This window comes from Amia ocellicauda, chromosome 9 (assembly GCF_036373705.1).
Source record: "Amia ocellicauda isolate fAmiCal2 chromosome 9, fAmiCal2.hap1, whole genome shotgun sequence".
Taxonomy (NCBI): Eukaryota; Metazoa; Chordata; class Actinopteri; order Amiiformes; family Amiidae; genus Amia; species Amia ocellicauda.
The window spans coordinates 20764513-20886408 of record NC_089858.1 but is presented as its reverse complement, the minus strand read 5'-3'; the positions used below and the strand labels follow the sequence as shown (position 1 = coordinate 20886408).

Sequence of the window (121896 nt, the reverse complement as noted above, 5' to 3'; positions counted from 1 at the left end):
AAAACACCAGCTATAGACAAACAACCTCCTCGCCGTGTGATTTATTTAAGGAATACGATTAACACAAAACACTATTTTATAATGGAATCATATAAAGTATATAAAGACATATCGATTGTTAGCGTTCCGCACTTTTTCCTTAGCCACAACCATGTGGGCTCCGCATGGTGAAGGTGACGCAATGACGCAACACAGGAAGGTTAAAGTTGACGCACTGCGTGTGACGTTTCCGGCCGGCTCCTCTTTCTCTCCTCCGCTTCCCTGGCAGAAGGTCCTTCTCCGAGCTCCATCATGGCGAACGTCGCTGATACTAAACTGTACGACATCCTCGGGGTGCCCCCCAACGCGTCTGAAAACGAGCTGAAAAAGGTACCGTGTGTGCGGGAGCGGGCCGGGGCCGGGGCCGGGGCCGGGCCGGTTCCCTTAGCGACGGCGACTGCCCAGGGATGGTGTAGTAGCAGGAAGCGGTTAATAATGTGGCCTAGTAGTCTGATCCGTTTTAATAGCGCCCAGGCCCGGCTGAACAAGAAACACAGTCGCCCCTGTGCCGGTGTCTGCCCCTCGCCCCGCCGTCCTTACGCAACCGCTTTGTCGGTGAAGCCGGGCTATCTTTCCCGGAACCGCCGAGTTAACCGGCCTAGCCAGGTCCATGTACGCCGGTGAACTGCTTTATTGAGCAGTAAGATATGTAACAATGAAATGACGTTGGTGCCTGTTTTTCATTTTTCACCTGAAATGGACCTCCAAAATAAGTAGAAAATATGTCTGGAAAGGGAAACCGGAAAATGGCGATAAAGGGTTGTAAACATGGACAGTATTCGCCTGTGAAAAATGAACATAAGTCGCAGATTGTAGATCAGCTTTGACCACACTTTTTGTTATTTTTAATTGCAGCTTAAAGTCTTTAATGGTGCCTTTCGTAATTTCCATTGCTCTTTGTCTTAAAATGAAAATACGCGATGGTTGTGAGACTCTTATTATTTTTCTCTTTCCTTTCCTTGATGCACATTTTTAGGCCTTCGTATTTAGACCTCTTCCCATGCTTGTGACAAAATGGAAGTGTGTGCACATTATCATTACCTCACAAAATAAACTGAGGAAAACACACTAGTTTGTCATTCAGTCTAACAACACCTTTAAAGCGTTGCCTGCTTTTGATCCATTTTCATGGTATTGGGCTCTGAAATACCTGGCTTGGTAAGGTAACGTATTTTTGGTTTCACTTCCTGTGAACATAAGCACTTCCCTGAAATCAACACAAGATAATGTGGAAAAATGTGCATCGAGTTTGCCGCCTTAAATGCCAGACTTAAAAATGTACTTCATTGATCTGGAACCTTTTTTTTCCACTATAATCGAGTTGGTGCACTTGACATTGACCACCAGTTTTATACCAGAGATTAAAGTATTTGTATGTTAACTTTCAGATAACTGCAATTATATTTGTAGTGGTGATCCTAACGTAAGGTCTGCACCTTAACATGAATATGTATTTTGTAATTTATTGATGGTTGCATGAGGTGTAATATGAGAATTCCCTGATTTATAAGTTTATAGAATAGCCATTTGAAACTTTACAATTGTCATCTGTTAGCTGGACATAGACTGATGTTTTATAATTGCAGGAAGTGTTTTTTTTTTCTCTCATTATCTGATCCCCTGGTCCTAGCTTGAATGGGTTGACTGCAGAGAAATGAAAAATGGCATACCTTTGCACTCTAGCTAGAAGAGCATGCTGAGTTTGATAGATGTAATAATTCACTAATTTAATTTATTGCTGACTTCTATTACTTGTAGGCCTACCGCAAGTTGGCAAAGGAATACCATCCTGACAAGAATCCAAATGCTGGCGATAAGGTAAGGAGGATTTACTTTGAACAGGTGTATGAATGTCTTCTAATAATTTCTGAACTTATCCTTTTCACAAGAAAATATTATTTTTACATGCAAGTGCCACTTAGTGTTAACTTTTCCAGGTGATTTTTTGACCTTGTAATGTGAATATCTGTGGTTTAGTTTCCCCTCTGATGCACATAATCCCTCTTGACTAACTTGTTACAGTGATCAATTCTCCTTCCATCCTTCTGCTCTTAAATGGTAACTGTAGTGGCTATTTTTTTATTTTTTTTAATGGACAGATCTATGCAGAGTGTAAAGTTTTTAAGTTCACCTTGGTCACTGGTCAATAAATGGACCATTGTGAAATTGTGTTGGTACTAACAGAAAAATCGTTGCCCGAGTTCATTAGCCTGCAATTACTTTTTGTTGAACTAATACACTAGGGAAATAATTGTGGCCTTTGGAAAGCCCCTTTTGAAGTCTGTGGTACAGCAAAGTGGATCTACTTGTATTAGTCCATTTAAATATTCTTATATTCAGATTCTTATCTGTAGTTTGTGGAACAGAAGTAGTCCTGGAATAAATTCAGGCATAAAATGCTAAAATTTAAGATCTGGAGACATCCAAGTGTAGCCGATGTGGGTCGGAGCTCCCTGCCCGGGATTCGAACCACGCACCACCGGCGCCCCTCCGAGCGCTCCGCACCGCAGCGGCTCCAGTGCAGTACAGTACAGTGTTAAGCCCTCTACGCTAAAAGGCCAGGCCTCCTACCACGGGAGGCTTAACACTGCACTACTTTTTACTGAGGGGTTACATTTCTATGTAACAGGCTCATTAAGGCACAAATGAGCCCCATTACACAAGCACAAGAATGTTGTTGAAGAATGATAAAAATGAATTGAAATTTGCTTACCTGATATTCTGACTTTTTTTCTTTCTGTAGTTCAAGGAAATAAGCTTTGCTTATGAAGTCCTGTCCAACCCAGAGAAGAGAGAGCTGTACGATCGATATGGGGAGCAGGGTCTGCGGGAAGGTGGTGGAGGAGGTGGGGGAATGGACGATATATTCTCCCACATTTTTGGAGGGGGGCTGTTTGGGTTCATGGGTGGACAAAGCAGGAACCGAAATGGAAGACGAAGAGGTGAAGATATGGTTCATCCTCTTAAGTAAGTATACTTTTGACACTGGGAGGGAATTTTGTCTTCCATTGAAGCAATTGTAAACCATCTTTGTCTAATGATTATACTTCAGCTGTAAATGGAAGATGTATTCCTGCATTGGTGCTGCAAAGATTGATATTGGGAAGGTCATGTGACTAATTTTCATGTGGCCCAGTTTCAAGATAGTATAAAAGTTTGTTTCCAGTGGAAATATTTAAATTCACTCTACCAGTCGAATAACCTTGATGAGTGCAGTATTTTTCAATGCAGAAATGTGTGCTTACACAGAGCTAGATATGAAATAAATTAAGGCTGATGAAGATAGGAGGGTTCCAGCATATTATAAAAATCCACAGGACTATGTTTTGTTCATTGTGTTTTAAACCAACTGCCATCTATCTCTCTCTCCACAATAGAGTTTCATTGGAAGACCTTTACAATGGAAAGACAACAAAACTACAATTAAGCAAGAATGTGCTCTGTAGTGCCTGTAATGGGTAAGTGCACTTGGTTAATTTCCCATTTGACAATTGTTTGTTTTGGGTAAGATTTTCTAATGTAAAATGCTGACCTGAAAAGGTAAAATTCAAAGTTTTGGTATCAAATGGAAGAGAAATACTGCAGCAGTCCAAAGTATTGGCAGATAAAATAAGGCTGATGTTCAAAGCTAGTGGATTGTAACTGGGTCTTGTTCTTTATTACTGCAGCCAGGGTGGAAAAACAGGAGCCGTTCAGAAGTGTGTGGCTTGCCGAGGCCGTGGTATGCGTATTATGATTAGACAGTTAGCTCCTGGAATGGTCCAACAGATGCAGTCAGTTTGTTCTGATTGTAATGGTGAAGGTAAAATTTCATTTTTATTTGATTTCATAATGCATGCAATAGTTTGGTTTTGGTTGCTCCTATTTCTGCCATATAAATCTAATACAAATGTCATTGTTTCATGGTAGGTGAGGTCATCAATGAAAAGGATCGCTGTAAAAAGTGTGAGGGTAAAAAAGTGGTCAAGGAAGTAAAGATTCTGGAAGTTCATGTAGACAAAGGCATGAAACATGGGCAGAAGATTACCTTTGGTGGAGAAGCTGACCAGGCACCTGGTGTGGAACCTGGAGACATTGTCCTTATTCTGCAAGAAAAGGAGCATGAAGTAAGGCTTGTGAACTAGGTCCATCAGTATTGTTTGAGATTACACAACAGCTTTTTGATGGCAGTTTTCCCTATTTTTTGTTTTAATGTGAATATTTTAGCAAAATATCAACATTCCACTTAAACCTCTTCAATTTCCCAATGTGAAAATACTTACAAATTTGATTTATTTTTATATGACAGCAGTGACTGTTTGGGTTTATTGTAAATCTTTGCAGAATTACTAGAATTAGAATACTTTTGCTGTATGAATGTTAATGTTCAAAAATGAGCAGTAAATGCTGTTGAAGTACTATTGTGAATGGCTTTCCATCTTAAAATGTAAAGTAAATGTATGGAAACCTATAGCTGTGAAACCTTGATTTATTTCACTAAAGGGCAAACCACTTCACACAGTGAATACAGCGATGGGCCAGCCCTCCCCTTTAGATAAGAGATCCTGTGGCCAGCTGGCTATGTAGACCTCTTTCCGATCTGTCCTGCAATCCTTTTGGGAGACCAACTGTATTGTTTGAGCAAGCAACATGCTGTTCATAGGCATTAATTAATCCAGTGACCATCTCTAAAATCTCACCCCTGTTTGTGTTCTAAATATTCTGCATTACCGAAGGCTATGAAATGTGTGGCATGTCCTCTAATCCTTGAGTTATGTTTTGAATTTTGTTACTGCAAAACCTTGTCACCTCCACACCTTGTCTGTTGCTTTGAAGACTGCTTTAAATAACTATAAAAACACATGTTTCTGGCATTCTGTATTCAATTGGAGAGGCAGCAATACTGTCAAGTATCTACAAAATGACACCATTTTATTACAGTAATCTTGATGTTTTAGCAGTTTGTATTCAGTTGCTTTCTGATTCTTGCAGTTTCTTCACTAAAAGCCTTTTAGCAGTCATGAAAACATGTATTTAAAAATACTTTTTAAGTTTATATTCAGTGAATGCCCTAGTCTTTCTAATGATTTGTAAATTACCCGTTTTCTTCAGACGTATAGACGAGAGGCAAACGACTTGCACATGACCCATAAGATCGGCCTTGTTGAAGCACTTTGTGGATTCCAGTTCACATTGAAACACTTAGATGGAAGACAGATTGTTGTCAAGTACCCTCCAGGAAAAGTTATTGAGCCAGGTATGCATCTGATAGTTGATCTTTTCAGGAGATTGAATGGATGTAAAATTTTTTAAGCCACTTCATATTAAATGAAATGCATGGGTTTTAATTTTTATTTTGGTTTATTACAACGATTAACTTTCTTCCCTCCCCACCCCAACATCTGATTTATTTTAGGTTCAGTCCGGGTAGTGCGAGGTGAAGGAATGCCACAATATCGTAACCCATTTGAGAAAGGAGATCTGTATATTAAATTTGATGTACAGTTCCCAGACAATAATTGGATCAGCCCAGAAAAACTGACGGTAAATAAAAAATAAAAAAATAAATCTTTGTATTTGCAAAAGCAAATTTGGCAAATATTTGATCATTTTAATCTTAATATACCATACTGGTTTAAAAAAAATATATATATATATTTCTCTACCCCCCCCCTTACAGGAACTTGAGGACTTGCTTCCAGCAAGAGCAGAAGCCCCAAATGTCTGTGGAGAAGCAGAAGAGGTTGATCTTCAGGATTATGACACCAGTCATGGTTCAGCAGGAGGACACAGGCGTGAAGCCTACAATGATAGCTCTGATGACGAGAGTGGGCATCATGGTCCAGGGGTGCAGTGTGCTCACCAGTAAACACTTGAGAAAAATAAGTTGCACGAAAAAGAGGGTGGTTCAGATTTTGATTGGGTTGGAATTGAAATGAGTTCATGAACAATCCAGATTGGATCAACAAGTAATTTCTTTTTGCTCTAAGTGTAACTTTTTTTTTGTCATAGTATTTACAGAGTTAATATAAACTTAACATACAAGCAGAAGTTTTGCTCAAACTCAGAACTTTGTCACAGAGGTCTGAGTAGGGGAGAGAAATCCTAAGATAAGACATTCACCACCACATTTTTAGGTTTGTCTGTATTTGTATCTGTGCTTTTTCTTTTTTTACATTGTTTTCTTTGTAGATTTCTTTCTATATATTTTAAATTTGGGGAGGGGGGGAACAACTTGTGTATGAACAGAAACTATTAAGCTTTATATTGGCTGCAGTCACATAAGCTGCTAGTAAATCGAATAAACAATTTCATAGCTTGTATCTGTCCTTATCCCAGGTGCATGTTAGAAAGAATTGGTTTTCTGCACTGATAAGTATCATTAAATGAGTGAAGCCATTAAGAGATATAGGGGGAATCCAGATGTAGGAATTTTACTTCTGTGAAAGGTTTCTGAAGTTGTTAAATAAAATCTTTAAAATCTTTGAGCAATACAGCATGTTATTTGAGTAGTCTGTTTGCCCATGGTGCAAGGTACAAAAACATCCATGTTCTGTAGACTATCTAAGCCTTGCCAATAATGGCTTTTCAAATCTAAAGTGTATCTATTCCAAAATTAGCATGGCTCTCAAGCTGGCACTTCTAGCAGATATTAGTCATTACATCTAATTTGGTAATAACAAAAGGAAAATAAAATTGTTGGAATGTGTTCCCTTTTTTTTCTTGTAGAAATTGGAGGTAGTGCCAAAATACATTTCATTGGAAGGTCTATAGCAACTTTTTCTGATCTGCTAAGTGAGCTGTTGATAGAAATTTGTTTTTCTTCATATTTGAAGTCTGGAAAACTTCTGAACAGCTGAATGTGTGTGAATTAACTAGATGGGATTATGCTGGGTATTATGACCATGAGGAAAGGTTAACACACTGGCTGTGAGAGGTGACCTTTCACGTGAACAAGAACTTTCCAGCATGAAGGTCAGTTTAAGACTCCTGTTAAGAGTCATGTGCAACCCAGTGACTCTAGATAATTTACTAATGTAATTATTCCTATTGTATTTAAGTTAAATTGAGCAGTTTTTGAAATAGTTTTCTGTTATGTATACAACTTCAAAATGCATACACCAATTTATAAAATATACCTTGTCCTGAAGGTATCCATTAATGTGTACTGCACTTGTCCTATATTATTTAATGCAAAAGCTTTAAATATGAATTGCCTAGATGCTTTCAATGTCACCTTCCTAGAGATTAGGAATGGTTTTAAACCTTATAAATGTAATGTGGCGTTTCCTTTCCCCACAAGAACAGATCACTTTGTGGCAGAGTTACTGAATTTATCAGCACTTGGACAGACCCTAGTGTAAAGGATTACATTAACCTGAAAATGATTGCAGACTATATTCTGCATTTATCCAAACTTTAGAAGCCTGTTCTGTAGAACATGATCTTGTAATTGATCTAAATTTTCAGTGTTGATGCACATGTTTGTTCATGTTTACTTGTACAATAAAATAAATCTGTGACATGTTGACTTAAGTATTTAATATTCTCTATCATTGCATGTTCTATTTTATAAAAGCATTTAAAGTAATACAACACTTGGTACCCCTTAGAGTCTTATCAGGTTTGAAAACCACAAGCAGGCCATTAATGACTGTTGGAAGTGTGTTCTACTAATATAGTTTGTAGAAGCAATATCTAATTGTATTCATTTGAACTGTAAACTTACATTTGAGTTAGTCTTTGATGTTTCTACATTATATGCCATGGAAAAAAACTTGTGTGTACTTGTGATAGCTTTAACTAGTTTTAACTAAAAGTAAAGAATTCCATGATCCCAATACAATATTCTTTCTACAGAAACAGTTTAAAAGATTTTTCATCACACGGGTTATCTTAAGTCAATGGTTCTCACTCCTGGTCTTGGAGGAACACCTACAGTGCCCATTTTGTGTAGCTCTCAGCTCTCATTTAATTGAACCTTACATTGTAGGAATTTGCTTACATTTGACTAAATTGTGTAACTGATAATAAGTCAGTTCCTTAATAATAATCCTTGATAATTTCCTTATACAATTTTATACTAAAAATAAAAGTTAAAGGCTCCGAGTTAGGAAATGATTAGTTCAATTAAGGGTTCAATTAAGTAAGCCAGCAGGGTAGGAGATCTAGGACAAGGGTTAAGAACCACAGTTAAGATTTTTTTTCTGCAATGCTGAATATATTTTACAATGGACAGATCATCTTTTAAAACTTTGTTGTATGTTTGTGTGTGCTGTACTGGTGTTGGGCACGACCACTAGATGTCAAGCATAGTTTCTAGATACCGTGACAACCAACTACTACAAGCCATCTTGTGTTTAAAATCTAAGCTCCAGCATGGTAGAAATAGTTACATTGTGTAGGAGTGGTCGCATTGTATATGCAGGATTTCTAGTCATTTACTGAATTATCTCCCAATTAAGATCATACTGCCATTAGCACAAGACAAGGAAAGGGCATAGCAGGCCAGCTTTGTGGAGCAGCAGAGCAGAGCAATCCACACTTCTATTTCAGAAGAACTGTATGCCTCAACCCACACTAGGAGGTTTAGATTTCAGCCATGCATGGCAGATCATAAGCATTCACTGGAAATTGTAAGTTCCCAGGATATATATTAAACATAAAACAACAAACATACTTTATTAAATATAGCATGAATTTGATACTTAAAATAACAATGAAAAATTATATAAAACTTGGGTTTACACTAAAACCATAGATAGGACATGGATAATTACATACAGATATTCATTAACAAAAGTAACTGCTTTACCAGGTCATAATGCAGAAAGCTGACATTTTTACCAATAGGGAAAAAAATGTATATAAAAAAAAAAAAAAAGATTGTTGGGATGTCATGGATTCTGATTGACTTTGGCTTTGCTGCACAAGTAATCCATCAGACTCTGGAGGAAAGGGAAATAAAATGCATTACCATACATGTTCAAACTAAATCAACATAGAATTAAAACAGACAAAAACATTCATTTAATAATTTAACCTGAAAGATGAGAAAATCTAGGCTGAACAAAAATATAAAGTGTTGGCCCCATGTTTCATGAGCAAAAATGAAAGACCAGAAATTTTCCATATGCTCAAAAAGCTTATTTAATCTTGAATTCTGTGCCAAGATAATCCATCCACCTGACAGGGGTGGCATATCAAGAAACTGATTAAACCGCATGATCATTACACAGGTGCACAATAAAAGGCCACTTGAAATTGTGCAGTTTTGTCACAACACCCTGTCACGGATGTCTCAAGTGTTGACTGCAGGACTGTCCACAGAGCTGTTGCCAGAGAATTGAAATGTTAACTTCTCTACAATGAGCTGCCTCAAACTTAAAGTTTAGAGAATTTGGCAGTACATCCAACCAGCATCACAACATGTAACCACACCAGCCCAGGATCCCACGTCTGATTTCTCAGATTATCCTGCAGGTGAAGATCAGCCTCCCAGACAGCTAATGAAACTGAATTTGCATAACCAATTTCTGCACAAACTGTCAGAAACCATCTCAGGGAGGCTCATCTGCATGCTCATCATCCTCACCAGGGTCTCAACCTGACTGCAGCTGTGGTGGACATTCCTGCAGTCAGCATGCCATTTTAATCCCTCAAAACTTGAGACTATTTCAACTGACTGATTTCATTCTATGAACTGTAACTCAGTAAAGTCTTGGAAAAATTGTTGCATGTTGCATTTATATTTTTGTTCAGTGTAATTGGAACACCATTCAATATATGCCTTAAAGTATATGGATAGCATTTACCATTAATTTCTGCATCTGAGTGACAGCTGTGTCATCAAGCATCTGCACATCAATTTCATCTCTCACATCATCTGACAAGCACAATGTCTTACAGGAGAACAATTGGTTGAAAAAGGAAGGAAAAAAAAAATTAAATGAGCACCGAAAACAGTCATTGTTGGATCATATAGTTGAAATTAGAAATGTATATAAATCTTTAAAAAAAAAAAAAAAAAAAAGTTGTACAAACGTTTTACAAGTGTTTATAGACATGAGTGCAAGGAAATATTTCCAATTTATAATAAAAGCTTCAAGATTCCTGAAAGGAAAAAAAAAATCTAGCCAAGTCCCTGCTATTAATGTGTTGTCAATTGACCTGAACATTTTGAATACCATCTTACCTGGCCACAAGAAGTAGGTATAGTAGCAACGGCCATTCCAAACTGGGAGGTACCAGGCAACTCTCCATCACCTGCACCCATCGATCTATTTAAAAAGAAAAAACATGTATTATGGTTATGACTCAACCAGAGACTGATGCAAACCACTTTTGACTAGGATTACTTGAAGACATGCATACAACCTCAGATGTGTTCCACTGGCCATTACAGTCAAGTCCGTGACTTTAGCAACACGACTCTTTCTCGTACGTGACGCTAAAGGTGGAGTAGCCTGCGTCATCCTCAAGAGACGGGGACAAAACGGAAGCTCAGATCACTTACCACTACCGCAAAGCATGCATGATTAAGCATGAGGAGCACTGAAAATACAGAGTGCATTTTCTACCTCTGGATATTTCCTCCAAGAGTCTCTTGGGGATCTACAAAGTACTCCAGTTTCATTTTTTAACTTTCAAGAAACCCTGCTAACTTCGCACCATGACATATTTAACATAAAAATGACTCCGACCTTAGGAAGTTTAGTACAATAAGATCTGCTCTGACCATAGTTGTGAGCCTCAAGACTCATTTAAAAAAAGATGCATCTACTAAATGCCATCTTACCTGGGCGTTGTCTCTTTCCGTTTTGTAGCTCTAGATAAATCAGCCAAAGACCTAGATTTTGTTGTTGTCTGTATATAAAAATAAGTATATTAACTTTTTACAATAATAGGCTATATGTAGATATAGACACTCATTGAATTGATAATCCCACAGCTGGGCTTTCTGCAAGATTAAGGAGTTTGCCACTTCTGAAATGTTCTGAAATTACAGTGGCCAATACAGGAGAATTATTCCCTGTATATTAAAATACATACATGAATAAAAACAATTGCACAATGTTTACCTTTGCTGAATTCTGTATAATCGTCTTGCTTTGGACAGAGAGCATTCTCTTCAGTCTTGGGGTAGGGGCACTGGAATCATTACCGATCTGAACTGAAGGAACACACGATTCATGTCATGGGTCGTTTGACTCATTATGAAAACGTTTTATACTAAAAGGGCATGGCACAATGGTGATTACCAAATGCTAAAGAATATTTTGAACAAACCTATGAAGTATCCACTGATGCATGGATAAATGGACATTTCTCAACAATTGTAATGTGGATCCCACCGATGCTTATACAATATTCCTGCACTTTACCTTTTTTACTGGGCTTCCTCCTTACTGGTTTAATCTCTGGACACTCCGCCTTAAAAGGGAAGCATATGGCTAGATTTAAAAATTAAAAAAAAATGATGGAAGCACAGAACCCCACCGACTTTCTATTGAGGAATCAAGGTCAAAGACTAAAGCAAACAGGACCTGTTGGTTAAACTCACTTTTAAAATGCAGTTATAGTCTCTTAACTGTGGGTGGCAGCATTTACAATATGAAGTCTTACTCTCAACATTCAACATACAGCACACACTTATTCAACTAAAATGATCGGAGTGCTGGTCACTGGAAATAACTGCACATTTCAAAGCCCAGTACAACAAACCCACAGGGTGCTTAAATGCAGCCCAACTGACACGAACCATTTGGCCATGATAGACAATGGAAGTGGGAGGTCATTGTATCAAACGCTTACCTCTATTGCAATTGTAACCTCTCCAACTTTGGATTCTTGTTCTACGGCAGAGAAAGAAATGCATACAATCCGTTTTCAGTTACAACACAATTAAATGCAAACTTATAGGGAGAAAAACACTTACCGTTCACCAGGTCTTTCATGATTGTCTGCTGCAGGGACGTGGGCATTTTCAACATTTCCACTTTAAACGCCCTTTCCAACGTGGCCAACGTCTGGTCCAACTTCTTTTCCATCTCCCTGATTTTTTCCTGAGCTGATAAAGAGCACGCAAGCTTTTAAAGACCAGCTCTACTCACTTGCAGAGCCATACTGTCTAAAACGCATTTTGTTTTTGGACTGTGTAAGCAACCACAGGAGACTTGAGCCTTGCCTTGGTTGAAAGCATGTGAAAGGCGCAAGCTAAAGGCGCTATATTCCCATACCTTCTTTCTCGAACTGCTGCATGAACAGTTTGATTTTCTGATCTCTTTGTTCTTTAGTCAATTGGCGATCACCCTCTTCTTCTTCTTCAGACTTCTGGGAGTTTTTCCTCCATTTTCTGGGTGCCATATTTGTCCCAAACAGATGATGTCCCCCCCCGACACCTATTTAAACCTTCCTCTCGCACTGCTTGCTAAACCTGCCCACGTGGCTCAATTCCCTTCAATTGCGGGGGCTAATTACGCAGAGGTGGGCGTGGTTTGGCGCAGCTCCGATTAAATATACCGCACTCGTCTGTTTTTTTTACGAACAGATATTATAGTGTTAAATTAACGTTGATTGTGTTGTTGTTCGTTTGTTTCAATGATCTGCAAGTACCACTCGTCTTAAAAGAACAACTCTTCATTATAGCGCGTAGCAATGACGTTGCCATGTGTATTTGAGTGTTTCCATCCACGTGTTCTCCACCGTGCCGTCTACAGAGCAAAATGAGAAATAGCCATTTTCCTACATTTTTAAAATCATCCACTTAGAATAGATACTACCATACACCAGCATTTGGGCGCAATGATCTTTCCTTTTGTTTTGCCATGTTAGAGGCATTTCAATTAACCAATTAATTGGTCAATTAACCAGTTCCATAAATGTAGCTATGCATCCAATTACTGCCACAAACAACATTGTTTCTAGTTGTTCAGGATTAACAAGAAATCCAAACTATTTTTAAATTCTTACATTGTTTTAAAAAGTAAAGGTTAAGATATTTAAAAAAACAAATTTCATAATCACAGATGAAACAACTGAGTTTGCAAAAACTTTATTGTACAAAACAATAAAAGATGCAAGCAAAGCAAAAATCAGTTAGTTACAATTTTTGTTTGGTTTTAATAAATATCATTTTTCTATAAGAACGTTATTGAAAACATCTAGAGGTAATATGTAAACATAAGGTTAAACATCTCATAGACAGTCTAACAGTCAATATGTTATGCTTTTAATGAACATGATGATTCAGGATTAGTATATTCTCATATAAAGACATCCATTATACTTACTGCGCAGTATAAACTGACATTTGCCTTTACAATTCAATGCCAAGTAAAAGTTTTCCTTGCATTTGCATCTTTTTTTTTACATTTAAGTTTCTAATCTTTAATTTTCTAAAAATAATTTTAGAAAATCGGTAAAAGGAATCTCATTAAATGCCATTTTGATGAAAAAGATGTAAAGGACAAAACATTACAAAATATGTTTAGATAAAAAATATTACATTTTCCCAGTAACTACCATTAAGTGTTAGCATAACAGCTTAAGTAAGAGGGATTATAAATGTAATCGAAAGCAATCACTCAGTAGCTCACCCAATATAAAATAATATCTGCCACAAACGACATAAAGGCACCTTATTTTATTAAAAGTACATTCTATCATTTAAAAGAAGAAACATCTGATTTCATTATATCAGGTGGAACTGGGCGAATGCTGAGGTTAGTTGGATATATTAGCATTAATTTATTTGAGACATTCCAACAGTCCAGTTATGAGAAAACAAAAGAAAAGGCATTGATCACATTACATGCAACAGTTATATGACATTTGGTATATGAAGACAAAACAAAAGAAACAACAAAGGTAGTTCTTTATAACTTTTTGGAACAAGTAATGTAAACAGCATGTCAATTTCATGTAAAATTGCTTGCTTAGCACCATCTAAGAAAGCCGTAAATCTGCGCTTATGAAACAATTCCAAGCCTTTTGACATTTACTATTATATAAAAATAAAAAATAAAAGTTGCCATGCTAGTTTTTGTAAACATGAGCCTATGAACTGAATAGAAACAGATCAGATTTAAGAGCTTAGTGTTAATCATTAATGTTTTTAACATTAAACAAAACAGAGAAATGATCTGTCATCATGCAAGAAAAGGCTGAACAGTATCGTACCATCATTGCATTTGTATACATTCTAGATGCAACTCTTACATCGTGCTAGTCTGTCAGGGATCATGTATGGGCAAAATAAATGGATTTATAAAATATTTCATAGCTCAGAAACATGTGCACCCTTTAAAACAAAACTGTGCCTGCAGTGTAAGTAGTAACTAGGCAGTAGGGGGTGTTGTTGCTGGTGAGACTGTCTGCCACCTTTATAGTTTTAACTAATGACATATTGCACAGGATCAGATAGGGTTAGATGTAACATGCATTAACATGTGACTTGAAAATATATTTTACCAAAATATACAAAAAAATAATTCCCAGAAGAGTGGATTTGTTCCCTCTGTAGGATGTTTGTACTGCAAAACATTTAAATTCTGCATAGCTCTTTAGTACAGTGAGGGGAAAAAGTATTTGATCCCCTGCTGATTTTGTACGTTTGCCCACTGACAAAGAAATGATCAGTCTATAATTTTAATGGTAGGTGTATTTTAACAGTGAGAGACAGAATAACACCAACAAAATCCAGAAAAACGCATTTCAAATAAGTTATACATTGATTTGCATGTTAATCAGGGAAATAAGTATTTGACCCCTTCGACTTAGAACTTGGTGGCAAAACCCTTGTTGGCAATCACAGAGGTCAGACGTTTCTTGTAGTTGGCCACCAGGTTTGCACACATCTCAGGAGGGATTTTGTCCCACTCCTCTTTGCAGATCCTCTCCAAGTCATTAAGGTTTTGAGGCTGACGTTTGGCAACTCGAACCTTCAGCTCCCTCCACAGATTTTCTATGGGATTAAGGTCTGGAGACTGGCTAGGCCACTCCAGGACCTTAATGTGCTTCTTCTTGAGCCACTCCTTTGTTGCCTTGGCTGTGTGTTTTGGGTCATTGTCATGCTGGAATACCCATCCACGACCCATTTTCAATGCCCTGGCTGAGGGAAGGAGGTTGACGGTACATGGCCCCGTCCATCGTCCCTTTGATGCGGTGCAGTTGTCCTGTCCCCTTAGCAGAAAAACACCCCCAAAGCATAATGTTTCCACCTCCATGTTTGACGGTGGGGATGGTGTTCTTGGGGTCATTCCTCCTCCTCCAAACACGGTGAGTTGAGTTGATGCCAAAGAGCTCGATTTTGGTCTCATCTGACTACAACACTTTCACCCAGTTCTCCTCTGAATCATTCAGATGTTGGCAAACTTCAGACAGGCCTGTACATGTGCTTTCTTGAGCAGGGGGACCTTGCGCGCGCTGCAGGATTTCAGTCCTTCACGGCGTAGTGTGTTACCAATTGTTTTCTTGGTGACTATGGACCCAGCTGCCTTGAGATCATTAACAAGATCCTCCCGTGTAGTTCTGGGCTGATTCCTCACTGTTCTTATGATCATTGAAACTCCACGAGGTGAGATCTTGCATGGAGCCCCAGACCGAGAGAGACTGACAGTTATTTTGTGTTTCTTCCATTTGCAAATAATCGCACCAACTGTTGTCACCTTCTCACCAAGCTGCTTGGCGATGGTCTTGTAGCCCATTCCAGCCTTGTGTAGGTCTACAGTCTTGTCCCTGACATCCTTGGACAGCTCTTTGGTCTTGGCCATGGTGGAGAGTTTGGAATCTGATTGATTGATTGCTTCTGTGGACAGGTGTCTTTTATACAGGTAACGAGCTGAGATTAGGAGCACTCCCTTTAAGAGAGGATTTTTTTTTTTGTTATTCTGTCTCTCACTGTTAAAATATACCTACCATTAAAATTATAGACTGATCATTTCTTTGTCAGTGGGCAAACGTACAAAATCAGCAGGGGTTCAAATACTTTTTTCCCTCACTGTATGTCATTTAGATCAGAAAATACCACATGGATGCATTTTTTCCAGCACATAAATATGCTTATATACTTGTGGAACCACAAGCATCCTGTCCCCTGTTTATTAATGTATTTCACATCTTCTGCAGTAGGATATTATCAAAGAAAAAATAATAGAATTTGGAGGTTAACTTTGTGTGCAGTATTGTTTTTGTGTATTCATCATGAAAGTCTGAGACATCATGAGACCGGTTCTTGAACCAATGTGTGCTAAATAAATCGGAAAAAGAACTACATTATATACTATTAATTAAAAATGCCCAATATCCTTCTTATTAACCAGTTCATTTTGTTACTCAAATCAATAAATACAATGATTTATTTGTATAACAGATTTAGCACCAGACGGTTGTCTTCTGTAAGGACATTGTTGTAAGGTTTTGAACACTGTTTGGCACTACCATCTTTCACATTTTATCTGAGGTCCCGTTTAAAATCATGATCATTAAAGTACAAATTCATATGAAGTAGAAAAAAAAAGATTGTAATTTGTGTTGGCAACTAAAATGGACATCTTATTGTTGGTGAAGTTTTGGCAGACGTAACTGAAGACCATCTTCAGAGAAAAAAAAAAGAATGGTTTCTCAGTTTCAAATGCTGCATGTTTGTTTTTCCCTTGAGGTTTTTGCTTCCCCTTCCCACCTTGTCACAAGGCACAAGTGTCTTTCAAACACAAGTCCTATTATAAGTAGCTATTGTGTCAGCTTTTCTATGGAACTCATATTTACATTCGAGGGAAAATACACATAACTTGCATTCTCTTAAAACTATTTTAGCTGGTTTCATAAACTTCGATTAGCACTCATCCTGGACTAACCTACATAAATTGACATCCGTTAGTCCAAGACTGATCCGAGGAGCCCTTTGTTTCTAGAACTTGGAGTAAACCCTAATACTTGATACTAAACCAATTCTCTTCATCTTGAGGTGGCATCCAGGGAGGAATAGTGCTGCAGAAAGTTTATATGGAACTCTTTGACTTTCTCTAGGAGCAATTTCAGCTTTTCAGTAGGCGGCAATATTGTCATTCTGTTTGGGGGGAAAGAGAGAAAAGTTAAAACAAGCTCTTCATATTATTTAATATAATTGCAATGATCCTGACCAGATCAAAATCATAAACACTATTACATGCAGTTAGTATTGTCTAATCAGGAAAAGGACTACAAACCAAATCAAGTCTTTATCCAGAGGCATTCGATACAGGATGAGTTTGAGTTTATTTTCTGGTTTAAAAAGTGATGTACAAAGAATATTGAAGACTTTTATTAACTAATAAACTGACCTGATTACATCAACTCCTGAAATACACCTTAAGCAAAGTTCTGGATTCTCATTTTGTACAAATTACTGGATATTTATTTGATTTTGTTTATTGGGTAATATTTGACCACTTGTAAGAATCAACAGCTTCAGACTTTGCAAAAGGGTTCAATTAGTCAAAGCAAGCAAATATTTGGTTCAAATATGTGATTGAGAAATCAAGGTGGAATGAAAGCCAGAAGCCACAAAGTCCCTTATAGGAATTGTGCACCCCTGATGAAAGGAAATCACCTGAAATGGTAAGTTCCCTCCTTTTGCCCAAATCCACTGCCGGGCACAATACATATTCCAGTCTCCTCGAGCAACCGTAGACAATACAGCATGTCAGGGGGCATTCCTAATGTCTGAAAGACACAGCATGAATATCAGCTAAACCCTTCAGGTACAAATCAATGTTCCTACAAATCCACTTGCCACAGAAAGAAAAGTTTGTTTGGAAAATTGCAGAACTTCAGATTTTCTTTATCAGAGCAATTCTTAGATAAAAAATAAAATAAACCTATTTTGAATGTTTAGCTTACCACAGGCCTGTCTAATTTTTGCCATGTATGCAACATTATCCTCTTAAATTAAAGGACAGAGTGTAGGGCAATCAGAGGCACACCCTGAATAGAGATGTTTGTCTTCTTCAGAGAGAGAGTGAACAGAACAAAAGGCCACACCCTGGAACCATAGGCAACAAAATATGTTCTTGATAAAGAGACTGCAAAACTAAGATTTACTGAATCCTGAGGCTGCATCCTCCACCCTGCTCTGCTGCCGCTATGCCCCAATAAAGAACCATTGGTTGACAAGATTGGAGCCGACCCCTTTTTCCTTACAATATACTTTACAAACTTGTGTTTTTCTCTGAGCTCAATTCCAATGTCTACATGCTGTCTACACTATGTCTACACTTTTCTTTCAAAGGACAATACTGAATACTGAAATATCAAAATGTTATGCTCTAATTTAGACTGCTGGTTCTCTATGGGCTCAGACCTTTTGAATAATGCAATATATTGCATTTGGTTAAGAACTTAAATTTTAACTGCAGGGAAAAAATATATACATTTTTTTAATCACGGAAAACTAGGAAACTTGGTTATGATTATCATTGTTAATATTAGATCCCCTATATAGGTGATATTTCAGGATTAAAATACTCAACACAAAGAGGCATCTGTTATATGCATTAGAGAATAAATTAGTGATGTCAGCTACATATGCTGTAGTAACAGAAGCCATAAGATACCGAGCCCTTATAGCAATTTCCAGTCCTACTGCAATTACTCTTCAGATTTTCAGATGGCTTCACAAACCTTGGCCTCTTCAACTGCATTAGGAGGGATGAAAATCCTGGGAAAGGCATACATAGCACCCTGCACTGGGTTACACTTGATCCCAGGGACCGTGTTCAAGATCTTCTCTGTGAGTTTGGCCTTCTCAGCCAGTGTATTCAGCACACTATTCTTTTCCTGGGGAAATTACATACAAATAAATGGTCAATTTCATTACATTCTAGCACACTTTCCATCCCACTAATAATGCTTTAGATGCAAAAATTATAAATAAATAAACCCTTTAAGAACAAGAGCATTTAAAGAAAGGATGTAGAATAATGTTCTGTGCATTTTTCTCAGAGTCTAAATTCAGGGTAATTTATTATCCTCAACATTCAGTGCAGGGGTTCTCCTTACCAGTTACAGCAATGCAACGGTGAAGAGTTTTAATCAGACAGATTTTGGTTATGAAGAACCTTGAAACTAATCACAATTTCCTGTGCTATGTGATGCTACCAGGACTGACCTTGGCGAACAGCTCAAAAGAAGGCTCTCCAGGCCGTGGGGGGTTGACCACGACATCCATGGCTGCCTGTCCAGACACTGGAGGACAGAGACGGACTGAGAGGAGCTTGACCATCTGAGCTTTCACCTCTGCATCAAGGTTAATCACCTCCATGTAGCCCCCCCTGAAGCCACATCTTCGACACAGGGATAAAAATAGTAATTCAATTAAAACATTATCCTAGTAGATTTGTTATAATGCCCTGTGGAGATTACACTCGGGATGAAAACCGCAACTAATTGCTACATCTCTGAAACCATATCCTGGCATATGCACTTATTTTTCTGCAACATCCTGCTTACGAAATCGGATAGTTTTGCAAACACACGGATTACATGCATTGAAATGGAATCAATCTCTTGCTGGAAATGCTAGCACAAGGAGATGCCAAGAATGTGAAAACTCACTCTCCCATGTATCCTTTTGAGGTGGAGTGGAAGGAGGCCAATTCAACAGTGTTGTAATACTCTGGTCCCATCTCATAGAGGACCTTCTTAAACGAGTGGAACTGACAGTCTGGAGAATAGACGTTATCCTGGTAAACCTGCCAATACAAGCAAAAAAGCAAGAGTCTTAAATTTGTCCCTGAAGACTTCATCAGCTAATAGTAACTGAAACCGTTCCAATGTTACTAGAAGAGTTGAATTGATAAAACAATCTGCCATCCTGCTATTCTGGGTTATATACCATACCTTTTTTTAATACAGGAAGTAACATACTTTGTTCTCCTAATGTTTTCTACCACCTTCAATCTTCAACTGAATGCCAAAATATAGAATGGAATAGATTTTTTGCATTAACGAGTACATATTTTAATGTTATTGTTAATTACCTCATCAGACAGAAGGAAAAGTTTCTCCTCATAAGCAAAGTTAATGACTTCCTCAATGCACTTCTTGCTTTGAACCTGACCTGGAGAATGCACAAAATATTAATTTTAGTATTAACATATTTAAGAAAGTAACCAATAAGTATTTATAAGGGCATGTTTTAAGAAAAGCAGCAGATAACAAAATGCATGTTAATAATGACAAAAGTCTTCTACCATATACTGACATTACATCAGAGATAAAATACAACAGAACAGCTTCTGTCTTAAGCCAAGCAGAATACCACACCTGTTGGGTTGCCTGGATTGATGATGCATAACACCTTGGGATTGCAGTACTTTTTGGCTGCACTCAATGCCTTGTGCAGCTCATTCACATCCAGGGCCCAGCAGTGATCCTCATCCAAGTAATAGTTCACCTGCACTGCCCCAAGCTCAGAAATGGCCGCCGAGTAAAGTGGGTATTGAGGGATGGGAATCATCACCCCAGTGCGCGAGGTCCCTTCTCCTGTCACTAACAGTTTCAGAATGCTCTGAAGAAAAACAAAATGCAAACCATACAAAACCGGGTCACCTAATAAAGATATAATTACCACATTTATTTATTTTAACTACCGTACATTTCATTTTTACTTAATACTTAATATAAGTACTTAATATAATCATGCTTACCCCCCCAGAAAATCAAATACTAGAAAGAATACATTAGACTTTCAGTACATTTTTGCTTTTCAGTCCAGTATTAGACTGAAGTTATCTAACAAATACAGGGGGACAAGAGAACCCTATTAAGCCTAGAAGTAAAGATCGGATCTATTTTGGGATAGTTTATTGTGGAGCAACAAATTGACCTACCACAATGCCATCACTGGCCCCAGTGGAGAGATAAATATTGTCTGGGTTTGTTGGTACACCTTGGTCTCGTTGTTCCATGTACATTGCAATGTCCTCTCGGATACAGCTCAGACCCTGACTTGCACTGTAAGATCCTGGAACAAGTCACACAAAAACATTATTCAAATTCTGAACAGACAACAATTATAAAAGAACAATCTTTCAAAAATAGGTAATGGGCACAGAAAAGCTCAAAGTTCTGAAGTGAAGTGTTTATTAGAAACTTTCTCCACCACTTTCGAGAAAACTAATTTCCACATTACTTGGGAGTACCCAACATGATCTTACATTTAAAATCTGAATAGAGTCTAGAATTCTGAAATATATTTTGTTGCCTTATTTACAAAATATATATATCCCCCACCACCACTATTGCATGTTCATGAGTTCATGAGAACCTCCAAACTTATAATCCAAGTAGTTTCTCTCAGACTTGTGTATGTTAGTAATGGGTACGACACGAATACAAACCTATACTCTTTCCCGCACAGCCCTGCAGGATGCGACGAGCTCTCATCTTTGCATCTTCTGGGAACACAGGGCTGTCAAGTAGTTCTGGGCACGTGCACAGAGCAACCACCTGAACACAGAAGAAAATGGGTCTGTTCCACATCTCTGATGTTTCCACAGCCTTTCAAGATACTCATTTAACTGCTTGCATGTTTCCATTAGCCTATAAATACATACACTTAAGTGGAGAGCTAAGGTCCCCAAGACATTTCTGGAGCAACTCAACCAAAAAACAATAGCTGGTAAGGTTAGTTGTAATCTGAACGACAGTTAAGGAATACAATTAATGGGAAATGTATCTCAAGGTTGAATTTAAAAAAAAAAACACATCTAATTTAGAAATGACAATGACAAAAGACATTGAATAAGTCTCTTCATAATTGATACATCAGTGGAAGATTATTGGATCTTGATTCTGGTTCACTTGCTGAAAATTACCTCAGAACATTCTTCCATATGGTCTCTATTTACATAAGTGCAGGGAGTGGAGAGTAAGGGGAGGGTGCCTGGATTGAAACCGAGGATCTGTCTGAAAGCAGCAGCAGTTACTACTGTATCTTTCGACAGCCAATTTAATGGTTAGTGCTCCTCTGATCATAATGCACCATTTGTCATAGTATCAAGAATATCCCCTGCTAAGTGCTTAAGAAAAGGCACTGCAAGTGTAGCGAGACTCAATTAGCAAATCAACATCTGTGGAGGTCAAAACAAAACATGGAGTGCTCACACCTACTGTAATATCAGTTCAGATTACACTATCAATATAACTGCAGAGCAGGGCAAACACCTTCTTGCGTAACAGCATTATGCCGACAGCAATACCGAGAGACTCATTGTGGTAGGAGCTGGAAACCATATACAGAAAGCCTCATTCTGAGCCTGGAGTGAATAAAGTAAATTACACGAGGCTTTTGTTCTGTTGATAAAGCACAAGCCACTACTGTGCTCACAACACCATGGTAACTTGGCAATCCCCAAAGTGAATGGCATTGATCACCCCCTCACAATGAATGAAACCATCCCAGGGATCTCTCGTTTCACTCTACGAACTTCATCCAAATAAAACCGTTCCATAGTTATAAGTCTGCAAGCAGAACTGATTAACGAGCTTTAAAAAGGAGACGGGTTCAAGATTAGTGTACTGGGTTGAAAATCCTGTTTGATTAGTACATGTTCAGTGGATGGAAGAGACTTTAAAGGCTTAAATTTCACAAAATAAACTTCATAAAATGTACTTAAACATTCTGCTATAGTAAAATACATTAAGCTACATAAACAAGAAACCGTTCGCCTGTGGTCAATGTTTTCGAAGTCTGAATATTTTTCAGTTTTCTTGTTCTCAGATCCCTAGCAACATCTGTGTATAATTAGTGCGGTTTTCCTTGTTACTACCCATTAACCAGTACCGATTCTATATTTGTATCCATTAAAATGAGTCAGTCATACTATCCAAACAAGATGAACAGCACATGATTCTATGCACTGTAGCAAGTTACTTAAGAAATCCAGCATGCTAAGGCAACTAATCTTCCCAGCACTTAATGATCTACAGGGCAGGTTTGTCCTCTCCCAGGCAACATCTGACAGGCTGCTTGAGTGACATGACAATGCTGCTGAATTCCATACTCTCACTGGCGGGTCACTCAGCTGATCAGACACCACCAGCAGAGTGCCTTTAGGTTTCTCTTCAAGATTGTTTTCTGCTTATTCCGACGGCCTTTCAGCTTCATTTGTTGGCAGTTTGCCTTTGCCTGTGTTTCTCTTCTAATGTCTAATGTACCCATTTAAATAAATATTTTCAAGCCAACAATGTCAGTGCTCCCGCTGACCACCAGGTACTTGAGCCAGTCACATTCTTACACAAACTGGCATGGTGCTAGTAATAGCCAAAACGAAAAATAATCCAAGCCAGTTATATACACGGAGCTAGAATATCTCCCAAAAATAGCCAGCTAAGCAACCGGTCAGGAACAACAAGTTCAAGTTCCATGAAGCAAGACTTACTGCATGATAGATTGAATCATGACTGATTTTGACATAATTCTCTTGAATTTGTGGCTGAAAAATCCATGACACATCCTTTTACAAAGGGTTGTCAACACCCTTAATTTTGAAACAGTATTAAATATGGATTCATTCTGTTAATAAATATTATTCATGGATACGCATTTAATTCTCAGTGAAAGATGTAACCTGCCAACAGAAAACTAAAGATTCCATTTGGCTAAACACAGTCAAAACCAGGCATTGGTCGACTTCTGATGGTCACTCCATCGATAGCTTTAATAAATGTAATAGACTAAATGAATCACTGAATAATGGTTTCAGATGAAAGGTGTAAATACTTTTACACAATTAGAAGTGGTCTTTGCAGATAACGTACTGTGGTATTTCAGAAATTGTTCCATTTCCTACCTGGCGAAGAAAAGTTATAGGCTGTTGTCCCATGGCATGAGCATCGCCAATGTTGGCTTTAATGACCTCTGTAAACGGCTTCTTCACACCCTGGAAGACAAACGGTTATAGATGAATGACTATTTTGGCATAAGCCCTCGTGGAAAGTCATTTCAAAGCAAAGTCATGTTTCTTTTAACACAAGGAGTTATATTTAAACTTTTCCTGTGAAACTTCACATCCTATAGGTTTTATCAGCATCTTAAATCCACAGATACACAACATATACATCTTCAGTGATTAAGCCTATAATTGTTCAGGTACATAATTGATAGTTCAATTTAAATTAAAAGCAGGAGATTGATTACATAGCTGTTCAGCACTATGTTTGAAATATAGCAAAAGAATAAATAAAGTATTGGAGCTCATCCTTCACAAAAGGTAAATATAGACCAAATCTTGTCAGTTAAATATCACTGGAGTCTCATGTTGCATAATTACATTCCACAGACTGATTCATAAGAATGTAATTTGGCGTCTCACTGATGGCATTGTCCTTCATGCAAATCATTTCACTGTTGCACTTCTCAGGTGGATCCCCCAACACACAAAACTTGTAAACATATCCTCAAAATATAAAAGATACAATTATGAAACGGGAAGTCTTAACCAAGGTAATTATTCATAGACAGTGAATGTGTACTCAATAATTACTGCTTAATTACCAATGACCACTTGAAAAGAATCTTGATTATACAGAAATATGTAATAAAAAAAAGTCTAATCTTCTAGTCTGTTACAATATAACTACATTACGGTCTAGATTACGGTTCAACATTTAATATTATTATTATTATTATTATTAAATTAAAATAGCTTGTGAAACATTCAATTTCTCTCAGCTATTAAATCTCTGCTTTCCAGATATAAGTTTGAATGCAGATCTTGACCAGCTTATGTAAACCAGGGAAGCACCCATTTATATTTTTAGATTCACCCTTGAAAACACTGCTGCCCAGACTGCCCTGTAGGGAGTAAGCAGGAGATAAGTGACATACTTGATAGATTTATGAAATAATTGTATCATATATAAAGGGTCCACTCCTCTAAATAAAGTGAATTAATCTTCCCGTGGTAAACATTTAGTAAGTTTAAAAGATATTGAATCATTTGTAGTCTTGCAGATTCCTTGTACTACAAAGGAATTTAAAATTGAAACAATAACTGTATTCATTGTGCCGAGATCTCCAGCTAGGATGAAAACCAGAGGTAACAGTGGCACTCCATGAACTGAATGCTAGATCACTGCACTATAATTAATGGCCCATATACATTCATATCACCTGATTAACTAGGATTGGTTCTCTAGTATATGCAGACTTTAGTCAATGTTTGTATAATATGGTGTATGAGTATTTTGAGACCACCTGTATTTTTGGCCAGATTTGGTCCCATCTAAACCTTGCAACTCAGTAGATCATGTCAGCATCACATACTCCTCAATCCAAAATAAACTACCAATGTCATGCTTTTCAATTAGAGGACTAACTGAAGCAATGAGCTGTTGTTCATTAGAGTGCCTACATCAATTAATCCCATATTACTCCTGTGAAAAGGACTGGATGCAAGATGTTCCTCCTCCCACAGTGCATGCTGTGATTAATGTTTTCCAATATTAACGGGACCTACATAGCCTGGATGTAGAGATTGTGGAGGTCACAATACTACCTCATATGATGGCCGCTAATGTAACACCAGTTGTGCCACGTCGAAAATAACAATTTAATGTCACGCAAGGGTCACTGCGATTAAGAGACCACACGATCCAAAAGCTGAAGCAGCCAAAATCGCCAACAACAAATTCCGTAGTGGAAAAGGGGGCAAAGGGCCAACACAGACAACACCTTCGGCGGCACCAATCAGAATAGAGTGTGTGTGCATCCCCACGCTGCCAGAAACGAACGCAGATTTCCGCAGTCCTGCGCTGCTGCGCCAATGGGTCGGTGGGATTCTGCACATCTGCGCTGCAAGAACACGCCCAGAAGCTGATGAAATGCTGCACCGCGCGTTAGATGATGCAACCAAGAACTTGTGCATGCTTCAAGAAATAGCTTCAAGGAATTCATTAGAAGTTTGGCGTTTATATTAGAATAGAAAATCAGTACAGCAGTTTAGTTCGTATGTACATGCAACAATAAACGGTAGGCTGTGATGTAAGAATTGTGAAAAGCATTATATTAGCTTACCTGGTGTAGCTCTGTTTCAATCTCCCCGGCTTTCATGACAATCGGGCCCCTCACTGCGTACTCCACCGCCACTATGTGAGGATTCAGCGTCTCCATCGTCAATACTTTTTCTCTGATCTTTCCATTTTCGCTGCTCACTACGGAGACTTCAGCTGTACTCAGCCTGCGCACTGCACATACTTCAGTGCCTTGTCTAAGTCTCAAGGCAGGTAAGCAGCGATAGGTTTTCCAAGGTGTATAACGGTCCAAGACACCTCCGACCAGTGACCTGGCAATTGCTGGAGAACGATGCATTTGCACGATTTAATTTGTTGCGAGAGGACAATAAAATAAAATACAAAATATGTATTCTAACATCAATGTACACAGAAGCAGCAGACTATTCCCAAATAAGTGATATGCTTTTCTTATAATTAATTATTACCGGTGAATAAGAGTTAACTTCAAGACTATACAGATTTAACCAAATAAATATATGTGTATATATTCTTATACTGTATAAGCTCCAGCCTAGCACTATTCACTGTGCTATAAATGGTGCATCCACGTCAATGCCCATATCCTATTGAAACTCACTAGACTGTGTGAAGCGGCAGCAGGACGCATTTATGGTAGTCGCGCCTGCTAGCAGGTGATACTGGGTGTTGTAGTTTGTATCGGTGTGTGTTACTCAATGACGTAAAAGTGTTTACAGTCGACGAACTACAACACCCAGACTGCACTGCAAACGACGGCAAGGGGGAAAAGGCACCGTCTCAGTAGTTCGACATGCTGCACCCAGGCTGACAGCTGCAAAACAGATGTTTTAAGAGTTTGTTGTGAGAAAAGCGATGCAGCCTCCCTCTGTAGCACGGTATACTTTCCTAGTTCATTAACTGTTATTAACGATAGTAACATTTTTCTGTGTGTGACAGAGATTTCGGCCTGTTGCAACACGTAAGGGTTTTGCAAATAGAGGTTTGGGGTGTTTTTCGTGATGTGTAGACTTTTGGGCTGGAATTATAATTATTTTTTTCGTCAGATAAAGGTTTACAAGTGACTACAGTGAATGCACAATGCACAGATTCATGACTAAGATCGCTCGTTGTGCTAAACTATGACGTATAATTCACAGACTTAGAATCGAATGATTTCTTCTACGATTAAAGTTTGTAGCCTGTCAGATCCCTTTCACTGGATATATGCACCGTCAAAACATTGTTAGAGTAACAAGATCTGAATTGCATCGTTCTTTATTTCTTGCTGTTAACTCTGTTAAGGGGCAGATATCATTATTTGTATATTTTTTTGACAGCTGGGGTACAGATGAATATCAAGTCTGCATGGAGTAACACATTTATGCAGAGCCCAGGTACTTCACTTTTTTTCGTTTAAAATGTGTTAAACTCAGTCTTCTGCCTTTTATAAGTTGTAAGGCATCCTTCCTGACTAAAGTATACTTCCTACATAATTGTGTCTAACACTTTCGTTGCTTGTCCTATTTCTGATGTATTTTTCAATAATACTATGTAAAGAACACTAGAAACTTTGATCAAGTCACACTAAAACATAATATTTACATCATCAGAGTGTATTTTCTCATAAACAAAATTACAACATTGTTTGAAGTACTGTTCAGTACCATTGAGTAGTCCTTTATATTAAGTGAGGAAAGAATACCACTTAAATAGACAAGTATAAAAAGTAACCATTAATTTAATTGATACCATTAAATGTCTATTAAGTTTGGTAGCATGCAATGCAAATGTAATACATGTGGAAGGTATTACCAAAACATTTTATAATTTATAATTTGCTTCTGTTGATGATTATATACATTTCTGGTAATAATAATAATAATAATAATACTAATAATAATACTACTACTACTACTACTACTACTAATAATAATAATAATTGTATATTGCAGCAATAGTATTAGTTGTACTATCTCTAATATATTTCACTGCCGAATCTATTGAAATTCTATGTGGATGGTTTGCATAGATAGCCACCTAGTGGACACTGGATCATATTAAACCACTTTCACAATAATCTATCTACCTGAAAGTACACTTTCTATTACAGTGTAGTTCAATTGTATTTTTATTTTGCTTGGGGGAGACATTTGTATTTATAATGATTCTATACACCCACGAGTGATGAATGATTACAATGATCTGTTGATAGTTGGTGCATATATATATATATATATATATATGTGTGTGTGTGTGTGCTTTTTTGTTGCTTTATATATATATATATATATATATATATATATATATATATATGTATAATGTAAATTAGATATCTTACCTAAAAGCTATATGCAATGGCCCTTATTTTGCATATGAATGAGACTGCTCCCTTGCCTGTTGTAGATCTTTACACATTGGCACCTACTCAGCACAGCAGTATGCATTGGTTTTAACAGGCATTGTAGACTAAGCAGTGATTGAAGAGATACTTCTGGGGTGGGATGTAATTTGCATAGAAATTGTATCTCACCTTACACATGCTATACAGCTGGGTCTATGAAAAGTACTGGTAAATGTTACCAGTGTAATTAGATCAACCTTAATAAAGTCAAAATAATCCTATCTATATTTCTGTTTAATTCAATCATTTGTGGAAAGCTTTTTCAAAATAGAGCATGCATAATAGAAGCACATGCTTTTTCTGTTGTTGTTTTGTTTAATTCAATTTTTGAGTTTTTGAAAAGTATTTAATAACAATTGTAATGGTAGCAACATTAGAAGATGTATCATAATCCTGTGAATATGCAAAGTGAAGTTAATTTAATTTGTGTATGAAGATACAAACCAACAAATGTAGTGGGGTTTTTTTGTTTGTTTTTTTAAACTGCGTTAGCTCCATTTATGGCTTAGAGAAGACACTGATGGTGTGAAAAGAGCATATTGGTACAGTAGATGGTGCTATAAATTTGGTTTTACAACCACAAACTTGGCAAATATAGGAGTACTGAGACAACTGACCTAATTGTCAAGTATACTCTCAAGACAGAAGCTCAGAATACTAAATTGATAGTAGTCTCTCAAGGCACATCAATAAATTTGTATTACTTATATCTTATTTTCGTTTTTTTTTAGCAAACTTTGGAGTGATTATCCAAATATGGCAAATATACTTTGTTTATGCATTGAAATATTAAATTATCCTCGTGTTGTTTATATGTATATTTAGTCTGTACATTTTAAGGAATTAATCTATTATACATTCATATTTTTTATATACTGTCATAAAGTATTATTATGCAACATGTTAGTCTTTTTTTTACAGCACAGAGCTAGATCATTACAACACAAACGCTCAAAGATGCAGGAGATAACTGGAATGTGAGACATATAGATTGAGATAATTGAGATATAGAATTATCAGAATCTGCAGACAGTAGTAGCATGTATCATGTCAAAGTCAAAAACAAAAATTCTAAAACAAATTTGAATAATCTGGGGATATGTATATTATTTTTGATTATTTAAATATAAAATACTGTAACTTAAAATTAAACCCTTCAAAACTCATGATTATATCTGGCATTTCTGAATTGTATTAATTATTTTGTAAACCTTGTTTACAATGTACATATGTGATCAAAGTATTTAAAATAAACACATTTCTAAGGCATATGCAATTCAAGCCTACTTAAGAAAATAATAGTTTAAATAGATCTGAAACAGCAGCTGATCATTGTTTTCAAACAGTTTTATCTCAAAACATAAAATGCAGGCTTGCTTTCTTGATTTTAGACTTTATACCACAGAAACTGTCCTGATTATGGGATTCAGATTCAGTGCCTGAAGGCTTTCTTTTCACTGTATGAGTTGGGAGGCAGGCGTGCATGGATGACTACTTTTGTACTGAGAGAAGAAATGATGAGAAAGGATTAGGAATGTGAAGTGTTCAAAACAATTGAAATGTTAGCGTCTCTTGCCTGTCTGTGAACTCAGAATACAGACTCCACCTTAATGAACAATTATGAGCAATAGCCAGATCAGCCAAATGAACCATACAGTCTATGTACACTATTATTTTATCTCCCCTTAATAACCATCCCTAACCATCAACTTAAAAATCTTAAAATCTTGCATATATTTTGTATTTATTTCCATGCATTTCACACACATAATTGCACAGAAAAAATATATATAATTACATTAGAAAATATATTTTGTACATAATAATAATCTGTAAATTCCTCTGTTTGTAGTAAATGGAGCAAAATAGCCTTTGGCTACGACATAGTCCCAGCACGTAGGATGGGGGATGGGCTACCATTGCAAATTTAGTTATGTGTCTGTCTATTCAAGAGAAACATTTTACACCAGACAGACTTTAGTAATGTTTTATGATCGAACTAATATTTGAGACATGTAATGTTACTGCAAATGAAGAGTATAGCATGGATTGAGTCGTCTGCGATATTATATAGCCTATATATACGATATATAAAATCAGAATGAAGAATCTTTGATATCTTTATGCAACAAAACATGTACAGCATTCTTGTTCGCATTAATGTTCTCTAATGATATCCAGACATGGAATATTTTCGTCATTAGACATATTTGGTACCAGAATGTATTTTGTGAAAATAATTAGGGGGAAGAAAACGAAAAAGAAACTGCAAGTTTCCTTTCATATCCTCGTGTTCCTTAATCTACTGTGCTGTACATATTGTTGAGGTCAGCACTTGAACGCATGCTCTGTGTGCAGGGAAAGGCTGCATGCTAATTGAGAAACTGAAATTCATCAGCACTGGTTCTTTCTTCATCCATGGAAGAATCGCGCATGCGCACTGCTACACCAGAGAAAAGGCAGATTAAGCCGTGTCCCCATTGCGCATGCCTACTGCTACAGCAGAGAAAAAGCAGATTGAGCTGTGTGCTCCGAGTGCGCATGTCCAGTGTGGCGGTGTGATTGATGTCGATTCGGCGAGTGTCGGAGCTCCCGGGTCGGATCAGCTGCGCTTCATCCTTGCCGAGAGAGCAGCGGACACAAGTTTCAGTGCAATATTGCTGCTTTTAAATTCATCCATATAGTACTCTAACAAAGAAGCTGAGGATGTCGGCAAATAAAGCAAAGAAAGTTAAAATGGCTACCAAATCGTGTCCAGAATGCGATCAACAGGTGAGAAATTATGAATATGTATGTATATGTGTTGACTTCAGATGTGTGTATACAGCTCAACTACGCGCAGAGGCTGGAAGGGAAACTAATGTATCTCAACAGAAGTTAGCTTTAATGGTGGGGTGAGGACGGCAGTGTTAAAGCACAGGCTGCTTTGCTTTACATGCATCGTGAGTTCTGATTATTAGATTGCTAGAACATATCATATTGTGAGCCGACTTTATTTTTGAATGAGAGTCTCGTCTAGAGCTACAAACGAAAAAAAACATACCATAATAAGCGGAGTTTTGTTAGTCTTTCAATTTCCTTCCTTTCTTTCTATAGGCTGTTTTTAATCCAGAGGTTGCCGGTGAGGTTGATTTTAATCGTGATTGTGTTTTCGTCTCTAATTTAAAGTTGTATGACGGAGAAAAACCATGAAAGCAGTGCAGTAACTCGTGTGACGGAGACGTGCATTTTGAAATATGTAAACTCTGCTTTACATGTTACCTTCTCGTTATCTCCCAAGTCAGTATGGTAGTCAAGTAACCTGAATGATTCACATGCAGCAGCTCAACCGCTGATTGTGTCTTTCAACTGCCGATTTCTTTTTTGAACATGCTTTTCTGCCAGATTATGCGAACCTGTTTTGTTTCAATTGATCATCTGTGTTATTGGGCTACAGTTCAAAGCAGTGGTTTGTACTTTTTTCCATGAAATGCCAAGCACACATGCCAGTGCCTGCAGTCCAGCTCAGACCTACACTGGCAGCAGGACGTGGGACCTGTCTGCTGAAGTTCATGGAAGTGGCATTAGTGACATGGGTTGCATGCAGTAGGTCCAGCACAAGTCACATATTATCCATGTGTGATGCAATGCCTTTAAATAAACTAATGCCACAAACCATGGCTGCAGCACTTGCAATAGTCGTGTTAATTTTCTGTGCATTGTTTTTTGAATTTCTCACTAGATTCCTGTAGCATGCAAGTCGTGTCCCTGTGGCTATGTGTTCATTAGCCGAAAACTTCTCAATGCCAAACAAACCGAGAAATCGCCTCCAGCAATAGGTAAGTCACATGGTCACTTTTAAGAGCACGCCACTAAATGAGGAAGGTTGAAAAAAACAAGAACTCCATATTGATAAAATCATTATTGTTTTTTTTTTTAACACAAGTGATACAACTGCATTTTGTTAATGGAATTCTATCATTATAGTGTAATATTTATAACCTAAAAATAAGACTTCTAAACTGCAATTGAGATAACTTGTCTTCTCAACCAACCTTCCTTGTTTAGATTATTCAGATATGTGTGGTATGAAGCAAACATTTTCCTAACCACATGGTTCCTACATCAATGTGTGTGTGTTATATACGTGTGTTTGTGTCAGAAAGGATTAAACTGCAATGTACAAATACAAGTTTGTGTATATAATAGGGACCATGCATATATTGCTATCAAAGACCACAAATATGTTTCATGGCTGAAAACAGGAAAGAAAGTGTATTAAATATATTGTAAACTGACTAATTGTTTAAATTGTTAAAGATACTTTACACTGCTCTGGGGGGTCCTTGTCTTGGAGGTATTTAAAAATGTCAGCCCAGAAAGTATGTAAATATGAGAAATGCAAAATTTGTTTCAAGTTTTACTGCCAGCTGAGTACATTTCTCTGAAGAAAACTTGTAGCTTTGCCAGGTTTTAAATGAAGGGGCCTGTTGAGGAATTTGATTTTTTTTTTTTCTCTGGAAGAAAAATGTTGTAACATAGTAATATATGACACCGCTCTGTAACTTTTTTTCTTTTTGAGAAGTAATATTTGTAGCAAGAGTTTTCAGATAAGTGTGCAATTTACACTGGTGTAAGGCTGACAACAGTGTTTGCATGACTGCTTACAGCATGAGGTGGGGGATGGGACTTCTCGTTTTTTTATTCCAAGCTAATGGACTCACTCTTCTTGTTCGTCTACTTTTTCCATTCTGCCGTCTTAAATTTTAATCCTTAATCTTCCAAGTATATTCACTTCTTTCTCCTTATCTGGGTATATAGATGGAATGATAGTAATGTAAAATATCTTTGGGGTGATAAACCATACAAAAGTAGTTATTTTTTCACCATTCAGCAATTGCTTGCTACACTTTTATTCAGACTTTTCAAAGATTTTATATCACATGAAAACAATCTTGACATTTAATAAATTAAGGAAATCATATTTTCTAATTAGCTGCTAATTCTAGCAAGTAATTGGATTAAATGGGATGTTGAAGATGAAAATAATCCGTGTCCCAGTTTGTATTTCTATTGAGCTGAATTTCAACTATTTTTGCTCAGACTTGTCTATCAACACAATCTTAGAATACAGTATTATATTACTGTATGAAATGGTTGTTTGTTCAAAGTAATGATGGAAAATGAGTGATCTGTAGAAGGTTTATTAATTTGAACTGAAACAGTAACTATTATTGTCAGCTTCATACATCTTGCATGTGGCAGTGTTTGAAGATATTAATGGAATGTTTAACACTGGCTTATTTTTCAATTTGCTGTGTGGTATTTTTTTTTTCTTTTTAATACACTTAAAGAGAAATCTATTCTAGTATCCTGCATTGTTTAATTATTAACTGTAATAGAAAGTTTAACTTCAGTAATTAAGTTACTTCCTGTGTTTGCTGACAGCTGGAATGCTTTTTCAACAGAGGAGGCATCTCCAATTACAGGCAATTGATTTAAAGTATTTTTATTTTTTTTAAGTCAAACAGTTTTCACTTCTAACTAAGGCTTCTGGTTTCCAGCTTCAGTTTCTTCCAATTTGTAGATGACTCTTTTATTGTGAAGCTCACACTGTATTCTAAACATGCAGTGCAAAACACAGGAGTTCATGTGCAATATACCCTAATACAAAACACATTGTGAATGTAATACATTGTGAATTAAAAATCAATTACGTCTTAGCATCTTAATGATGGTGTGTCTGTGCATGTACCCATCAGTGCTTCAAAGGGGGGCAATGAATTCAGAGCCACAGTTAGTTAACTCTAACCAAGTGTACATTAACTTGTATATCACAGTTTTTCGGGAAACTGTAAATGCACATTTGCTTACTTCATGACATTTTACAATATAGATATTGTTAGACTTTAAAGCAGGAACATCAGCAAATTACAGGCAGCTCCCTCCCTGTATAATAGATGCACTGTTTTAAAATGCAAATGGGTCAGCCATTTCAGTGTTCCAAATCATATGGTAGTGAGCACTTCGAAATCGTCCTTGGTTTTAAGATGAAATGCAACGTGTATGGTATAGATAAAGTGTTTTTTGTTGAAGAATGATTAATGTTGGAAATTAGTCTGTATAGTATACCACATTTTTAACTTGCAGTTGTAGCTATCAGCTTCTGTTGATGCATCCTTAAAGTTATGACACAACCTTTAGCAAATAAATAAGTCATATCCTCAGTCTCTTCAAAGGGCACTTAGTTCCTTCTGGCAAAAGCAATAGAATTCCTGACATGTTGAGGACTTGGGCAAACATTTGTAATTTAAAAGCAAAACATCATCCGCAAGCAGACACTTTGATAATGTACTTGTTTGACTATTTTTTCCCCACATTTGCAGTGATACTACAAGTTAAAATGTACACTTACAAAAATGCGTTTTGACAAGCCCATGTAGATTAGTATGAAACCAAATGATCTGCAAACAGTGTTGTCTTAAAACAAGTATTTTATGAAATGTTAATATTTAATACCTTCAGCAGACTTAATTCATTGTTTGGGATGTGGGTGGCCAAGGTACAATTCAGTCATTTTGCAATGTTGGTGAATTAAAGAAGTGTGGTTCATGAGTCATAAGTTGATTTAAGGGAGTCTTTTAAACTCGCATAAGAAATTCCTGATAACAAATGTTACTGTTCACCAAATATTACCATTGGTGTGAATAATTCTGAAATCTCCAAATGACTTAATGTATTTCTATGACTTTTTTTTTAATGTTTTGTGTTTCAACCTTCAAGTTATATAATTTTTAACAAAAGGCTCATTGTATTAATTGTTTATGCTCCACTGTCTTGGAAGTGTCTTGGAAATAGGTTTTATAAATACACATGTATATCTTTTTCATTTCCCGTATTAAGAAAAAAGTTCCATGTCTTTGTAGATAAATCAGACGCTAAGAGGAGAAGAACAGAAAGGATACGCAGAGAGAAAATCAACTCGGCTTCCACCAAAGACATGGAAAACCGAAAACGCTCTCGTTCAAACAGCCATTCGGAGCACATTCGCAGAGGAAGGGGGAGACCAAAGGCAGCATCCCATAAAAAGCAAGAAGAAGAAAAAGGTAATTTATACAAGTATCCTATTCCTGTTTGAAAAACTTTTGGGTTCTATTTTAAGCTTGTTGTGTGATACAACTTTTGGAAGCAACTGTTTTTGAATGGTTATAAAAAAATGAAAATTTTAATGAGAATCCTGATGTCTTGGATAAGGTCTGAAAATAATTTTGGGAAAATTAAACCCAGAATATTTGGTTCCATCCCCTTCATGCTGATAATCTGTCCTGGGTAGGATATTGTTGTAGAATTATATCCAACCGTGCCATGGCCTTCTCAAATTCAAACAGTATGGTGCCTTTACTTTTTTATTCATGTCATTTTATAGTGAATCACTTGCGCTGTGCTCCAGTAAAATGTTAACCATGACTCGTGTCCTTGAGGATGTGAAAATCTTTGGTTCTCAATACAGATTCATTACAGAAGTATATTTTCTTCAATCTGACTGCACTAAATGTTTGTTGAAAGTCAGTTATTGTACCAACACTTAGCGTTTAGCAATTTGGAGAGTCTTGACAATGATAATGTAGAATATGCAACTCTGTGGTTTCCTCAGTTGAAAACCGAAGGTTGTGTTTTTTGCAGATTAGTGCTCTGAGTCAATGCACTCTAACATTAGTGCAGAGACTTTATGACATTCTGTAGTAAAAACTGTTGAACTGGGTGCTTTTATATTGAACTCCAGTTGAGTCCACTTCCTTTACTAGAACATTTTGATCAGTTGAGCCAGTGAACAAACGGCAACATGTATCTTTATCTATTACCATTTACCATAGGAAATGTTTGATTCATAAGCCTTTGTGTTTCAGTGTTATTTGGCCTTCATGTTTTGTTTGGATCAGTGATTTATAAAGTAGTTTCTTTGGCACAATTGGTGAATTAATCATGATGTCTCAAGTAAAAGGGTTCATTTTACCAGAGTATTTCACCAGATCAAACTGAGTACAGCATATAAATTAGTCATTTATTTGAAAGTGGTATGAATTCTGTAATATTTTTAAATGTATCCAGCTGCAGTGTTTCTTTTTAAAAGCTTTTTTTCCTGACATGGTTTCAGTAATGTTAACTATCGCTGCACCTGTGAATTGTAGTCTGACTTTTTTTTTTATTTTTTTTTCTTATTTTCAGAAAAGCAAGAAAAAGAAATCGATATTTATGCCAATCTTTCAGATGAGAAAGCCTTTGTCTTTTCTGTAGCTTTGGCAGAAATCAACAGAAAAATCCTTGGTCAAAGACTCATCTTATAATAAGAATTTGTAATGGAGTGACCATGAAATGAAGCTACTCAGGACACATGCTGCAGAGACTTGTGAATGACCACAGAGGACCTAGCAGGGTGAATTGTTACCCACAAACCCCATCGTTATATGAAGGACTCAATCGGCCTACCAGTCTGGGCTGAGTATTTCTTGGGGACACTAACAGTGTGGAAATTGGGTATGCATGTGGATGCATATGGAACTACTATTTTTAAATGTTTCCAAAGAATGAATTTAGATGGCATAAGAAATGCAAACCTTTTTTTATCAGATTTTATATCAAATATATTATGCATTCAATATGGCAAACACAAAAATGGAATGGAACCTTTTAAAAAATATGATGTACTTGGGGGGGAACTTAATGAGAGTTCTGGTACTATAACAGTTTTAGTACTGATAAAAAATCTTAAATGTCAGAGGTTTACTCATGTATAAGGCCTTCTGTTTATCTTAAGATATAGATGCAGATGAGTTATGAAGTCTGAGATGCTTTTGTATAATGTTTAGATTTTGGGAATATGCCTTTGACGTTTATATTTATTAAGCCTGTAACTTCTTAATTTAATTGCATTTTTAAAATTGTTTTCACAGTTAATTAAGCATACAGATTTTGTTTTTAAAATATGTACTCTGTACTCAAATAAATTTGAATGTCTAGATGCAATTATGTGAAGTTACCTTTAATGACTTGTAGAATGTCCGTTTGACGACAAGCTAAAGTTGTTGTCTTTGTTTAATCTTATCAACTTCAAATATTTGAATTGTTTACCAAATACTGCCTACAGCAAAATGTTTATAAAGGTCACTGGATGTTACAGTACAGTACCTTCTGTAATTTACTTGAAATTCCACATTTGTTTTGAACAAAAAAAACAATGAAAGAACTGATCATTCTAACTAGCACTTAAGTGCAAAAATCTCTTAATTGTAATAGAAAATCAGTCTTATCAGAAGGTTATGTGAATTTTCTTAGGAAATGCAAGTATGTATGTGTATTTGTAAACCGTGCAACAGAAAAAAAAACATGCATTTTATTATTCTTTAGACAGACATACATTTCTGGCCACACTAAGAATTTTATTTCCCCTTCACAATAAATACGTTTTAATTAAAAAGTATTCTGTAACTTTGCATTCTTATGTTGGTTTGTTTGCAGTTTGCTCAAATTCATTGCTTTTGGTCTTCTGTAAATGTGGCATTCAAATTATATGAAAACATGCCTGAATAAATAAACACAATGGTGTTATTTATTTTGCAGTGTGAAGAACTTAAATTCAATATAACTGTTGGCCAGAATTACTAAAGATGACTGGTCTAGTGTAAACAGCCATCCCAACACTTCTTTTGGCTCTGTTTTTAACTGGTTACAACTACATTTGATACTATTACACAGGACTACAGTACAAATAATTTATAAAACAAATGTGTATATAATATTTTTTCGACTTAGTGTACTCTATATAAACAATTTCTCAACTTAATGATCCTTACTAATTGCTTTAAAAAGGCAGGAGACTTGCTAGCATGAAGCTTTTTGCCTGCCTGGACAGGCAACTCTTAGGCTTTAGTCAATTTATTGCTTATTCAAAAGCATGTCTCTGCTGGTCTTAATCTCATCTCCTGGTTAATAAAGACAGTAAATCAAATGTTTTCAAGGGAGGTAATGATATAATACGGAAGACTCTAAGTCTGCTTTTTCAAAAATAAGAGGTGTTGATAGTATGTTTAATGTAACTTTTTATACAGTTAATTTTAAAGTACAAACAGTGGAATTATTTCACTGTGTGAGGTATTATTTTAAAATTACAATAGTTTGTGTGTCATTCTGTTCACTTCAAAGCTAGTCTCTATTCCTATTTATCTAATCATTTTATATAGTTTGAACCCTTATTTAGTTACAGTGGTAGTCTTGTTTCTACTAGCAGAAAACAGGAAAGATGATCACACATAACAAAGTTCGTTTATTTTTAGGATAAAATGTTTTAAAAACTAAAGTTAATGTAGATATACCTTCTAATAAATCTTCAGTGTGCAGGCCCAGCTTTTCACATGCTATCAGATTGTCATTCATTAACCAGTCCTGCTCTTAAGTGCTTACCATTGTTCTCCACACAATTGACAGTGGTTTAGTTTAATTGCAAACATACAAGGGATTGCTAGCTCTCTGTCACTCCTTGGCCCATACAAAGTCCTTGTTTGTGTTTAATCAAATGTTACAAAAATATTCTGTTGAAATACATGTTAAAGGGTGTTTTTTTTATTTTTTATCTCTGTTTCAGAGTGCAAAGCTGCCATAGATAAGCATGTTAATGAATTCCTGTCTGTGAATGTTTTTGAATTTAAATTTGCATTCAAGGAGAAAAAATAAAAATCATAATAGGTTTCAACATGCACCTTTGCCAAACCTTTTGAGATTAAGGTCATCAAAACCCAGTGAAACACGTCAGAGTCTGTCTTTTTGCAAATAATCCTCTGAATCATCAGTAAGATTGTAGTCAGATCAGCATGAGTGCATAATAAAAAGGACAATAGAGAACAAGAACTATAAATAACCTGCTGGAGATTCAAAGATGTCTTCTGGAGATTGAAGGCAGGAAACTATTTTAATAGTTTGAATAACTTTTGCTAAAATAAGAAGTTAATGGTAAAATATTACTCTGGTCTTCCATATTACACTGTGTCTGGTGTTTTAGGTGCAATACTATCTAGCATTTTAGCTAAAAGTGTAGTATAAAGTATACAATGGAAATAGGCCAGTTCTTAGGGAGGGAGGATTGACAAATCATTTCCAGGCTTTTTTGCATCAGATTGTCTTTTTTCCCTTCATTCTTTCTTGCATATTTTCTTTGGTCTGCAATCTGTTTTCAGGGTGAATATTAATGAATTGCATAAGAATTCTGGCAACCCAAGATTAAACATACAAGGCCTTCCATTCAGCCACAAGAACTGGTTTGTTGGTAGATCATCTCGGGGGATTGGCAATGGCAGGGTGATATGCTATATATTTTCAAAAGCGTTTTGAGATGTACTTTGAGGTCTGTGGGTTTTAAAATTCTTGGTAAACAAGGCCTCTGTAGGCTATACAAATGCACTGATGCAGCTTATGGAGTTAGATTTTGGTTTGCTTTTCACATTTAGACTAATATGGTGCCTTGACAGATTTTTAACCCAGTAGGCCTGTACTATAGATGTGTTGTTCTAAATGTACTGTGCAATATAAAGAGAAACCATGATCAAATATCACTACAGCAGAGGATGCTTCAGTTGAATTAAGATTAGATCAGTTTTGGAGCAAATGATAAGATCCCCTTAAGCATCATTAAATGTTAATTACATTATGCCTGTGGTAAAAATCAAGGATTATTTATTTGATATTTTAGGTTACAGGAAATGGTGAAATGAGCAATACCAATCATTCTTGTATAATTCCCAAGTATGGGACATTGTTTTTACAGACGGAACAGAATTTCCTCTAATTGTGTAGCTTTCCAGAGGGCAGGATTTGTGGTTTTCACAAGGGCCTTTTAAAATCCATTCAAGACCATATAACCTGTTCAAGTGTTAGCCTAGTATTAAGCCAATTATGAATGTACTGTGAGTGCCACATGTCACAATATACTGTTCACTTTGTTCTTTGTATAGTGTGGAATAGGATTGAAATTCCAAACCCTAAGGTTATTTATGTGCATATGTCTAGTTGTCATGCATTACAGTCATACATGAAAAATGTTTATGCACTTTTAAATATCGTGGAGTTCCATATGTATATATTTTTCTATAAGGAGCTAATCTATCTTATATAAATTGTTTTGTTCAGCCAGATATTCAGTGACATTGAACAACACTTGCAGTGTTTACCATTTGGTCTCTATTTTCGTTGCTAAGCAACAAAGATGAGATCGCTGACAGTGAACACATCTCTGTATTTGTTATAGCTGAGTAAATGGGCTCACAGTCTCATATTGTTCTACTATATTGCTGCACAAATTTTGTGAAATATCTGAAATCATTTCTAATTTCAATTAACTTTTGCAAATTTGTTTTTTTTAAGATTGATAATGTATAGTAACTATAGTAGTTATATAAACTACTATAGTGTTTTTAGAATCAAATTAATCTTCTTAACAAGTACTAATATTTATATAATTCTATGCATAATCTGATTTAAATTTAAATTAAACACCTTTTCATGCTTTTATCCTAGTGGTTCTTGTTTAGTTTTTTTAGTCCACAAGAGGGCAGTAAGGTGACACAAAACCGCTCCTAACAACTGAGAATTGTGCGATACGTTTGGAGATAAATCCAAAAACACTTTTAGAAAACATTTTGATTCACATGTACTGGAAACTCTGTACAATTGTTACCACAATATGTATTTAAATTGATAACTGCTTTAGACTAAGTCCAGACAGAATTAAATTTGAAGGTATATCATTTTTTTAATTTCCCAGAAGCTTTTCTCTTCAACCAACTGGAAACCTGCCATTATACCTGTGTAAAAGTCCCAGCAACTCTGTCTGAAGAAACATAACTCCTTCTTTCCTATGATTCCTCATGTTTGGATTGCATTGTACCTGCACCTGCCACCTATTATTAGCATCATGTTGTCCCTGCAGGAATTTTGCAATGGAAAACTCACTATAATCCCCTGCTTTATGGAGTGTGGCAGCCAGGGTCAGGTGTCTGATTACGGTTTGTATTTTCTTATTTCCTTTGTGTGTGTGTTCTTTCCTTGTATTAAGTACAATAACAAAGTTACCCACAAGAACATGTGTTATTCCATTTAAAGTGAATGCTGTATGTTGCAGACATCTCCCAACTGCTTTCCTGTGTGTTCAGTCAACTTGTGTCCTTTTAATGTTTTTTTTTTCTTCTTCTTCTTCCTATATTAACATCAGAATATTCAAATGTGCTTGGTTGAAATGATACACATGCTTCAGCACTTTATATGTAACCCTGGCGTTTAGCCATGAGCTAAGCAGCATTGTTTAAACTAGTAAAATCACATTGTGAGGGAATAAATGGATGCAAGCCGTCAAAGGTATCAGCAAGCAGGACATAGGTCAGTACATAGGGGTATTTTGGAAACAAAAGTTCCCAGGAAAATGTGTTAGTTGTCTATTTCCAGACCTGTAGTGCTACATATAAACTAGCTATATAAAGAACTCTCGCATGTGCTTATTTCTCCGTCCCTAGATAAACATGACTTTCCTATGAACTTCGGTCATGGCCTCAATGTTGGTTACATCAGAAAATGGCTCAAACGGCAGCTCAATATATTAACAAATACAACTAGAATTTAAAGTATCTGAACACACTTTGTCTGCATGTGACAGCACTCTTTGCAAAATATAATATTATATGGTGGTATGTGGCTTATCCGTGATATTATAGTATGTCTGTGTGTCGCCTTTTGTTTTATAATCATACATTTCCTATTATAATTTAATATAATTGAGTTACATTTTCAACAACACATAATGTCAGTTGAAGCAGAGTTTTTAACAGTCGCTATTATGCGTTCTTTCACACAAGGATGTCATGTTAATTGTCACAATCCCTTACAATTAGATGCACCTAGTGTAGTTGCTTCAATTAAATTAAACAAACTGTCTCATTTAAGGAGAGCAGGGTGCGTAGAATTAAACTTCAAATAATAATAATAGCATTTATCTTTCATTATAAAATCAGTATGTTCAATGAGATTTGGTATGCTTTTACTTAGTTAAAATGTATTTAATTTTGTCAGTGTGCCTTTCCTCTGTTTACAATACTTTCACGTTATAATTTCTGTACCTATTGTAGTGTTTAAGCTTAGGTATTAATTTTATTTATTTTTGTTTAATGTTCCAAAGTCGATTTTTACGAATTAACATTACTTCCGTTTTAAAATTCTACACTTTTTTTTTGCAGTGGTTTTGTGATTCAAAATTTATTCAGTATTGTAGTATTTTTAGCTTTAGATGTGTGTGTGTGTGAGAGAGAGAATTTGTTTCTGAGTGTGCATGTTTACAAGGTGGGAGTTGGGCTAGATGGTTATTATTTGTTACCACTGATGCCATTTTGTGCAGTTTGCAGTTGATTCATTTGGAAGACTGTCTACTCTGTAACTGTTAAACATTTTGGTCTTGTATAAAGTGATAACTATATTTGCATCTCCTAGAATGTGGCAGAAACCTAATCCTAAGTGGCCATTCGTTTTTGTCTAATCTTTCTAATGGCAGTAATGTCAGTCACTGCATTGTAATGCACATACAATGTGTCCCATTGAAGTCACAGCTTGTGAGAGACTGCTTAAGGCAGTAAAAAAACTAAAGAAATGTATTTGTTTTTGATCTGGAGGTTAAAGAAGCAAACTAATGTATCATGTTTTAAACTTACTTTTCGTAGACTACAATATAGTGGTGTTAAATATATCCTACATATATGAGTAGATTTGTAATTCGGTTCTATTGCAGAAAGTTGACTTACTGTAATATTACAGTATATAGGGTATACTTGATAGAAGAGAAAATGTGGAGATCCTTTTTAAGGTCTGAAAAAAACACAAGGGATTGCTCTTTGCCTGGCAGGCTTCAAAATATTTTCAGGAGACAAAAGATAAAGGCAAAAATGGTTTTGTAAAACAACTACCTAGGGGGGAAAATTGTGATTCTTTCTTTAATTAGAACTTAAATAATGCAAATTAAACACAACACCACATCTAATATGGCACAGAACAGAACATGTTCTGCATCAGTGGATTACAGGCAATATGCTGTAAGCCTGTCCTAGATGTAAGTGACTCTTGCCGTAGTGTGGAGACAAGAATATGGTGATCTGAAAGTTTCAGCTACGGTAGTGCAATGGGAATTAATAGCACAAAACCAGGCATGAATGCAAACTGGAGTTAGAAGTACAGGCTATACTGCTGAGTAATGATGAACTGAAATGTAAAATCATCTCGCTCTTTTTTTTTTTTTTTTAATAAATCCTTTCAGGACACAGAAGCATTTGTTGTGACAGCCTGAGGCATTTCTTGTTTAAGAATAATTCAAACCTCTGCACTGAGTAGGCAGTAAGTGAGTGCTGGAGATTTCTGAGGGCCAACCATATAGTCTCTATATGACATCAATGTACAAGCATGTGTAGTGTGAGTGATTCCACAAAAAGATGCCACTTATCCCAATGGACACTGTGTACTGTTGACAATGCTCCAAAAATAGCCCTATGCTAAAGATCCTGCACTGACGTTAGAAAGTTGATTAGGCCAACTGCCATCATTATATTAAGTATGTAATAACAGCTTTCCATTCCTTAGTACCTCCCACCTACAAGGAACTGAGGCTGACACGTGTGTGAGATCATATTTCTGAAACGTGTGCACAAAGTTCACAATGATACATTTTCATATCAAAACATTATGGAGTATAATTGCTTCATATAATATGTAAAATAAATAATAAGAATAAGAATAAAATGATTAATTACTGTATAAAATTGCACTGACCCCCCCCCATGATTCCTTTAATGATAAAATGCTGACGCAAATTACATGTGGTTGCAGACCTCTTTAAGCTATTGAATATGAAAAACAGAGGATCTCCTTAATGGCTCTGGTGACTGCCCAATAGAGATCATGAATCTACATCCATGCTGTGCCTATCAGCAGCAGTTTGGTGAGGTATAAATCCCAGTGCGGAGTGCCATTATTTATTACCATTATTATTATGGACAGGTAAAGTCAACAAAGATAAGTCTAAACAATACAGGAATCCCCCACCTAGGAATTGTCCAAACCATAACAAATCACAACCTATTAATAGACCGACTCTCATATTTCCTAAATACTTGTTATAATCTGAAACAGCTGTTATCTTTTTGCAGGAAGTGGCCAAGCTATGTGTGCTGCTGTGGTGGAGCTCCAGTGGTATCAGAATGGGATATTATGAATACTTAGTGAAGTGTCTGATAAGATACAATGTCTGCCCAGCATCGCGCAGTTGGTTCCAGAAAGTTTAATTACAACCCAGGCCTAACATCTCTTCCCACTTAAAAATGCAGACAGTGACTGACTGGCCTGAAACAATGCATGGGAAAAAGTAATGGGGACCTCTCTCTACAGATCTCGCCTGCTCAGCACTGGAGGATTTAGCGTTTCGGACTATATACAGCGATTTGCGGTAAGAAAAGATTTTATTAGTCATGTTAGAAGTCATATTACATAGAAGCCTAATACTGACATACTGACAGTCATGTTTGACTATAGTATACATTATCATCATTATTATATTTATAATTATAATTATTATAATTATTTATTTCTTGGCAGACGCCCTCGTCCAGGGCGACTTACAAAATATAAGCACATACAAAGTGCAATAATACAGTGCAGTTCAAGGCATTAGTATGGAGGATAGGCAATGTACTGATGATGGCTTAATAACATAAAATGGGGAAAAGAAGATTAAGACACTTTGTTTTGACAGGTTATCACTGCTTGTGAACCAGTTGAACCACATTTCATATATGAAGAAAAAATAAAATAAGTTAATCTCACATCCGCTAAGAACTGCTACACTACTTGACTTAATCAAAAACATTGTCTCTGGATTCAGACTATAAGAGTAAAAATGTGCAGAAACAGTTTCATCATTGTAGTAGCACAATTTACATTTATATAATAGTAGAAAACATAAAAGGTACCCTTTTACACTTGTTACAGCATTCTTACAACACTTGTCATATATATATATATATATATATATATATGGATTTATTTCCTTTTCAAATGTCCACCCCTTATTATTTGTAAGCATACTAAATACTGCCTGGCATTTTTATATTACTTTTAAGTACCTTCAAAGTAGGTCATGGTTTAGGGTTATGATGACCATTATGAACTAGAGTAATCATTTGAGCATATGTTTCCCAGTGTGTATATATTATTAATATATTGCAGTGCATCAGGGCTCAAAGCAAAAATGTGTTACTGCATTCCTCCCACAACTTTTTTAGTGTACAAACCCTTGACCTCTAGGGTTTAATTGCAGTGATAAATCATTAATAAATCAAAGGTCAATAGGAAGTGGTTCTGTTTACTCATGGCGGTGAAGAACTATATATTCCATGACTTTGATGAAAATTGACTTCACAGTTTTAATCTAAGTTTCTATAGTTTCAGATATGACTTCCAGCATTAGTACAAACATGTTAACGGTAACTGCATCTGTATTATTGATATAGCGATGCCTGCTCTGCCCTTCGTCTCACAAAACTGTATTTTGTATTTCGTACTTGTATTAGCTCATGTAATGAGCTAATGCATTATGTAATGCTTTGGAAAAGAGAACTGTAAGTCACCCTGTGTATAATATAAATAATCATAATCATAACTAACCCAAAAGGAGATGATAAAAATATACAGGATTTGTTTCCTTGATTGATTGGTAGGCTGTTAATCAGCTAATAACTGAGAATTAACAACATCGTAGATTTACTATTATCACTATCTCCTCAGACGGTGAAGTCATTGCTGGGCAGGAATCAAAACAATACTGATTATCTTTGTTGCACTGTGTATCCTTGTGTGCATTTGAGAATCAAGTGTTCCAGGTAAAGCTAAGCATGTTCTAAACTGAGGTTGAATGTAAACATTGTTGCTTTGCTGACCACCACTGCTAAAAGGTTTGACAGGTAATTCTATTCAATTAAAATATATACCTACTGGATTGAATATATATTTCACAGGTTTATTCACACTCATTAGTTTATTCACACTCATTAGTTCCTGTAATATGGATATAGTAACACATGTTAAGGCAGAAAAGCTTCTGCAAATGTGGGTAGTACAATTAACCACAAGTTAATACTTTCAGCAAAAAGATCAATTGTAATATAATATAATGTATTGTTCTTACTTTTAAATATGGCTATCATGAGTGAACACATAATGTAGCCTGTCAGACAGCTCCTAAAACGTCATAAGAATAGAGTTCAGCTTGCTTTCTTTATTTGACCCTAGACCCCCTTATGATCCAATTTTAATGCAATCATCTTTATGACAGCCTGTTTCATATGTCTGATTGTATAAAGTTAAACTCTGGACGATTTTATCACTTCCACTTTGATGTACACAGTTTATGTAACATTGCCTTGCTCTGAGTCAGTCTTTGCTGTCCATTATAGTTTTTTCCTACCAAATGTAAAAGCGAAATATGGTCTACATTAAAATTGTTTATTCTAAAGATAACATTTTATATATATATATATATATATATATATATATATAAGCTATTGAATAGATGCAAAAAGATGTAGTAGAAGACCACATAAAAAAAGGGACGATTAAATAAAAAGCTTTGCTGGCGTGACCTGGAAAAGAAAGACTACATTGCAATCAGTGGAAACATCGATAAAGGTTGCTGCCCGATTTATACATACATACACACGCACAAGAAATGAAGAGCTGATAAATCCAGAGAGAGATGTATTTTTAATCAAAAGGATTTAATTGTGAGCAGCTGCACAGAAGAGGTTCGAGAGGCAATCTCAAGAACAGTCTTAGAAAAGTTTTGGAGTACAGGCACTTTTATGCAGACCAGACAGGAGAGACAGATAACAGGCCCACATGTCTGTCCTGTGATGAGTGGAAGCTCAGTGTCTGCCTGACAATTGCTCAGGAACAACTGTATATGGTGAAACTGGGGAAAAATTATGTAATGTTTAATGTAAGGGGGGGTTTGTACGATGTATCAAGCCCAAATTGCGGGTGAAAACTGGTTCTTATCAGACCCTGTTTTTCTGGGTATCAGGGTTGAACTATAGCACAGTACTGAGCACAGGAAGACAGCGACCTTGTTATCAGACATACAGGGAAAGAAATGCAGTTCTTCAGAAGTATTGTGACGGTCAAACTCAGTTGTATCATTTTTAGAACTAAAAAGCAATGCAGCCAATGCTTGGAGTCTGAGGTTGATTTCTCATTTTAATGCCAGGGGTCAGTGATGGTCATTTTAATATGTATTAAACTGTATCCATACTGTACATTTGTCATCTCTAAGCAGCCCATGTACAAACCAAACCAAGTGCAGTAAAGGTTGACTGCTTTTAAGCCTAAACGATATGTCTTCAGCCTAGTAAGAAGCACATTTGAGTATACACGGGACAACTTTTTTTTTCTATGAAATACAGATGTGAAGGCTTCTCAGCTTTATATGTAGAAACAGTGCATATCATGCATATCATTTTTAGAGTGACCTCATTTGAGATGCAATTCATTCATAAGAATGTGTATGATGGCAGCTTTATTGAAACAAAAGCCGGGGTAAGTTGAAACATTGTGAAAGATGACTCACCTATGGATCATGGCTTGCCATCATGGCACCAGTCAAATTCTAAAATAAGCTTGACATTAATAATTACAATAGATACCACTGTGTCTGCTATGTAAACAAGGTCAATATCAGGTTGCAATCTTGGATACAGAGGTGTGTTTGGTAAGTTACAAGATAATACCAGAAAAAATACTGTATGCAAAGGCTGACACAAGTTTCCTTCAGTGGGGCTGCCATTTGTGTTGGTGACCTTCTGTTAAAAAGGACACTGCGTGGCAGTGCTTCACACCAGCCTCTCTCCTGTGATCTTCTGTTGCTGCCTTACTTAAGATTAATGTCTGTGCACATGCCCTTTCCTTTATACGTGAACCACTGTGCAGATGTATGATTTACATTTCACAATGGCGGTGTTTGCACTTTGGCGGTATGTGCTGCTTTACACTGCTTTCTGACTGAGCTGACGAAAGCAGATCATTTAAATTATATGTTAAACTTTCCCATGAGGGTTTCCATTTTAAACTAATGTTCAAGAAAGAGCACCATGTGATAAAAAAATCAAAGGGCTTAAAGGATAATGGGTCTAGTGATTGTTGTATTCAATATCGCTATCACCATACCTGCAAATTTAGTGCAATTGCTTTGTCTCAAGTGGATTGTCTCAAATAAATTGCTTCACATTACTCTACTGGTAAAATTGCAAAAAACGTTGATCATACAAGGACAAATGACAGTGAATGACATCCCCCTTCCGGAAATGAATTTTGCTCAGGAGTATCCCCCTAACCCCCACCCTCCCTCCGGAATAGCATATATTGACAGTGAAACCCAAATGTTCCCAGGTATGGTTGTCACGCAGACCTCAGCAACAGAATGAAGTGTCACTGTTGAATGGTGCGTTGTCACAAATGACGGCATTGTAAATCATTTTCGTTTCATTAAAGCCTAAAAGAAGGCTCCACATGAATTTGCAGGCGAAGCATAGTTGAATCTTTACAGTCAGCACAATGTGTGAGCAGCAAACTCCTTTGAACCCATGTGTGTTGTGGCAATTGTTACATATCTGAACCACCTCACAAAATAATACAGAAAGATGTGGTGTTCCATTTGTGTGTTTAGTTTTATGGAATAAAATCATATAAGAGAAGAAAGGCGCTACGTTGTGTTTCCTTCCCCTAATGTCAATAGAGGCAAGTTTCTTTTTGTTTTATCAGCAAAGAGTCATTGCAAAATGTCAATATATCTCTGAGGGGCCTGGGTGATGAAACCAGCTGGGCATAGCTTTTGTGAGCAGTGGAAAATAATCCTCTCACTGGATAATGTATAAATAAAGTTGATAGTTAATACACTACTGTCTGTGGTGCACACATCGCAGCACAGGGGAACAACTTAATTGGATGCAGAGAACAGCCTGTGTCTAGTGTTTTATATGACTCTAGCTAACCCAGCTGACATGGAACTCGGTGTTAAGTAACTTAGATTAAAATAACTTGTAGGATGTCCTTGCAATTTTTCTTTGGGCTTCAATAGTTTTTTTTAAATACATAATGCCATGAATCTGGGTTGTGGAGGAACTACTCTTTCTGTGCCAGGCATGTGATGATAAAGAGCTACACTGTAATTGTCTCATGAAATATTCCCTTTAATAAACAACCTTTGAAGGATTTCAGTTTGCATGGGCCATCCAGCCTTCAACTCGTCCTTCCATTGGCACTGAAGTTTATTTTTAATCCTAAGTGTCAGCCAATGTAAGGTTGCGTTCATACCATTTCAGAGCATGCATACATGACTGCTACATAACTCAGCTGTAGTGGCCAGTTAGTTAAAAGCTCCTGGGTCGATTAATTTCTGCAAGTTAAAAAGACAAAAACAGAAAAGTAACCCAGCACTTGAGGAAAAAAAGAGAAACAACCTTTACATTGTATAAAACATCTTTCTTTGCCCAGACAGATGGCTGCTCTTGAAAAGGTCATTCTTCACATGCCTACCAATCAACAGCATCTTCTGAAACAAATTTAAATGTTTTGGTGACGTCAAGGGAGCAGAAGAACTTGGCTGCTGCAGAGCCTGGTAGGTCATTTAAAAAACCTTGGAAGGAAAAAAACGGAACAAGTGGGAGATAACATATCAAAGCAGAGGTGTTTATTTAAGTGGTGTCATGCTACTGGCACAAAGAGATCAGTCCCGACTCAACTGATTTGTTGCATGAAGAACTTTGACACCCAGAGGGCTGAAAATACATGAAAAAAAAATAAAGACATAGGTAAAGGACAGTTAATGGTATAGTGAGAGGTAGACATCTTGCTTCTCTCATTCGTCTATTGAATTTCAGTGCTTTTGGTTTGTTACAGCCTGGAAAAATGAGTAAACCAGTGTCTTTAGCCGCTTGCATCGCTAAAATGTATGAAGGGGGGAGGCGGGATAGTGCGGGGAGTTCAGGAGCAGGGACTCCGGTCAAAAAGCCCAACAGCAGTGTAATCAACAACTTAAGCTCCATGGACATCAAACTGAACCTTCTGGATGCAAAAGTGGAGAAGATTGTGAACAGCCAAGGAGAGGTCTTGAAGAAACTAGATGTAGTTTATCAAGGCATTGGTGACCTGGGAAAGGACATGGCCAGACTGAAGTTATCAAATGAGCCCAGCATTGCTGAGGAGAATACCAAAAAGTGTGACTCTGCTCCATTTTCTGAGATCAAAGCTCTGTGCAGTGAATCTGTGAAGCTGTTGAAATCTCTGCAACAGGACAGCAAAAAACAAAAGGAGAAAATTGATGGCATTGAGCTCTCATTCTCTGTCGTAGACAAAGTAATTAAGTTTGTGAGTGAAACATTCAAACGCTCAGAAATAGTGGAGTATATCCTCAGGGGCACTGTGCCCTGGAGGAAAGACAGTCTTCTCGAGAGTAACGAAGAGGTCAGTGTTGGTAAAAAGCATGTTGTTTGTATGGACTGTCATTTTCACCTGTCGTCTCAAGTAAATACTAATGCAAAGCCAACCAAGGGTCATATATATATATATATATATATATATATATATATATATATGGAACATTTCCCTTATGAAATGATTTACATTTCCTAGTGTTTCAGGTTTGGTGCTGCTCCTTTAATTGTTCCTGTACTGTATGCAATAGGTACAATACCAATGTCTCCAAAGATTACTCGTGAGTCACCTAAAATTTAGAAAAGAAGGATGTTTCTAAACTTGTGAATCAGCATACCCATGCAGTGACTCTTATATAATTACATAAATTGCCTTTTCATCTAATTAATTACAACATGCACAATGTATAATAGGCTGGTAAGAGGCATAATTAACATTTGCTTAAAACAAGATGACTGTGCGTATGATGATTCATAAGTAGATTTTCAATTCAAAATGTATTTTCTTGAGGACCACCAAGTAGTATTTTATATGCATTAAGGATTTTTCAATGGGACATCATATGGGAGTAATAGTGAATGCAGCAGGAAAATATATAACTGTAAGCTCAGGATACTAAAAAATACACATACATTTTCTGTAATTCTTAAAATATTTTGTCATCAAGCTCATAAAATAACTGAAGTAGTCCAACCCTGTTTCCTTGTGTGTATGTGTGTGTGTGTTGTGGGGTTTGTATGTATAATTTGTGTTTGGTCATCCCCAAACATGTTTACTCCAAAAGTTGTAAAACTTATAAACAATAATAATAATAATAATAATAATAATAATAATAATAATAATAATAATAATAATAATAATAATTCATTTAAAGCATGTACAATTGTTTAAATCTGTATCTACTCAATCAAATATGTATTGAGTATGGGAGAACATGTACATGATTTAGATTTTTTCAATTTACTTTAAAACACACCTACTGAAACCATAATTAGACTGAATGCATGCCCTAGCACACAGGTGAGTGTTAGAAATAAACAAAAAGAGAGGGCCATTTTCAGGATCATATTTCTGTGTCATTTGTGTTGTAAAGAAGCCCATTTTCAAACAATGTAAGTTACTATGGTGACGTATATATTTTAGGTTTTCTTCCATCTTCAGTGCTTGTAAAGATCAGAGACCAAGGTAAAACAATAAGACTCAAAGTGAATTGAAATGTGCTATCTCTCTCCTTAATGGATTATATCTTGCTAGCAGACAATACAATTAAATGCAGAGGTTGAAAAAGCTATTATCAAAGAGACTGAAATATTTCAGCAGCTGCTGTCTTCGGCTGCTCTCAATATGATTATATAAAATTACATATAACACTTTTACCTAACCAAAACCTATTCTGGGAGAAACTGTGAAACTGCTTTGCAATTAGGAATTAGGCCATCTATAATTTCAAACACAGAGGCCTAAAATATGTATTGATACTGAAAGATTACTTCTGAGACCTTGAGTAAAGTTCTCTGTAAATTAATGCAAAGTATCATGATGATATATCAATGCTTAGCCAAATATTTAATGAGGACAAACTGCAAATTTAGGTGACACCAATTCCCACAAAATCATTGTAGTGTAATGTCTATCACATGCATGACCTGCTTTATCGATAAAAGCATTTCAATTGCCTCTATCATACACTCCTCCAAGGATAGTGATATATAGCAGACATATTTGCACTTCAGTGACCTGAATTGCAGTTAAACTAAATTAATTATATACTATTTGGGTTTGTCACAGTGATGTCAGCAATTAAATGTGTTTTACAGAGTGTCTCTTCACTATGTAGTTAATACCATATAACTATAATCTTGCAAAAGGCATTCTAGCAATGAATGGCAAAAAGGTCAAAATAAATGCAGTGGGTTTAATAAAATAACTCAAATAAATAATGTGTCTTGTAGAATATATTTTTAATAATGTAATTTACTGCACATGCTGTTATGTTTAATTCAGCATCAAGGAAACTATGTAGTGCATTACAAACAGCACCATAAAGGACAAAAGCATGATTGAGTTTTGGGGGAAACAAAATGTTAATTTATACTTTTCATAGTCAAAGTTGCTAGACTGTACCTAACAATTTACATATAAACAACATCTCAGCAGAGACAATGAATGTAAATTACCAATATAAGTAGAAAGTAGAAATAGAAGTAAACAGAGTTGAAATTAAAATGGAAATATAATTAACTCAACTAATAGAAGCTGTTTTAAATATTGAGAGCAAACTATTTGAAATACAATGACTTTTCCTCTAGAACTGTTCAGAACATTTATTTTGGTTCACATGTAAAATGTTTTATTCTTTTAAACAGAAACCAGACAAAACAGAGGAAAGAGGTGCAAAACCCAAAGCTAGATTCTGCAATCGAGCAATTCAGGCTGAGACCAGGATATCTTTGGAAGGTAGAGTATGCTGTAGACAAATAAATAAACAAGAAACAAAACCAGACAATATCACCACTTCACAAAGACAAATTTTAAACATGTTTCAGCCCTGCTCATAATGTTAAAATACAATTTAAAAATATTAGACATTGAACATTGATTGTTTTTAATTTTTCAATTTTTTGTACCTCTTATCTTTCCAAAATACTATACTGCATGTGATTAAATGTAATATGATAATAATTGCAAAATGTTGTGTTATTTAATATAATTGTTAACATGCTATTTTGAAAAAGTAGCTACCTAGAGCTTTTACCAGTTACTTTCGTGCTACTTGAATGCCCCTTTCAAAGCTACTTATTTTAGTAGATGTTTATTTACCTTTACTTTCTTACATGTTGAAATGGCCAATTTAATTGTATGCTCAAATGTAGCTAATTCCTGGTGAAGAGTAGATGGGACATTCAGTGAAACTTGGATATTAAAAATGTATCTTATATTAATGAAAAGTAGTCAGATTTACAATATTTTATATACCCGTCTTTCTAAAAAATAAAAAAACTATGGGTTTATAACTCCTGGTAGAGAGAGAGAATTGAAGAGTCTTCTGTGAAATTATAAGGGGTTTCAGGCAAATTTTCAAATGGAAAAAGAAATCTCCTTATTAAATGACATCTTACACATTCTTAACTGATGAAAAATGTATGATTATTGAGCAAATTGACAGCCTAGTTTAGAAAAATTTAGAGAGATTATCCCAGTGGAGGTACGTGCAGCTCAGTGGTGATAGCTGGGCATATCAATCTTGGGCTAGCAACACATTTGGAGAGAGGAAGGACAGAGATAAAACAAAGCACAGCAATTTGCTAATACTTCTGGTGGAAGACAAAATGTAGTAGGAAAACTACTGATAGTGGCCTCACAGTTCAATATTTCACTTTTACTAGTGAGCAACGCCCCAAACATTGGCCTTATAGAAACGTCTGTGGCTTATTGTTAAAACTCCCTTTAGATTACAGACGGATTTCTTTGATTTATCTAGATGACAGGGGAAAGGAGAAAGCCCTCAGCAAACCAGTGGAAAGAGCAAATATAGATTGTACCACACCAACTCAGACACCCTGCCAAGCAGTGAAGGATTCAACTAGTCTTGGGGCCCAGGCGACAAACCAAACAAGTGGTCCAGAGAATGCAGACGATGTGCATCCCTTACCAGTACTGGACAAGCCTTCCATTTACAATTCCGGAAATAAACCATCCTGTAAACTCAAGGAAGTTTCCAACCAAAAAAGAGAACCCATACAAACTCAGACCTTGATTAAAGACACTCAAAACATTGGGTTGAACACAGAGGACCAGTATGGGACTGAAGAGGCTGAAGGCGGCCACATCTGTGCAGTAGCTGGAGGATCTGAAAGAGATGTATCTGCAGCAACTGAAAATGGACGCCATAAGTCTGCAGCAACAGCTCTGGAGAGGTACAAAGTTATCCTTGGTAACACTGAGCATTTCTTTATTTAGTTAGTTATTTGTTTGTTTGTTTATTTTTAAAGAGAAAACATAATGTTTGAATGACTCTGGAAACGTATTTCAAGAAACTTTTTTTGTTAAAGTGTTCATCTTAATGTTGTAACAAGTGTATCTCACTCCATTCACCTGTGAATATGTACATTTTCTTCTGAAAACAAATGTACAATTCCAGCACAGGTAACCTCACTCATTGCACAGGAAAAATAACAGCAACCTCATTTTCTATTTTTGCACTGGCTAAAATGATCTGTTTGTGTTTTTCATGTTCCTTCTAAAAGGGACTGAAATGCAGACTGGCTGAAAGACTAGGGCAAAATTACTGCTTTGTGTCTAAAAACATACTTCTGACTTTGTTTAATCTTGTGTCCCAGGAGACATAAATAGACACAAAGGCTTGTTTGTTTCATTGATTATTTATTTATTTTACTAGGATGATGTCCGTTTTATACTATGGTTAGGTTACACAGATATTTTGAGATATTTCAATATTTTACATGTGAATTACAGGTAAACACCTAAAGAACAGAAGACATATTGTTTTAGTGATACATTATATTTACATATATATGTAATATACTGTATATGTAATATATATTGTATGTAATATATAGTGATAAATGATTAGTACGTTGGGATAGAAAGGGATAGATCCCCTTTGAAAAATATTCACTTTTTTAATTCCAGTCTTATAGTCTGGAATTAAAATGCATTAAAATACTTTTTTTTTTTTTTTTCATGTATGTACACATCCTAACCCACAACTTCCAAGTGGGAAAATATTGTAGATTTGTAGAAAAATTATAAAAATTTAAAACAGAAATATCTTGATCGGTTAAGTGTCTACCCCCTTGTAATAGCAATCCTAAATTTGCTCAGTTGTAAGCAATTGCCTTCAAAATCACACACCAAGCGAAGTGGCCTTCACCTGTGCTAAAGTTGTGTAGTGATTCTCATGATGTCAGGATAATTTCAGAAGTTCCTCTAGGTTCTGGGACGAAGTTGTTGAAAGGCTCATATCAGGGGATGGGTATAAAAAATATCAAAGGCCTTGAATAAGCCTTGGACGGTGGTCAAGACGATTATTAAGATGTTGAATGTGTATGGCACCACCAAGACCCTGCCTAGAGCAGACTGTTCCTTCAAAATGACCAAGCAAGAAGGAGACTGATCAGGATACCAATGGCCATTACTCATGAAAGCCCAACTGAAACACTCTGTAGCCGTGTAACAAAACAAATTTTTTTGTGTAAAATTGTACTTTTTGGACTAAATGTAAAGGGTTATTTTTGCAACAAACCCAACACCAAAAGAACACCATCCTTATTGCGAAGCATGGTGGAGCCAGAATCATGTCATGGGAATGTTTCTCATAGGCAGGGACTGGAGCACTTGTCAGGATAGAAGGGAAGATGAATGGAGCAAAGTACAGAAAAGTCCTTGAGGAAAACCTGTAGAAACTGTGATGGAAGTTCAACTTTCAGCATGACAATAACCCAAAGCATATAGAAACTAAAACTACACTGTAGAGGCTAAGCAACAAAAAGGTAAATGTCTTTGAGATGACCTGTCAGAGCCTCGACCTATATCTAATCAGAAATTGATGGCATGACGTGAAGATTGCTGTTCATCAATGCTCCCCTAGGAACTTTACAGAACTTGAATGGTTTTGTAAAGAAGAATGGTCAAATATTGCCAAACCCAGGTGTGCAAGGTTGGTAGAGACCTATCCCAACAGACTCACAGCTGTAATTGCTGCCAAAAGTGCTTCTACCAAGTATTAACTCAGGGGAGTGGAGACTTATCCAATTAAGATATTTCAGTTTTGTATTTTTAATATATATATTTTTTCTTACATTAAAACCTTTTTCCCTTTAACAGTGTGGAGTATGGTGTGGAGATAAGTGGAAAAAGAAAATGTGTGTTTTATATATAAAATTGTTTGATGTTGTTTTGTGACATTCTGATTAGAATCCTTGACACACCCGAGGGCAGCCCTGATACAGGATTACAAATTCTGGAAGCTTCCGACGATGAAACACTTCAAGCATCGCCATTCTCCGTTCAACCACAGCAACCCGCTGTGGAGGACAAGAAGAAGAAGAAGAACACCAGAGAGCGACGTAAATCCTCAAAAAGTTCTGTGCCTTTACCAAAACACAAGGAAGCTGAGTGTAAGCCACATGTTAAAGTTGTTGTTGCCGTGCAGAAGACGGTGTCTCCAGCCAAACAGCAGGAGGAACAAAACGCCCCGCAGGCATTCAGTGCCAGTGGACTGCAGAAAGACAACAGCACGACCATAGAAATTAAGGCTGAAAAACTGCCAAGTCAGCCCCAAAGTGAGCCAATGCAGCTGCTACCCGCGGGTACACATCAAACTGAACCCGACAAGCTGGGTGAGAAGCTGGGTGAGAAACCTGAGGCAGCAGACAACACTGAGATACAAGCCAATAAGGAGACCACTGGGACTAATCCACCAGCTGTAGCAAAGTCTCCAGAGCCCCAGCTAGTTGTCATTGGTAAGTGTCACATACTGCAAGCCGTGAATATCTTCATTCAGTAAAGGATACCTCAAAAGATTAATAGTTTCTTTTCACTATTTCATTATAGATGACAGCCCTCCCTTGCCTGCACCTTTTGAACATCGCATTGTAAGTGCAAAGCAGCTTCCAGTTAACTCGTATTACACGGTGAAACAAAATGAAGTGCTAGGAGGGTGAGTTGAGTTTTAAACTTTTATGGCAATTTTTGGTAAGTTTGGTAGTTTCCCTTCTGAAAAACAGTACACTTTAGGTATATTCATACTGTACTTAGTCTCAGTTTTTGATTTTTACTCCTGATGGGTTATATCACAAAAGGATACATCCAAAATCCAACACAAATCATTTCATCTTCATCTATACATTTATCCATGTGTATGAGATTCAAGAAGGAATACATAATGAACCTATGTATGTATTTCAACGATGGAACAAAGTAAATTGGCATTTCAGGAGTTGTGCACCACATGCATATGTAGCATTAGTTTCCCAAAGATAACTGTTATAATGAGGGTCAATGCTATTTTCAGTTCTCACCATGTATTTGGTATCAAAATTTCTCTGCTTATATATCCTCAATTACCTCTGCTGACATCGCTGATGAAGCTAATATTAAAAGGGCACCAACAGTATTCAGTTCCAGAATTATCAAATAAACAACCAAATATTGACAGACCGGCGCAACACTGTGTTATTCTATATTCATTGGGGCACATTTCATGTAAGGGGTGAACAACTGGCAAGAAAGACACAGTTAATCCTGTCCGGGGTCTTCAAATAAAAGTACTGGCTTGCTGTTTGTTTGTCATGTACAGGGTTATTTTTATAAAGAGATAAGCACGGCTGTTTGCAGATCTTTCTTTAGCAAAGCTGTTTCCATGTCAGTTGTGTGTACGTTAGTGCTTTACAAAGAGAATTACAAAAGAGGTTTTGTCTGTGCAAGATTCCACATTAGCCCTTGTATAAATATGCAGATCTTGAAACTTGCAAAACATATTCATGACATGTCTTAAACTATGATAAACTTGAAAACCCTCTTAACTTTTTTGTGTGTGTGTGCGACAGGGGACGTTTTGGACAGGTTCTCAAGTGTGCAGAGCTTTCATCTGGACTCACACTGGCTGCCAAGATAATAAAAGTTAAAGGCTCAAAGGATAGGGTAAGCTCAGTAACACAGTTACCTGGGTAGAGTCTGAGTGCTTGCAGTTCCTGTGAAAATGATTTATGATACCCATGTGCACATTTTGCTCATAGTCCTCTCTCACACTGACGCATCCCGACTCTTGATTGATGGCCAGGTTTCTCTTTGAACTGCCTAATCCTTTGTAAGCACTCTTAACTCTTTTCCTGCTGAGACATGGATTCATACTGAAAGTACAGTTGGCGCTACATGAGCAGAAGTGAATCTTCAACCATGTTAAAAATTAGTTTTTTAAGGTGTAACATCTATAGCATTCTTCCTTGTCTTACAGTTGTTCTTTTCGGGGGTCTCAAGGGTGTAATAAATTCCATTCAGAGATCACCAGAGTGACAGCATAACACTTTGTATGGGGTTTCCACAGTTATTTTCAACGGTCTTCATATAAAACCTAGGCTGAGGTTATGCCATGAAGAAAAAAAAAACTAAAACGATTTGTTTGAAAATCCATCTCTCCAGTACAATATGTAACCTCTAAAGTTTAATTTGGTGTAAGCATATTACACACTATTCTAAATAACACAATATTACACAGCATATTGGACAATTTTCTAAAGTGTTGGTGTCATTAAAATGACTGGTGATTAAGATAACATTGCAGAATCTTAGGTTCCTTGTTGGACCATAATAATAATAATAATAATAATAATAATAATAATAATAATAATAATAATAATAATAATAATATATGCAAAGATAGAAAGGGCTTGGTATTCTTTGAAACATACTGCCCAAATAATACTTGTCGCCAGATTATCAAAGCAAAACAAATCATACATGTATTGAATAGTAGGTTTCACTACAATTTAGCAGTGCTTATTTGTGGTAGATGCATTATATAGTATTTTCATTGTTTTTTTCATGCCAAATACCATTGCATTTGCCTGCTGTGTTTCTCTTTAAATGTCAAGTATAATAGGCTTCTTACATCAATTGATCCTGAGGATGTGTTATAAGCATCTGCCTTTAAACCTAAATCAGCTAACCCTTTGTAAAGCAAAAAGACTGGGTAAGGTTGCAGTGAAACGGTGCAAAAGTGCAGCTGCCATAAAAAAAAAAATATTTAGGCCCCCTATTAGCACCACCTGCTGTACATTCTGCAATCAACAGTCTTTTTTGCAATATAATGTTTGTTCAATTGATTTACCATGATTTGTTTGTTCTATAAAGGCTAAGTGTTTAATATCTTGAAATGACAAATACCAACATTGTTAAAAAAGACAAACTCTTATGAACATTTACTACAAAAACACTTTGGAGCAAAAACATAATTCTATTCTCACAGGCCTGGTGTGAAGTCTTTTGTTGCTGATGTGGAGCATGCATTGTTGTAGTGACTGATTCTAGACACCTGGATCAATTGTTACAAGACTGGATGTGTATTTCTCTTTCATGGCTTCTTTTTTCCCCTGGTCCTTATTTCATTAAGGAAGAAGTCAAGAACGAAATTGGTGTCATGAACCAGTTAAATCATGTCAATTTGATCCAACTCTATGATGCCTTTGAATCCCGGAACAACCTCACATTAATCATGGAGTAGTAAGTTCTGAATCTGATGCTTTTACCCTTCAGCTCTGTCAGGCCATAGCTGTGGCTGTTTGAATACCATGTACTGTAGAATTCCCTCAATGTCTTCACATCAAATGCATTAATGTTATTTATATGTCCTGTCAACATGTACACATACGCCAAGACAACCTTTAACATTTTAATAATCTGGGGAGCGTTACAGATATGGACCATTTTTTATTGTTTGTAATTTAAATGGATTTTATCAACCTATATAATTTACTAAGCTGCATAACTCTTTTATACTAAATATAGAACAATTTGGTAGCAAGCCAAATGGTGCACTCAGTTGGTGTAATTATGGTTCAATATGAGAATGCAATGCTGGTGAAGAATATACAGTAGCTCTAAATACACAGCGACTGCATTAAATAAATGTGTAGCAGGTTTAAATACTTATTAGTATTGCAGTACCCAACTAATTTAGAAATGGCAAATCAATGTCCTTTGGTCCCTTATGTTTTATAAATCTAATTTAAAGATTCATGATTTTCCATGAAAGTCCAGAGGCTTTAATATTTATTTGTACTCCCAGGGTGTAAATATTTATTCACTGTATTATCTATATTTATTTGTGACACTCCCTGTTTTCCATAATGTATTATGTCGTATTTCCCTTTTTATTTATCCAAGCAATGAATCAAAACAGTATTCTTTGTGAATCCTAATAATCTGTCTGCTTATTTATTTATTTCTTTGCAGTGTGGAGGGAGGAGAATTATTTGACAGAATCATTGATGAGAATTATCAACTCACCGAACTGGATGCCATTGTGTTCACACGGCAGATCTGTGAGGGAGTGCAGTATCTGCACCAGCAGTATATACTCCACTTAGACCTCAAGGTACCGTGCTGTGAGCCTCTCACACTACACTTACGTGCGCGTCTGTGGAATATATATGAAAATGATACTTTGCACATAGCAATAGCTGTTACTTTAAGGAAGAGAATATAAGGAGAAAAAATTACTGATTCGTTTTTTTTCTCTGATTTTGTATTTTTAGCCTGAAAATATTTTGTGTGTAAACCATACAGGAAATCAAATCAAAATAATTGACTTCGGACTTGCGAGAAAGTAAGTACTTGACAGTGAACTGCATTGCTAAATTGTACATCCCTATTTCAATATTTAGTTCAAAACACTCTAACATTCCTGAGCCATTTCAGGTGTGTGAGGTTAAATTTAGCCTTCCACTGGGATTAACCCCTGCACTGCTGATAAACTAGCCACACTCAAACACCAGCTGTTGATCGTCTCATGGCAACGGAGAGCATGCAGCCTGTTTGCATAGGTTTCTCTGGGATGTTTTTTCCAGCAGCCTTTCACACGTTTTTTTTTTTTTCTGTACCAAGAGGTATGTCTGTAATTAGTAGCTAGAATACATCTGAGTTAATTATCATTTAACTGCACAGTTCAAGAAAATATACTTCACTGCTAAAAGAAAGATCTCTGTTCTTACATTTTAAATTAAATGATACTGTTGTCTACTTTAGGTCATACAGCATCACATCAAATTATAAAAATAAAGAAACAACCAAACAAATACTGATTCCCAAGTTACTGTGTTTATTTTAAATTAATTAAAATTCTGAATGTTTATGTTCCATAAAATATGGATTATCCTGTTAGTTTAAAAAGAAGACGCTTGTGAAATTGATAAAAGTCCTAGGACATAAGAGGAGGGACTCACTATTATTTATTTATTTTGTTTGGTGCACACAGGTACAAACCTCGCGAGAAGCTGAAAGTTAACTTTGGCACACCAGAGTTTCTAGCACCAGAAGTGGTGAACTACGATTATGTTTCCTTCCCTACTGATATGTGGAGTGTGGGAGTCATCACATACATGCTGTAAGTGCTGCAATATATTTTCAGATCTTTATTAGAATGAATCATGACTGCCCAAGTCCCTGGAATACCTATTTATGTTCTAGATGAGCTTCCAGTTACTTAACTGAACTCCTTATGGAACAAATATAACCTATGTCATTGCTGGTCTGGTGGAATTGCACAGTACCTGTACATTTGTATACTTAACTTGAAATCACCAGTGGAACAACTAAAAGTTTCTTATTAGTCCATTGAGGCAGCCACAGGGTGCTAAGAAGTTAAGACGTAAACTATCCATTTTTTAAATGATAAAGTTAAAATCAACCAAAAGCAAATGTAATTATAATACAAAAATAGACCACATAACACAGACTTCTTTCTTTCATGGTACTGATTAAATCATTAAAACACACAGAGGAACTTAAGAGCAAAATAAAAAATCAATGTTAGAAGTAGGTCCTTAAAAACATCTTGTTCTGTTCTTGTACTCTTCTGCTCTCGCACTTAATGTCTTCAACTGTGGCTGCAGTGTATCTTTTTGTCTGCTTACTCTGTACCATTTAAGACATATGTATTTGTTTTATTTAATGGTAAAAAACAGAATTATTATTATTCAAGGATAATAAACACATACTGGCTGTCAAAAGGAGTTTCTGTTATTTATTTATTGATTTCAACGTAATCCAGAGAGATGGCCTTGTGTTTATTAACACTGGTTAAATTAAGTTCACACACAAAATGCACTTGCAATTCTTGGATTTCATAGTAATTATACACTACAATGAAATCACTTAAACTATATCACAATAAAAAATAGTTTTTTTGTTTTTTTTAAATCGCATGAATCTGTTATATATCTCCGAAGGTGATATTTAAATGTTTACCCACAGGCTTTTATTGTGACTGCATAATTAATAACCAGTATAACATTAAAAACATAAACCCTACTTTGATATTCTACTGTATGTAAGTTGCATTATAATGTATTTGAAAGGGCAGTTTAACTGTTTTGAGAAGTGAAAATATTTAATATGTTCTATACAAGCATTTTAATACAGTGTGTTGCGTTTTGTCACAAAAAATGTTATGTTTCAGGCTCAGTGGGCTTTCTCCTTTCCTGGGAGATAATGACACAGAGACCATGAACAACATCCTCCATAGTAACTGGGAGTTTGACGTGGATGCTTTTGAAAATGTCTCCGCTGAGGCCAAAGACTTCATTTCAAGGCTGTTGATCCCAGAGAGATGGTATTATGCCTTTCCCTCTTTGTACTAGTGAATATAAAGGCAGCTTCACTTCACCTCTCTGTATAGTCTGCAGTTTTAATTTCTTAGAAAATTATACCCAGGAGAAAAAAATCCATTGATAAACAGTATACATCTACTCTATCAATATACATCTCATCAGTAATTAATATGCAAACTGATCTTGTGATTGCAGCTGTTGGATATTTAAAGATGGAAAACCATAAATGAGCATTTTCATAAAACACGGTGCTGATGTTACTCACATTTTCAATGTCAGATATTACAGAAGCCATGTTATTATTTGTTTTTTTAGAAATGTATATTTATTTTTAGCATACATCCGTACATTCATAAAACAAGTCAGTTTTTTCAAATAATAATTTAAGTACTGTAAATCTCTAGCAATAAAGCACTATATAATTGGAAATGTTTTAAGATGTATTAGTAAAATAGTTTATTAGAGGATATATTTTCTTAAATTGAGTATCAGGACCAAAACAAGACGCACTACTTTTTTTTTTTCCTCCTCACAATGTGGTATTTCAAAGACCTCAGCTGGCAGGAAGTGATGCTAAACTATGTGGTGCTAAAATTATCGTCACAAATTAAAGGGGCTTTCTTTCAGCATGCTGTAAGTGACATGCTATAAAATGTTAATTATGGCTTGATGACATTCTTTAATGTACCTACACTAATGTTGTTTACGTGGGGGGAGGGGAACTAAAGAAAATAACGCAAGAGAGAAGAGTGAGTCACAAAGTCTCATGCTGGCGAGATGTTTACCCTTCAGACCTCAGCACAAAGACTTCTTTCAAAGGGAATTGTCACAAAAATGAAAACCTATGATACCTATTAAGTGCCTAAATAATATATGTTTAAATCTACCAAAGAGTACACTGTATTTACAACTAAGTCTTAAACATTGCTTTTAGCTTTTTATAAATCCTGTTATCACTTCCATATATATACTACTGTGAATTTAATAGTTTACAAAAAAAAACTTTACTATTTACTGTTTAATATTATACAAGATACAATGTCATGTAGTCTGCCTCACTCTTCATTTCTTTATTTGCATTTAACAGTAGCCGACTGAGTGCTTCTGGGTGCATGAAGCATGATTGGCTGAACAACTTAGCAGATAAAGCCAAAATGCGCAGAGTTCGCCTGAAGTCACAACTGCGCTTACAGAGCTACCTGGCACACCGACAGTGGAAGGTAACCAACATCTGTTAGTGCTTACTTGAAACTAATGCATGATAAACATATCTCTCTCTCTCTCTCTCTCTCTCTCTCTCTATATATATATATATATATATATATATATAGAGAGAGAGAGAGAATCAGGACATAGCCTGCCTGTTTTGTAAAATTTTGATTTTCACACATTCTGAAAATATTACTAAAATTGTTAGGTCATTCTAATGAATGAACAGAATCATTTTTGAAGCACATCCTTCTTAATCGGTGTCTCATAAATTCAGATTGGCTGTGTTGTGAAAACAATTAATCTGTAGGGTAACCACATTATAGCTCATTGCTTGTACTGATTATAATGATCTCTTTCCAGAAACATTTCTATGTCATTGCTGCTGCGAACAGACTGAAGAGGTTCCGCCAGGGCAGGTCTGTGAACCCAGCATAGGTGCTGAAGAAAAACGATCAAAATTACTATCAACCACCCCCAGTTACCAGTACCACGGTACTCCAGCCCTCATATACAGAACTCATCCCTGTTAAAGAATTGATAGGCTATATCTATATAGTTTCTTTATATAAAATGTATGTGTGTATGTAGAATACTCCCTTGCTTTCTATATACCATTTATAGCACCTTGATCTCAGATAATGAATGGTTGGTAGAAGGAGCACTAACGTGCTTCATTATTATTACTCCTTTAACAAACTTAACAAGGTCAGGACAATGTTCTGCTGGGATTCTGCTGGGATACTCATACATACAAAAGGATCCCCTTTTCTCTGTACTTAAACAGTCAGTCTCAGAAACAGAAATCTCAATGGATTCACAGGTTTTCTGAAATAGGACCACCCACAATGCAATATCTCAGATCGGAGTGGAAACACTGTTCTTAAAAGAATCTTGGTGTGGTAATTGGATTGGCCCAGACGTTGCAGGAAAACTCAAGTTGAGGCTTGAGCCCTGACTGGTAATGGGAGACAAGACACACCGCTAACAGCTCATATGCGGATAAAATAAGACGCGTGGTTCACAATCTTATGCATTTCAAATCAAATCTGTCTGAGCACAAAACTGCTGAGCCGCACTTGCTAGAGCACGAAAGAAAAAAAAAAAAGTTACAATTGGCTTCACATAAAATGACACTATCACAGCATTAAATAGAAAATGTGCTGGTTGTTCCATTGGATATGATACACATCGGTTACAGCTGTGGATGCATTATTTTGGACAAGCTAATGTGTGATTTGAATTCAGGCAACTCTACTAAACCTAGCATGTGTTGATTTTAATGGTAAATATTAAGCACATTCAATATTGTTTTAGTTATGTGCCAAACATATACTTACTTTGCACTGTCTTAGATGTATTTTCCTAGCCTTATTAGCATCATTATTAGTATGTCACTGACACTTAGAAATCTTATTTTGATACAAGTATGAAAGTATGCATTAAACACCTGGATATTCATTTGTATTTCTGCAACTGGGAGCCACACAGTATTGTGTATACATATTATAACCTTCTGTGAAGGCAGCTGTAATTTAGACAGTTTTCTCTCCTTCCGCTTCTACGATAAGTACTAATTAATACGGCTACCAATGTATTGTGTTTTTAAACCTTTTGAAAATAAATGCCCTGAGAATATTTAGTTTTATGCCGAGAATAAAACAAACCTCTGCATTAAGGAACAAAAAGTTTGCATTGGAAATTAAGTATTTGATACAGATTTTGATACATCTTGAAGACATTATTTACCCTCATGAAAACAATATATATATTTAATATATATTAAAGACAACAAAAACATTTAAGACCAATACAACAATTTTATTATGATTAAAAGTAAAGAATTGTGAAAATAAAATATACTATGCCAATTTCTATACTGTCTTTTCTGGTTAAAGTATTGTATTGATGTAGAAAACCATTATATTATTCTAAAAAAATCTGTCATCTTCCTATAGCCACAAGGGGGTGCAACATTATAATAGAGAAATAACACTTCACAATGTAACAAACACAGTGAAGCAAAGTGGCTTTGATCACTAAATGAAAATCGAATGTCTCACTTCACACAATTAGTAACCATATAGGAATGAACCATATTAAAAATTGATGAATTGAAAAGAAGAAGTTGAAGTATATAAATTAGAGACTAAATAAAACCATAACTTAAAACAACCTATAAATTAGTTGAATAGATTAAAAATTAGGTGTCTGTTTTCTGGGCTTTCAATGCATTTTCCAGAATCTTTCTTTTCCATTCTTCATAATCCTCTTTAACAGATTTGTCTGAGTCACTCTTCTGTTGCTTGTGAGAAGTTAATGTCTCTTCCTCTGTAATGATAATAAAAACATTGTGAAATAAATAACGTTTGCCAGTGGAAAATTACTTGAACTAAAGAGATCAGGTCAGCTGAAGATGGACTTGCTTTTTCTGATTTAAAACACCTTTTTCTTACCTTCTTGTTGTACACACTCAAGCAGAGTTTTCTGTCTTTTTCTTACGCTTTTTGTATTCTCTTGCACAGATTCACCTTTTAGAAGAAAACAAATAGTTGTAAATGATCTAACTGAACCAGAGCTCTGGAAAGAATTAAGAGACCACTACAAAATGATCAGTTTCTCTGGTTTTACTATTTATAGGTATGCGTTTGGGTAAAATGAACATTTTTGTTTTATTCTATAAACTACTGACAACATTTCTCCCAAATTCCAAATAAAAATATTGTCATTTAGAGCATTTATTTGCAGAAAATGACAACTGGTCAAAATTACAAAAAAGATACAGACCTCGAATAATGCAAAGAAAATAATTTGCTGTTCATTTTTAAAAGACACAATACTAATGTTTTAACTTAGGAAGAGTTAAGGAATCAATATTTGCTGGAATAACCCTGATTTTCAATCACAGCTTTCATGCGTCTTGGCATGCTCTCCACCAGTCTTTCACATTGATGTTGTGTGACTTTATGCCACTCCTGGCACAGAAATTCAAGCAGCTCGGCTTTGTTTGATGGCTTGTGACAATCCATCTTCCTCTTGATCACATTCCAAAGGCTTTCAATGCAGTTCAGGTCTGGAGATTGGACTGGCCATGACAGGGTCTTGATCTGGTGGTGGTGGTGGTCTGCCCGATTCTAGCCTTCCTGAAGCACCCCAAGATCCTCCACCAAATTTCACAGTGGGTGCGAGACACTGTGACTTGTAGGCCTCTCCAGGTCTCCCTCTAACCATTGGATGACCAGGTGTTGGGCAAAGCTGAAAATTGCACTTATTAGAGAAGATGACCTTACTCCATTCCTCTATGCTCCAATCCTTATGGTCTATTGCAAACCACAGCCTGGCTCTTCTTTGCTTCTCATTGATGAAGGGCTTTTTCCAGCTTTGCATGACTTCAGCCCTGCCCCTAGGAGCCGGTTTCAAACTGTCCTCGCCGTGCACTTCACCCCAGCTGCCGTTTGCCATTGTTTTTGTAGGTCACTTGATGTCATCCTACGGTCGTTGAGACATTCGAATGAGTTGGCGATCATCCCAGTCAGTGGAGAGTCGTTTTCACCCTTTGCCGGTCTGTAGCTTTGTTGTCCCCAGTGTCTGCTGCTTGACCTTGTTCTTATGAACCGCTGGCTTTGAAATTTTAAGGATGGAAGCAACCCGACGCTCACTGTATCCCTCTGCCAGTAAAGCCAAAATTGAACCCACTTTCCTTTTCAACTCTTTTGGCATGGTCAATAGTTATTTTTTGATTCCAGTTACTTTTGCGTTACTACTAGCACTGTTTCTGCCATCCAGCTGGTCCTATTTCAAGAGGATAGTGATGACCACAGCAGTGGTTTTGATACTTTTCCTCGTTAAATAAGACTTGGTTCAGGTGATCACCTAATCAGTACCTCATTCAGTAGAAGAGAATGAACAGACACTGGAATGGAATGGCTGCCATACATGTAGAGATGCTGATTCAAGAGAAATTTGCAGTGGTCTCTTAATTTTTTCCAGAGCTTTGTATATACACCGATCAGCCATAACATTATGACCACTGACAGGTGAAGTGAATAACACTGATAATCTCATTATCATGGCACCTGTCAGTGGGTGGGATATATTAGGCAGCAAGTGAACATTTTGTCCTCAAAGTTGATGTGTTAGAAGCAGGAAAAATGGGCAAGCGTAAGGATCTGAGCGACTTTGACACGGGCCAAATTGTGATGGCTAGATGACTGGGTCAGAGCATCTCCAAAACTGCAGCTCTTGTGGGGTGTTCCCGGTCTGCAGTGGTCAGTACCTATCAAAAGTGGTCCAAGGAAGGAAAAGCGGTGAACAGGCGACAGGGTCATGGGCGGCCAAGGCTCACTGATGCACGTCCGGAGCGAAGGCTGGCCCGTGTGGTCCGATCCAACAGACGAGCTACTGTAGCTCAAATTGCTGAAAAGTTAATGCTGGTTCTGATAGAAAGGTGTCAGAACACACAGTGCATCGCAGTTTGTTGCGTATGGGGCTGCGTAGCCGCAGACCAGTCAGGGTGCCCATGCTGACCCCTGTCCACTGCCGAAAGCACCTACAATGGGCACGTGAGAATCAGAACTGGAACATGGAGCAATGGAAGAAGGTGGCCTGGTCTGATGAATCACGAGTTCAAGGTGTTGACTTGGCCTCCAAATTCCCCATATCTCAATCCAATCGAGCATCTGTGGGATGTGCTGGACAAACAAGTCCGATCCATGGAGGCCCCACATCGCAACTTACAGGAATTAAAGGATCTGCTGCTAACGTCTTGGTGCCAGATACCACAGCACACCTTCAGAGGTCTAGTGGAGTCCATGCCTTGACGGGTCAGGGCTGTTTTGGCGGCAAAAGGGGGACTTACACAATATTAGGCAGGTGGTTATAATGTTATGGCTGATCGGTATATACACACACACACACACACACACACACACACACACACACACCCAGATAGCTTTTTAAAATGGATTGTCTAAGAGCCATAAAATTTAAAGATAGTCCTTGTGCATTCAAACTTTACATTCAGCCCAATCACTCCTCCTGGTCTGCCACCATGACTACAAATCACAAATCTATTATGAAAATTTTATCCCTGCAATATTTAATGTTATTTATTTTTGCTAAACACTGTATTGTGCAATTTTCAAAATGATTAATATAGGATATATAGTTTTAATGCAGCTTTTCTATTCTCACAGGAAGTAGTCAAAAAATAACCGTTGATAATTTTTTTTAAATCTGAAAGGATTAAAACATGCACACAAGAAAGCAAAAAAGCAAAGATGCAGAACACTTTAGGATTACTTGGTTTTATTTAATTCCCTGCCCCACTTTGAAATAATTTCCTCTATTGTGACTTATTCTGTTAAATCCAACCTCCAACATCTTCGTGTGAATCTAAAGATGATTCAGAAGTAATGGTGATAATTGATTTAGTTGCAAACCGTAACACCATAATGTATGTAAAAAACAAAAAATGTATGCAATGAGAGCTTTTAGTCTTAGCACTCTGATGACTCACCTCTCAGTTTCTGGAGTCATTCCTTTTGGGAAAGGGAGTTTAATTCGATTTTTTTATATACCAGAACAATCTATAAACCTTCTTCAATTTCTATCAAAGGTACAAAAGGCACGGTGAAAATGGTTTGTACTTACTGCAAATCTGTATTCCGAATTTCTCCAGCTGGGTACACAGTCTGTCAAATATGCTTTTCTTGGCACCGGACATGGTGCTCAACTTCTTGTCAACTTTGATTTTCATACATCTATTAAAAAAAAACAAAAAAAAACACTCAGTTGAGCACAAAAGGATTTTATTCAAAGTAAATCTCCTGTACTACTACTACTGTGACATAACCACACACAATTCAATATCAAATAGTATTTTACAATTCTCCCAAGTATAGTGCTTTGTGGTCATTATGTTGAGTTATTAATAACTATGGTTTAATGGTGTATTCATAAAGGCTGAATATTCAATGGCTATTTTCTTAAGAAAATGATATGCATAGTGGATGGCACTTTAAGTTAACTCAAAGCCCCTTCAGTTTTTAATTCAAAGGCTTACAGGTAATTTATCTAGCTTTATAAATTCATATAAGCTGACCTTTGCTCTGGGAATACTGAAGAATTTACAGAAGTGTATTAATAGTGCTCCGCTGTCAGAAAGGCTTACTTGCATGCTGTATACAATGCTGCCGTTGTGAAGAGTGGCTTTGATAAATCAAGGTCGTTCTGCTGTGCTTCAGGTAGACTGGCTTCATATCTACAAAACAAATGAATTATGATATATTAGGTGTATAAATGTGACCTAGGGAAAGCAACAGATCACAGCTATTGCTTTTTCAGGATAAGCAATGCTTCTGTAACAAACGCAATCAGTCACCTCTGCAGGATCTTTGCTGCTGCAGACACGGCCTCGGTGCAGCAGTATTGCACGGCCAGGTCTCGGATGCCCGTTTGAGTTTCCAGTCCCAGCATGCACTCCATGGACTTGAGATGGCTCTGATACGTCTTCTTGTTCAGTCCAGACAGTTTGATAACATACTCCTGTTTTTGTTAAAGAATAAAATAATGACTTCCCTTTTGAAAAGAGGTAATGCTATAGTGAAGTACACCAAGTATATAGAGGGATACCATATGTCCATTACTACTTTTTCTTTAGGGCCTATATAATACATGTCTAACAGTCAGAATTGTAATAGATTCCTTCCCCATTCCATTATATTTTGAGTATCAATCTCTTAAACATGAATTACTTGGAATAAGTCCATTCAAGAGTTTAAAGTGCCAACCACTGCCAGGAAGTACTGAAAACATCAATATGAAGATCAGATTGAAAAGGCAAGGGGGTCCTCCTGCTCAAGGTAGGTGAATCGATTTCAAAAGATGCGTTACAGATGAAATAATGTACAATATGAAGCAGAATTGTGGATGGATTAGTTTCACAATATTTAGTTTACAACTGCAAAATTGCACAACTTAAAGCAAGCAAACAACATGAACTCTTACTTTATCTAGCGGTTGTTTCATCGACATTGCAGCCAGCTCCAAACACATAACTGTCTTGCTTATTGCTGTCGTATGGGAGGCCAGTCCGGTGCATTTGACCTGGGACAGCCGAAGATACTCCTCGGTTTTACTGCAACAAATAATCGGCATTCATCAATCACGAACCTCAATAAACATTCAGTCATAACACACACACACAAAGAGAGAAAGACAACACGATCATGAGTTTCACATACTTACTTCAGTATTCTCGATGAAGTTATACCCAGTTTGGATGCTAACTTTTTAATCAAATCTTGCTCCATTACCAGTTTAAACGCCAAGATTAATGACAGTATACAAAATAAATAAATACATCTAACGATTGCGTTGTTGCATAAACCACCCCTGCAAAGCACACTACAAGACGTGCTGCACTTTCGCGCTAAATTTTATAAACACACCCCCCATAGTCACTCGGCCGTGTTCGTGTAGTGCAGATTTCCGCAGATGTGCGCTGCTCCACCAATGGGATGGATGAGAGTCTGCAGATCTGCGCAGGACTGCGGACATCTGCGCTAAAAGAACGCGACCGCCAGTGGATTGATGTTGTGACGTTTTCGAATTGCGACGTCTCTAACGTGTTTCGATTGGTTGAATGTCATGCCACTCAAAAAAGACAGACAGATCCCACCCCACAACTACATTTAAGCCTGACTGTAGACATTTGATCGTGAAATACTGTTCTGGGTTTATTTCAAACGCAGCAATTTAACGCAGTATTTAATCTGATTACATTTCGATTGTATGCCTATAGGCTACCTCTAAAATACACGAATAGTGTGTAAAACACACGATAGACACAGCTGAAAGGGGCAGGGATCTATACCGTGGGACAGTTGTTTTTTCATATTTAGTTATACAATTATAACCACCATATAACGAACGTCAGTTAACTGTCGATTTCAAAATGTTTCTTAAGTATCTTTTTTCAGCAGGCCCAGCATTGCTGCGGTAAATCTGGGTTTTGCAACACAACATAACATAACATAACGTGTACTTCCTCTCTGTAGCTTTATGATTAGCTGCTTTAGCTGTCAATCACATTACACACAACCAATGAGAGCGCTGTCTTTATAGAGTTCCTGGTTTATCCAATAAGGGCAGTCCTAGGGGAGAGAGGGTGGGGGGTCACAGGGTTAGCTGACAGTAGTCACATGATAAGGACCGCTGAAAGGGGGTAGTGTTTCCTGAAAGTGAATTGGTAATCATGGTAAGTGTCAATATTATTGCAGTTCTTATATTTTATATTCCATAACTTAAAATACATTGCAGTTGCATCGCTCATGTTGTATATACCCAGCGTGCTTGACAGCAATATTCACCCAAAAAAGGCTCCGAAAATGTTTTACATGCACGGGTGGGTGGTGCAAAGGCCTAGGCCTGGTGTTTTTTTTCCCCTGCATGTATGTCAGAATTGTACTATATCACACACTCGTTCGTTTTCAGGCTCAAGTGAATACTTTTACATTTTTTCGATACATCGTGTCCTTCATTTCCACATTCTGACATGATGAACTCATCATAAACGGAAATTATCTTTACATATCTTCTCAAATGTCCTGGAAATAACCAATTAGCTACCTGTTTAGTTAAGATAAGGCACGTACAAGGGAGGAAACTGAACTTTATTTTGATATTTACACTGCTGTCATAGATTTCTAAACATTCATATTAATTTAGTGTAAACAGTCGTATTTGTCTATGAATTGTTATGTGTTTAACTGTAAGTCATCTGTAAGTTACTGAATGAGGGTAAACAAACAAGAAACGATTATTAGTTCTAATTTAAACAATAATCTATTTCAAAATATACAGACCCACATTTTTGTTATTAACTTATTTAAAATAGTATGTTTGATTGAACAACCCACCAGTGGACAGTGAAACTTTTACATACATGATTGTTTGATCATTTATAAATTACATGAGAGGTTAGATTTGTTGTCCTTGCTTTCGCATTGTTGGTTTTCCTTCCCTAAATTTGTATTCCTTCTGCTATGTATCTTATATTTACCATACATTTCTATATGTGTGACTTTTGTTTTATGCTTATGCTTACAAAATACATGGACAGTACATTTTGTTGATCAGTTATTTTTATGTAAAGCACATTATAATCATATTTAATTATTGAATACAACATAGTATGTATATGTATATTCTGCCTGCAATACAAATACCCATATAATTGACCTTAGCAGGCTAACTGTACAATCACTATTGTTTTACAATAGTTTATCATCCCGATTTGTGTTAAATATGTACAGTATTATTCAGTGACATGCCAGTTATTTTGTATAGAACCTGGAATACGGAGGTGTGTGTGTGTGTGTGTGTGTGTGTGTATATATATATATATATATATAAAAATAATATCTAACATGTTCTGATTAAATCGAACTGTTGAAACACGTCAACATTGTTGTTTGCTGATCTTTTGAAAGATGAAAGTGCAAGAATAAAGGTATACAGATTTGGACTATTCCATGGGAGTTGCTGTTACTCATCTTCTGTGATTTGTCGCAGTTAGATATTGTTTTTATTTTAAATTCCCGGGACAAGGCACCCCAGATTGGAAACAACGCAACCAGACAACTATTGTTTAGCGCCTGTATATACTTTAAAAAAATATAAAAAAAAATTATATATATATATATAGATATATATATGAGAGAGAGAGATGTTGTGCACACTATTGATTTTTTTTCATAACACTAGACTGAACTAAACCACATATTATATGGTACTATTGGAGTTTTTTTTTTTTTTTTTTTCTTCCCTGTGTTCTCTCTTGTAGCAAAAACTGCATTCCAGAACTAGAAAGTTAAGAAGTTTAAGAGTTATTTGGGATTAAAATTTGGGAAATATGATGTTAGGTCAGGGGTATATTGTATTGTGAATTTTAATTTCTCCTGAATCTTTAACATTGTGCTTTCGAAGTATTGTTAGTGTTTCATGTGTGTGTAGTGTTGTCTTTTTTTTTTTCTTCTTCTTCTTCATTCAGACTCATTAGAGGGGCAAAATGGATTATTATTCCAGGAGACTTTTGTTTTGAAAACCTTCGTTAACCTCTCCCATGACATGAGAAATCAGTTGTGATTTATATGAATGATAACAGAACTGCGGTGATTCTGCCCTTAGCACAGGATAAATGAGATAATCGGTTCTAACTGGCATTCACTTCGCTACCAAGTGTGTTCAAAGTAATTTCTCGCTAACCGTGTCTCTGTGCTTTGTTTTAGCCTACCACACAGCAGACTCCTCAGGATGACCAGGAAAAGCTTCTTGATGAAGCAGTTCAGGCTGTTAAGGTTCAGTCATTTCAAATGAAGCGCTGCCTGGTGAGAATATTTTAATCTCTTGTTGTATCTGTCATACTTTAAGGGATGTACAGTATGTATTTAAGAACAATAATAGGTGGTTCATTTGTATTTGATTTGTGTTCTTTTTCAACTTGTAGGACAAGAATAAGCTCATGGATGCCCTGAAACATGCCTCCAATATGCTTGGTGAGCTGAGGACTTCAATGCTATCTCCAAAGAGTTATTATGAACTCTGTATCCTTTTAACGCATACTTAAAAAATATATACATCATCTTAAATTATGTGCACTGTATGCTCTTTTTTAAAATTTGGAAATCACTTTGGGTATAGCTGAAAATAATTTCATTGAAAAGGGTATAAAAACAACAAACAGCAGCATCTCAAATTCTTGAACTGGACTGATCATGATCATTATGTAGACTACTCTGTGACCATATTTGTGAAGATAAATGTTTTGTTTGTCTGAAATGCCACATTTAACTTAACTCCTAATATAGATATGGCCATTTCTGATGAGCTACATTACCTTGAGGTCTACTTGACTGATGAGTTTGCTAAGGGCAGGAAGGTGGCAGATCTGTATGAGCTTGTCCAATACGCAGGAAATATTATCCCAAGGCTGTGAGTACTCAGTCCCTGTAGTGTTCTCCTTCTCCACAATGTCATATAGCAAACAAGTTCCCCTGTCCCTAGTGGAAGTCCTCATTCACATGAGTCTGAAAAGTAACAAATAACGCTCGAGTGTCATGGTGTCTTGGGAGAACATTTTTTAAAGGTGGAATTATCATACATTTGTTATCTGGTACTGATCATCTTGAATTAATTTGTGTGTTTTATAAAAGGTTTATTTATTTATTTTAGAGATGCATGAACTAATTAAAAAAAAAAAAATAATACAAATTAAAAAAACTGGTAAAAGCCCAGGAGATTGCACTTCAAGCAAATACAATGGAGATTTAAATTTGAATGCACAGTTTGTCTTATTAGTGAAAATTCGACACTGTATTTTTTTCCTTAGCTTGTGTGTTTGTCACCTTGTTTCAAATTGCTTTTTTTGGTTTTAGGTACTTGCTGATTACTGTGGGTGTGGTGTATGTGAGGTCATTTCCACAGTCTCGGAAGGATATCCTGAAGGACTTGGTAGAAATGTGCAGAGGAGTACAGCATCCACTGCGTGGGCTTTTCCTCAGAAACTACCTTCTCCAGTGCACTAGAAACATTCTGCCAGATGACGGGGAACAGCCTGAGTAAGACTGTATTTCAGCCTTTTTTCTTTTTTTCTTTAAGTGTTTCGCCGTGTTTAGACAGCTGTCTTAGCCACATGCAAACTTAATTGGTTACACAATTGCATCTTCCACTGAATGGGGAAGGGTTCTGCAGATGATGATGATACTAATAACTCTGCCTCAGAGTTTAATTAATACAAAAAAAATCCACTTATCTGCACACCATACTCCTCACTTGTTAATAAGTGAGTTAATACAGTTTAATAAGGTATAAACTCCGATGGGTGTGTAGAGGGAATATATATTAAGTATAGACCCCATTCACATATGAGATTTAGGCCGTCCCAGGGCCGCCTTAATTCAAATGCGAATGGGTTCATAGTTTTAGGGCTGCCCTGGGCTGGGTGAAAATTAGTCCAGCTTTTTGACCCGGCCTAAATCTTTTGAGACGATCTAAATGTAAATGTGAACGCGCCAGGCCCTGGGCCGGGTGGAAAGCGTCAGTGCGTGACGCAACTCAAGCCACGCCCCCAGAGACTTGTGTGTCTGATTCAAAGGAGATGCCGCTTCTCGCCAAAGCAGACGTAAATACAGGCACCAAAAAAGCCAATCAAGACAAGACAAACAGTATTTTCTCTATATTGTTTGAATGTTATATCGATCTATAGCCTTAAATGTGCAGATACATTTCGCTAGCTCATATCTTATATATATATATATATAAGTATAGGCTAAGTAATGAGTTATAATGTAAACAGGTCAAACTACTCAGTCAATGAAAATAAAAGTGTGTAGCTGGTAAACTTGCTATTGTTTTTTCTTTGAAGTATGATTGAAGTCTGAAATGTAACAGTATGCAATTTTCTGGTTTAAATTGCATTGTGAAATTGTGAATAGGACCATGTAACTTTATTCACTTATCCGAATTTTGCATTAAAACGATATAAATTTAACTGAAGCAGGTTTCCATTCAAATCAATGCATTTTAAAACGAGACCAGCTGTTTACTGTGCAATCCGAAATGCTGAGCAGTACAATTACAAATGCTGGCTTTGGAGGTAACTGGCACAATGCAGAAATTAAAGCACTGTTTACAATGTGGATGGAAGGAAAAGTTAAAAAGGAAACCGAAGGAATTGTATGAGGATATAAGTATAGAAGCGATCACAGAAGGCTTCTTTCGATGGCTATCAGTCACTCGCCTGATCAAGTTAAAAGGAAAATTAACAATGCAAAGTTCAGACTTTAAAATTGACAACAAACGCGGTGGAGTCCAGAGAAAAGGTTGCACGTTTTTCCGAGTAACTCGGAAGAAATACTGAGCAACAGCTTGGATTGCATGGGACAGATCGACCTGCAGCAAACAGCACCGTAGAGACCGACACTTTTGAAGGACAACTACTGTAATATATGTACTGTGTGTGTGTGTGTATGTAATAGACATTTTCAGATTAGAAATCTCAATAGGCTATTGATAACTAATGCATACGATTTCTTGTGATTTAATGTAGATGTCCTACTAAATGTGCTTCGGTGAATAACAGCGCTTTTAGACTTGCAAAACCGAAGATAAACATTTGAAAATGGAAATGTATTAATTCGATTTCCCCATTGAACCAGCAATTTTTTATTTATTATTATTATTATATTAGAAAGCTTCAGCTACGGGGTCGTAGGCTATATGGATCAACTTCCTCTTCTAATATGAAGGAGACGTTGGATTCAAACCCCATAGGCAACTTCGAAGACCAGTTAATAATAATATTATTATTATTATAAACTACTTAATACATCTGTGCCATAATGTACAACATTGAGTGATGTCACCACTATAATTGGACTGCCATTGGTTGAGAGCCACACGTCTCAAGTGTTGTGTCAGAAATTCCTCTGGGAGAAATCTTGACATGATGCCCGAAATCTTGATGTGACGACCCAGACACGTCGCGACGCGCTGATGTGTCTGAGTCCATAGACATCCATTATATTAAAAATTGATGCAAGGTGAAGCGACACGACGCACTGGTGTGTCCCGGGCTTTATTCTTTACAAAACTGTTCAAGCTCTGTCACGTTCCTTTGGGAGCGTTGATAAACTGCAATCTTCAAGTCATGCCATGGATGTTCGATTGGATTTAGGTCAGGGCTCTGACAGGGCCACTCAAGGACATTCATCTTTTTATTCCTTAGGCTCTCCAGTGTAGTTTTAGCTGTGTGCTTTGGGTCATTGTCATGCTGAACTTCCATCCCAGTTTGAGCTTTCTTAAGAGGGTGGCAGGTTTTCCTCAAGGTCAATTGTATACTTTGCTATTTCCAAGAGGTCAGTTATCCAGCCAAGCTATTTAAGTTTTTATTTTTAATTCATTTTCTATAATATTTTTATTCACTTGGAAGCTATGGGGTGGGATGTGTGGATCTTTTTTTTTTGTTATGCATTTTAATTCCAAGCTCTAAGGCAACAACATTCTATTGTAAAAAGTAACATGTCAAGCGCAACTCATGTCAATGAATTACTCAAACACTCTTTAAAATTACTCTAAATTGAATTCCCCAGTAGACGTAGACATTTCTTCATGTTTGTGTTCTGTTTCAACTTAAGACAAATGTAGTTTGTGATTTGGTTTAACTTCAAATGTTGGTCTTGACCAGGTTTGGGGTTCAGAGTATCGTTGAGGCTAATAATGGGCTTTGTATCTTATCAAATATGATGGGAAGCAGTGTCAAGTCTTTCTGCTTTTTGTTGCGTTCTGCAGAGAGGAGACCACTGGAGACATTAATGACTCGATGGACTTTGTGCTCCTGAACTTTGCGGAGATGAACAAGCTCTGGGTTCGAATGCAGCACCAGGGACACAGCCGAGACCGAGAGAAGAGAGAGCGGGAGCGTCAGGAGCTGAGAATTCTCGTTGGGACCAACCTGGTTCGTCTGAGCCAGCTGGAGGGAGTCAATGTGGAGAAATACAAACAGGTACCACCTTGAGTCTTTGGGAGAATAGAAGAAAATGTCAGTCCTTTTGGTAGCTCTTCTGAAAAGCACTTTAAATATATATTTTCAATCAAAATCTTTCAGAAATTCATCAGACTTTGGTATTTAAGCTATCAGATTTCATTTAGATGTCTTTTTAATTAGACTTAATTGGCTCACTGCTTTACAAATCATGGTGTGCCTAAGCAAAATGCAGAAGTGGCTAATTAAGCTGAATCGAAACAATGTGCAACTGGAGTATCCATTATATCCTATGAAAAGACCAAAAAAATACAGCACAAAATTAGAGAGGCTTTCGATGTTACCATTAATTGTAAAGTGTACACAGTGGATCTGAATGGAAACGGAGTGTTATTGGGCTTCAGGCTTCAGAAGAGCCTTTGTCAAGAGTGTAAACCTCTTGAGATACAAAATGCCTACTTTGATATGCAAACTGCTTTGGCTGGTTGAATTTAAGCCTTGATGACATTTATTTTATTTATTTATTTATGTATGCATGTATTTATTTATTTATGAACAGTTGTCAACATGATCAAGGGCACTTAATAATACAGAGAATATGTTAATATGTAACAATTATGCTCTAGTTGGGCTTATTTTGGGTTCGCAGAAGAGACTTTCTTGGCCCTAACCTTCTACGACCAGTTTATCTGTCAGTACTTTGGAATATCTAGAGAAGTTTAGAAATTGGTATCGCGCTTCATGAGTACGAAGTGTGTAGTTAAGTGAAGGGTGCTCTGCTGAGTAATGATGGCAATTATCTTCTTGCTTGAGCAGGTTTCTCCAGAACTGAACATAAAAACCTTCAGATTTGTACATTTCCGATTAAGGCATTCTAGTGTAAAATAAATTGGTTAATGTAATATGCATGCAAATTAATAGCTAGAAGTTTAAAATACTTGCCCACATTTTAACGGTTTATTTAATTAAATATTAAGAAATAAGTTTGCTACTCAGAATACTGTTTTGTAGGAATATATTATGAAGCAACCAAATCTGCTGTTATTCATTTCAGATTGTGCTGCCAGGGATCTTGGAGCAGGTAGTCAATTGCAGAGATGCCCTGGCTCAGGAATACCTCATGGAATGTATTATTCAGGTAATTGAGCTTTCGGATTTAGGGGCATACAATAATTAACCCTTTTGAAGTTATTGAATGTTACCAACTGTACTTTTAATATTTTGTTTCTATCTCCCCCTCAGGTCTTTCCTGATGAGTTTCACCTGCAGACTCTCAATCCTTTCCTGCGTGCCTGTGCTGAGCTGCACCAGCATGTGAATGTCAAAAACATTATCATTGCGCTGATTGACAGGTAAATAAAATGAGTGCAAATTATGTATGTAAGGTTAATTATGAAAGATATAAAATCCTTTAACAAAACAAAAAAACTATTAATTTTCTTGTCACATCCCCCTTAAATTATTTTTGTTTCATGTTTTGTTTCCAGGCTTGCTTTGTTTGCTCACAGGGAGGATGGCCCTGGTATTCCAGCAGATATTAAACTGTTTGATATTTTCTCACAGCAAGTAGCTACAGTTATACAGGTAATTTAACATTCCTGCATTATCTGTTTATTAAAAAAAAACTTTTTCAAAATGTATTTTTTCCTCCCCATCAATTGAAATTAAATTGAATCATTTTTGTGATTTTTCAGTCACGGCAGGACATGCCTTCAGAGGATGTAGTTTCATTGCAAGTGTCCCTCATCAACCTGGCAATGAAATGCTATCCTGACCGAGTAGACTATGTGGACAAAGTCTTGGAGACTACTGTTGAAATCTTTAACAAATTAAACCTTGAACAGTAAGTATAAAGCTACAGCCTTTGATATTTCTTGGTAACCTGATATGTTAATCATTTTTATTTCTGCTATTAAGAAAGCTTTACTTTGTAGTTAAAGGTGTAAAATTCATATATAAATTAACATGATTAAAACATAAGTTAAAAAACAAAACACAAAATGAGCATGAGCTGTCAGTCTGTGGCTACATTTTTTTTCATAAAAATGTAAATTAATGCACTTCCCTCTTGGGATTTGGTTGCTTCAAAGCAGATTTATGTGCTCTTAAGTGGTTTTAGAAAGACTGCATCTAATGCAATAAATAGAAACACTTCTCCATAATAGATAGACTTCAAAAGCTTGACAAGCAACCGGCTATTTTTTTTTTTTTTTTTTTTTTTTCATTTTTTATAAAACACAAGACATGTTACAACGGAATATACAGCAGTATTGAACTGTGATTTATTAAAAGAAGACACCAATAGGCTGACCTATCAAATTAAACTCTTCAGCACATTTCTTATCAAGAGTTTCTTTCCTCAAAATGAAAAATCACAGATATAGATAGCTGTGATTCTGTCCATGTTTATCTCTCAAAATTCATAGATTTGGTAGAAACTTTAAAAGGAATTTGAGAGTGTTCGAGCAAATTTGAAGTCCTATTTAAGTAATGATAATCATGATGAAAAGGCCTTTAATTGTTAATAATCTCATTTAAATTTACTTGTGATCTAGGGTTCGAGGTTTGGTTTTGGAATGTGAAACGGAACACTTTCCTCCACTCCTGTGGTATTTTGATACATAGCCCTCAGTTTTTCAGTAATGGTAAAGAAGCAATCCATCTAATCCAAAGATGATGCTGATGATTATCATTATACATTTACTGCTGGGGTCAAAATGCTGGAAACCAGCATCAAACAATCTGTCTTGGTTTGAGGTGCTCTTTTTGAAATCTGAATTATAGATATTTCTAACTTGTCCTTAACTCAGATTTGGAACTTGAAAAACTACAGAAGAATGTACAATATATCTTCAAAGATAACTAATGCTATAGTGGCCATGGTAACTATCCTTTGTCTTATTTAATATTCTTGCTAATGATCATAGTTGTGACGTAGTGTTTTATTAATGGACCAAAAGACATGGTGCAATATGGATTTGCTTCCCCTTTTCAATTCCTGGCAATCTTTTTTTCTTCCTAGAATATTTCAGTTTAATTGAAAACGAAGTAGTCATGTCAAGTCAACACTTCATTACCAAAACGGAACCCCTAATTTTCTGAAAGAACCCTTTCAGAAGGTAGTGTGAATCTAATGAGTGAAGTTAGGAATAGTAAATAGATGTGTATATATTAATTTTTTTCTCACCACATGAACAACATTTGGGAATTGTAGGTGGACTTTATTTCCTGCAAAACACTTTGGGCGTGGTCCTGTTAGTTTGTACAGTGCTACTTTTAAAATGTACTTACAAACAATTATTGTATCAAATACACCCCAAAAACCTTGTATTCACATGTGATGTGTGTGTAGTACTACTGAGATTAGTTTATCTTGTTACACCTGTGAATTTCAAGGGTCCTAACAGATTTTTTTTTTTTTCTGTCAAGTATTGCAACGAGCAGCGCAGTCTCAAAGGAGCTGACAAGACTATTAAAGATCCCAGTCGACACCTACAACAACATTCTGACAGTGCTGAAGCTCAAACATTTTCACCCTCTGTTTGAGTACTTTGATTATGAGTCTCGGAAAAGCATGAGCTGCTATGTACTGAGCAATACTCTGGACTACAACACGGAAATTATAGCACAGGAGCAGGTTGGTTTTTTAATCCTATTTCCCTCTGAATGTTTTTGATGTGCCATTTAAAGTGCCCATTTAGATTGGAGTTCTGTATGCTTTTCTGAGCATTTCACTTTGTTATACTTGAGAGTGGAGCATATTTATCATTTACTGTAGCTACATATGTTGTTCATGCAAATGCTTTGTTGATACTCACCTGAGGCTTAGTTTTCAAGGCTCATGTGAAGAGGACTACCATGATGTAATTATTGATCTTCGTATCATGATTAATTTATAGCATGTCATTTTATTGAGTTTGATCTTACAAGATGAATTAACATCATAAGTTATTTAAATGTATTCTTGACAATAAAGGAGCTAAACTACTAACCTAGGCAAAATCCACTTGCCTGTTTATCTTCCATTGTCTGCTATGACTTATAATAGTGTGAATAGCTCTGCATTGGTTGTTTTTTGCACCAGCATCTTATTAGAATTGTTTTTCATATGTATTGTCATGATAAAATAAGTGTGAAGAACTGCGGGAAGCACTTGTCTCACTTTTCATGATTCAGTCTAGTAATCTTTTCCTGTAGACGTGGCCTTAAACCGTAAATGTCACCATACATTTGTAGCAGTACTTGACTTAAATGCTGGAGGATCTCTGGCATATGGTGACCATGGCAATGCTGTCTGCCTAAAGCATCTTCAGTTTTTTTTGTTGCAGTTTTCCCATTTCTGACAGGCTGTCGGAGAGGTGATTTAATGTTAATTGGGCAATTGCCCACAAATTTGTGAGTGATGGGAAGGCTTCTGGTCCAACTGTAGGCCTGAAATTAGTTATTTGGCCTCATTCCAAAACAAACTACATGACCTTAATTTATTTATTCTTTGTTGTATTGCCCCACTTGAGTATTAACTAAGCTGACTGTGTGAAAAGGTGAAAAACAACAAAAACACAATTCAAGTGATGCAAAGAGAAAATATTTAGTTCAATAAACTCTTCCTCTCTCCTCACAATATGTCTTGCTGATGGAAGAATATGAGGAATCTCCCATATTCATGTTTTTTTTTTTTTTCTCTCATATTTTAATTGACCATATTGAACCAGATATTGACTGGAAGTCCACTTAATGTCATTGCCACTTGCATAACCCAGAGTGATCTTCATAACCAGCACTGACCTTCACATGGTTTTATTGTCTCTGTTTATGCTAGTCAGGCAAGCTTCCTTTAACATTTCCTCCTCTTATCTTCATCTCTGGGCTCTAGGAGCTTGTTTTACACACCAATATTAACCCTGGTCTTAGACTATCCAATGTTATTTTAAGAAGGGTAATCCAAGATTAGTGTTCATAGAAGTCTGTGAAACCAGCTATAGAAGATGATGCTATTAGAGATTATTAAAAGTAAGACACTACTACACCCTGTTTTGAATTGAGTTACTCATGCTTCCCTGGGCCTTTCCAAACCTCCAGGTGGACGCCATTCTAAACCTGGTGTCGACACTAATCCAAGACCAGCCAGACCAGCCGGCGGAGGACCCTGACCCCGAAGACTTTGCAGAGGAGCAGAGCCTTGTTGGAAGATTCATTCATCTTCTGCACTCTGAGGACCCAGATCAGCAGTATTTGGTACTCAGCCTTCATTGTCTCTGCCCCTAAAGGTTGAATGATGTTGAGTTTTAACCGTAAAGGGCCAGCCATCACTGTGGCATTATCTTATTTGTGAGGCACAGTTGCAATTATTGATGTTTCGGTTGCTTAGAGACTAGAAAATGCATACACTATTGTTTTATGTCTGAAACGGCTCTTTAATGTATTGGGCGATGAATCATTACTAAAGGTTGGGGTTTTTTTGGCTTAAAATGAGACCCATAATTCATTCTTTTCAAGCGAGCAATCTTATAGAATCTAAGCGTTTACAAAATGTCAGTCCCCAGATGTACTATTATTGCTTTGATTGTGCTTTTAATTTTAATATGCTTTGATCTTCTGAAGTTACTTTCTTTGATCTTGTTCAGATTTTAAACACAGCCAGAAAACATTTTGGGGCTGGTGGGAATCAGAGGATTCGATACACACTACCGCCTTTGGTATTTGCCGCTTATCAGTTGGCTTTCCGCTACAAGGAAAACTCCAAAGTGGTATGTTTCTTTATTTGTTTTTGTCACATTTATGTACAAAGTACCTTAAATTAAATGTCTTGGATCAAGGTGTCTGCTCAGTAATTTGATAAGAATTACTTCAGATTGTCCGCCTTAAAACAGTTAAATATTGTAACTAAAATATGCTAGCAAAATGGCATGATGAATTTCAGTTTAACAGTTTAATTTCTCACACACACATGTATATATAATATATATGTATTTATATTATTCTTACCCACCCTGCTATAATAGCAACAGAAGTAATGGACAGCAGTGACATTCAGGGTCTGCTTTTCACACAGGATGACAAGTGGGAGAAGAAGTGTCAGAAGATCTTCTCCTTCGCCCACCAGACCATCAGTGCTCTGATCAAGGCTGAGCTGGCAGAGTTGCCCCTCAGGCTCTTCTTACAGGGCGCTCTGGCAGCCGGGGACATCGGCTTTGAGAACCACGAGACGGTGGCATATGAGTTCATGTCACAGGTAAACCTGGCAAACAAGCAGGGCCTAGTAGATTTGTTTACATTTGTTATAAAATAAACCTAATATTAAACTGTATATTTTGACTATAGAAATAATCATGTTGGTCCTTATTCCAAAGGCCCAGTGTGTCTAAGCATTTTCTTTTTATTGAGATATATATATATTTATGTATTTCGATTTGTTTTATTCTTCCACCTGGAGTTGGAGAAATGCAACTAGTGCCCCTAAATCTCCTCTGCACCAACTCAAATATGACACCTTTCCTAATAGGTGTAAATATACAGTTTTCTTCTCCGACATCCACCTGATAATTATCATGACTCCGCAATCCAAACTGTCAGAATGTAAATTTTGAAGGTGTGAACAGATCAAAGGAAATGGAGGTGTCCTATTGGGATTTGCCGCTTTTTACATGCATGACATTTTTATTTTTTCTCAGGCATTTTCTCTATACGAGGATGAAATCAGTGATTCTAAGGCCCAGCTGGCAGCAATCACACTGATAATTGGAACATTTGAGCGGATGAAATGCTTCAGTGAAGAGAACCATGAACCTTTAAGGACACAGTGTGCACTGGCAGCCTCCAAACTCTTGAAGAAACCAGATCAGTGCCGTGCTGTGAGCATCTGTGCTCATCTCTTCTGGTCTGGTCGCAACACGGATAAGAATGGAGAAGAGGTGTGTTGAATCAATTGCGTTTATTTTTACCTGGAGAAAAGGAAAATTGAAAATGTAAATAAAATATATTTGATCTGATAAAATAGTTATTAATACTTCCTGAAGCTTTATTTGTCCTCCAGTGGAAAAGAGATTGTGTTCATCATTTAAGTGTTTAATTTTCATGACCATTTGCATAAACAAAGTATATAGTGTAATTGAAAAATATGAATGAAGTTGTGGTATTTTATCATTTTCAGATCCATGATGGTAAGAGAGTAATGGAGTGCTTGAAGAAGGCACTGAAGATAGCCAATCAGTGCATGGATCCTTCATTGCAAGTCCAGCTCTTCATTGAGATCCTCAACAGATACATCTATTTCTATGAAAAGGAAAATGATGCGGTAAGGCTCTTCAGTTTTAGGTCTTGTCAAGGGGAAATGCACAACTTTTTGTAATTCAAGTTTAATTATTCTGGCTATCCATTATTATCTTTAGTTTAATAAAATAATCCAGTGTTGAATAATTAATCAGACTCCAGACCTCATTTTATTATGATGAGAGCTTTATGGGAATTATCATACAGATGAAATGTGTGATGGATCTAGTTCTGAATCTTAAGGACGGTGTTAGTCTCTGCATTCTAGTTGAAATGGTACAAAGCTAAGCAAAGACAATGCTGGTGTACTGGGAGTTCCTGGTTGACGATTAGGAAATCAACAAGGAGTGCTGCCTGCACATTTTTCATTTTCCCTGGGAGTAATTTGTAATTGAGCTGAAATTAATCTCTAGGAAACAGAGGCTGTTGATGACATTTACAAAAGGGCAGCAGAATTTAACCACATGCTGCTGGTGTCAGTAATTCAGTGAAAAGAGGTACAATAAGGTATTGTATATTTTGAGTGCCTGGTCTAATTAACAGGTGTGGATAAAGCAGTTTATTTTGGTAAAATAATAATTGGCTGTGATGTAGAAGCAGTGAAGGAAGTTGCAAGAAGGTTGAACTATGCTTAACATGGGCATTGTTGATTGATTCTTCAGGTGACCGTTCAAGTCCTAAACCAGCTCATCCAGAAGATAAGAGAAGATCTTCCAAACCTAGAGGCAAGTGAGGAAACGGAGCAAATAAACAAACACTTTCACAACACACTGGAGCATCTGCGCCTGCGGAGAGAGTCGCCTGAGGCTGACGGGCCAATCTATGAAGGCCTGGTTCTGTAGAGGGAAGAGAAATGGCAAACTGCACTAATTAAACTATTCCATCCAGTGGTAACCCTGCCCTTCCTTGCCCCATCTATTATTTTTTTCTTTTTTCTTTTCTTTTGAACTAGCCATGCCACTCTAGTGTTAGACTCCTAGAGCGTGCCTTTACAAGGTGCCAGGAATAAAAGGTTTCCACTGTACTTACTAGCACTTCTCTCACATCCGCATTCCTTCATTTTAAGAACACACCAGTAAAAGGCTGCAGATGAAAAACGTGTTGCAATCCCCTGCCCCACCCTGCCAATGACAAACTAATTCCAAGATATTCTGGCATAATCTAGCATGAGTAATGGATTTACATGTTTGCCCATCAAGCTCATCCCAATAAGTAGAAGGGTAATGTTTTGATCTAATAACCTTTTATTTGTGTTCTGTATTGCTTCTGTCCTTCTTGTACTGTATTGTTATTCCAAGGTGGCAGCAAATACACATTTTAGTGTTACTGTGACGAACAGTGACGACTGCAAAATATAAATGTTCTGGGGAGAACTTCTTTATTAAATCTCATTGCATTCTTCATTTAAGGCAGACATTGTTTGCTAACTGTATTGTCCAAGTTAAAATACATTAGTGCATGTATGTATGGATACTTAAAAACCATAAAAGGAAAAAAAAAAAAACTGGTAAAGAACAGAAGATTTGTGCTGTAAGAGCTGTGTGGTCCATTTGTAACTGGAGTAAATACACCAGCTAGACCTTTTTCTGCAAATATAGTAAGGTCATAACTTTAATCCAAAAAAGGTTGTTTTGGTTTTGTTTATTTTATTTTAATTTGGACTTCCAATCTATATAATGTATGTATAACCTTTATTGTAAATCAGTAAAAAAAAATGCATCATCAGTATCACATTTGCACAATTAAACAATAAATTGCTATTAACCATACATTAGTTTCAACAATTTACATTTATTTTGCAGCAGTCTGGCTAATGTTTAAGTTATGTGAATTACATGTTCTATATCCTAGATGCATAATTGTTTTATATACATTTAGAATCGTATATATGTTGAAAAATGGCATATGTGTGAATGGCATATTCAAGGATTGGTTTAAAATTGGTTTATAATAACCATATTCTATTCAACATTATAGAGGGTAAGACTGATATAGTTTTTAGTAATTTGCACTTTACCTGTTGTTGTAGGAACAGCATTACTGATCTATGTATGGTTGATAATCAATTGAATCTGACTGGTAACAGCCTGCTCTTTAATACTTTGTCGGGAGAGATCTTGTTTGTAAAGGTAAAGGCTGGGTTAGCCGTTTGTTTAACCTTTTACTCTATTCTTGCATTTGTACAGTATCTTTCTTACCAACATTTACATCCAGAAATCTTCATGTAGAAACTTGTTTAGAGACCTTCAATAGCTAATCAGTGGTGTGGGCGTTACACCTGTGTATGTATAAATAAATTAATATAAAAGTTGATATAGTGCAGTATCAACTCAAAGGGAAGACTCCTTACACAATATAGCTAATACACTGGCCCAAGAGAGATGACAACTGCACTCCTGTGTCCTGGAAAACACGTTTAATTTCAGAGTGCAAGGCAGGAATACAAGCCGCAGAACCATGGTATTGACAGATCCACAGTCCCGTGGGTACCAAACCATGAGTGTTTCTGCTGCCTGGTAAGCAGAGCATATTCCAACAACTCTATTGTTGCTTGTTCATTTTTACTTTGGACTGGAGCTGGTAGTCCACTCATACCATAACTGCATGTCAGCAGCCTCCAGTGTAAAGAATATATCCTCCACTCTAAGCATGTTGTTTTACTGCCTGACTCACCCAAAAATAAAGCTTTTATTGATAGTTGAGAATTGCATTTGTGTGATAAAGTGTGTTTAGGACCCAATGTCATACATTTTAGAAGGCCACTCAGTCTGTGCTGTGATGAAATGTGCATTAATGGTACCATGGGATTCAACTATTTAAATTGGGCTTGATTTGCTAATAAGCACAGTAAATTGCACATTAGACAGAAAAATATCAAGGTGACATTTGGATGATTTTTAACCCAGTGAATGTCCTGAAGGTGGCTGCTTAATCATCCCAGTTAATTTTGGGTTTTGCACATTATCTGTTCAAATATATGCAAATTAGAATCAATCCTAAAATGGATAATGTAGTTTGCTTAAATGTTCTACTTATATTTACAATACAATTCTGGCACTTGTTTATTGTTAAGGTATCTGTTGAAGAACCAAACATCATTTGCATTGCTTTTCTAACATTGATATTGGCCAGTAATAAGTTAAGCAAGATTATAATGGGTAACGGCACGATTTCATCTTCTGTACATGAAGATATTGCCTAGTCAGAGCAGCTGACCATCCGTTGCCTAGGAACTGACTTTTATTTGCAGGTCTAGTTGGGTGTTTTATTTTTGATGATTTTGAATTACAGGGTTCAAGATGATGCAGTTGTACAACTGTAAGGATTGAAGTAAGCCTTAATCTTGATGGCACTGCAGAGTTCAGGTTGTCCAATTTCTAGTTTGTAATCCTTGCGTTTTAGGTTTTTGAAAGACTGGGTGGTAAAATTCGCAGTGTATTATTTTCAGCTTGTTTAAAAAAAGAAAAAAATTTTAACCAAAAACAAACCTCTTTTGAACCTGCCATTTCCACAAACAAGGCTTGCCCCATTCCAGTGTTCACTTTTACAGGTTCCTCATTTACATGCTCCGTTATTGAGAAATATTTAAGATTAAAGACGCCCTTGGTCTGTGCTTTTATAATATCCTGAAAATGATTATGAAATGATGGGTATTACATGAACAAAGAAAATACAGAAACTTTAATAACGTACAATTATACATATAACCTTTGATTTAATAGCCAAATGTTTGTTTTATGGCAGCTTGAGAAACCATCTGTCATTCATGCACACTGTCCAAGTTTTCTAATGCTAACGAACATAATTTCTATTTAAGATAACGCTGGAATTAAAGATTGACACTTTAAATGAGTGAGTCCATAGTACCAAGCAGAAGTAGGAGTTGATTTGCATTTCACGAACAGGTGCAGTAGACCACAATGAATCAATAACAAATCTTTTTCAAAGTTGTTTTTTGTACTTCTTAGCACTTCTGCTCAAAATACTGGGGCTGGATTTTTAGCTTCCTGGGACAGAGCAGTTTCATGAATGCCTTTCTGAAACTCATGTGGCAAAGTGGGTACAAAATGGGGTTGATGGAGGAGTTTATCCACAAGAGCCAGAAGGAGATCTCGTACAGATAGTTCTGAACACACTGCCCATGGCACGCAGCCCTGATTATCATCAACAAGGTATAGGGAGCCCAGCAAAGACCAAACACACAAACGATCACTGCTAAAGACTTGGCCACCTTTTTGTCCCTGGAAAGTCTAAAGCGGCTAGCAATACTAGTGGCCACATCAGACCGACATTGTGTGCCATAAAATTGCTCTACAGTGTTGTAACAGTTATTGCCATGTTTTTGGACTAGGTCATCCATTTGCAAAGGTGGCAAGTCCAAGGACTGGCAATCAGTTTTTTTCCCACCACTGTCTCCCACTGACACTTTGGCACTGGAAACCCTGCAGCTTTTGGCTTTCTTCCCCTCGCTTCTCCGCGCTGCAGTCTTTACAAAAAACACCTGCGGTCTCTTGCTCTGGCCTTGGAATTCCATTTCACAGTCCCCAGGTCCTGCAGTCAGGTGATCGTTCCTCACGAGGTTACGCTTTCGGATGTTGATGTAGATGCTGAGGTTGAAGTACGTCACGCTTATGAAGGGTGTGAAAAACTCCACTGTAGAGGCTGTCATGAGAAAATACCAGTTGAAATAAAATTCTGCATAGCATTCACCCTCTGGTACAATGCTTTTCCCAGCAATATGTTCCCAGCTGATGATGGCTGGGCCATACAAGAGGAATGCAGCCAGCCACACACTCACCATCTTCAACACTGCACCTCTTGTCACCCCTTTCTGGCACCTGTAGCTCACCTGATGAGAAGGGGAATGGAATCATAATCAGCATTTGTTACGTTGAGAAGTACAAATCACCATTGATATGTATGTATATTTATATACACACATACATTTAAAACCCTACACCAGGGGTTTTCAATCCGGTCCTGGAGTACCCTCTACCCTGCTGGTTTTTGTTCCAACCTAGGATTGTTATATTGCTTTGTTAGGTCAATTAAGGGTTCAATTAAGCAATTAAGACCTTGGTTGGAACAAAAACCAGCAGGGCAGGGGGTACTCCAGGACCGGTTTGAAAACCACTGCCCTACACAACCCCCTTCCCAAACACAAACATCATTGCATTAAAAACAATTGTACCAGTAGTATATTGTTACAAAGATTTCCATTCAGTGTCTCTAATTCATTAATTAAATATTTTTTCCACCACAATCCTGAATACAGCTCCATCTCGACAATGTCAGGAGAAAGGGCTCTCTTACCGCTCTGGTGACTGAAATAAATCTGTCGAAGCTGATTAGGACGATGTTGAAAACGGATGCTGTGCAGAGCATGTAATCCACCACCAGCCACAGTTTACACAGACCCCGGCCAAGTTTCCATTCTCCAGTCAGAACATAAGGAATATAGACCGGGATACAAAAGCACCCTAAAAAGACAGAATACACAAGTGCACAATGCAGACATTGAATAAAACGTATCGGTCTCTAACGCATTCAAACGAGGCATGAATCCATTATTCATTTAAATATGACTCTTATTGATGTATGAAATGAAACTGAGATGGTGTATTTCATTTATACCAGATTACTTCAACTACTGATAACAGTACCAATCATAATGCAAATACTCACCCACTAAAAAGTCAGCTATAGCTAAATTTAGGAAGAAAAAGTTGCCCTGAGTGCGCAAACTTTTCTCCACAAAGAAAGCCAGGATGACGAGCGCGTTGCCCAGCACAGTGGCGAAGACCAGCAGGGTCATGAGCACGGCCAGCAGGACGGAGATGGACGGGGAGAACTGGCCGTGGTGCAGAGCCCGCCGGGTCTCCTCCTTCGCCGAGACATTTGCGAGGGGGACGAGGGAGTCATTCAGCCACACGCCCGCCGAGTCGCCACTGAAGGGAGCGGGTGTCATTGTTTCATAGTTCAGAGATGGAGCCGAAAATCCAGATTGCATCGCTGAAGTTGTTTGCCAAAGAGCATTCTTGAGCACTGAAACATACAGGCTGCACACCTACATACAGAAGCGCACCGATGCGCCAGTCCCTCAATGCGTAAACGAGTGTGACTAATGCCGGGGTTACGGAGGGGGATCTGAGATGTTGTGGAGATCCAGCATCTTTTATACAGGCAAGGACGCGTGCGTGCTGTGGGCTGCGTGTGAGCTCCGCACTGAGGGGGTGACATCTGCCAGGGAGAGACGCACATCAACCGCATCCTTCATGGGCTCAAACTTCACAGACAGAGAGAGAGAGAGGAGGAAAATGCACTGTTTGGAGGACAACTTTAACGTCCACTGTCTATCGATCTCTCTCTCTCTCTCTCTCTCTCTCTCTCTCTCTATGGTATGGTGTGTGTGTGAAATGCATTAACAATCATGTTCATGAACCAAGACTGAAAACTAACATGAAAACATTCACAATTATTCTTTATTAGAAAAATACAAAATAAAGAAAATAAACACACACTTCTACACTTCTTTCAATGGCCGACTTTGCCATTCATACTTCAGTAGAGATTCATGTTTAAAGAGAAACTGCCTTTTATTTTCAATCCTGGTTTTGAAATAAATATCATAGGAGATGTGCCCATTATCTTTAACATTGAATTCAGTGTGAAGGCTGCTGGGTAGATCTAATAACCTCAAATCATAAATATCTTGATTACATCTAATTCCTAGCTTGGTATATTTCATAGGAAGGAAATCATCTAGATTTCCTTTGAATTACTGTGGGACTTCTTAATGTATTAAGCAGTAACCATGCACAATTATGAAGAATGAATAGCTAATCCACACTAACCATCTTGCAATGCAATTACAGTTACCAGGTAACTGATAGATAGATATCCGAGGCAGTGCTCTAGTGTTACACGAGTGGTGCTTCTGTTCGCTCTGATCAAAATAGTTCTGCCAAACCCCTAGCATAGATGCATTTTTCAAGGCAAATTTCTTATCAAGATCAAATATATATTTAAATGCAATAACCATATCTTGCCAGTTAATGTCCCTTATCAATTTCCCTTGCTCTTTAACACACCACTATGACTTCCCTTACTTTTGAATGCATAAGGTCTGAAGAATAAATAAGTAAATAAAAGAAATGTCTGCATTAGTCATTTTAATAACATTTAACTTTTACAATATTTGCACAGCAGTTACATTTTTAAATAGCTCAAACCTGTGACTTATTTTTAATGAATTGTCCTTCAGTGTTAGTCAAAAGGATACTATGGCAATATATTGCCTGCTGGAGGAAGCACCCACACAGTTCAGTGAGATTAACTATTGTATTCAAATTAATCTTTTGAAATGAAATTTTGAAAGCTTTCTGTGGAGAAAGATAAAGAATAAAAAAACTGAACTTTGCTGGAGCATTGTGTATTAGTTGATAAATCACGACCTCATAACCTTTCTGTTTTGAATTATTTTTTTCTCACTTGACAAATTGTTTAGTTCATCTCTGACAACAGCCTGTCATCTACTTTGAAAAACACAGCAAGTGGTCATTCCATACTTTTATGTAAGAGGGGAAAAGGCAGTCAAATACCAAACACCTCCTTGTATTGAAAAGTGGATTTGTTATTGTACATTTTCTAGGTCTCTTTGCTCCTGTTTGAAGGAGTGTCACAGTGGGGGTTACTTCTTCAAGTAGCTGCATGCAATTTGCAGAATTCTCCGGGCGCTCATCAGAAATATCAGCCGCTAGATACTGCCAGTAACTACCCTGCCAAAATTAGTTTTATTTCAAGACATTTGAGCATTTTGACGAATCTGATTGACTTTGACAAAAAATAATTAAGTAAGAAAATAGACCTTAATTGTCAGACACATAGCAGGGAAATGACATGTCATATCTGATCACTGTGAGTCTTCTACTTATTCCTCTACACTGCAGCATTATCACCTGTTCTTTTATATCTTAAATACAATAGGATCTGTCTTGCCTTCATTAAATAATCATTGATTCTTTACTGCAGACCTATATATGCTGTGTGGTCAATTTGGTATTTGCTGGGAAATAAATATCTTCTGTAACTGGATTACGAGTAGCTGTTTTCCAGGGACAGAAGACAATAATGATCAAAATGTTGTGGAACACAAAGAAAATACATGTATTCCTTGAGATTCTATTATTTCAGGTGGGATATGGTGGAAATGTAAGTTTAGTTATTTTATTATATAGGACAATGACATAAAATCATTATTTTCCCATTGAGTTTATTGTTTTATTTTTATTTTCAATTACCCTCTGTATTATTTTTCATCTTCCCTGTTTATGAAGGTGTTTGTTGTTGAAGGTGTTGTTGGCCTTTCCAAAAACAGCTTTCAACAATGTGTCTGTAATATCCTCTCTGTTCTCGAGATGCAGTGTCAAAGAAAATAGTCACACCTACTACACTGCAGTAAATGCCAGATGGTTGCTTAATCTCGGTGCAAACAACGTATGGCCTTTGAGCTATTCTGTTTTTAAATTTGTATTAAAGGGGCATAAAGTAAGGTCATTGCTGCTTTCTTTTCTACATACATCTGTGTTCAATTCTGGGAATTATATAATAATATGAAACAATCTAGAACAGAAATTGTCTTCAGACAGCTAGATCAATGGCTCACCACAGGTCAGGAGAAGGCCAAAATGTTCTTCTGCAGTACAGATTGTATCTGAGCTGTAGGAAGGCACCCAATTCAGAGAAAACAATATTCAGTTATTTGAAGTATTTGTCACTGGAACTGTTTATGTTATACTCCAAGCCTAGAGAGCAATGTGTAAAACCTAAAAAGAAAAATGGCTTTCATTTACAAAATAATTTGTCCATAGTTAAAAAATGAAAATAAAATAATAATAACACCTGGAATTTAAATATCTGAAGATATGTTGTCTCTGTATGACAGTACTTTATGGAAGAATATCTATGATTTTTATACAGATGAGGAAATATTTTTTTTTATAAAATGTGGAAATCATTATGCAGATATCCTTTTGATTGATGAATGGGAAGCTTTTAAAAATATCTTATTCATTATGGATGTAAACTGCATGAAAACATGCCTTGCAATGTCATGTAGGTAGACACCAGACAGACTCAGGCTAAGAAGGATCTCCTGCAATTGCTTACAGATGTGCAAAGGTTCAAATTACTTTGCATTAAAGCTGAATAATTATTTCTCAATTTAACTTGGAAGTAAATTTTTTGTTAGTTTTTACCAATTCTGTAGATGAGGAAAGATGTACTTATTCGAGTGGCTGAGTTTTTACAGAACAATATCATTCTATGAAAAAAGGTTAACAAACTGATGACGTCTACATTTAATAGCAAAATGTAATGCACGGGACATTTTCATTTATTAAACTGTAAGTGATATTTAATGTGATACTTGCAAACAACCTTTCATTTTTATGATGATGTTATGTCTGTAATTATGTTACAGCATTGATATTATTAATTCAGTATATTATATAAATTGTTCCGGGAATCAGTTCCAGGAACCAGGTGTGTTGTTTTTTTTCTCTTTGGGTTACAAATTATGTTCCCACTAGTAAACTGGAACATTGAAATGATTTATTTTCACATTCTAATAAATAATTTTCAATAGGAGGTATTAGTGCTAAAGGGGTGCATTTCCTTTAAATAAATGTCCGTATCAGTTGCTGATCAATCAATGCCCTAATGCGCCTTAATATAATGACTAATTGAGATTATTAAAGAACTGTTGAGATCATTAATCAGTAAGTGGTTTAATTAATCAAAGTACAGGACAACCTAGCACTGGGAGGAATGAAGTGCAGTTTAAGAAAGCATGTCGCATAAAACACAGGACACTAGCTACACTGTCTGTCTCTTAAACCATCTCCATTAGAAAGAGTGATACAATACAATATCAAATACACTGCCAGCTATGCAAACCAAGTGTGAAAATCAATGTTAGTGGAATCTAACTGTGAATGTGTTTGGAAACGTGTCAAAAAATAAATAAAAATCAGCTTCAAACTTAGTTCAATGAAGCAAGAAGATTATAGCTTTTATCTGCTTCCTGCAAAGACAACTAGAACATATGATTGGAAAAGAATGATTATCTAATGCATCAGTCTTGGACCTAATCCAGTTTTAACAAACTGTAGTAAAATACAAGAACCACTTGCACTACTGTACATTGCCAATATGCCAAATTTCATCTCATCTTTTGAGCATCTTAAATAGTCTTTCATGCATGACGACCTTCATGACATTTCAGCTCATAAGAAAATCACCTCCTATTTTTCAATGGTTGAATAAAGAAAATAAATAAATAAATAAATAAACAGGATGCAGCTGTTCTGTATCATTTACGCACTTCTCTGAAAATGTCAGAACCACACAAATGATTAAGAGCTTCATCCTCCCTCTTAACTAGCCACTAATCAGTGGGATTTCAATTCCCGCCGTTTTGTCTTGTTCTTATGATAAATAAAAAGCAGCAATTTAAACACAGTGAGGATGCACTAGTTGGGTTTCTGTCTCTATCTTGAAGTTGTACTTGCTCCATACTTCAGAGCTCATCTCAACTAAATTAGAAGCTTTTCTACTAAATCTTTAATGGACTGGACTGAATATGGGCTGTACAACCTGGGGTCTGTGTTTACTGTCAAGTGCTGAAGAATACAGTCATCGCACAGTTCAGTGTGGAAGACAAAAACATAAATAAAAATTCACTAGAGCCTAACTACTTCCTCTTTCATACATATAAACCTTTTAAACGCACCACCTGGGTTTTCAGTGGGCAGATGAATGCAGGTTTGATAGACTTGGCACCTTAACTCATAATCCTGTTGTAGAGTTTGCTGCAGGGCGTTGGAGATGAAAAAGAAATAAAGAGCCAATCTTTTCCCCTCTTTTGTTTAGTTTGTGTGATCCTACGCTGTGTGATAGCAAAGTGGGGATCCCAGGTTTCTTCTCAGCTCTTTAAATTTGTTTGCAACTTATTCAGAGCATTGCAAAGACATAAATGACTCAGCTTAATCTTACTTTTCCTATTTTGTTATTTTTAGTTTTGGTTTAAGGATGGATTGTGAAGTGGCGGAGCACAAAACATGATTCATTCATTAAAATATATATCTGTATATACAGTAAGAATAACTTCCATGCTCATACTCCATGTTGGGTTGTATAATAATAACAGCGACATGTTCAGTAATTTGATTATTTATTTATTTATTTTATTAAGTTGAACTTTTTATTTTTAGAATGGTATTTAAAGTGACATATAGAAGCACACAGAGCAATGCATCGTATTACAATCAATATTGTACGAATGCTGTTTTTTCTTTTTTACAGCAATATGGAATGGAATGCTGTGTCAGTTCTTCTCATTGAAACTGAATCTTTTTGTATTACGCCTTTTAACCTTGTATTATTTTTTAGATCTGAATAGAGATGTGGGCACACATTAGAGTGAAGGTTATTGTACTGTGAATCACACTTGAGACACACTCACTGGGTAGGCCCCTTGTGACTGTAGTTTTTGAAGACGAATTAGAGTATGCATGCTTTTAAGGCAAATTATTTCTATTTAATATGTTCTCTGTATAATTGTATAATAAAGAAATCAAAATGAGGAAAGGATCAATTGTCAATTATCATAGAAGCTTCCAAAGCCTATTATTGTACATTGATATTATTATTCAGCCCTTAGGTTGCCTTCTACTTAACGATAGGAACAGAGATTTCAGAAATGTAAACTGCTTTCAATTGTTGAGAAGCTCTAATTCACATAGCTGGGACAAGCTTAAAAATGTACAGCACCAAGAGTTATTGTAAGGAGAGTGGCATTTGTTTTTGTCTGAAGAAATCCAATCACGTGTAAGATGTTTATCCTTTAAAAAAATGCTGTTGTCACCATTTGCAAATGCCTGGGCATGTGAGCCTAGCTATAGGTGGCATTAAATTGTAACTCTGCATTTTTTATTAAATATAAAGAGTCAATCCGACTCACGACAAACTCCATTGGCACCACAGCTGCTGACGCCCACCAGAGTGCTTGCACCTCATGGAGCAGACTTCAGATGCCAATCTTTGGTCCTAAAGGGAACGTGATAGAGTTTCTCGGGCTGTGTCACTCCAGGCAGTCCTGAATTGGTTCACTCTGAAAACAGTAAAATGAACATTAGTCAAGGATTCTAAATCCTAAGAGCATTAGTGAAAATATATGGGGGCAGTCTTGAATAAAGAGAACTGGAACTGGGAGAGGCATGGAACTGAACACAGATCTCACACTATACCAAATCACATTAAACCAAATGGGCCAAATTGCCTCCTCTGATTTGTATGCTTTTTAATATTTTATCCTGTGATATTTTGCCAGGCCTTTCGACAAGCACTACAAATACAGAAACACATCTGAGATGAGAAGAGAAGATCTTTCTTTTTTTTTTGTAACTTGTGAATAATATTTGTATTTCTAGGAATATAGAATAGGACATGATTTGATATTCAATTAGGCAAAAAGGTTTGAAAGGAGAAGGTCTGTTTTTAGAGCTTAGGTCTGTCATTAGGGGTGGGATATCTACCCTCTTGAAAGGCAGAATGGCTTTGAACATTGTGGTTGCTATGACTACATTGGGCACAAGAATACATTATGTTCAGGTTTTCTTTATTGCAACTGACATCTAATTGGGTTGTCATCACCTGCTAAAGACTGCCGAGGAATTACCAGTCCTAAAGTCAACTTATATTACTAAAGTTTTAAATCACCAAAGGGCACATCAAATAAGTCTCTGTAGCAAGGCAGAGGGAGTACCAATGCTGCCACATGGCTTATGTATTAGGACTAGTTTCCAACATCCATTTGACATTCAAGAGATGAGTAAGATTGCCTTTAGCAAACCAACTTGCACAGAAAATAAATATTCCTTTTAATAAGTAAACGATACACTTTATTAAATTCCGACATCTTTTGCTGTCGGCTATTGGCCTTATTTAAATGTTCTCTCAATGGAAATACAGGAAAGACTCAGATTGGTAGCACCCTGCCATTAGCCATTCCCAGGATTCCAATGTTGTGGAAACTAGGTAATGGGCACTCATACTCAATTTGTGCTTGAGGTGCTGTCATCCTGTTAAAATTAAAACTTGGCTAGAGAGCTGTGGAAAAGGGGTGGCGTGGGCCTAATCGGTATTGACACTGTATTTAATGTGTGTGACTCACACTGCTTACAGCTGTAGAGCCTAGTTCTTCCTGTGGCAGAAACGCTTTCCCACATCCCTGTTACACTGAGAACCTGCTGGCTGTCCAGTCCAACCTACAGTCATCCCTCTTCATCAAAGACTGACATGGCTTTCAAATAGATATTTTAGAGGCAATTTCTTATGTGCTACAACATCCCATTTCAGGGCAAAATGTGACATTAATCTGGATACAGTTTGCAAGGTCAAAGAAACCCCACTGAGCTAAATCCAACAAGCAATTTTACCTGTTAACACCACTTTGAGTGGGAATGGATATCTTTATGTAGGAGCTCTTGTACATTGTTCAGGTAATGTAAGTCTGTTTTGTATATATCATCATCATCATCATCATCATCAGCCTTTTTCAATCCACTGCTGGACGAAGGCCCCCCAAGATATTTCCACTCAATTTTTAAAAAAGGTCTAATGAAATCTTGGTGTACAATATTTATATATACAAATCTAAATGTTTATATTAAAGCTTTTCATTTTTAATAAACTTTTAACATGCTGATAGAAATGTATAAAGAAATGTCTGCATAAAAACAACAACAACAACAACAATGCAGATAGCACGCTTGATGTGAATTTCCTATTTTACATACTGTATAAAGAAAATAAAACGATGCCTCTCTGCTACCACCTGCTTGAGAAAAGAGAGAACTACAGGTTTTGTAATTCAGTAATAATATTTCTATGGATGGCAACGGTGCTTCTATTATTTGTCAACTTTCTTATGCTTTTATAAATACATTAATATCAGAAAGTCATCTATACAGGCAGTTTTATGTAAAGTGTTTGGAGGGTGGTGTCTGTGTGAGAGCTGCTCAAGAGCTTTAACTGTGGCCACAGCCTCTGAAATGTTCCAGTCCAGGATTACCAGAAATTTCACGAAAAACAGGATCTTTTGGGTATTCAGATGTACCAGAAGATACTCAGCGATAGGAAGGGTGTGAAGTTACTTTCCACACTGCCATCAAATAAACACAAACACAATAATTGTCTGCTCTGGAAACCTGGTTATCCTTTTCCAGTGACACCAGCTCCATTAATCTCAGCTCCAGCTCTGCTCTGATTATATGCCTTTGCTCAGAAAACAGCCCATTTCCACTCCTACCATAATGTAAAGCATTAGTGTGTGAACACATATATAGAATGAAGAAAGCACTGAACTGCATACAGAAAGAAGTCTTAGGGCTTTTCACGAGCCATTGTATAATTTTTCATTTTTTCGCAGCTAAAAGAATAATGTGTTTTGCATTGATTTTTCGACCACCATTGGAAGGAACATTATTAAAGCTCACTGATGGACCCAGACACATTGATAGGCAACAATAACCTCCGCTAGAGCCAGTCAATGTAAGAAGTAATGGAGAAATCTTGAGATTACCGAACTGTCATAATACAAAAGCCAATACTTTTAGATCTACAGACCCATTACACTAAATGAAATGCTGAGGTTTTAATGTAATACAGATAACTCTCCGGCTGCAGTTCAGAATTAGAGGCCTGTCACAATACTGATATTTGTCAGTCTGATCTTTCACTTGAGCTTTTCAGGGGCTGTATTTAAAAAGTTCTTACTCTACTTGGCACACTGAATGTGTTTTTATCTCTTGTGCCTGATTCATTTAAGTATCTGAATTATAAATAATGGTTTACATTTGCCATTATTTACATTCAATAAGTAATTATATTTCACATTCTTGTAATTATTTTTACCTGGAAATGTTAGTAGTTTTGTTTTAGGTATTGAGATTGAAAGGTGTCTTATCTCTTAATAGAACAGAAACAAACCAACAAAAACAATCCTATCTGTCTCTTTCTGTATTTTTCATCCTTTATTCACTGATACATTTTACATTCAATGATGAATGAGCTGTGCTCAATATGGAAACTGCAGTAAGTCTACTTCATTTTGGCTCTAGTTATGCTGGGAGGGCAGATTACGTACGGAAACGGAAATGACGTATATGTGTTTCCTCATTGGTCAGCTTCCCCTAAACCGGGTAAATTTTGAAATTTGGGGCTGGATGAGCAATACATGTTTTTAATGGATCCTTAGATTTTCTGTCGAGCAGCTTTATAACGTTACACTTACACCGTGGAAAAAAAGAAATAACTTAAAACAACTCCTATTGCGGCCGAAGGGCTCGTTTGTGTGAGAATGGAGCACAGTGACGATTCAGAGAGACAGTATGTCAACAGCGACGAAGGACGGGCGGAGACTCTATCGACTGATGATGTTCAACAAATGGAAGAAAATGTTAATTTGGACACGGAGATGGGAATGGAAGTAAATGGAAACGATGAAATACACGGGGAAGTTGCTGCTTTGAAGCAAGGTATGACTTGTCATTGACACTATTCATTTTTTTTACTGGTGTTTGTACTTTTGTAAACATGGCGTCCCAGCTGTTTATGATGATCTAAGACGAGGTGAATGATACTGGAAATAATATCCATCTCCTCAAACCTGTTGTTTCTTTAGCATCGAGCCACGTAGCTACATCTGCATGGGTTATATTTATTAGGTGGAACTCCTCACTCTGATTTCTATACAACATGTTATACTTGTTCTGAATGCCTATACAATGAAGGCATGCATTAGTAAGTTATCGGGTCATGCACATTAAACGGATTCAAACAGGCCATCGGTTTGCTTTTAAAACTTTCCGGTTAAACTCGGGAGTCCTCCTGTCACTTGTTATTAATGTCATCCACATAACAGTACACTGTACAGCAGCGCAACATGAGTGTCGACCTCTCTGAATCCTTCGTCTTTGCGCTTTTGGACTTTTATGGCACCGTTAAGCCGATGGTTTTCCCCATGCAGTTGGATTAAAGTGTGTCAATGTCTGTGTCTGACAGGTCTGGGTCCAGTTGACCAGGGCGGGGACGAGGAGGCCGATGACGGCAGCAGCGACTACGGCAGCAGCGACAGGCCGGGCACACACCTGCAGAGAGCGGCGCGCCGCGGCGACGTGGCCTTCCCCGACACCTTCCAGACCACGCAGCTGCTGTTTTACGAGAGGTTCAAGGCCTATCAAGATTACATGTTAGGTAACTTGTTTGCAGACCCCTGTCATTACATTAGTGATGGTGGAAGCACACGCTGACGCAGACCTTTCAGTTCGAGGGTCATCAGCAGCAATGAAGGAAATTTCAAAAGTAATCCACTTAAGTGCAATCTCTTATTAAGTTGTCTAAATGTAAAAGTTGTGTCTTTTATGAACAAATGTCAGAATAATTGCTTTTTACCCGAGAGAGAGATTTATAGATATTACTACTTTGACTCATCTGCTTGACCTAACGGTTCTGTTGGTTTCTCTAACAGGTGATTGTAAAACTTCAGAGGTAACAGATTTCACTGCAGACTATCTGGAGAAAGTGTTGGAGCCCTGTGGCTGGCAGGCTGTTTGGTGTACAGAGGTGTTTGATGTGCTGGTTGAGGTAAGTGTAGACTCATCATTGGTACATGGTAAAGCAGAACAAGCTTAAGGCAATGAATCTGGGATGCAACACTTACAAGCGCTCATCAAGAGCACTCAGGAGCTCTAGCTAGACTGGGGGGGTTCTGGCTTTAATCGCTTTGAGTCAAGACGCGTCTTAAGACACGTCTTTACCCACAAGCCTTTGCACTCCATTGTTCTCTTTGTGTTTCTGTATTCATGTAGGCTCATATTTTGAAAGTTTCTAATCAAGCTTTGGTGGGTTATGTGATACTGAAACTGCTCTGTTTGACCTAGTCCCATTTAAATGTCTATTGCAGGTAGTTGATGTGGAGTGTGCCAGCTTGAAAGCCAGAGTGGATCTGGTTCTGCCGCTCCTGTGCGAGAGGAAGGGCTGTGAACTCACAGACGAGTCTATGAGGGACCTGTTGGAGGCGAAGGAACATAAAGTGCCTCTGCAGGAGCTCCACGTTGTGTTCGATGAATCGGGGGAATTTGACCAAACTGCGCTTGCAATAGAGCACTTAAGGTGAAATATTTTTACAAATCTGTTAAGCATTCCTCCCGCCATTAGATGATGACTTTAAACTTGATTTTACCATGACAGTATACTTCCGGATATGATATTGTTTAAAAGTTGTGTGGTTTGTAAAGACCATCATTTTTTTGGTTTTAATTTGGTAGGTTTTTCTTCAAACATATCTGGAGGAAATGGGATGAAGAGGATGAAGATGATGATTTTGATTACTTTGTCAGATGCGTTGAGCCAAGATTAAGGCTGTAAGTTTTAGCACTTGCTTCTCGGATTCTGATCTTGCTTGATTGTTTTGAACTGTGATTATAGGCCTTGCCACAAGATGGCAGTATCTCCAAAATGATTGATTTGTACTGCAGTGTTATTTCTTTGGCACTGTAGTAACATTTTTATTACTGGTTGTTTAGTGTAGGAAGGACAAGGCCCATTTAAAACGGCAAAATGACGAGTTGTTGGGGTTAATAAAAAGGCTGCATGAGACAGGACTCTATATCTCCATGGTTTTATAACTGCAGACAGAATGGATCATTTGCTTCCAAAGTCAAAACACAATCCACATTTCATTTTGTCTAGACAAAAACTTTTAGGTCAAGGCTCAGTATGATTCAGACTTGTGCTTTACCTTCAGTAGCTTTTTATTTTAATAGTGTACTTCTACACTAAATCCCCTGTCTTTTTTTTTTTTGTTTCCTCTAAAATGCAGTTTCTTTGCATTTGGACACTAATGTGTTAAATTGTAGGACATTCACAACTGCAACACATACTCAATGCTGTATTAAAAATTATCCTTGAATTCTAGTCAAATCACACATGATTTTAATCCCATTAGAGTCTCCACTGTCACTCCCTTCAAATATCTGGGGTATTATTCAATGTTAAATTAATACCAGTGTTCTGGAGAAATACTTCCTTAGGGACTTACAGTAAGGTCGGTAAATACTGGTGTGCTCATGTATACACAATATCTGTCCTGGCACATATTGGTAGTACAGATAAAATGGGTTTTTGAATTTGTATGTGTATCTGTATCTAGAGAGATACGTCATCCTTGTAATAACATAACAAATTAAACAATGTTGGTGGATATTATTGAATGTGTCAGTATGGTTAATATGTTTTCTTTGTCCCGTGTGGTTGCAGCTATTACGATATCCTTGAAGACCGCGTGCCGACGGGCTTGGTTGCGGAGTATCATAGTTTGCTCTTGAAATGTGAAGAAAAGTACCAGGAATTCATGAGGCTGAGAAACACCATTAACAGCGACTCGGAGTCAGAACTTGACAATGTTTCAATGGTGGAGGGACTCAGGATGTACGAGGAGATGGAGGGCTTGAAACGTAAACTGAAGATTATTGAGAATCCACTTCTCAGGTATTGATGAAGTGTGGGATGTTTTAATTTTTTTTTTTTTTTTTTTTTTCTTCTAGTTTCGGTGAACTTCCCTTTCCTCTAAGGCTGTGGTCTAGTTTTGAGAGGAAAGGGAAGTGCTTTGTTAAACAGGACTAAAGCATCCACACCTGCACCTAATCTATTCTCTGATTTGTATGTTCTAGGTATGTGCTGGGTTACAAAGTAAACTCGGGCCTGCAGTCCTGTAGGGCAAAGGGGCCTCGCCCGGGAGGGGAGAGGATCGTACATGTCGTATCTGTCTCCATGACGGTCAGCCAGCTGCAGAACCTAATGAAAAACAAACTGAGTCCAGATTTTTCTGGAGAAGAGTATGAGTTGCAGGTATGTCCCACCTCCATCTCTCCCATATAAGAGATGTGACTTTCAAAAGCCTCTCCATCAGAAGCTTTAAGATCAATTGAAAGCCAGTAAATGTCACACCTCTTTTAAGATTCCCAATGCTTTATTTCAAACCCTTGAGTTTCTGTTTTTGTAATATTCACTTTGTCAAAACAGTATTATGTCCTGCATCATAATCTACAACCCAACTGATAAAAGCACTTCAACTCTGCTATTCTTGTGCCCGGTTATTCTACAGAAGGTTTTTCCAGAGATCTGTTTGGTTATTTGAATGTGGATGAAAAGGTTACCAATAGAACTTACATTTTCAAAGGAATGATAGACTTTCTTTCATTAAGAACAGTAAGCATGTCGTTATTTATTTTAGTATGATTAGCATTGATTAATGAGGATCTCTTTTGATTGCAAACTGTCATGGCCAAGAAAGGGCTTTTAGAACATTGTATCAAAATCTGAGCTCTAAGTTGGAAGTGCATTTTATCTGATAGGAATATCTACTCTCCTCTCCCCAGTTTCACAGTGATCCTCTGGCAGCAGTAAATGCCTGCTATGAAGGTGATGTGGTCCTCATCTGCCCAGGCCATTACTCTGTGAATGGTTCATTTAGTATTCCAGACTCCATTGAGGTGGAAGGTAAACAGTGTTTCTCTACTATGACTGCATATTTTTGCTATTCAAAGCAGTTCTCTCCCACTTTTCTTTGAATTATTGATGATGCTTTTGTCAGAGGAAGTCCAAATTCACATTGTGGGTTTTTGTGAGACCTCACTCATTTGGGAACTTGGAAATGTACATTGTGTTTGTTCAAATCACATAATTCTTCAGGGTGAAAAGAAATAATCTTTAGAGCTGTGCAATTGCCTTTTTACAATATAATGAATACATAATAATCAGTGCAGAAAGACATACATTTGTTGTAAGTGTATAGATTTTTTAAAGGTATAGATAAAATGTTCACACTTTCTAATTGTACGTTTTTTTTATTTTATGGGGACTGAGTTAAAGCCTCTGGCACTAAGGATAAATTCATCTGCATATAGTTAACTGCACTTGCTATTATCAGTATATTTATTTAAGGGGAAATAACTAGAAGATGTTGATAAAATGAACATAAATTGGTAAAATAGTGGATTAATGTGCCTGTGTAAGTAAATTGTGCTTGATGGTGCAATAAGTGTCTCTTAATGAATGGGGATAATGCGTAAAATGAAGTGTAGAGGGGTAAGAAATGTAAGTGGTCTGTCAGTCATTTTATGCAAATTGAAGACCTGGAAAGTCAGATAGTAAGAACTCCAAAGACTGGAAAAGCTTTTAACTTGCATTCGTTTCCAGCCCTCCCACAGTGCAGGGAAACCATGAAAGCACAGATAAAATATATGAAAATAAAATTGCAGCTACAGATTCTAAAAGAGGCAAATCCAATGCAACCCAATTAGCCAGCTGTGTTGACTTAATCGCTTTTCAGCAGGCTTTTATTTAGATAAACGATATTTAGAGTCGTTTTTATACATGCTCTTAGGTGTTTGATAATGTATGTATATTAAAACTAAATGTACTTACTGTCATCAAAAGTTATTAATTTATGGATGTTATACGTGGCACCTTAAACTGCAGTTAGTTGCGCTTCAAACAAATTGTTGTATATAATTTAATTTTTAATATAAACAGTTCAGCCAAAAAACCTCTGAAATCCTTTGCAAGGACATTTCATTTATTTTCGCATGATCCAGTAATCTCTACACGCTTCCTGACAGTGACGTATACTCATCACACACCTGTCAGCCGGTACAGAGTGCGCACACCTGTCTTGCGTCAAGTGCCGACATAAAAGAACGTCACGAATACCACTCAGCGCAAAGTACCAGTAGGGAAAAGCAAGCAGGGTGAAATGGAGAGAGAAAGAGACTGATGGACACATAGCATATGACCTAGGTATGACTGAAAACCCCCATGGAAAACAAACCTGGAAAGAATATTGACTGCAACACTGCCAAATTTCCCAAAATGACACCGTATTACAGCATTCCAAAGCCATCATTCCGACTGGACACAGCACACACCCCATGCAGTGCCAGTATTTATAATATATATGCTACAGGTCCACAATTCTGAAATTCGAAAAGCTCTGAAAACCGAAGGTGCATGGTGTTTGTTGTCTCGGCACTAGCAGTCACACGTGCGTCAGGTGCTCTACGATATGGCTTGCTTTTATGATTGAAGTTTTATTGAACATTGTATTTAATGGGTGTAACAAATCCACTCATTCTCGATTCAATTTGCCTTAGATAATGTCATGATTCGGTTTGATTTTTTTTTTTCTCCTCTCACTTCAAATGCATAACCTTTTTTGACAAAAATGTAACAATTATTTTAACACTGCCAGCCAGGAATTCAACAATAACATTAAATTAACAGTAAGGGCTTATGAAACACACTTCAATGGACTATCATTAGTTCTAGTTTTACATATGAATAGGGCAGAAACACTGCATTTACATTGCAAATTAAAGTCTTATTTTTTCCAAAACGAGCACACATACATGACAGAAACAAACAATAAAATAAACTTTATGCAATAAACTGTAAACTGTTGTAGAACTTGGTATGCACATATCTAAGTAGACTATAAAATACATAAAAATAGCATAAAATAGAAATGTAACATCTTATGCAACGTGAAGGACTTTGAAGTCTGTCTATCACAGCTGCGTACATCAATGTAGGAAATGTGCTTTTTCAACAGGGCTGTTTTGTGTTGCATTTAGTAACCTGGCACGGTCTTTATTCTGTGTGCCATGGTCTTGAGCATTCATGATCAGACAGGTGACTGATCATGTCATTGATCCAGAGACCTGGGTTTCCAAAGTGTTCAAGATTGAACTCCAGACAGATGGTAGAGGAGAGCTATATCGGGTGCACATCTGCTAATAAATTATAATAATATAGGATGTTTAGACAATCACGTGTTTCAGCAATCAATACGATTATACATCTTTCAAAATTACTAATGTTATTACAAAGCCCAGATTGTTGGCTATATTATTCAGTATAGCCTACCGCTTAAACAGTGGGTCCAGTGGCTGGAGAGGAAAGTATTTATAACTTATTAATTTTGAGCAGTTTACGCAGACATATTTACTTATTTGAGTTCTAGTGTTAAGGAGGCTGCTGTCGTTTTGTTTTTGCAGATTTTTGAATAACTTTTGGTTTAGCGAAGTTAAGTAAGTTAATAAATACACATAAATAAATAAATTGTGATTCCCATCCAATGGTTGAAATCGAACACTGTGGCACAATCCCGTATGCAAACGCATTAGGGGTGTACAATTTTTTAATTGAAAATCAAAGCTCAATCGTTATGATTACCATGCTGGGTGTTACCGTAATATACAGTACTGTACTACCTTTCTGAAATCTGAAAAATTCTGAATTCCGAAACACATCTGTCCCCAAAGATTTCGATTAAGGGATTGTGAACCTGTGTGTGTATGTATATATATATATAATATATTAGTAAATGATTATGGCCTCAAAACGCCACCATAGTTTTCCCCTTGTGAGAACTCACCTTTTGTGTTGGAGAAAACATCTGCTTTGTTTCAAATATTAAGTGTTTCTTTTTTTGCAAATATTGTTGTTGAAGCAGGGTTGATGAATTAAACATTAACTACACTTTTTATTTGGTATTTCTTTTCTTCACTCCTTTGCAGGATTTGGCTTAACTGATGATGTTGTGATTGAAAAGAAGGGCAAAGGAGATACCTTTGTTGATTCAACAGGTGCCAGTGTGAAGATTTCAAACCTGAAGTTTATCCAGCATGATGCAATTGAGGGCATCTTATGTATGTAAAAAATATATATATATTCCTTTCTTTAGTGTATTTATACCACATCTATCTATTACTATGGTTCCATTTTCTGGTAATTGAATGGAATATATTAATAATTCATTCTGAGCTGTTGGCAGTTTCACTTTTAAACCGCTATAAACCAGCACATTTCACTAAATGTGACGGATATGAATTCCTAGAAAGGGCACCTGGGTTCACATCTTTTGCAATGCTCTCCTAAAATTAAAGCTCAGACCTCTCTTTCGAATTTTACAAAGTCATTTGCAGTAAATTGATCAGTGGTCCTACTATTACACTGCGTTGACATCTCAGACTTTGACATGCAATAACGAAAAGGGGTTTGTGAGAGATATTTAAAATATTAGGAAAGTTTAATTTGTTTTATTCCTTTTTAAAGGCTATGGAATGTCTACTGATATTATATAGTGGACTAGAAAATGTATGCTTTTCATGTGTTCATTGAAGCGGATGTTTTTACTTTAAAATGTTTCCATATAATAATGAAGTGAAAAATTGTCATTTTAGGTGTTAGACAAGGAAAAACCCTCATGGAAAACTGCGTCTTCCAGTGTGAAACTACTGGTGTTATAGTGCGCACATCTGCAGAATTGTCAATGAACATGTGCGACCTATACGGTGCAAAAGTAAGAATGTCTTTGTTTTTTATTATTATATTTCTTAGCAGACGCCATTATGCAGGGCGACTTACAATTGTTACAATATATCACATTATTCATATTTTTTGCATACAATTATCAGTTTATAAAGCTGAGTTTATACTGGGGAAATATATTTGGAGTGCCTAGCTCAAGAGTAAAACAGCAGTGTACCACACCTGGGATTGAACCCACAACCCTCTGCTTCAGTGTCCAGAGTCCTATTTTTCTTGAAACCAATTTTTTGTATTCCGAAGAAGTCGGTGTACCAGATTCTTACACGTGTATATCTTACTATTAGGTTAATGGCTAGTGTTTTTTTGTTCATTTCTAAGTGTTTTATTGAGAATTGTCTTTTTCTAGGGCGCTGGCATAGAGATCTATCCTGGTAGTACCTGCAGTCTGGTTGGGAATGGTATTCATCATTGCAAGGAAGGAATACTAATCAAGGTGAGAGCAGAGTACATTTTTATTTTTTCTATGGCTTTGTTTGGCTCTGAATTCTTAGTTGTTGCTGGAGTAAAATCAAAGTTTCTGTTTAATTCTAATTAGCAAACTTATGCATCATCTTCCTAGAAATAAAATTTGGATTCCATAAAACCCAGTAGGAAGAAAAAAAACTGTTTTTATTGAATTACCTTAGGATGAGTCTTCGGCTCTTATCTTCTGTCCTGAGGTTCTGTTCTCCAATATTTGTCTTTATCTTCTGCCTTCATTTTACGTTATGATTCCTTTTCCATACAGTGCCGGATTAATTCTGTTTCTCTTCTAAAGAAATGTTTGACCGTTTTCTATTTGCTTCTTGCTGTAGGACTTCACTGATGAATTATATACCATGCCCAAAATTACTATGGTCAACAATGTCATTCACAACAATGAAGGCTATGGGGTCATCCTGGTTAAGCCCAACGATCTGACTCGAGTGAAGAAAACCATGGAAGCGGAATTTGAAGGTACATTTCTTTTTAATTTATAAAAGTCACAGTGTAACACTATATATAATAAAAAGTCCTGTATTTTCAGAATATAATATCCATTAAACAATGTATTCATGTGAATACAATTTTATTAAAACCCAGAATTGGAAAAAAGGGCCTGTCCACAATGATCCCTCCCTTCCTCTTTGTTCAGTAGAATTAACATTTTTTGATAACTCGGCACCCGTTACTGAAGAAAGTGTATTTAACTGAAATACTCCTGACCTTCAGTCAAGGGCATCCACAAATGAAAATGCTTAATTTCTAAATGAAGCTGGGAGGATGCATGGCTTAAAATAACAAAAGGCAGTCTTCAGCAGCCTCTGAGAATTTAATGGAATATTCAGACGGATGCGATTTGAATTTCTATGAGTACAATTGCTGCAGTACTTGGCAGGTAAATGTAGGGAATTAGGTGTTACTTAATTTAAGAATGTAAATGCCTCACAAAAACAATCAATGTGCAATCTGGACTGTAACTTATTTTAAAGATGATTATAAACTGTTTTGAAGATTGTAAAATTAAGTGTTTTGGTTTGATTTTCTGTTGGTTTCATATAGACACTAATACAGTTACTTGCATTTACACAATTATGTTGAAATATCTGTAAGGAAAATCACTTTAGACAAGATCAGGTTGGTATATTGAATGCGGATGTGCTATGTTCGTTTCGATGGAAAGGAACTTGGCGATGAATACAAACATGATGCCAGTGGTGACTGCTTTATCCTGGGAGAGTTCTACGCACCACGTCTCAGAACGTGTCTGTTTTTCCTGAGTCTGTATGTATGTCCTCAACCAAGTTAGAGTAGAACTCCTCTTAGGCCAATAATGCCATTCCTTTGTTCTTTCTAATTCAGCGTTCATGACAGAATGTCATCTTGGTTGCTTGGTTTTGTGAATTTATGTGGAAATGTTCTGTGAATTCGTAGTAACACTGTTAACATGATATGCTTCTCTTTGAAGAGCGGATGAACTCATGCAATTTAAAATGTAACCCATTAAAAAGTATGAAAAGTATGAGCTGACATCAGTATCTTTAGAAAGGCTTGATTTATTGATTGCAGAACATTTCAGGACTGTTTTATTTAAAAAGGGGGAAATGACTAATTCCAATGATCAACTTTGAATTGCCTGATAATTACTTTCCAGATGAGTTGGAGCATAATGACAAAGGGCAAAAGGAGGAATTGCAAGCAAGTATGAAGACTGAAATTCCCATTATACAGGTGGAGGGATGTTTAGCAGATGAAAATGCACAGACAGACAAGCCAGGTCTCCCCGAGTTCACCGAGGGCAATGATGTAATTAAAAATGAACTGGTGGCCACATCTGCCAAGAAAAGGCAGTTACAGAAGAATAAGATGACTGACCTGGGAATCACACAGGCAGATGAGAATTTGATGTCCCAGGACATGTTTGTCTCCATTGAGGGAAATCACTTCAGACGAAACGGCAAAGGAAGTTTTGGCACTTTTTTGTATTGAATTTTGAGGCCCGGATCTGCGATGAAAGCACACTACAAACTTTGCACGCGTCTTTAAAAAAAAAAAAAAAAAAAAAACTCTACAAAAGTTTGCAGATTGTTGTTTTTTTCTTGAAGAAAACTGGGCTGCCGTAACATCACTATCTGTTGAATCATTGTTTTTAAACACATTTTAAAAATGTAGCTGCTCTTTTTAATCACTTTATAAGATAATGACTTTGAGTAGGAGTTTTTTCTAGAAAATGACTGACAGAATAGCATAATCAGATTCCTACTAGTCTTTTATTTTTCACCCTTTAATATATATTGTTTGTATACATCTATTAATGATGAACTGTAACTGTTTGCATATGGTTTGCTGAAATTATTTTTTAAAAAGCTTAAATATTCTTTAGCTCTGGGTGGGAGGGTTGGTTATTCACATTTAAATATCGAGTTCATAATTCATGTTTTTGAGGTGGGGGAAGTTTGTGTTGGATTGTGTGCACATTCAAAAATAACTTTGTTGAAGCTACAAGTTGAAACCATTTTGAAATAAAATTTGAGTTAATGGACCTATATCATTGTGCAATCACTATTCTAACTTTTAAAGAATTGTCCTTTTACGGCTCTTTTCATTAATTGCAGTGTCAACAGGACTTAAGAAAAAGTTATTGGTTTTACTGGCTTAATGCTCCACCTTTTGTATGCATCCTTACTTTAGACAGTTGCAATTAACGTTTAATTCCAATTGATTACATTGCTGGGGATTAAATGCCCAGCAAAACCTCATTACATTTCAGTCAGTTTAATTAAATATATAATTGACAGTGTCCCAACAAAGTAGTATACGTTTTGTAGCTGCTTTTGAGATGGTAAATCTTGTCTGAAGTAGATGTCCTCTCCTACTAAATTGAGGAGGTACTTAATAGTGCAAATAGAAATTATTTCAATGCAAATGGCTTTTATCTATTGGTTTCAAAGCACTATGAGGGAGTCGTACTGACAAAATTAAATTGATGGTTTCTATTTTAGGATTTCAATGATCCTTGCCGAGTGAGCATTACAGTTGCTGCTGTGGAATGGCTTATTTCCCTTTCTTCCTCCTAAGGCTGCAGTGTTCAGATTGCCTTAGTTAAACTTATCAAATATTGTAGTTACTTTATATACCACACCTGTCTAACGTATCTGATAAGATGTACTCTTTTTGACTTAAGGTAGTCTGAACTATTTGGATTGGCTAAACAAACCCAGCTAGAGGTGGAACAATGGTGAATGGATAATATCTGTTATTCCTGCAATCAGTGCAAGCCTAGAATAATTTTTGGTGAAGAGTTCCTGAAATAGTTGACCTCCTAAGAATGAAAACTTATGCTTTAAATAAAATAAAGTTTTTATTTCTTGGATCTATAATTCTATGTAACATTAGTAAATGGAATTGCAGCATTGCACCTAAACTCGGATATATCCATTTATGGTATCACAAAATGTAAGGCATTCACTTTTCACTAATTTGTATAAGCATAGGATTTATAGAAAGCCTTTATTTTGTGTGGTGCAAAACCTCTAAAGTGGGTGAAGACCAATGTATGAAATGGCTCGATCTGTTGTTTTCTCTCAGCATAACTGCTGTAAATTGATCATTTAGACCATACATTTGTTTGCAAATTTTTGCAATAAATTGATTTAAAGCCTATTAAGGGAAGTGCCAAGTAAATATTGCAGTCAAACATGTAGCATATGTTTTGTTGAGATACTGAAGTGTACTAAATCTGCTGGAATTAAAAGAAAAATCAAATTTGACCTTACAGTACTCATATTTTTTATAGGTAGCCTTTGGTGTTAAAGTTAAAGAAATTCAGTGTTAAAGAAATGGTCATTGAAACAATAATTGTGAAAGGAAAGATAAATCATTCCTTCTGCATTGAGGATCCTTCCATTACTGACTGCTTTGCTGTTAAACCAATTGTGAGTAATATATAAATGTATAAACTCTTTGCTGCCTAGAATGATTAGTGTTGCTTTTAACAATGTAGTAGCATTAACTACTCTGACTGTAACCAGATTTGAAAGGCTAAAAAAGACTTAAACAAGACTTAAGGGGGTTACTGATGTGTCCTACTTAAATAATCTTTTCTCCTCGAAATTGGGCCATTAATAATTGTACATATGCACATGGGGGATTCATCACATTTTCTATGGATCTCATTATTTAAGGTGATCATGCATATATTTTTTTAAATGAACATTTATTTTTCAGGATTTACCTGCAATCACTTATAAAATTAGAGGAAAACATGAATTGACATGTACGTGCTTTATATACAATACAGTAGTCCACAATTTGGATTGCAGAATAACTGGGTTGTGGCTGTAATTTGGTCATGCTATATCTTTTTAAGTGGTTTTGTGGATCACTTTTGGTTTGCAAACTTATTTCAGGTTTCAGGTTGTCGGAATAAAGGTTGCATAATTACTGAATTCATTAGGAATACATGTGAAAAGTATCTCCATCATAGTTGCATATTTCAAGAGGCCGCAGCAACTGTCCAAACATCCACTAATGAATGTGAAAGTGTAATATTTTAATAGTTTGAGAAATGATGGTGCTTTCTTGTCATTTTAATTTTTAACCATTAAATAGAACTTAGTGGCAAATATAAATGTGCTGTTAAATAAGTTGATGACCTATTTGGTCTCTGCCTTTTAGAAGAGTATAAATCTGTCCAGTATAAATATCTCCAGATGTCACATTGATTATGCATCGCAATACTTTCCGGTATTTGTGTAATTGTTTGTGAGCTGACTGCACATCTTAGTTACTGCAATAGACACAGCAGGAAGTATATGCCTTTTCCCCCTCTTTGACAGCTGGTGGTGTTTATTTATTTATAATAAACCCCTTCAAGTCACTAATTGTGTCTGTAGTGCAGAACAACCAAGAACGTGTGGCTGATAACTGCAGAGGGAGATCCAGGAGTTTAACTGGGGTCACTGCAAAATGAATTGGCTGAAGGGAAAAATAAATTCGGGATCTCCCAACTAAATCCTCTCTTTAACTTGCATAAGGAAATGACCCAGTGGTGCCAAATCAAAGCATGTAGTATTAAACCTACCCTTTAGAAAAATAAAGGGGGTGGGGAATGAAATGAAAATGTTACTGGAACTAATTAATCCTGCATTAGAAGTATAGTATAAAATAGTTTTTATTTGTATGTTCAAATATGGTGAACTCAAAGCATAGTGTAATTGTATATATCATTTTTTTTATGCAGTTTCAAAAAAATATATATATACCCTATAATAAATCTACATGTGTATATGTAGCTATATGTGTGCCTGAAATCTTGTACTATAGAATGGATTATTACAAGAAAATATCGCTGTTCTGTGTATTATATAAAATATTGTTTTTACACGGCAAAGCATACACATTCCCACAGGTATTACACAAGAGAAGAAACGTCTTAAACTTGTCTTACCCCATTATAACATAAATGGTTATATGGTGATTTCTGTGCTGTAGGAGATTCTCTAGCTTTCGTTGGGGCTTTTACTGGACAAGTCACCTGGGGCTGCTCCTGTTCCTTGTTTTCTGAGGTTCAAAACCTGATTTCAGCTAGAAGCAAGTTGAAGCCTGTGTTGGTGAGTGCAGAATTGAATTATCTTTCATCCAAAATGTGTATTTTACCTGAAGCCTGTCCAGTGTGTAAAACTGCGGTTCTCACACAATTGTGCTTTATTGAAGCAAAGAAGCAGAGACTGATGTCTGAAGATGAGGAGAATCCAGAATGGTCTGCCAGAAATTAAACCACACAGGGACATAACTAAACCAAATGCAGGCAAGCCAATAAATACACAATTCAATAGCTGTTTCCATCATTTAAGGCTTCAAGAGACGAGCAGAGCAGTAACAATATAAGCAAACTTTCCATCCAAATGGATTTTCAAATCGAATCAAATTTGATGTAACAAGAACTAAAAAAAAAAAAAAAAAAAAGTACACTTACAAGATATTTCAACAGTACAACTCTTATGGTTTGATGAATTGATTAAAGAATGTAATGTCATTTTCTTACCACATGAAATAGGATATTTATTTTCTTTCGCTTAACCGGTGAGGATCAAATACAAATATACAACAATATCAATATTGCTGTGACCTGGACTTTTTTTCTGCACACATGGAAAATATTAGTATATACTTTTTTGTATTTGGGTGGAATTACATGTTAAATTATACATTTATAAATCATAGCATCATTTAATATGATCTAGTTTTTGCTTAGTGCTACATACATATAAGAATGGAAATTAAAAGTTGGTATAATCAGTTTTGGTCTTTATCAATTCTTTGTAAGACCGTATTCCCCGCTCTCATTTTCCCTGTTAAAACTGTTTTACAGACAGAGTGAAGCAAGGCCACACACACAAAGAAAGTTGTATTTTACGTGCTCTCGGAAATGATGTCAGAAAGGCCAAGCTCCAGAACATGTTAAACTTGTTCCTGCTGTGGAACAGATCAATAGCTTCTAAATTCTTCGTAGGTTATTCTCCACAGTGTGCCTGTTTAATGACTGCAATATCTCACACCATCTGTCATATTCTCAGGCCACAGCAGGAGCACTCTTCAATAGTATGGGATTAAAAACTATAATTGTCAGCTCCTACTCCCAGTCTCTTGGCGCGCAGCCTCGCGTGATTTTCATAGAACCCCTTTCAGATTTGGAATTTCAAGGGACAGTTGCAGCAGATATACATAGCTTAATTACACCTCAAGCTGTGAATTCAATGTTACACGTTAAAATTATATAGTTGTAAATTGATGTTGTGTACTGTCTTCTAAAATTCAATTTACTTATTTATCTATTGTGTTTGAAGTATACAGGTGTATGTAATAATACCACAAATCCTGCTTCTAGCTGTTTGTTATATACACTCACCTAAAGGATTATTAGGAACACCATACTAATACTGTGTTTGACCCCCTTTCACCTTCAGAACTGCCTTAATTCTACATGGCATTGATTCAACAAGGTGCTGAAAGCATTCTTTAGAAATGTTGGCCCATATTGATAGGATAGCATCTTGCAGTTGATGGAGATTTGTGGGATGCACATCCAGGGCACGAAGCTCCCGTTCCACCACATCCCAAAGATGCTCTATTGGGTTGAGATCTGGTGACTGTGGGGGCCAGTTTAGTACAGTGAACTCATTGTCATGTTCAAGAAACCAATTTGAAATGATTCGACCTTTGTGACATGGTGCATTATCCTGCTGGAAGTAGCCATCAGAGGATGGGTACATGGTGGTCATAAAGGGATGGACATGGTCAGAAACAATGCTCAGATAGGCCGTGGCATTTAAACGATGCCCAATTGGCACTAAGGGGCCTAAAGTGTGCCAAGAAAACATCCCCCACACCATTACACCACCACCACCACCCTGCACAGTGGTAACAAGGCATGATGGATCCATGTTCTCATTCTGTTTACGCCAAATTCTGACTCTACCATCTGAATGTCTCAACAGAAATCGAGACTCATCAGACCAGGCAACATTTTTCCAGTCTTCAACTGTCCAATTTTGGTGAGCTTGTGCAAATTGTAGCCTCTTTTTCCTATTTGTAGTGGAGATGAGTGGTACCCGGTGGGGTCTTCTGCTGTTGTAGCCCATCCGCCTCAAGGTTGAACGTGTTGTGGCTTCACAAATGCTTTGCTGCTTACCTCGGTTGTAATGAGTGGTTATTTCAGTCAAAGTTGCTCTTCTATCAGCTTGAATCAGTCGGCCCATTCTCCTCTGACCTCTAGCATCAACAAGGCATTTTCGCCCACAGGACTGCCGCATACTGGATGTTTTTCCCTTTTCACACCATTCTTTGTAAACCCTAGAAATGGTTGTGCGTGAAAATCCCAGTAACTGAGCAGATTGTGAAATACTCAGACCGGCCCGTCTGGCACCAACAACCATGCCACGCTCAAAATTGCTTAAATCACCTTTCTTTCCCATTCAGACATTCAGTTTGGAGTTCAGGAGATTGTCTTGACCAGGAACACACCCCTAAATGCATTGAAGCAACTGCCATGTGATTGGTTGGTTAGATAATTGCATTAATGAGAAATTGAACAGGTGTTCCTAATAATCCTTTAGGTGAGTGTATATCTATTCAGATGGTTACATTTAACTTGTTTAGGTTAAATATTATTTTGAGCACATTAGTGATATCATTATTAGTTCAAATTAAGATTAGTGATGAAATTAGAGTTACTTTTTGGTCCTGGCTAGTTCCTAGTGAACTTAGACTTCATTAAGGTTAGGATGCTTTCCAATGAGTAAACTGAATCGGGTGTAGATTTGTATGAACCTAATTAAAAAAATGTTGTTGGGTTTCAGTACGGGATTAAAATGATGACGGCGACCTATTTATGTAATACCATGGTGTATAGTGTCAAATCTCGCACTGGAATTCAGACTGTATATGTTTGAGACATAATTTCTCTATGAGACTGAATTTAGTCATTGATGTTTGAACTCTGACATCAATAGCTAGGAATCAAAGTTTATTTTTTAACATATTTTGTCTTTTGGAAAGGAAATGCAAATACCTGTATTGTGATGTTATGAGGTGGTAACTTGAAGCTTAAGCAGAGACCTTCCATTATTAGTGTTTTGTGCCAAATTCAATAATTGCTTTCAAAAACATTGATCGTATTGCTCTCTAATTCAGTGACTTTGGTCTGTCTGACCTGTAAAAATAGAAAAGGTACCTGTCTATGTTTCAAAATGTCAAAGGACAGACTAAAAAAACCTGTCTGAAGTCAGAGCAAATTTTTACTTTCTGCTTATAGGGCTGCTGAACTGTGACAGCCATTACTATGCCTCTGATGGGAATTCACAGACGCAGAAAATCCACCAAATTTGCAGCATTTGTTACAACAGATAATGATGGTGTGTGACATCTAATTTAAACTGCTAATAGGCATTCACTGATTGAAGAGGAATGAAAGACAGGTATGTAATGCAAAGAAACCGCAAAATATGAAAGTACTCTTTATTTTACTATTCGTAACATGAGCCTGTTAATTTGCACATTTTCATCAATATTTTCTATTTCTTATTAGCATTTTTCCTATGTATAAACATTTAGTTAACAAGTTATCATTTAGTTATCATTTTTATATTATACACATTTTATTTTATTATTAAATAGGAAATGTATCACTCTGCAATACTTTGTGCAAATGATTTTTATAATCTTAATAATATGACCTATTATAATTGTTTTATTAATATAATCCTCTACTATAGCTGATGTTGTCATTAAAAAGTAAATAAGTTTTTCCCATTGTGCAGTACTGGAAGTGCTAGTGCAATTCATACTTTAGGTGTCTTGTAGTCTCATATGTACTCACAGAATCTTACTTTTATCTTTTATCTTATCTTAGTTATTTTAAAAGTTAATTGATTTATAATTGCATGGCAGCAAATTCTCAATATGTCCTTATAGAAACCTTGACTCATGAAGATTTACAACCACTATATTCATCTAAAAGACATTCAAACACCATGAAAGCCATGTATCCATATGCAGCTACACTCGTAAGATTGTTTATCACCGACGGTTGACTGATTCTTAAAAATATGGAACACATTCTGCTGCACAATAGTCCTTTGCATTTTTTATTCCTGGAGACTTTGTTAGTGGCAACACATTTAAGGAGCTGGAGACATTAACACGCTCCATTGCCTGTACTACTGAATTCTTTATTTGTCCAGTGAAATTCCTGGGGAATGCAATTTTATTATAGAAAAGTCTTAAAACCCAGGAAAATTGAAAAATGTAACAGCCAGGAAGCTAGCATATTACAAAAGTTAGTAGATGTGTATAAAATAAAATAAATCCGATCCTCACAGATTGCCAACCAGCATGGTGCTTTGTTATGGTAGTGCTATCCCTCTCTATTTATTGTCTCTCACAGCCCACTTGGCTATATAAGTCTTTCCCATCTACTAGTGCCAGGCCCCCAGTCAACCTGCTTTCATAACCAACTGTGTTCCTTGTTTTGCCCCTGCAGTAAACCAAAGGCAGCCTTGTGCTTTAACAAAATGCATTTGGATCGCTCCTTATAAGGGGCCCTTAATCCCTCGCCTCTGCAAATGGTAAAGCATGCAAGAGGCTGCTAGAATCCTCCCTGTGCAAACAGACACTGCAGTTCAAAAGGTCTACCTCCTTTCTTCTGCCAAAGAGAATCTATCTGGTGCAGCAGATTGCTCAGAATTTGAACCTTGCCTCTCTTTTGGACTAGGATTAATACAACATCTGCTATATCATTTCTAAGAATTTCTAAGGAACTTTTTGGTTTGTTTTTGTGTTTTGTGGCTCCAAATATGATGGTTACAGAGATTAAAGATGTCCTTAGAATACGTAGGGAACCCCCCCCCCAGTGCGCTCCTTTACACCCACCAACCCAACTGACCCGCATAGTTTATTTTGGCTACAATCCCTAATCCGGAGGTGAACTTCATTCACTAATGATTACCTGCAAGATTCTTACACAAACTTCTATCCTGGTCCATCTTCTACACATTTTCCTACCATCTTCCAAGAGGTAATCTTTTTTTTACTTGCCCCTCAAAAAATATACTTGCCAGACATTTTGTGTGAAGGTTATGCATGGTTATAAGGAATCTATTAGAATACACATATATATATATATATATACATACATGTACAGTGCATCCGGAAAGTATTCACAGCGCTTCACTTTTTCCACATTTTGTTATGTTACAGCCTTATTCCAAAATTGATTAAATTCATTATTTTCCTCAAAATTCTACAAACAATATCCCATAATGACAACATGAAAGAAGTTTGTTTGAAATCTTTGCAAATTTATTAAAAATAAAAAACAAAAGAAGCACATGTACATAAGTATTCACAGCCTTTGCTCAATACTTTGTTGAAGCACCTCTGGCACCAATTACAGCCTCAAGTCTTTTTGAGTATGATGCTACAAGCTTGGCACACTTATTTTTGGGCAGTTTCTCCCATTCTTCTTTGCAGGACCTCTCAAGCTCCATCAGGTTGGATGGGGAGCGTCGGTGCACAGCCATTTTCAGATCTCTCCAGAGATCGGGTTCAAGTCTGGGCTCTGGCTGGGCCACTCAAGGACATTCACAGAGTTGTCCTGTAGCCACTCCTTTGTTATCTTGGCTGTGTGCTTAGGGTCGTCGTCCTGTTGGAAGATGAACCTTCGCCCCCGTCTTGAGGTCCAGAGCGCTCTGGAGCAGGTTTTCATCAAGGATGTCTCTGTACATTGCTGCATTCATCTTTCCCTCGATCCTTACTAGTCTCCCAGTTCCTGCCGCCGAAAAACATCCCCACAGCATGATGCTGCCACCGCCATGCTTCACTGTAGGGATGGTATTGGCCAGGTGATGAGCGGTGCCTGGTTTCCTCCAGAAATACAGTGGGGGAAAAAAGTATTTGATCCCCTGCTGATTTTGTACGTTTGCCCACTGACAAAGAAATGATCAGTCTATAATTTTAATGGTAGGTGTATTTTAGCAGTGAGAGATAGAATAACAACCAAAAAATCCAGAAAAATGCAT

At 36.6% G+C, this 121896-nt stretch overlaps 9 protein-coding genes across 10 annotated transcripts; 5 read left to right on the top strand and 4 right to left on the bottom strand.

Moving 5' to 3' along the window:
• The first annotated feature begins 211 nt into the window (after positions 1-211).
• dnaja2a (DnaJ heat shock protein family (Hsp40) member A2a) lies at positions 212-7554 on the top strand. Its single transcript, XM_066713702.1, has 9 exons — positions 212-369; positions 1798-1857; positions 2783-3006; positions 3417-3497; positions 3708-3841; positions 3949-4145; positions 5131-5275; positions 5435-5562; positions 5699-7554. The coding sequence occupies exons 1-9, from the start codon at positions 292-294 to the stop codon at positions 5885-5887; spliced, it is 1236 nt and encodes a 411-aa protein (XP_066569799.1). The 5' UTR covers positions 212-291; the 3' UTR covers positions 5888-7554.
• Positions 7555-8110: 556 nt separating this feature from the next.
• Positions 8111-12433, bottom strand: cdca9 (cell division cycle associated 9). The gene is made up of 10 exons (XM_066713703.1): positions 12258-12433; positions 11957-12088; positions 11833-11873; positions 11403-11451; positions 11100-11191; positions 10817-10884; positions 10396-10494; positions 10214-10298; positions 9834-9920; positions 8111-8966 (listed from the first exon to the last, which is right to left on the bottom strand). The coding sequence occupies exons 1-10, from the start codon at positions 12382-12384 to the stop codon at positions 8916-8918; spliced, it is 831 nt and encodes a 276-aa protein (XP_066569800.1). The 5' UTR covers positions 12385-12433; the 3' UTR covers positions 8111-8915.
• A 623-nt stretch (positions 12434-13056) lies between these two features.
• gpt2 (glutamic pyruvate transaminase (alanine aminotransferase) 2) lies at positions 13057-26644 on the bottom strand. Its single transcript, XM_066713699.1, has 11 exons — positions 26078-26644; positions 23853-23942; positions 21399-21507; positions 20889-21022; positions 20323-20566; positions 20037-20116; positions 19612-19748; positions 19166-19340; positions 18679-18834; positions 17609-17721; positions 13057-17086 (listed from the first exon to the last, which is right to left on the bottom strand). The coding sequence occupies exons 1-11, from the start codon at positions 26369-26371 to the stop codon at positions 16975-16977; spliced, it is 1644 nt and encodes a 547-aa protein (XP_066569796.1). The 5' UTR covers positions 26372-26644; the 3' UTR covers positions 13057-16974.
• A 4302-nt stretch (positions 26645-30946) lies between these two features.
• c9h16orf87 (chromosome 9 C16orf87 homolog) lies at positions 30947-38024 on the top strand. The gene is made up of 4 exons (XM_066713701.1): positions 30947-31207; positions 32157-32253; positions 35341-35520; positions 36641-38024. Exons 1-4 carry the CDS (start codon positions 31142-31144, stop codon positions 36757-36759), a joined length of 462 nt encoding a protein of 153 aa, XP_066569798.1. The 5' UTR covers positions 30947-31141; the 3' UTR covers positions 36760-38024.
• A 6726-nt stretch (positions 38025-44750) lies between these two features.
• Positions 44751-66896, top strand: mylk3 (myosin light chain kinase 3). Of its 2 annotated transcripts, none has more exons than XM_066713695.1 (13): positions 44751-44936; positions 53338-53428; positions 54453-54888; positions 56909-57456; positions 57548-57653; positions 58543-58636; positions 60105-60214; positions 60947-61088; positions 61249-61319; positions 61968-62096; positions 63171-63323; positions 64409-64541; positions 64894-66896. In XM_066713695.1, exons 1-13 carry the CDS (start codon positions 44859-44861, stop codon positions 64966-64968), a joined length of 2166 nt encoding a protein of 721 aa, XP_066569792.1. In that variant the 5' UTR covers positions 44751-44858; the 3' UTR covers positions 64969-66896. The 2 variants fall into 2 exon arrangements, with proteins under 2 accessions (XP_066569792.1, XP_066569791.1); XM_066713694.1 differs by lacking the exon at positions 44751-44936 and adding an exon at positions 50201-51001.
• orc6 (origin recognition complex, subunit 6) lies at positions 66331-71967 on the bottom strand. Its single transcript, XM_066713697.1, has 7 exons — positions 71779-71967; positions 71539-71668; positions 70913-71076; positions 70703-70792; positions 70183-70292; positions 66987-67061; positions 66331-66861 (listed from the first exon to the last, which is right to left on the bottom strand). The coding sequence occupies exons 1-7, from the start codon at positions 71841-71843 to the stop codon at positions 66734-66736; spliced, it is 762 nt and encodes a 253-aa protein (XP_066569794.1). The 5' UTR covers positions 71844-71967; the 3' UTR covers positions 66331-66733.
• A 717-nt stretch (positions 71968-72684) lies between these two features.
• vps35 (VPS35 retromer complex component) lies at positions 72685-88113 on the top strand. The gene is made up of 17 exons (XM_066713696.1): positions 72685-72790; positions 74823-74921; positions 75041-75137; positions 75402-75525; positions 75969-76151; positions 78883-79096; positions 80130-80213; positions 80318-80427; positions 80563-80659; positions 80770-80918; positions 82505-82712; positions 84155-84310; positions 84700-84822; positions 85128-85307; positions 85747-85986; positions 86226-86369; positions 87007-88113. Exons 1-17 carry the CDS (start codon positions 72788-72790, stop codon positions 87184-87186), a joined length of 2391 nt encoding a protein of 796 aa, XP_066569793.1. The 5' UTR covers positions 72685-72787; the 3' UTR covers positions 87187-88113.
• Positions 88114-89802: 1689 nt separating this feature from the next.
• On the bottom strand, positions 89803-92506 carry hrh3 (histamine receptor H3). Its single transcript, XM_066713698.1, is given in 5 exon segments — positions 89803-90971; positions 90974-91006; positions 91143-91193; positions 91658-91824; positions 92030-92506. Coding segments are annotated over 5 exon segments (1239 nt in total). The 5' UTR covers positions 92355-92506; the 3' UTR covers positions 89803-90308.
• Positions 92507-101598: 9092 nt separating this feature from the next.
• On the top strand, positions 101599-112859 carry shcbp1 (SHC SH2-domain binding protein 1). Its single transcript, XM_066713693.1, has 13 exons — positions 101599-101943; positions 102470-102661; positions 102936-103051; positions 103371-103579; positions 103735-103830; positions 104726-104956; positions 105139-105316; positions 105847-105967; positions 109045-109176; positions 109711-109829; positions 110205-110291; positions 110653-110794; positions 111972-112859. The coding sequence occupies exons 1-13, from the start codon at positions 101766-101768 to the stop codon at positions 112304-112306; spliced, it is 2136 nt and encodes a 711-aa protein (XP_066569790.1). The 5' UTR covers positions 101599-101765; the 3' UTR covers positions 112307-112859.
• The last annotated feature ends 9037 nt before the right edge of the window (positions 112860-121896 follow it).

Excerpts from the sequence above, each read along its gene's own strand:
- vps35 (XM_066713696.1), top strand. Across the intron at positions 84,311-84,699 it reads ACCCAGATCAGCAGTATTTG|ATTTTAAACACAGCCAGAAA; the intron begins GTACTCAGCCTT and ends GATCTTGTTCAG. Across the intron at positions 85,987-86,225 it reads CGGATAAGAATGGAGAAGAG|ATCCATGATGGTAAGAGAGT; the intron begins GTGTGTTGAATC and ends TATCATTTTCAG.
- dnaja2a (XM_066713702.1), top strand. The coding sequence starts at position 292 with ATGGCGAACGTCGCTGATACTAAACTGTACGACATCCTCGGGGTGCCC. Across the intron at positions 370-1,797 it reads CTGAAAACGAGCTGAAAAAG|GCCTACCGCAAGTTGGCAAA; the intron begins GTACCGTGTGTG and ends TATTACTTGTAG. Across the intron at positions 5,276-5,434 it reads AGGAAAAGTTATTGAGCCAG|GTTCAGTCCGGGTAGTGCGA; the intron begins GTATGCATCTGA and ends GATTTATTTTAG.
- cdca9 (XM_066713703.1), bottom strand. The coding sequence starts at position 12,384 with ATGGCACCCAGAAAATGGAGGAAAAACTCCCAGAAGTCTGAAGAAGAA. Across the intron at positions 10,495-10,816 it reads CGGAAAGAGACAACGCCCAG|GATGACGCAGGCTACTCCAC; the intron begins GTAAGATGGCAT and ends CCGTCTCTTGAG. Across the intron at positions 9,921-10,213 it reads TACCTACTTCTTGTGGCCAG|ACATTGTGCTTGTCAGATGA; the intron begins GTAAGATGGTAT and ends TTCTCCTGTAAG.
- mylk3 (XM_066713694.1), top strand. The coding sequence starts at position 50,447 with ATGAGTAAACCAGTGTCTTTAGCCGCTTGCATCGCTAAAATGTATGAA. Across the intron at positions 61,320-61,967 it reads GACTTCGGACTTGCGAGAAA|GTACAAACCTCGCGAGAAGC; the intron begins GTAAGTACTTGA and ends TGGTGCACACAG. Across the intron at positions 62,097-63,170 it reads GGAGTCATCACATACATGCT|GCTCAGTGGGCTTTCTCCTT; the intron begins GTAAGTGCTGCA and ends GTTATGTTTCAG.
- gpt2 (XM_066713699.1), bottom strand. The coding sequence starts at position 26,371 with ATGCATCGTTCTCCAGCAATTGCCAGGTCACTGGTCGGAGGTGTCTTG. Across the intron at positions 19,749-20,036 it reads TTTTCCTTCTGTCTGATGAG|GTTTACCAGGATAACGTCTA; the intron begins GTAATTAACAAT and ends TTGTATTGGCAG. Across the intron at positions 18,835-19,165 it reads CTTTTGAGCTGTTCGCCAAG|GAAAAGAATAGTGTGCTGAA; the intron begins GTCAGTCCTGGT and ends TAATTTCCCCAG.
- c9h16orf87 (XM_066713701.1), top strand. The coding sequence starts at position 31,142 with ATGTCGGCAAATAAAGCAAAGAAAGTTAAAATGGCTACCAAATCGTGT. Across the intron at positions 31,208-32,156 it reads GTCCAGAATGCGATCAACAG|ATTCCTGTAGCATGCAAGTC; the intron begins GTGAGAAATTAT and ends ATTTCTCACTAG. Across the intron at positions 32,254-35,340 it reads GAAATCGCCTCCAGCAATAG|ATAAATCAGACGCTAAGAGG; the intron begins GTAAGTCACATG and ends ATGTCTTTGTAG.
- orc6 (XM_066713697.1), bottom strand. The coding sequence starts at position 71,843 with ATGGAGCAAGATTTGATTAAAAAGTTAGCATCCAAACTGGGTATAACT. Across the intron at positions 70,793-70,912 it reads GCAGCAAAGATCCTGCAGAG|ATATGAAGCCAGTCTACCTG; the intron begins GTGACTGATTGC and ends TTTGTTTTGTAG. Across the intron at positions 67,062-70,182 it reads ATTCGGAATACAGATTTGCA|GTGAATCTGTGCAAGAGAAT; the intron begins GTAAGTACAAAC and ends TTCTTCTAAAAG.
- shcbp1 (XM_066713693.1), top strand. The coding sequence starts at position 101,766 with ATGGAGCACAGTGACGATTCAGAGAGACAGTATGTCAACAGCGACGAA. Across the intron at positions 103,580-103,734 it reads CTTGCAATAGAGCACTTAAG|GTTTTTCTTCAAACATATCT; the intron begins GTGAAATATTTT and ends TTAATTTGGTAG. Across the intron at positions 109,177-109,710 it reads TGCAATTGAGGGCATCTTAT|GTGTTAGACAAGGAAAAACC; the intron begins GTATGTAAAAAA and ends TTGTCATTTTAG.